Source organism: Nomascus leucogenys, chromosome 4, assembly GCF_006542625.1.
Source record: "Nomascus leucogenys isolate Asia chromosome 4, Asia_NLE_v1, whole genome shotgun sequence".
Lineage (NCBI taxonomy): Eukaryota > Metazoa > Chordata > Mammalia > Primates > Hylobatidae > Nomascus > Nomascus leucogenys.
In genome coordinates, this window is record NC_044384.1 from 39,126,982 (window position 1) to 39,271,160 (window position 144,179).

Below are 144,179 nucleotides of genomic sequence, written 5' to 3' on the forward strand. Positions count from 1 at the left end.
CTGGTATGTAACTGAAATGATGGACATATCTAATTTTGCATTGACATATATACTATATAAAAATCCAATCACTAATACCATTATTTGCACATTTTAGGGTCTTACTCAGATGTCCAAAGCAGTCACTCAGAAAACGGAAGATCCCATGAAAAGGGTTGGTTTTCAAACACCGCATGTTCTCAGTCATAGGTTGGAATTGAACAATGAGAACACTTGGACACAGGAAGGGGAACATCACACACCGGGGCCTGTCGTGGGGTGAGGGGAGGTAAGAGAGATAGCATTAGGAGATATGCCTAATGTAAATGACAAGTTAATGGGAGCAGCACACCAACATGGCACATGTATACATATGTAACAAACCTGCATGTTGTGCACATGTACCCTAGAACTTAAAGTATAATTAAAAAAAAAAAAGAAAAGAAAAGGATTGGTTTTGATGTTCTGGTTGGGCTTTGCCATAGAGTAAGAAAAGGAAAGTACAATTTTCCATCATTCTAGATATTACCCAGCCTAATTGCAGATCTACCCTGTAATTGAGCCACTCTAGAGAAACAGCATCTTTTTAGTATTTATGAGAAGGAAGACACATAACCAGAACACAACATAGGGAAAGCATCACCCTTGCGAAGTTTATTTTTGATGCAGCAAAGCCTGCAGTTTGCCTTGGTGAAGAGGCCAGTGGGCATCATAGACAGAAGCAACTGCTAGAATCAGTAACGTGTCATAAGCGTGATTTGTCAAAACCTTCCCTGAAGAAACAAAACTTAAAGATCTAACGGATCCTCAAATGTCTAGAAAGGCGACTTTTAGTTTCCATTTCAAAATAATTCTTAACTTCTCTGGAAAATATGTATGTGTTCCCCTTGAAGGTCTATTCTGCAGAATAGCCCAAAGTTTAAGACATATATATTAGCTAGATAGGGTTCCTGTATATCTTTTGTTGACATTTAAGTTCTTCATTGACTTCATAGTTATGTTGAGCCATGTATAATTAAGCTAATATTGATATATTGATGAACGAAGGCTGTTACTGATGAAACATTGTGAAAAGCATAAAACTGATGTATCATCTAATATATAATCCAATAGAGTTTTTGGAAAACAAACGTTGCTGGGTCATCCTGCAATAAACACATAATATATTGTCTGCATCTTTTCATTTGCAAGACTTTGGTTTAGAGTTGCATTTAGAAAGTTTAGGAAGTGATGTCTAAAACTTTTGTTTCATATTTAGCACATGTAGGAAATATAGGAAAGTATTGTTCTTTGAGAGTCTGGAAACCAAATTATTTCTTATTCCCATTTTCTTATGTGTAAATCAAATAGAACGTTATAGAGAGAAAGAAGGTGGAAATAGCATTGCAAACTGGCTTATGAAAGAAGAATTCCCATTTTTAGTTTTTACAAATAAGGTAAGACATTTATGAATATAAATAGGGAATATAAGAGAATGTTGTTCATTGTTTCAGTATTCAGTCTTTGGCAAATTTCCATCTAAATGATAGACAGCAGGTGAGCTGGGTTCAGGGGCATGAAAGGCACAGACCCACTACCAGGAACACTAAAGAATATGCTGCTTGTCAATGTCCTGTCACTAGTTTTAAGTCAATTAAAAATCAACAAATTCCAATAAGCTCAAATTCATAAGATTGATCTGTCTTTGTTTCATGCTAATTAGAAATATGAGGTTTATTGTAAAATAATATATTTTAAAAATATATTCACATGCATGTGCTTAAATATCAGACATTCAGGGTAAGCTCACAATTTCAATCAAATTTTCACAAACATTTGTTCTTAGAAAGATTTTTTGAAGAATATTCTTCCTATTCTCATTTATAAAAAAGCTTAGAGACAACCTAATACCCCTATATAAGGGAGCAGAAAAACATGGGTGTAGGAAATCTGTAAGATGAGGTAATATTCTTCATCAAAACTTGTACTTTAAAGAATACACAATGGCCAGGCGCAGTGGCTCATGCCTGTAATCCCAGCACTTTGGGAAGCTGAGGGGGTTGGATCAGCTGAGGTCAGGAGTTCGAGACCAGCCTGGCCAACACGAAGAAACTTCATCTCTACTAATAATACAAAAATTAGCCGGGCATGGTGGTGCACTCCTGTAATCTTAGCTACTCAGGAGGCTGAGGCAGGAGAATCACTTGAACCCGGGAGGTGGAGGTTGAAGTGAGCTGAGATAGCACCATTGCACTCCAGCCAGTGTGACAAAAGCAAAACTCCATCTCAAAAATAAATAAATAAATAAATAAATAAATAAGAATACACAATCTAAGACACTGTTCATGATATAAAATTGCATGGAGAATGACTAAAATTTGTGTATTGTGTGGTACAATTTTTACTAAATAAGTGCATAAAAATGACTGAAAATACAGGAATTTATAACATTCCTTATCTCTAAATCGAGATTATCAGTAATTTTCTTCCTCCTAATTCTTCTCATTTTCATGTTTCCCAAAACCCCTTTCCACAAATATAAATTACATTTGTAGTTACAAAAACTATTAAAACATTATATATATATATGTGTGTGTTTGTATATATATATATATATTCTTATAGGTGTACACATGTGTATGTATATTTATAATATATAATTACAGAAAAAGTTCAATAAGAAAATGTGTATGGGTGGTTCATGCAATTCTTATTTTCACTTTTTGGAGAAACAAGTCTGAGGTCATCTTTGATTTCCATTTAGGTAGTGATGCTCTTTATTTTTTAATGAGGGATGGTAGATTATTTTCTTAATTATCTCTATTGGAATTTTGGCTCAAAACATTTTGCAAAGCATTCTGATTTTTTTAAAAATCTTATATCATCTACCATGCATTGGATATTTTGCTTGGAATTGGGGTTATATTGGAATAGAGACTAAGTTTCAGGATTTGCAGCACTTACGTTCTAGTAGTGGAGTCTTACAAAAGCAAGAACAATGTCAAAATTATATATCTCTATATTTATACATCTATCTGTAATTCTACATGGTAAATGTAGTGAATAAAAATAAAGGAGACTACACTGATGGAACCTGATAGGGTGAGGATGGGGTCAGGAAGGCTGGACAGTGAAAGTGTTTCTGATGTGTTAACATTTGAAAGAAAGAAAACTCAATAAAGCAATTGGATAAAAAATGGGAAGATGACAGGTTGTGGTGGCTCACGCCTGTAATCCCAGAACTTTGGGAGGCTGAGGCTGGTAGATCACCTGAAGTCAGGAGTTCAAGATCAGCTTGGCCAACATCGTGAAATCCCATCTCTACTAAAGATACAAAAATTATCCAGGCATAGTGGGGGGCCCCCTATAATCTCAGCTACTCGGTAGGTTGAGGCAGGAGAATCACTTGAACTTGTGGGTGGAGGCTGCAGTGAGCTGAGATCATGCCACTGCACTCCAGCCTGGGCGACAGAGTGAGACTCTGTCTCAAGAAAAAAAGAAAAGAAAAGAAATAAAAAAAGAATGGGAAGAATACAGTTACAAAGGATAAATTCTCAAGGGGGACGGATACCCCATTTACCATAATGTGATTATTACACATCACATACCTGTATCAAAAGATTTCGTGTACCCCATAAATATATACACTTACTATGTACTCACAAAACCTAAAATGAATTTTTTTTTTAATGGGAAGGGTTAGAATAAGAGCATGTTATGCAGCAAGTATAGAAGTAGAAGACTCTAAGGTAGACATCAAGTTCACATGTTCTAAAAACTAGTAACTAGCTCGAAGGAGGACATTATGGCTGTGCACAGCAAAGAGGTGAGGAATAAGGAATCAGTAGGGACATTATTATGAGTGTCTTCTAGACTATGTTAAGAAGATAGAGTCTAATTCTAACATTTGAGAAGCAAATGGTAGGTTTTTAATTAAAAAAACAAGTGAAACAATAAAATTATGTAAATTATATATTGTGATATAAGTTATATCACAATACTACTTGTGAAATAATTTATATGTTGTACAGATTATTGGCTCTTGGGTAGAGAGCAGAATATAAAAGGGAAAATAGCAAAGAAGAAAAAGAAGACTTCTTCCTGTGGTTGAGAAAAGAGGAGATATTGGCTTGAACAAAGGAAGTAGCATTGCAGGTGGTGAAATTTCTCAGATTTGAGGCATATTTAAATATATATTTTGTGTAGGATATAAGGGAATAAAAGAAGAAATAAATAATCTAAAGATTTTTTTGTTTAAGCATCTGAGTTAATAATAATATATTTATAGAAAAGGCTAGGAAAGATACAGTAGGGTGGGTTGAGAGGAATACAGAATTTTAAGTATGTTCATTTTGATACATCCATTAGATATTTATGTGGAGGACATTGAAAAGACATTGAAATATTTAGGTTTGGAGCTCAAGAGAAAAATCAAAGTAGAAATATATAGATTTGACAGGAGAAAGCATATAAGTAGACCTTTTGCAGAAACATGGAAAACAAATATGAATTTCTGTAATATAGTGAGAGATGTGGCTTTAGTTACTACAGAAAGAGGACACTCAAACTAGGAAGATGAAAAGGTTTTTCGAAACAATGTCAGTTTAGCAATGAGAAAAGTGTCTACAGCTAAAGATAAGAAGAAATCTTGACCTAATCTTAGGTTTTCGATGTCTGGAAACCACATTGCACAGGCTGACTATTGAGTGAAATCACAACATAGTGTAAGTGCACATCCTGCCCCCAAAATGCAATTATTCTAATTACATGGCAATTACGGTTTAACCACAGAGCAAATTACCTAGTTATTGGCATCCTGTGGAATAAAGTAATCTAACCATTTGCTCTCAATGATAATTCTATATTGCAGGGTTTTTTTTTTTTTTGAGCAAGTAAAATGATTTCTTATCAGACATTGTCCCCTAATCCTCAAATTTCTTAATTGAAGCTTTTTTTCTATCCTTCCACCCTCTTCCCCAAATGAAAAAAACCTAGCTTTACAAAAATGTAAGAGTTGATTTTTTCCTACTAAGCCTTAAACATTTACTTTATTATAAATTTTTGTACATATTAAAGTGAAGCCATGTAGGAAGATTAGAAGCAGTTTCTAAAAATGCTTATTTCTACTGAATTGGCCATATTAATGATCAACAGCTCTAAATTACTTTACCTTACTTTCTACTCTGTGTATTTTTTTATTGAGGTTATGTAGTCATTAATTTAGACTGCCTTAAGGTATTAAATAATAAAATTCCCTGATGTACTAGAAGCTGGAACTCAGGTGGAAAACCACACTTTTATTGGAATGAGCCTGAAAACAAAAATCAGGACTGCCAAATTGTTTGCAGGGAGAGACATCCCAAAATTTGCATGGAGCTCTGCCTAACTCCATAGTGACTTTTTACTTACATATACACAGAGGAGAACCTAGGAGTCCAGCAGAAAAAAAGTAGCTAAAAGAAGTGAGGAGACACTTTAGTTACTGACCACAACAAGGATGACAGAGTTTAGAATTTAAATACAGACAATTTAAGCATCTGCTAGAATGAAGATCAACATTTTTCAGACAAGATCAGAACCCAGGGTCTCTAAAACATTCACATTTCTAATATTTGATCCATAAATTCTAAATATATAATGGAAGAGTAAAATGTGACTAATTGTCAAGTGAAAGACAATTATTACAGCCTGATAGTGAGATGACCTAGATTTTGAAATTAGTGGGCCAGCATGTTAAAGCTACTAGAAAACTCTTGCAAAAGCTCAAGGATTTAAGTGAAAATATGGTTTTAATGAATTATTAGATGGGGAATCTCAAAGAGAACTAGCAAATATAAATGGAAACTATAATAATAGAAACCAAGTGGAAATTCCCAGAACTGAAAAGTATAATGTTTTGGGAAAAATCCTCAGCTTGACCTGGTATACTTATGAAATCAGAACAAAATAAAAAGCGGATTCATAGAGAGATCAATAAAAATACATAATTAAAAAATAATAAGGTTAACAAATGTATTATATTTTTCATATTTTTCACATTTGCCATTGCTAGTGTTTTTATGAATTTCTATAGGTTCACACTTTTATCTGATGTTATTTCTCTTCAGCCTAAAAAGGTATTTAAAAAGTATTTAGTTTAATTAGATCCCATTTGTCTGTTTTGGCAACAAAAGCCAAAATTGAGAAATAGGATCTAATTAAACTAAAGAGCTTCTGCACAGCAAAAGAAACTGCCATCAGAGTGAACGGGCAACCTACAGAACGGAAGAAAATTTTTGCAATCTACTTATCTGAAAAAGGGCTAATATCCAGAATCTACAATGAACTCAAACAAATTTACAAGAAAAAAACAAACAACCCCATCAAAATGTGGGCGAAGGATATGAACAGACACTTCTCAAAAGAAGACATTCATGTGGCCAACAAACATTTGAAAGAAAAAGCTCATCATAACTGGTCATTAGAGAAATGCAAATCAAAACCACAATGAGATAGCATCTCACACCTGTTAGAATGGCAATGATTAAAAAGTCAGGAAACAACAAATGCTGGTGAGGCTGTGGAGATATAGGAATGCTTTTACACTCTTGGTGGGAGTGTAAATTAGTTCAATTAGTTCAACCATTGTGGAAGACAGTGTGGTGATTCCTCAAGGATCTAGAACCAGAAATACCACTGGACCCAGCAATCCCGTTACTGAGTATATACCCAAAAGATTATGACTCATTCTACTATAAAGCCACATGCATACATATGTCTATTGCAGCACTATTTACAATAGCAAAGACTTGGAACCAACTCAGATGCCCATCAAAGATAGACTGGATAAAGTAAATGTGGCACATATACACCATGGAATGCTATGCAGCCATAAAAATGAATGAGTTCATGTCCTTTGCAGGGACATGGATGAAGCTGGAAGCCATCATCCTCAGCAAACTAACACAGGAACAAAAAACCAAACAACATGTTCTCACTCATAAGTGAGAGTCAAAAAATGAGAACACATGGACACAAATGTCACACACCAGGGCCTGTCGAGGGATAGGGGGTAAAGGGAAGGAGAGCATTAGGACAAATACCTAATGCATGTGGAGCTTAAAACCTAGATGATGGGTTGACGGGTGCAGCAAAATACCATGGCACATGTGTACTTGTGTAACAAACTTGCATGTTCTGCACATGTATCTCATATGTCTTGCACATGTATTTACTTAAAGTAAAATAAAAATATAAATATAAAAGAATGCAATAAGCTTTAGCTAAAATCCAACAGCAAAATTAAAATCTAATATGAAAACTAATATGTTTAACCCAAAAGAAAGCAGAAAAGATAAACAGAAAAAAATTAGAACTAACTGGCAAAATAGAAGAACTAAATCCAGCAGTGTGAATAATTACATAATATGTAATTGAGCTAAAAACTCCAGTTATAAAGTCGATGTTTCCAAAATTTTGTACAAACCAAGATTTATTTTACGCATTTGAAAATATGAAACATATAGGTTAAAAATAAGAGGATAATTAAAGTCATACAATCAAAAAAGTAAACAAAGGAAGCTAGTCTGTGAGTTTCTTACCACCATTGTAACAAATTAACAAAAACTCGATTGCTTAAAACAATTTAAATTCAGTATATTAAAATTCTGGAGGTCAGAAGTTCAATATGCTTCTCACTGGGCTGCAAAGTCAGCAACCACATCATTTCGATGTGACCTTCAATAGTGCTATTTTTTCTTCAGTGACTCCAACCCTCATGCCTTCCTTTTTTACTTATAAAAATTCTTAGAATTACATTGGTGCACTTGGATAACTTAGAATAATCTCCTCATCTTAAGGTCAGTTTATTCACAACCTTAACTCTATCTGCAACCTTAATTCCCAGTGGTCATAACATGTTCACAAGCTCTGGAGATTAGTTCATGGACATCTTTGGCAAGCCATTATTATCCCTGCCATAGGTGGATATACTATACTAATAATTAGACAAAATAAACTATTGAAAACAATTTCAAGAGATGAGGAACATTTTATAATAGTAAAATTTACTTCATCAGAAAAATATAAAAATAATAAGTATATATGCTCTAATTTCAGAGCTTTAAAATAAATAATGTAAAACCTTTTTTTCATATGTTTGTTGGCCACATAAATGTCTTTTTTTGAGAAGTGTCTGTTCATATCCTTTGCCCACTTTTGGATAGGGTTGTTTGTCTTTTTCTTCTAAATTTGTTTAAGTTCCTTGTAGACTCTGAATACTAGCCTTTTGTCAGATGGATAGATTGCAAAAATTTTCTCCCATTCTGTAGGTTGCCTGTTCACTCTGATGATAGTTTCTTTTGCTGTGCAATAACTTTTTAGTTTAATTACATCCCATTTGTCAATTTTGGCTTTTGTTGCCATTGCTTTTTGTGTTTTAGTCATGAAATCTTTGCCCATGCCTGTGTCCTGAATGGTATTGCATAGGTTTTCTTCTGGAGTTGTTATGGTTTTAGGTCTTACATTTAAGTCTTTAATCCATCTTGAGTTCATTTTTGTATAAGGTGTAAGGGAGGACTCCAGTTTCAGTTTTTTACGTATGGCTAGCCAGTTTTCCCAACACCATTTATTAAATAGGGAATCCTTTCCCCATTGCTTGTTTCTGTCAGGGTTGTCAAATATCAGACTGTTTTAGGTGTGTGGCATTATTTCTGAGGCCCCCATTTGGTTTCATTGATCTATATATCTGTTTCTGTACTAGTATCATGCTGTTTTGGTTACTGTAAACTTGTAGTATAGTTTGAAGTCAGGAAGCATGATGCCTCCAGCTTTGTTCTTTTTGCTGAGAATTGTCTTGTTTATATGGGCTCTTTTTTGGATTCATATGAAATTTAAAGTAGTTTTTTCTACTTCCATGAAGAAAGTCAATGTTTGATGGAGATAGCATTGAATCTATAAATTACTTTGGGCAGTGTGGCCATTTTCATGATATTGATTCTTCCCATCTATGACCATGGAAAGTTTTTCCATTTGTTTGTGTCCTCTTTTATTTCGATGAGCAGTGGTTTGTAGTTCTGATAAAATTGAAAAGAGATAGATAGATATAGACATGTAGATATACAAACCCATAATTAAATGTTTTAACACACTTTCTTAGTAGTGAAATTGAATATCTGAATAACAAAATTAGGCCCTATGAATTATTTGATATTTATATTATATTTGGCAGAAAATAACTGAAAAATGCTTACTGTTTTCAAATGCACATGATGTTTTCTGCAAGATAGGTCATATGCCAGACCATAACATAAGGCTCAATTTATTTGGCCAGTTTTGAATTCTGCATAGAATATTCTCTGACATCAAAAAAATGCAGTTGGAAAGTAATAATATGCACCTACGAAAGCCCAAATATTTGCAAATGAAATTACATACTTTCAAATGAGCTACAAGCAAACAAGAAATCACAAAAAATTATAAAGTATATCAAAGAAATGATAATGAAAATAAAACATGAATACTTACAGAGTGTAGCTCAACAGTGCTTAAAGAAAAATTTATATTGATATTTCAGTTCATCATAGACTGCATATATGATGGTGGTCCCATAAGATTATAATGGAGCTGCCCTGTGTAGATGTCATCTTTTATACCATATTTTTACTAAACCTTTTCTACTTTTAGGTATGTTTAGATACAGAAATACTTTCAATTGCATTATAATTGCCAAAAGTATTCAGTACAGTAACTGCTGTACATTTATATAGACTAGAAGCAATAGGCTTTGCCATGTATCCTACGTGTGTAATCAGATATACCATCTATGTTTGTGTAAGTACACTCTAAGATGTTCACACAATGATGAAATCACCTAATGACATATTTATCAAAATGTATCCCCACAATTAAATGATGCATGACTGCATTAAAAACATTCTCACAAAAGATTTTTCATGCCCATATGACTTGTTAAATTCTATAAAATATTTTAAAAGGAAATTATAACAAATTAACGACACTTTATTTCAGAAAATGAAAAGGTGGGAACAATTTCTAATTCATTTTACAAGGCCAGAGAGCCATGATAACGAAATATATGATAAGGAAATAATATATCAGTGCATTTTATGAATTTAAGCACAAAATTTCTTTAAAATATGTTAGCCATTTAAATATAGCAAAATATTAAAAAGATAGATCATGTGAACAAGTGGATTTTATCAAGGAATTCAAGGATCATTTACAATTTTCAAAACTAATCAACCGAATTTGCTTTTTCAATAGAACAAAAGAAAATAATTCCAGGATTATGTCAAATGCATTTATGATAAAATATCTTGACAAATTAGCAATAGAAGAAAAATACCTCAATATGATAAAGGGAAGATAAAATAAGCTACAGCTTACTTTATACATTTTAATATGTTAAGCATTCTGTGACATTTTCCATCCACATACTTTCTGCAATCTTACCTGTATCATCCAGAGGTGAAGTCTTTATCCCTCCCCTTAAATATTTTCCAGTATATAAGTGCATTGACCAATATAGTAAAGCAGAAGTTATATTATTTGAATTCCAAAATTCATAAAGGTTTGCTAGCCTTGCTGAATGCGATCTGTGCTTTTGTATCACTGAAGGCCTAGAAAAGTAATCTGATTTCTCTACAGCTCTCATGCTGTTGATGCTTATGGAACAGGAAGAGGTCTTGTATAGGTGCACAGGTTAACAGTCCCAGCAGAGGCCCCAGCTGACAAAGCTAAAAGTTAAACATCAGACATGTGAGTGAAAAACACATCAAGATAATTATAGTCACTATTGGTAGTGTTTTCCTCAGCCTTGAGTCTTCCCTGCAAAAGCCCCTGAAATTTGAACAGACATAACCCATATCCATTGTACCTTGATTAATCTCCTGACCAAGAAAATCTGTGATTGTAATACAATATTTGTTTTATCCTACATTTTGGAGTGGATTATAAAGCAGTAATAGTAACTGGAACACGTCCCTTCTTTCAAATACAGAATAGTTATCTAATTGTAAAACACCTATTCTGTATTATTCTGAAGGCCCTACACAATAAAGTGAGGAAAGACAGCAAAATGAAAGCATAAATTTTGGAAAAGGAAGAAGCAAAAATTTTATTTTCAGATAACATGATTTTAAAAATTTATAAGAAAACTACAAGGCAATTATTAATACTTTAGAACAATAAATGAATTTATCAAGGTCACAGAATAGTAGGACAATATACAAAAAATTATTTATATGTACTAGGAATAGACAACTTGAAAATAAAATATAAAACAATATTATGTACCGTAACATCAAAACCATAAAACAGTTATGTATAAATTTAACAAACCACATGCAAAATTTATATACTTAACTCTATAAAATACCCCTTTGCTTGTGTAAGTCCATTTTAATTTCAAAGTGATGTTTTCATAACGTTAACTGTTACAGTACTTTTAATTTGTAGATTTGCTTTTCCAGTTAAGTGACGGGATTGTTTAACAATTAGGAAATTATTTTAGGTTTATTCTGGTCTTAAGAAAATAAAAATATCAAGGTTATTGGGAGTTATATTTTTTGTTTACTTGTTTGTTTTATTTTCTAAATGTTAAAGGTAACATATGTATTTTTCTTGTACACATGATGTTGGGAAGTATATATATAGTATGGAGTCATTACATCTAGCTAATTAACACTTGCAGTATTTCACATGGGCATCATTTTCATGATAAGAGCACTTAACATCCACTCCCTTTGCATTTTTCAAGAATACAATAAATTGTCGTTATTGTCACCTTGCTGTACAATAGATCTCTTGAATTTTTTTCCTCTTATCTTCTTTTGTATCCTTTGATTAACGTCTTCTATTCCCTCCCTGTGGAAACCACTATTCTACTCTGTCTCTATAGAATCATCTTTTTTTTTTAGTTTCCTTATATGAGTGAGATCAGGTAGTATTTGTCTTTCTGTGCCTGGCTTATTTAACTTAACATAATGCCCTCTAGGTTCACCCATATTGCCACAAATGACAGGATTTTATTCTTTATTATGGCTGAATACTATCCCATTGTGCATATATTCCACATTTGCTTTATCGATTCATACACTGATCAACACTTAGGTTGATTCTATATCTTGGCTATTATGAATAGTGCTGCAATAAACATGGGGATGCAGATATTTCTTCACTAATTTCATTTATTTTGGATGTGTACCTGTTAGTGTAATTAGTGGATCAGATAGTATTGCTATTTTTAATTGTTTGAGAAATCTCTGTACTATTGTCTATCATGGCTGCACTAATTTACATTTCCAGCAGCATTGTGTAAGAGCTCCCTATTCTCCACATCCTTTTCAGCACATTATTTTTGGAAGGTGGTCTTTTTAATAATAGCCATTCTGACTGGAGTGAACTGAGATCTCATTTTGGGTTTTGATTTGTGTTTTTCTGATGATTTGAGATATTGAGCAGTTTTTCATATGACCTGTTGACCATTGTTATGCCTTCTTTTGAAAAATGTCTATTTAGGAATTTTGGTCATGTTTTAATTAGATTGGTTGTTTATTCTGCTACTGAGTTTTCTACATATTTTGGATATTAACCCCTTATCAGATATACATTTTGCAAATATGTTGTCCCATTCTGGAGGTCGTCTCTATGCTCTGTTGATTGCTTCCTTTGTTGTGCAGAAGTTTTTAGTTTGATGGAATCCCATTAGTCCTTTTTTGTTTTTGTCACTTGTATATTCAGGTCTTATCCCAAAAATCCATGTCCAAACCAATGTAACAGAGATACAAGAGATGCTATAAACAAGAGATATATTTCCAGTTATTTCTGTCTTTGGTTTATTTCATCAACCTTTTTATAATTTGCGTAATAGAGATCTTTCCCTTCACACTTAAATTTACTTCTAGGTATTTTTATAGCTATTATAAATAAGATTACTTTCTTTACTACTTTTAAAGATAGTTTTCTATGAGTTTATAGAAACACTACTGATTTTTGGATGTTGATTTTGAATCCTGCATTTTTACTGAATTTGTCCACAGTATCTGACAGTTTTTTGATGAAGTCTTTTAGTTTTTCTATACATAAAATCCTTTCATCTGCGAATGGAGCAACTTAAATTCCTCTTTTCAAGTTTGAGTATCTTTTATTTATTTCTCTTGCCTAATTGCCTTGGCTAGTAATTCCACTACTATTCTGAATAAATGTGGTGAAAGTAGGCATCCTTGTCTTGTTGTAGATATTAAGGGAAATCCTTTCAACATTTCCCTGTTTAGTATGATGTTAGCTGTTTGTTTGTCATATATGGCTATTATTGTGTTCAGGTACATTCTTTCTGTGCCGATTTTTTTAGAGATTTTATTATTAAAGGATATAAATGTAAACTCAATATGAATATTGAATTTTACCAAATGTTTTTTTCTGTATCTATGAAAGTGATCATGTGTTTTTGTTCTTTATTCTCTTACTGTGATGTATCATGTTTATTAATTCGAATATGTTGAACTGTCCTTGCATCTTGGAATGAGTCTCACTTGAAATAGGTAAATAATCTTTTTAATATGCTGTAGAATTCAGTTTACTAGCATTTTATTGAGGATTTTTGCATCTATGTTCAAAAATAATATTGGTCTGTAAATTTGTTGTTGTTGTTGTTGTTATGTCTTTGTCTGCTTTAGGCCTCAAGGTAAATATGGACTTATAGAATGATTTTAGAGTATTTCCTCCTCATCAATGTTTTGAAATAGTTTGGGAACTGGTATTCTTCAAATGGTTTGTAGAATTCTCTAATGAAGCCTGGACTTTTCTTTGATGAGAGACATTTTATTATTGACTCAATTTCCTCATTCTTATTTAATCTTTTCAGATTTACTATTTCTTTATAATTGAATCTTGGTAGGTTGTATGTGTTTAGAAATTCATCCATTATTTCTTGGTTATTTAGTTTGCTGGAGTTTCATTGTTCATAATAGTCTTCTATGATTATTTGTGTTTCTGTGATTTCAGTGTCTCTTTTTTACTTCTGATTTATTTATGTGAGTCTTCTTTTTTCTTAGTTTAGCTAAAATTTGTCAATTTTATCTTTTTATTTTCTGTACATTATCCTACTCTGTATTTTATTTATTTCTTCTCTGATCTTAAATATTTCTTTCTACTAATTTTGGATTGAATTTGTTCTTATTTTTCCAATTACTGAAGGGTCAGTGTTAGGTAGTTTATTTGAATTTTTTTAATGTAGATATTTATTGTTATAAACTTTGCTCTTTTAGAATTGCTTTTTTGTATCCCATTTATTTTAGAATATGTATTTTCACGTTCATTTGTCTCAATTTTTAAAACTTTCTCTTTCATTTTTAAAATTAACTCACTGGTTGTTAAGAAGCAGCTATTACATTTTCATGTATTTGCCAAGTTTCCATATATCCTCCTATTATTTTTTTTTTTAGCTGTATAGCATTGTGGTAGAAAAAAAGATACTTGGTAGGATTTTAGTCTTCTTATATTTACTAGGTTTGTTTTGTGACCTAACATATGATCTATCTTAGAAAATATTTGAAATGCAATTAAAAATAATGTGTATTCAGCAGCCATTGGTTGAAATGTCCTGTAAATGCCTGTTAGGTCCATTTGGTCTAGAGTTCCATTCAGAGCCAATGTATGTTGACTTTTTTTTTTTTTTGTCTGAATGTCTATTGCTGAGAGTCAGATGTTGAAATCCTCTACTATTATTGAAGTCTCTCTCTCCATTTATATCTATTTACTATTTGCTTTATATATTTAGGTGCTCTGGAATGAGTTAATGTATAATAACAACTGTATATCTTCTTGTCAAATTGACTTTTGTTCATATGCATTGGCCTTCTTTGTCTCCTTTTGCAGTTTTTTTACTTAAAGTCTAATTTATTTGATATATATATAGCTACTCCTCCATTATATTGGTTTCCATTTGCACCAAATATTTTTTTGCATTCCTTCCCTTACAGTTACTGTGTGTTTTTGCAGATATAGTGAATCTCTTGCAGGCAGCATATAGTTTAGTCTTGTTTCTTTATCCATCTAGCTACTCTATTCTGTCTTTTACCTGGAGAAGTTAATTCATTTACGTTCAAGATAATTAGTGATAGGCAAAAACTTACTTATTATTGACATTTTGTTAATTATTTTCTAGATGTTTTGAAGATTATTTTTTTTCTTTATTTTTCTCATACTGTCTTCCTTTGTGGTTAAGTGCTTTTCTCTATTAGCATGTTTTGATCCCTTGTGAATAATTATTAGGTGGACTTCTATGGGGAGTAGTGAAGCCAGGGTAATAATCTTATCTGCTGTATTGTTGGCATCACTTTCTATTGGGGGTCAAATTTGTCACTGTTGGAGCAGAGATTGATAAATAATGAAAATAAAAAGATAATAATGAACGCTTTCTTAAGAAAGAGCTTAGAAGATAGGCAATATGAGAAGAAAACAGAAACCAACTTGAAACAGCAAACACTGGTCAAATATAAGGCAATATCATCTTTAATAAAATAATAATTCCATAAAACATGATCCATTACAAAAAATAGAAATCAATAAGACCATATTAATATAAATTAATGGATAAATGAATTAATGAATGGAGGGAAAGGGAAATATCTTTCTTACAGTAGAATATCAACTAATAATTACACAGGAAATGATAGGAAATCCTCAATGGTTGTTAAAATTAGTTGGCAAAAGTTTAATTAGAAAGAAGATGTTTACATATTCTCAATTACTTCCACACAAATTATTTATTACAAGAGAGAAAAATCGTAATTTCCGTGTAAGAAATAAGTTGAACTCTCACCTTAATAAAATCATTAAAGTAGCAGTACTAATATGATGTGTCTTCTGATATGATTTATGAGAAAGAAAGTATCACATTTCTGTGTTTCTCCAGCCTAAAATATAAACACTAAATATATTAATCAGGATATGACAAATATACCCATATTGTGGGACAACCTACAAAGCAATTGATCTTGTACAATTATCAAGGTTAAGAAAGAAGAGAAATGTTGAGATTAAAAATATAAGAAGACACGAAAACTAAATCTAATGTGTGTTCCTAAATCAAAGAAGAACAGTTATAGAGAACAATACTGAGACAAATTTAAAAATAATAAACATAGACTGTGGGTTAGATAGTAGTGTTATGATTAATGCTACATTTTCTGATTTTGTTAATAGTACATTGGTAATAGGATGGAATACCCTTTTCTTTAAAACTAAATAGAAATATTTAGTGGTATATGTTTATAATGTGATCATTGTACACTCAAATTGTTTTAAACAGAAATATGTGTACATACACACAGGCACAGACACACACACACATGCAGATGCAGAGACAGTGATTTAAAAAATGAGGCAATATGTAAACAACTGGTTATTTTGTGGGGAGTGGAAATGTATAAGAAATTTTCCTGTATTATTCTTGCAAGTATTCAGTGTTTGAAATGATGTTTTAAAAAAGTTACACACACAATAACATCTTCTCCTAAGGCTATGGCTACTTTATTGATTGAATCACACATATTAAAGCTCATTGAAAATTGGTCATTCTAAAACCAAATATCTGAAAATCACATAGTTTGATATTTTTTTCTTTTAAGAAGAGTAGATAGCTTTAATGAGGGTGATTGACAAGTCTTGAAAATGAATTTCTTTTTCTCCAGAGGACAATTGCACTAGCCCTGTACCACCTCTGCTAGTCTGCTTCAGTTGGCCCTAGTTGCCACTGAAAATGAGAAGATAGTTTTGCCTTGGGGGCCTATTCCATTCTTAGATCCTCTGCATAGACTGACAACTAGAAAAGCATATGAATGTGTTTTGTGATCTATATACTTGTCTACTGGGAACAGGGTTGAAACTCTGATATGTTTCACATGACTCCTAGAAACAGGCCTGAGAAGGCAGTGATTCTACTGCACTATTCATTTAGGTTGAGACTCAACCAGAGTATGAATGCTGAGGAGGAAAATTTCTGTTTTAACTGCTTTGGTCATGGTTTAACTCAATACACATTCATTGAGTACCTGCTGCATCACCAACTCTATCCAAGCACAGCAGAGACTAACAAGTGAACTGTAATGTATGTTTCCACATTTTAACGGTGTAGATAAAGTTGGGAGGAAAAGGAGAAAGAATCTGACTAAAAACAGTAGGCAATAATCTATATTTATGTGCTCAAAATATACAAGCAAGTTTTCTATTTAGTTCTAAATGACAAACTAAATTATAAATTTCAACTTTCTCCCTTGTATATACATCTTATGTCCCTAATCAAATTATCAAAAAGCTATATAGTAAAGAGATACACAGTATCAGAGCTAGAAAGCAGGAATGAATATCTTCCACATACAATAAAGTCAAAAAATAGCAATTGCTATTATTTATAGAGCAACTTTTATGCATCATGTTATTTAATATTTTTATTAGTATCAACTTTACCTTAAAAAGATATTAAATAGATTAAATAATTCATCCAAAGTCACAGAAGACATAGAGTTCTCTCTTACTTCACCATATAATAACTTGACATCATGGTTGAAGGGGAAGATTATAATTCTCCATGAATTATAATTTTGTACCTAAAGGATAATTTGCACCAGATGGTTTTTCCAAATGCTGATATAATTATGAATAAATGTAAACAAATTTTCATCAAAACAGAAAGTTAAAAAAGTTAAAATATATATCTTTTAATATTTTTATTAAATAAGAGAAAATAAGTTTTTAAATTGTTTAAATCAAGTAGCTGTAAAAACCATCAGAAACAACAAGTAGACAGGAGTAAATTAGTGTAAAAAGGCAGAAGTCAATGAATTACCAAAAAGCAGAAACAATAACAAACTATTAAACTGAAAACTAAGTCCAAAATTAGGTTTCTGAAACAATAAAAAAAGTCTGTTTATCTTAGAAAAAACACATAAAATTCAAATAAGAACAATGAAAACTTAAAAGAAGAGATGAACAATGATAATCAGAAAATTCACAAATTTCAATGTACAACATTCATTGAAAACAAATGATATCAAGAAAATGCATGATTTGAAAGAAAACAAAATAAATGCATTTAAGCCATCCTAAGATGCACTTATGTTCAAATTTTAATATCTTTACCATCAAGATGAATCTTATAATCAATTTGTTTGGTATAAGCCTAACAATAATTGTAATAGTTGTCATAACCTTGTGCATGAGCAAACTTATCTGTTATTCCTAGAGGCGTGATTGAAATACTCCACCGTCTACTTTTGTTATTCAACCAACTGTTTGAGCAAGTTTGAGAAAGAATTGTGTGTCTCAGCTGTTCTCTAAAAACTTCTCATTGACACCTCTTGGAAGATTAAATAAAAGCCAGCAACAAAGCTATTAGAATGTTTGTCAGTCATTTGGAAAAAAAAACCCTAGCTATAACAGGAAAGAATTTTGTAAAGAAATACTGCATTATTAATATTCTTAGGCACCCAGAAGATTATATTATATGATTAAAATAAATGTATAGATGTTTCAGGGTCAAAAGGTATTCAAAAGAGATTTTGAGTATGAAAATATCTTAGAATTATGAAATTCATTTATTTACATATACATCCACATAAATAGAAAAAAACTTCCACTAAATGGACAATAAAATACTAAGAAATTAAAAAAATGTAAAATGTGTCATCAATTAACTGACAGTATCTTTTTTTCTTAGAAAATTCATACAGCAATGATGTGTATTGCCACTGATGGTAACTCAGGTTCAATAAAATTCAGAAATATAATATATTACTAAGGTTTAAATGTGTCCCCCAAAGTTTACATGTTGAGAGCTTAATCCCAAACATAACAGTATTGAGAGATGGGGCTTTTTTTTTTTTTTTCGAGATAGACTCTTGCTCTGTTGCCCAGGCTGGAGTGCAGTGATGCGATCTCGGCTCACTGCAACCTCCACCTTCCAAGTTCAAGCAATTCTCCTCCCTCAGCCTCCTGAGTAGTTTACAGGTGCTCACCACTACACCCGGCTAATTTTTGTATTTTTATTAGAAACGGAGTTTCAACATGTTGGTCAGCCTGGTCTCGAACTCCTGACCTTGTGATCTGCCCGCCTCAGCCTCCCAAAGTGCTGGGATTACAGGTGTGAGCCACCGCACCTGGTGAGATTGGACCTTTTGGAGGCAATTAGGTCAAGAGCATTCTGCTCTCCTGAATGGATTAATGTCGTTATTGAGAGAGTTAATTATTGAGAGGGTTAATTACTCTTATGAAAATGTGGTCAACCCTCTCTTGTTCTCTCTCACATGCTGTCTCACCATGTAATTGCTTTTGACATGTATGACATAAGAAGTTTTGCACCAGATGCCCAGCAGAAGCCAACACCATGCCTTTAGACTTCCCAGTCTCCAGAACAGTGAGCCAAAAAATATATATATTTATTTTAAATTACCCAGCCTGTGGTATTCTGTCATAACAAAACAAAATGAACTAGGAAACACCTTAATATTATAATAGCCATGGGCAAAATGGAAGAGGATTATTTAAGGTACAAGCTCTTTCTCCAGATGAAATCTCCAGACTGAAATCCAGATTATTTCAGAGGGCCACACTTTGAATTATGAAGGCATTTAAAATACTATATAATTTTCATGTGATTCAAACTTTACAAGAGCTTTGAATAAGTAGGAAACACATATATATATGTATATATTTTAAATTAAGCAACATTAAGTTAGTAAATGGGTTGGATACAATGATAGCAAATTCTGCAAAGACACAAGTTAAAAAAGAAGCCTCCATAATAGATGTAGGAATCCTAAATAAAATATTGCCAAATGAATTAATCTCCCTAGATGATATACAGCGAACCAAGATACTTTAATCTCAATAAGCAAAAGAGAACTCTATTAGTATAATTTATCATTTTAATATGCCTAAGGGAGAACAATAACTATCTTCTCAAGAGGTTCCTAAGGCATTTGATAAAATTTACATATATCTCCCCAAAACTCTAAAAATAATATAAAATCTGCTCAAACCATAAGAACAAGAATATATCTGCTTAAAACACTTTGTATAACATTTTTAGGCACATCTAATACAGTTACATTATAAAATAATAATTATAGATAGTGAGGAGTTGACACAAATTATTCTTTTCAGATTATATGATATTATACCTGAAAACACCAAAATAATAAAAATCTTCATTTGAACAAATAAATATGTAGGTTGTCTCTTCATGAAGTAAATATAACATCTCTACATAACAATAATTTGTTAGACGGTTCCATGAAAAATGTCCCCAATCACAGCTGAAATAGAAAATATAACCTTTGGATGGGAGTGTTGCCTTATTTGATTTTTAAGTTTATACAAACTTTTCACAAGGACTGAACAGGTGAAAATATGAAGGCATTCTTTTTCTATTATTTTCTTTCTTATTTTTTTCCAATTATTTATGTCAGTTAAATCAAGCACTATTGGCCTAACTTTTGTGATGTCTTGGGTTACAGGAAAAGTGATTTTATTTTGAAAATGATACTGTTTAAAAGAATTGGCGCATAGCTTATGCTACAATTGGTCCTGACTTCTAGATTTTGTGGGTGTTTGTAATTGGTTAACTTACTGAATCATTAGAATTCTGAGACACATGAGAGGATTGATATTAGAGTAATACAATTGTAAGTTTTTTTATGAATTTATATGGTTTTAAGGTTAAGGAGTTTTGCAGGCAGAATAGTCCCTTAAAAGTATGTATGTCCTAGTCACTGAAACCTGTGAATATGTTAAGTTAGACTCAGTAGAGACTTTGCTAGTGCATTTAATGTAGGTCTAAACTAATCACATGAGTCCTGAAAGCATAGAATTTCTCCAGCTGGAGGTAGGAGAGATGAAGCAGAGGTGGAAGTCAGAAAGATGCAAAGTGTGAAAGGATTTCACTCACATTGGTAGTTTTGAAGATGAAGGAGCTCATGAGCCAGGTAAAGTGGACAACCTCTAGAGGCTGAACATGATCCATGGGTGACAGCTATCAAAGAAACAGGGACACAAATCCTAACACCACATGAAACTGAGTTCTGAAAAGCTAAATGAAACTAGAGTGGTTGCTTTCCCAGAGCCTCTAGCAAGGCCAGCCAACACTTTGAGATTGAACTCATCAGTCTCTGAGCAGAGTGCACCACTGAGCCCCCTGGACTTTGGACTAACAACACTATGAGATAATAAATTTGCATTGCGTTATCCCCTGTTTGTTGTTATTTGTTATAACAGCAAAAAGAAATAAAAAGAAAGAAAAATAACTAACCACGTAGAATTCATTATTAGATCAAATCAGCACGGGTGATGAGCAGGATATTGGATAGTAGTAGGAAGAAAATGAAAAGACATAAAGTCTGTTATTAAAAATGAAGCCCTGAGCTGCAATATTACTACAAAGCAAAATATAATTTATGTGAGAAGAGTAGAAATGGGTAGTTTATAACTATTAAACTTCAACTCATAAATAACATTAAACTCAAGACTCTTTCATAATCAAACAAAATAATTTTGAGATAGATATAAAAAGCAAAAACCTGAACTACTAAGAAAAATCTAAAAATCTACATAATAAAATTAGAAACAAATAGGTAAAGTAGATCATCCAGAGTAAGTATATGGTAGAAATTTCAAAAATCAAAGTGAATATATACATTGTTTTCAACAAAAACATGACACTTACATAAAATGGAATTAGGCCATAAAGAGAATCTCAACAAATTCCAAAGACTTTGATATACTTTATTCAGTACGATTGAATTATAATTGAAAAAGAAAGGTAAAATTAAAAGTCTGAAAATAAAAGATAAAAAGTAGAAATAACATTATTTGCAACAAAATCAAAATACATATTAAATACCCATTTTATTTTGTAAAAACAATATTTGAAGAACTATTTACAATTTTAAGTACAGTTTCTTTAAATGAGCATATGTACAAGACAGAAGAAAAAAATGAAAATATATGCACTTATTCAATTTAAAAAAAGCAATAACAAAATAAACCTAAGGTGTGGGATAAGAAAAAAATCAATGCAGATAAAAATAGAAATTGTTTGAAATGAAGAGAATGAGCAAATCCCCAAGAGCTATTCATAAATAAAAACAAAGACCCTCGCTGCAAACAACAAACACCAAAATAAAATTTAAAAACCTCAATTATTTTCAAAGACTAATTAAATCAACTATGTTGAGCAATATATCTGGGTGTGATTTAAAATGGGAAATATTAATGGGTACAAAAAGAATGAATAAGACCTACTAGACGATAGCACAATAGGGTGACTATAGTCAATAATAACTGTATATTTTAAAAAATGTAATTGGATTGTTTGTAACTCAAAAGGTAAATGTTTGAGGAGATGGATACCCCATTCTCCATGATGTGCTCACTTCACATTGCATGCCTGTATCAAAATATCTTATGTACCCCATAAGTATATATACTTACTATGTACCCACAAAAATTTTTCAAAATAACATTTTTAAAAAATGGGAAATAAATTGTTGTTCATCCATTCATTGCAGTTCTGTTTGTCTGACAGTGCCTATCAGAATTATTTAAGGTGCTTTTTCGATATACACTAGACCAAATTACTCTCCCTAATATCTGAATTCAGGATCTGGTTTTGGATAAAGACATGTATATAATAGATATCTTCTCAATTTATTCTGGTGTACATACCCTTATATCATAAAGACCAAGAAATATGGCTCCTGTAAGCAACGTGGACAAAAAAAACATTCAAATTACTAATGTGAGATGCTCTTCTCACCAATTCTGGTTAGGCAAAGAGAAACAATAATATAGTTATTTCTTACTGTTTCATGCAGCTTCATCTGATACCCATCCTGATCACCTTTTGAGAGGAACAGACAGAATTATAATGCAACACAGGCCCCTAACTAGTCAATTTACTGGAAGTGAAATGATGTAATATGGAAGCATAGCACGAGTTCACCAAAAATTCTAGAGAGAACTCAGTAAGTTAGAGAAACTTTAATATATGCGTCAAGTGTTCAGTATTTATACTCACTTATTTACCACATTTTCATTGTAATGGTATTATACATTAGATGCTAAATTAGTAGATATACAATTGCAACTAAAACAGACCTGGTCCCTGCTCTTAAGGATCTTCCTCAACAAAAGGCTAAGCAAAGATATACATATATTAGCTCAGACTTGGATGAATGTTTCCATATGAAGTAAATAAACTGCAGGAAAAGATTATTAAATAAGAGCATCTATATTTGGTGTACTCCCTAGGATGTAATGATTCAAGGGGTGAAGATGGAAAGGGCCAGACACTGAAATGCTTCATAAGGAGAGTTTTTTGTAACATTTTCCACTTTCTTAAAGACAATGTAGCAAATCAAGTATCTGACTAAATCTGCTTTGATGACACATCCTAATTAGGCCAAATGGGACTCAGAGCTGGGCTCAGAAAAACAACCAGCCAATCATTCAGTCTATTCCATCCCAGGCCTTTCCAGCTCACTCTTGCTTTTACTCCAAACTGATTGGGTAGGAAACCATTTTGGAGTTCAGGACACTTGCTCGGAAAAAAATCATGCTGCTTTTCTTGGGATGTTTTCTGGGCTCTATTGTCTTGGTTCCTGTGGCAATATTGAGTATCCACGGACAGTAAAAAAAAATGAGATGTTTTTCACACTTTGTTTTAGACGACATACAATCAGTTAGTAAATAAAATGAGATTATTAACATCATGCTGCATATTAGATGACAGAGTGTGACTATACAAGAGTTCAGTGGACTTTATATCCATGTAAGATAACATGGAAAAGGTGAAGCATTTAGTGAGTCTTGGAGGATCAATGGATTAGAGAGTGGAGTTTATGAGGCTAAATTATTTAATTTGCATAGAGAAAAATGTGGCCAGATCAAGAATGACTTTTTGGAAAAAACAATAGTCAAATGAGCAACTGTGAGTAATTTAGTGAAAACTTTCTCCCTCAAAGAAAGAGGTTCAATGAACATGTCTTATGGACAATGTATCAGTAGTATCATTTTCCTGTATGAAATATGGCCCATTGAATTTTTCTTACTTCTTCTTTTGCTTTTTCTTTTTGGTCCATTGATTTTTTAGGTTGAAACGAGCTCATTTTTTCCCCTATGGGGTGAGTATTTCCTGGAACAAAAAGAAAAATGATTCATCTTTACCTAGTAATAAAAGTTTCTAGCAGTTTTGCATCTGTCAAACCTTGCAAGTTTGTTTTAAAATTTGAGCCATGGAAACTTAAATATAAACAAACAACCATTGTTTAGAAGCAGTTATTAGTTTTCCCTCATTTCTACTCCTGTAATTTACTAATCCTTAAAGGAAAATTCTCTACTTTTTCATATGCAGTCGCATCATCAAAATGCAAAGTCAGTTTTTTGAAGTGACAATCCCAGTGCACTAGATAAATGGTTAGATGGCAAAGTGCAGATAATAGACGATCTTGGGAGCTAGGGTCTTCAAACTCTCAAGGAAACAATTATGAATGTTTTATATCATGGCTGTAAGTCATTGCCCTAAAGCTCGATCTGTAGGCACGTGATATTTTCCCAATAATGCAGGAAGAAAATGGAGGAATTGACAAAGCTATGTACATGCTTACCCATAATACTTGCTGATAAAAACACAAATAATTCAAGAGAAGTCTTCAACATTCCACCATTCCCCACTCTCCCAATCATATAAATAAAGATCTGGGGAAGAAGTTTGGCTTGTATCATGATAATAAACTTGTAGCATCTTATCATAAAATAACACATTATCATTGCTGATGGTTTTTATGTTCAGTGTGTGCCCTTTGGAACCATGATGCAGTTGTGAAAGAAAGTCATTTTGCTAAAAAAAGACTTAGAGTTATGAATTACACAACCAAACTTTATCTGTCAATCATCTATCACCTATCTCTCTCTCTCTCTCTCTCTCTATCTATCTATCATCTATCTATCTATCATCTACCTATCTATATCTTTTTCTCAGTCTCTGCAGGTCTCTCTCCCTCTCTCTCATCTATCTCTCTCTCTCATACACACACACACAGACACACACACACACACGCATAAAATGATATGTTAATCTTACTTTTTGGTATGTCAGTTTTATAGATTACTAATCACAAGTTTTTCCAAAAAGTATTTATTTATTCTAAAATTTGATATCTTTATTATTAAAAACAAATGATATCATGTGGAACTTTCTAAACTAACATGTCATTGTTTCCCTCTCTGTTGGCTAGAACCAACCAGCATCCATCAAAACTGTTATGTCTACCCTATAGCTATACAAGGACTATCTCTAGGGTGCCTGGGTATGAAGAATTTTAAGGAAATCAATAGCAGAATTTTCAAATTCCATACAACCAAGCTGCTGCAATTGAATACTCATTCAGTTTCTCCTTTCCTATTTTCTCTTTCACAATCAGACCTTTTTCCATTTTAAAACAAAGTCACACCTCTTAACAACCCAAAACCTAATGATTAGAATTTCAGATATTCTGCTTTAGGCAAGGTATGAGAGTATTTTGCTTGGGAAGGAGGGAGTAAGTAAAGTATTTAGGGGCCAAAAGAATGAACTGTGAGAATCAGTCTACTCACTCACCAAGAATTTTGAATTTCACCCATCAAGCCCATAGTAGGATGCATATTTTGCCAATGATTTGGAAGTTGAAGTAATCTATTTTATGCAGGGCTGGAGCATTTAATTGGTGGTAATATTTTTCCTTCTGACATTCTGATGGTCAACTTTTAAGATGATAGCTCCTCAGGCAGCTTGGATTCTGAAATCAGAAGAAATAGACCAGTGCTCACAACTGGCTTGTATTGAATACACAAAGTATGGGATAAATAGATATTTTTGTTTGTTTGCTTGCTTACTTGCTTTCATTAGCCCCTAAAATTTAGGTTTCTAATTATCTCTTCATAACCTGGTCTTTTTGGACTGACAGTGTGTTTCTTGATATTATATGAATAAAACTGAACAAATATAAAAAGAAAAACAGAAATGATGACATGTAAGTAACAGTTATGTAGGAGAGCAGCCTCTTCTATCTCATTAGGAGGTACATTTTAAGTAATATTGACCTTGTAATGCATAAAAATTATTTATCAATATTTGTAGTATATATTTAAATTGTACATAATTATATATTAATAGTTGTGATAACTGTCAAGTAAATTTTATAGCACTTAGAAACATGGCCGTAGAAAGTTTAAAATCATATTTCAACTTCTACATTGGTTCTAATTTATACAAAAATATGATAGAATAATCAACAATAGACTTTTCTGCTGAAAAGCATGTATCTGGCATAAAGTAAAATATATATATACACACACACACATATATATATATGGTGGGCTTATCAGTGCAAACAAAAGAGAAATCATGTAAAATCTCCAACTTTTGAAGAATTTTTAATGTATTTTTAAATATATGCCAGGTGACATCTCAATGGTATTGAGATTCTATTAGATGCATTACAACAAAAATAAAATGATACATCATTTTAAAATGTTAAAATCTACAGCAGATTGAAAGCTACATCCATTGCAACTTATGACAAAACATTTTAGATGTTAAAGTGAACGTTTGGAAGGAGGCATATATGTATACAAAATTATTTCTATGCATATGGGAGCCAAATACCTGAAGATGCTTAATAAGAAAAATAAGTCATGAGGCTCAAGAAATTCAAGAATCAGTGCTATCAAAGCAAAAATTAAAATCTGAGTTGCTTAGGCTCATAACCAACCCTGAACTGCTGTGGTCCCAGTTCTATAAATTTTCATCATTTCTTTTACTGAAAAAATATAAAATATTAAAATTTATATACTGATAAAATATAGGGAAGGTGACAATAAAAACACAAGAAAATGTTAACCATTTGGGGGCTACTAAATATGGGCCAGAAAGAAGATCATTTGTGATTTGTTTCTTGTCAACTTTTGGATGTTGAGATCAGACCTATGCCTGGAGAGATGTAGCAGGGACCCAGTTACAAATTCAAAGCAGGTGCGTGCAAACTAGACCTAGAGATTGCACTCTGAATTGAGGGTGAAAAACACCACACACAGTCCACTTTTATCAGTTGTCCTTTGATCTGGCCTCTATAATGTTATAATACAATGACTACAGGATGTTTTCTTTTTTTTTTTTTTTTTTTTGAAACGGAGTCTCGCTCTGTCGCACAGGCTGGAGTGCAGTGGCGCGATCTCGGCTCGCTGCAAGCTCCGCCTTCCAGGTTCACGCCATTCTCCTGCATCAGCCTCTCTGAGTAGCCGGGACTACAGGCTCACTGCAAGCTCCGCCTCCCAGGTTCTCGCCATTCTCCTGCCTCAGCCTCTCTGAGTAGCTGGGACTACAGGCTCACTGCAAGCTCCGCCTCCCAGGTTCACGCCATTCTCCTGCCTCAGCCTCTCTGAGTAGCTGGGACTACAGGCTCACTGCAAGCTCCACCTCCTAGGTTCACGCCATTCTCCTGCCTCAGCCTCTCCGAGTAGCTGGGACTACAGGCGCCTGCCACCATGCCCGGCCAATTTTTTTTTTTTTTTGTATTTTTAGTAGAGACGGGGTTTCACCGTGGTCTCGATCTCCTGACCTCGTGATCCGCCCGCCTCGGCCTCCCAAAGTGCTGGGATTACAAGCGTGAGCCACCGCACCCGGCCACTACAGGATGTTTTCAAAGGTAGGTTTCCGCTTGAACTTTTGCTGCTACAGTAATCTCACTTAGAAGAGAAAGACAGTGTATGAGTTTCCTAGGGATGCTCTAACAAGTTACCACAAATTGGGTGGCTGCTACAGTAATCTCACTTAGAAGAGAAAGACAGTGTATGAGTTTCCTAGGGATGCTCTAACAAGTTACCACAAATTGGGTGGCTTAAAACAACAGCAATATATTTTGTAGCCAGAAATCCAAAATCAAGGTATTGGCAGGGCTGTTCTTCCCCTGAAGGCTCTAGAGGAGATTGTCTTTCTTGCCTCTTCTGGCTCAGCTTCTGGTGATTCCAGGCATTTACTGGCTTGTGGCTATGTCACTCCAATCTTTGCCTCCATGGCAACCTTGCTTCCTCTTTCTCTCTGTGTCTTTTCATCTTCTTGCTGTCCAAAATTTCCCTCTGACCTTTTTCCTTTAGAATATTTGTCATTGCATTTAGGGTTTCAGACCCACCCAGAAAATCCAGGATGATCTCCTTATTTCAAGACCGTTAATTACATTTGCAAAGACTTTTTCCCCTGCCCACCCCTTCCCCTAGCATGCAATAAGGTAAGATTATCAGGTTCTGGAAATTAGGACATGAACAGGTATTTTAGGAGATCACTGTTCAACCTATTATATGCAGTCAACATGGGTAGCTGCTTTCTGTACTTACGAATGCCTGGCCACATCTAGATGTGAGGTTGTGCAGCAGAGTCACAGAAATGTATGGGTAGGGTGGGGCAGCTTCTACAAAAATGGTTATGAAAAGCTTAGAAGGGGCTTCTCAATAACCCTCTCTTTTTCCACTTTTCATCATCCATTCCAATACAATCATACAGAAAAATTGAGAACAGTTTAATGGCAAAGAAGTTATTAGAATCCTAGAGTTTTGGCAGTTGTTAGAGAATTAAATAAGCTAAATTTTGGAAGATTTTAGATATGGACTCTTTTGGGGGGTAGATCCTTTTGAAAAATAAGAAAGGTAAGGACCACTGCTGCTTGGAACTCTGAGCAAACCTCAACTAGGCTGTTTGGATTGGCTCTTCTATGGGCATTATGGATGGCTGTCACGACCAGGCTTTTTCTGCTATCTGTGAAGTAAATCAAAAAAGACAAAAAAGTTTCTGTTATAGACCTACAGGTGGTCTAGTGGCTCATTTTCAGCTATGGGAAGTGGTTCTCTGACTTTAGCATGTCTCAGAATCGCTTCCACACCTTGTTAAACCCTACATTGCTAGGCCCCACTCCCAGAGTTTTTGACTCAGCAGATCTGGTGTGGGACAAGGAATTTGCACGTTTGACATATTTGCAGGTGAGGCTGATGTTGCTGGTCAAGAACTCACACTTTGAGAAACACTGGTCTAGGTTTTAGTCCTATTTTTAGCTTCCAAAAGGAATCCTAAGTCAGTCCATCCATATGTTATCACTGGTTGAAACTTTATCAAAAATAATCACGTAAGAGTAGTGCAGAGGTTTTCAAATTTTAATAATTAAATTAATAACCTGAAAATGTTAAAACTCAGAATCCTGCCTGAGGGTCTGATTCAGTATATCAGAAGTTGGTCCTAGATTCTTCATTTCCAACAAACTTCCAGATAATGCCAATGCTATTGGTTCAAAAACCACAGTTTCTCACTAGCAAGGTAATAGACAACATTCATTTTCCTGACAGTTACTGGAACCTGGAGCAGAGCGCATGCCCAGACTATGGCAGCAAGTCTTGGTTTGAGTATATCATCTCTGGTATGTAATTAAATGGATCTTTTGCTTTCAGAAGGAACTCAAAGAGTCTCTGTTTTCTCACCTCCCTTAATTACATGATCCCATCCTGAGCTTATTTTTCCTCCTCTCACAATGAATCAGGATCAAGGATTGTGTATTTTATTTTGTCACAATGTTAGAGGTGAAATTTCCATTAAAAGATTAGACTGGAGTTAAAAACAGATTATTTGGCTTTTTTAAAAAAAATATTTTGAACTTCTGTATAGAACTTAAGTTGGTAAAATAATGTTGAGACTTTCTCTTACCTGGAAGCTTCCCACTTGCTGCTGTAGGGGCGACAGCAAACCTGTTTCCCTTTGTCTGGTTTGCTCATCTTTAGCATGCTGTTGTGGACCAACAGATCTTGTCCACAACCAGTAACTAGTAAGAAAGTGGACAGAGATTCCTAAATGCAATCAAAGGGAAAGAAGAAAGAATATGTGCTTTTGTCTTTATTTTAGTTTTTGTTTGTTGTCATTGTTCTCTTTGGTCACACGATTACTTCCTAAGGTTCAACTGAGGCAGCTTCATTTGGTTATAGAACAGCAATTCTGATTAGGAATAAATTCTTTGTCAGCAGCTTTTTTTTTTTTTTTTCTGGCCTTAGCCTGAAGACATTTTTTTCTCTGAAGGCTTAGACTTGGGATGGTGCAGGGTAAGGATGAGTGAGGAGAAATGCTATTGGTGAAAAAGACAGTGGAGATCTAGGATACCATTTCCTTGTTCTTTCTCGATCTCTATTTATCTTAACACATTGATTAAAGAACTAACCTGTAGGACAGATTTGCAAATTAAAATAATACTATGCAAGATGCTCTAAAGGTAGAGGAAAGGGGAGAAAGAATGGGAAGGGAATAAAGTCATACTGAGAAACTTTTGTTTCATGGGAGTAATCTCAAGTACTGTGTGTGTGTGTGTGTGTGTGTGTGTGTGTGTGACAATCTAATCCTCAAGGTATCCCAATATACTAGTACTGTTATTGACATTGTATAGATGAGGATTTAGAAATTCAGAGATATTAAGTAACTTTCACAAGATCACAAAATTTCTAAGTTTTAGGGTTGGAATTTGAATGGAAGTCTTTTTTTTCACAAACGTAAGATTTCATGGGTCAACCAATTTATGAATGTTAGCAGATAACTCAAATTACATAGAATTTATAATTCACTACTTAAAATTTCTTTATGGCTATTAAAATGCAAGAAAGCAAAATGAATTAATATACCCTATGAAAATAAGGAAAGTGAAACTCCATCCTACGGGAAAGGCCTAAATTCATACTGATGGGAAACTCTGAATGAAGTAGTAACTGGATGTCAACAAGGTGTCCATCATCTGTCACTATGGAAAGCAGCAGGGAATTCTTTCTTTGCTCTTTTACTTCTTTATTCTTTTTTCTTCCTGCAGTTCATTCTGGCACACTGAATGTTCTTCTTTGACATAAGTTTGTTGTAAGTTCCTGCTAAGTTTTTTGGCCCCTAAAAATGTGGTGGATCTTTATAGAGCAAATTGCAGATTGTGACTTTTAGTTCCTCCAAACTACAAATTAATTATTTAAAAATGAATCCTCAATGAGAACTACAAAATCCCTTGCTGGCTTTGTGCTGCACTGCTTCTTGACCATCAGTCTAGTAATTTGCAAAATGTACATAATTTTATTCTAGTTTAACTGAAGCACAAGGTAAAATGTAAACCACTCACTGCATGAAAAGAATTTAAAGGACAATTAGAAAACTTGAACAATAACAATAATATAAAAACGGTAATGTGAGAATTCCTGTTAGTATGAACAGTTCAGCATTGATGATGTTGTACCATTTTATAACAACATTAATACAAACAATGAGAATACTATGTACACTTATTGAGTCCTTACTGTGTGCCAGGCACTATTCTAAGATTTTTGTCTATCTTCCCCGTGTAAACCTATGAGTTGATTTTTGTGATATTTTTATTTGAAAAATGAGAATTGTGAAACAAAGGGAGGGTATATAGTTTTCCCAGGATTACAGATGAAAATAGATTAAAAAACAATGTGTGTAGTATTTTTCAGTGGTTACAGGTTTAAATTACTCCTATCCATAGCCGAAGACAAGAACACGTGTGTGCATACACACACAGACACACACTCACTCAGGCCAAACATCCATAATTTTGTTTTTGAATGGCCCAAATCAATGGACTTTTATATTATAGCTGTACTTATTCTAGTAGTAAGGCAGTATTTAGATAGACCTATAATGATGTAAGTATAGCATCCGCAAGTAACATGGTGAAATATTATTAGTTTTTATGTCTATAAGTTTTACTGCTTTATCTTTGACAAAGTCTGAAATAGTACACTGGTGACATTTTTAAAAATTAGTCTTCCGCATTTAAAGACCACTTATTATTGTCATCTATCATTGTTCTGGAAATGTCACATTGATTTTATCCTACTTGCAATAAATGGTAACATCCAAAAAAAAAAACAAATAATGGTCTGCACTTCAAAATCAGCTGCCAGTCTTGGGTAGAGCAAAAATTAATAAAAGGACAATTTTATTTGAAGGACAGGGAGCGAGAGTGAAAAAGAGAGCGAGCAATGCTCTATCAGACACTGACAATATTGACAGTGGTCCAAAGTAACCTAAATTATAATATTTTGTCTTTTCTATTTAAGAGATGTCATATAAATGATAAATATAGCATGTCATATCATAGGTCTATTAAATTTTGCAGATCTTAGTAAATTTCCTGAAAATAGATTTAGATATAGAACCATAGTAAAGATTGAAAATTGCAAAATCAATATACATGGAAGGCAGATTACTTCTAGATGACATATTCTGGAATCCACATGGATCATGTCACATTCATGATATATAATCAATGATAGGGTGGCAGAATTATTTGGAATTTCATTAGAAGATTCTGATGTTAATAAAATGAATTTTATTCCTTGTGGGTACTCAAGGAATTGAGAAATTGAGCAAGGAGTCCAGATCCTTGGAATTTTATTGTCAACTCTTCCAGGGACATTTGTTGAATTTGAATAGATAATTTGAATTATCTTTAACATAATTTCTTCATTTGTCAATGATACTAAAAACTATGAGCACTTTGACCATATCCCCAAAGCTTTTAATTCATTGTATGTAGGATTGTGGCTCGAATTCCCTATGTGCATCTAATAATCAGTGAGGTTTAGAAGCCTTTATTTTAGAGCCACCACTACAGACACAGGTAGAGAGGAAGCTCACAGGGTATCAAATGGACTCAGAGTGTCTTTTACCTCTCTGAGTAGACATAAGTTTCAAGTTTGTAATAAGCAAGGATGTGTGTAAAAAAGTTATCTGTTATATTTTTCTTCCAAAACCTTCTCTAATGCCTATTTGCATATCTCAGTATATAGAAGAGCATGGGAATAGGAGGGTTAGATTTGGTTTTTAGGAGTTGTTGAATAACACTGTGAGGAAGGAGAGTGGATTTTTAATCTTTCTCCCAGCATGAAGAAGGACCTACCTTGTAACCATTCAGCTACAAAAAAGACGTGTGTGTGTGTGTGTGTGTGTGTGTGTGTATGACTTTATATATTTGTATCTATACACTTTTTTCAATATGTCATTTCTATCTCCTATAAAGAGAATACACTTTAAAAATATTGTAGTAGTTTGCAAAAATGGCCACAATACTTTGAAGCTCCACTCTTAAGCAACTGAGTTGATTTTTCCACTCTTGAAACTGACTTTGTCAATTGCTTTGACCAATTGAATGCAACAGGAATTGTGCGTGACTTTGAGACTGAAATTCAAGAGGCTCTGTATGCTTCCGCCGCCTTTTCTCTTGAAAGCCTGCTATCATGTTGAACATTATGTGCTAATCTAATGGAAGACGGGAAATCCGTGGGCTATATTTAGGAGGTCATAGCTTTTGAAAAATATCTTTTCATGTCCTTTGAAAAGCTGTGACCTCTTTTTATTTTATGTTATTTTATTTTACTTTAAGTTCTGAGATACATGTGTGGAACATGCAGATTTCTTACATAGGTATACATGTGCCATGGTGGTTTTCTGCACCCATCAACCTGTAATCTTGTTTTTAAGCCTTGCAAGTATTAGATATTTGTCCTAATGCTCTCCCTCCCCTTAACCCCACCCCACAACAGGCCCCAGTGTTTGATATTCCCATCCCTGTGTCCATGTGTTCTCATTGTTCAACTCCCACTTATGAGTGAGAACATGTGGTGTTTGGTTTTCTGTTCCTGTGTTAGTTTGCTGAGAATTGTTTCCAGCTTCATCAGTGTCCCTGCAAAGGACATGAACTCATTCTTTTTTACGGCTGTATAGTATTCCGTGGTGTATATATCCCACATTTTCTTTATCCAGTCTATCATTGATGGGCATTTGGGTTGGTTCCAAGTCTTTGCTATTGTAAATAGTGCTGCAGTAAACATACATGTGCATTTGTCTTTACAGTAGAATGATTTATAATCCTTTGGGTATATACCTAGTAACAGGATTGCTGGGTCAAATGGTATTTCTGGTTCTAGATCCTTGAGGAATTGCCACACTATCTTCCACAATGGTTGAACTAATTTCAACTCCCGTCAACAGTGTAAGTGTTCCTATTTCTCCACATCCTCTCCAGCATCTGTTGTTTCCTGACATTAATGATTGCCATTTTAACTGGTGTGAGATGGTATCTCACTGTGGTTTTGATTTGTATTTCTCTGATGACCAGTGATGATGAGCTTCTTTTAATAAACTTGTTGGCCGCATAAATGTCTTCTTTTGAGAATTTTCTGATTATATCCTTTGCCCACTTTTTGATGGGGTTGTTTGTTTGTTTCTTGTAAATTTGTTTAATTCCCTTGTAGATTCTGGATATTAGACCTTTGTGAGGTGGATAGATTGCAAACTTTGTCTCCCATTCTGTAGGTTGCCTGTTCACTCTGATGATAGTTGCCTTCACTGAGCAGAAGCTCTTTAGTTTAATTAGATAGCATTTGTCAATTTTGGCTTTTGTTGCAATTGCTTTTGGTGTTTTAGTCATGAAGTCTTTGCCCATGCCTATATCTTGAATGGTATTACCTAGGTTTTCTTCTGGGGTTTTCATGTTTTTAGGTTTTACTTTTAAGTCTTTAATTCATCTTGAGTTAATTTTTGTATAAGGTATAAGAGGGTTCCAATTTCTGGAAAAGCTGTGACCTCTTAAATCCAACAATGATATGAAAAAAAAGCTCAATGTCACTGATCATTAGAGAAATGCAAATCAAAACCACAGTGAGATACCATCTCACACCAGTCAGATTAGGTATTACTAAAAAGTCAAAAAATAAGATGCTGGGGAGGTTGCAGAGAACAGAATACACTGTTGGTGGGAGGGTAAATTAGTTCAATCATTGTTGAAGACAATGTGGTGATTGCTCAAAGACCTAAAACTAGAAATACCATTTGAACCAGCAATCCCATTACTAGGTATACAATCAAAGGAATATAAATCATTCTATTATAAAGATGCATGCACATCTATGTTCATTGCAGCACTAGTTACAATAGCAGAGACATGGAATCAATCTAAATGCCCATCGATGGTATACAGGATAAATAAAATGTGGTACATATACACCATGGAATACTATGCAGCTATACAAAAGAAAAAGATCATGTTATTTGCAGGAATATGGATTTTTCTGGAGGCCATTATCCTTAGCAAACTAATGCAGGAACAGAAAACCAAATACCACATGGCTCTCCCTTATAAATGGGAGCTAAATGATGAAACTACATTGACACATACAGGGCATCAACAGACACTAGGGCCTATCAGAAGATGGAGGGTGGAAGGAGTAAGAGGATTAGGAAAAATAACTAATAGGTACTAGGCTTAATATGTGGATGACAAAATAATCTGTGCAACAAACCCCCATGACACAAGTTTTCCTATATAACAAATCTGCACATATATCCCTGAACTTAAAAAATATATTAAATAAGAGGTCACAGCTGAGGTCTTCCCTAGACCAACTGGTCCCTTATCAATCTGTAGTGACATGAGTAGCCAGACACATGAGATCTCAGATTCATCTAGCTGAAAAAGAAACCAAATTGCCAACCAACAGAATAGTTAACTAAATAATTGTTTTCATAAGCTACTAAATTTTGGTACTGTTGGTATTGCAGTGTGTGCTAACTAGTGTAGACACTGTTTTTCAGGGTACATGACTTGTCCTCCAACAAACACATAGAGTTAGAAAGCATTTTTTGAATCTAATAAAGTAAAAATATTTATAAAAAACCCTAAGCATGTCATTTTCTGTGTCCTTAATATGTAGCAATCTCTAGGAACTGAGATTTAAGGAAGACTAATATAGATTCTCCACAGACAAAATTACCAAGTCCTTGCTTTCTCCAAGCCACAGAGCCACATAGTTAGCCATCTCTGTGGAGGTAGTAATCAGTGAAAACTAATGCATATCCCTTGACTGTTCCCTCAAAAACCACATATTTGTGATTATACAGAGACAGGCATTGTGCTGGGATATGAATATAAACCAATGAACAAAGTAGGCATACCCTTTGCCTTTGCAGCTCATACAACTTATCGGGCTTTCATATATCAAAGGAAATAAATTCAAACAGTTGCATGTAAAAGAAAGAAAAAACATTAGATGGATGGAATTTTTCTGAATTAATCACTTTAACAATTACTGAATTTTTATGATCTAGAAACCTGTGATGGGTACTGGGAATGCCTTGGCAAATATACACCATCCTTACCCATGTGGAGTTTGTACTCTGTAGACAATGTCAGCATTCTCCTTCCTGATATAGACTGGAGCTAAGATTCTACATATAGGTGTGCATTTTAATAACCAGACATTGGAGATATTATGAATTTTCTCCAAAGATAACTGAAGATACTGAGGCCAAAAAAGCAAACTGAGCCAAAAACAAATCTGAATGCCCCAAATTCTAAAACATCAAATACCAAAACTCCAAATGTGAAAATTAAAATCAGGCATTGAGAGCTAAAAATTTAAACTATTATAGCATCAAGGGAATACTCATCAAGGGAAAATAGGAGAAGAGGATATAGGTAGCAATTCTACATCTGTACAATACATTTTTAATCTAGTTTTGAGGTGCTTCAGAGTTAAGTATGGGAGCTTAGGAGGTTAAGAAAAAACATAGTCAGGTAGAGCTTATGCCTCTACATTCCCACCCTAGCCTGATGACAAATATTTCTACTACCAATAAACATGTTTAGAAGATACTGGCCTTCAGGAAGGATGTGTTGACAAGGCTAGCATATGCAACCTAAGGTACTCATATGTGTGTATGTGGCTTTATGGTATGATCTACAGATAGAAACAGAAGAAAATTTGAAAAAGAAAAATAAATGAAAATATTTATTCCCCAAATAGCATTAGAAATTTTAAAAACTTTTAATTTAATATGCAATGAAGATGAACATGAATTGTTATAATTAACCAAATCTTAGCCTAAATAATGAGGGTTTGAAGAGAGTAAGTTAATACTGTGGGGGAGTGAAGCCCAATTCTTCTGCCTGATGTTGAGATTTTTGCACTGTCATGGAGTCCACTCATGTCATATGATAATCTCTCCCTTCAGATAATCACTCCCTTTTGTCACTGCAAGTGAAAAAAATCTTGACTACCTGAATAATATGGGTTCATTTTACATGGCAGTTGTGGTATGTGTAATCACAGTGCTTGAAGTAATCATATTTGTCAATGTCAAACAGGGAAGCAGAACTTCTGAGTTATAAGATAACTGATTCATTACAGGACATAGATGTTATTAAACTGTGGAAAAAACTGGAGAAGTAAAGGTCCAGGAGGAAAGATAAAGCATCAAAGAAGTGACCTACCAGATAATCTGGGATGCCAAGTCACTGAAGGGAATTGTGGAAGCAAGGCTAAGGTGTAGGTCTGTGGGAAGTGGTGGTACTACAGGAATACCACAGAGATATTTTGGGTTTGCTTCCAGGCCATCACAATAAAGCAAGACACATGAATTTTCTTGTTTCCCAGTTGTATTAGTCCATTTTCATACTACTATGAAGAAATACCAAAGACTGGGTAATTTTCAAAGAAAAAGAGGTTTAATGTACTCACAGTTCAGCATGGCTGGGAAGGCCTCAGGAAACTTACAATTATGGCAGAAGGGGAAGCAAACACATCTTTCTTCACATGGGGGCAAGAAGAAGAGTAGAGCCAAGTGCGGGAGAAGCCCCTTATAAAACCAACAGATCTTGAGAGAACTCACTCACTATCATGAGATCAGCATAAAAGAAACGGCCCCCATGATTCAAATACCTCCCATTGGGTCCCTCCCACAAGATGTGGGAATGGTAGGAGCTACAATTCCAGATGAGATTTGGGTGGAGATACAGCCAAACCATATCATTCTGCCCCTGGCCCCTCCAAAATCTCATGTTCTCACATTTTAGAACACAATCATGACCTTCTAACAGTCCTCCAAATTCTTAACTCATTCCAGCATTAGCTCAAACGTTGAAGTCCAAAGTCTCATCTGAGAAAAGGCAAGTCCCTTCCACCTATAAGCCTGTAAAATAAAAAGCAAGTTAGTTACTTCCAAGATGCAATAGGGGTACAGGTATTGGGTAAATACATCCATTCCAAATAAGAGAAATTGGGAGAAAAGGGAGAAATATAGCCCCCTTTCTGGCTGCTCTCATGGGTTGGCATTAAGCATCTTTGATTTTTGCAGGTGCATTGTGCAAGCTGTTGGTGGATCTACCATTCTGGGGTCTGGAGGATGTTGGCTCTCTTCTCACAGCTTCACTAGGCAGTGCCCCAGTGGGTACTCTGTGTGGGGGCTCTGACCCTGTATTTCCCTTCCTCACTGTCCTAGCAGAGGTTTTCCTTGAGAGATGCACCCCTGCAGCACACTTTTGCCTGAACATCCTAGCTGTTCCGTACATCTTCTGAAATCCAGGTGGAAGTTTCCCAAATCTCAATTCTTGAATTCTGTGCACCCACAGGCTGAACACCACATGTAAGCTGCCAAGGCTTGCATCTTGCACCCTCTGAAGCAACAGCTCAAGCTATACCTTGGTCCCTTTTAGCCATGGCTGGAACAGCTGGGACGCAGGGCACTAAGTCCCTAGGCTGCACACAGCTGGGGGTCCCTGGGCTGGCCCATGAAACCATTTATTCCTCCTAGGCCTCTGGGCCTGTAATGGGAGGGGCTGCTGCATAGGTCTCTGACATACCCTGGAGACATTTTCCTCATTGTCTTGATGATTAACATTTGGTTTTTCATTACTTATGCAAATTTCTGCAGAAAGCTAAAATTCTCCTCAGAAGATGGGTTTTTCCTTTACTCTGCATCATTAGGCTGCACCTTTTCCCAACCTTTATGCTGTGATTCCTCTTGAATGCTTTGCTACTTAGAAATTTTTTCCACCAGACACCCTAAATCATCTCTCTCAAGTTCAAAGTTACACAGATCCATAGCGCAGGGGCAAAATGCCACTAGTCTCTTTGCTAAAGCATAAAAAGAGTCACTCACCTTTGCTTCAATTCCCAACAAGTTCCTCATATCCATCTGCGACTACCTCAGCCTGGACTTTATGGTCCATCACCATCAGCATTTTTTTCAAAGCCATTCAACACGTCTCTAGGAAGTTCCAAACTTTCCCACATTTTCCTATCTTCTCCTGAGCCCTCCAAACTGTTCCAACTGCTGCCTGTTACCCAGTTCCAAAGTCACTTCCACATTTTTGGGTATATCAGCACCCTACTCTATGGGTACCAATTTATTGTATTATTCCATTTTCATACCTATGAGGAAATACCTAAGACTGGGTAATTTATAAAGAAAAAGTAATTTATAAAGAAAAAGTAATTTATAAAGAAAAGCTCACCATTCAGCATGGCTGGGAAGGCCTCAGGAAAATTGTAATCATGATTGAAGGGAAAGCAAACACATCCTTTTTCACAAGGTAGTAGGAAAGAGAAGTGCAGAGCAAAGGGGGGGAAAAGCCCCTTATAAAACCATCAGATCTCAAGAGAACTCACTGTCACGAGAACAGCATGGAAGTAACCACCCCCTGATTCAAGCACCTCCCACCAGGTCCCTCCCATGGCAAGTGGGGACTATGGGAACAACAATTCAAGATGAGATTTGGGTGGGGACACAGTGAAACCATATTACTATTAAAATTATGTTTATACTATATCATGTTCTATTAAGTACGCAATAGCATTATGTCTGTAAAAGCAATGTGCATGCCTTAGTTAAAAATACACTATTGCTAAAAGTTGCTCACCATCATCTGAGCCTTCAATGCTTCTAGAGTCTTGGCTCAATGTTGATAGTCACTGATTCATCAGGGTAGTAGTTGCTGGAGGTTGGATGGCTGTGGCAATTTCTTAATATAAGACAATGAAGTTTGTCACATGTACTGAATCTTCCTTTCATGAAAGATTTCTCTGTAATGCATGATGCTGTTTGATAGCACTTACTCACAGTAGAGCTCTTTCAAATGTGGAGTCTATCCTCTCAAACCATGCAGCAATTTTATGAAAAAGTTTATTTATTTAATATTCTAAATCATTTCCTGTCATTTTAACAATGTCCACAGCCTCTTCACCAGGAGATTTCATCACAAAAGATCACTATCACTTTTCTTGCTCATCCATAAGAAGCAACTCCTCTTTCATTCATGTAATATCATAAGATTGCAGCAATTCAGTCACACCTTCAGGCTCCACTTCTAATTCTATCTCTCTTGCTATTTTCTCTACATCTGCAGTTGCTTCCTCCGTGGAAGTCTTGAATAGCTCAATGTTATCCATTAGGGTTGGAATTAATTTCTTCAAATGCCTGTTAATGTTGATATGTGGTCCTCCCATTCACAAATGTTCTTAATGGCATGTTGAAGGGTAAATTCTTTCAAAACGTTATAAATTTACTTTGCCCACATCCATCAGAGAAATCACTACTTATGGCAGCTACATATAGCCTTATGAAATTTATTTCTTAACTAATAAGACTTGAAAGTCAAGATTACTTCTTCTATGGCTGCAAATGGGTGTTATGTTAGGAGTCACTAACATAAAAGACATTAGTCTCTTTATACACCTCCATCAGAGCTCTTGGGTGACCAGATACATTGTTAATGAGTAATAATATTTTGAAAGCAATGTTTTTTTCTGAATAGTAGGTGTGAAGACTGGGCTTAAAATATTTAGTATACCACGCTATAAGCAGATGTGCTGTTATCAAGGCTCTGTTTTTTCATCTATGCAGCACAAGAGAAGTAGATTTGACATAATTTTTGATGGCTCTAGAATTTTCAGAGTAAAAGGGAACATTGGCTTCAACTTAAAGCCACCGGCTACATTACATACACCCCTAGTAAGAGAGTAAGCCTGTTCTTTAAAGCTTTGAAGCCAGGCTTTGACTTTTTCTCTGTAGCTGTGAAAGTCTTAGAGGGCATCTTTTTCCAATAGAAGGCTGTTTCATCTACACTGAAAATGCGTTGTTTAGCATAGCCGTCTTCGTCAATGATCTTAGCTAGATCTTCCGGATAACTTGCTGCAGCTTCTACTTCAGGACTTGCTGTTTCACTTTGCACTTTTATATTATGGAGATGGCTTCTTTCCTTAAACCTCATGAAACAATCTCTGCTAGCTTCTAACTTTACTTCTGCAGCTTCTTCACCTCTCTCAGCCCTCATAGAATTCAAGAGAATTGTGCCTTGCTCTGAATCAGGCTTTGGCTTATATGAATGTTGTGGCTGGTTTGATCTTCTTTTCAGACCACTGAACTTGTTTCACTTTCTTATCATTTGCATGTTCACTGAAGTAGCGCTTTTAATTTCCTTCAAGAACTTTTCCTTTTGCATTTACAAATTGGCTGTTTGTTGCAAGAGGCTTAGCTTTCGGCCTATCACAGCTTGGGACATGTATTCCTTACCAACTTTGATAATCTGTAGCTTTGATTTAAAGTGAGAGATGTGTAACCATTCCTTTCACTTGAACACTTAAAGGGCATTGTAAGGTTATTGTTCTATTCTGGGGAATAGAGAGGCCTGAGGAAAGGGAGACAGATATGGGAATGGCTGGTCAGTGGAGCAGTTAAGACACACAAAACATTTATCAGTAAAGTTTGCCATTTTATACGGGTGCTGTTTGTGGCACACCAGAATAATTACAATAGTAATAGCAAGGATCACTGATCACAGATCACCATAATAGATATAAAAATAATAATAAAGTTTGAAATATTGCAAAAATTACTGAAATGTGATAGAAAGGCACAAGGTGAGCACATGCTATTGAAAAAATGATGCCCATAGATTTGTTTGATTCAGGGATGCCACAAACCTTCCATTTGTTTTCTTTTTTTTAAAAAAAGCAGTATCTGCAAAGCACAATAAGGCAAAGAACAATAAAAGCAGGTATAACTGTATCTCTATTGATCTGCTCCCAAACATGTGGAGATGAGCCTAGGGCTACTGTTGGCCAACAAAGTAAATGCAAAAAAAAGTGCTAGATGTAAAGGAAAGGAAAGAACAGCTAGACTCTGCCACCATTTCTGCGACTGTCTTTCATCTAATTTAACCATGATGACCTTCAAAGAGCAATGGTTTCTGCTTACTTCTATCTTCCAAACTTCATGTAATTTCCTGTTTTGGCCAACTCTGATCTGGTACAATGCAGGGAAAAGATTTCAAAAGCTGTAATGTCAGCTAAACCAAATTGATGTGCTTCAAACTACCACAGTTGCTATAGGCTGAGTTGAACATAATGTCCAGGTAGTTGAAATCATGTCCTTGAATTCTGTTCATTTAAGCTGATAAGAAATATTTGTTAGTAGGTCATGATAATGGGAGACACAAACCTCAGTTTTGTCACAGTACTATATCTGAGCCAAGAAAAGCAGATAAAGGCATTAAATCATTATTCTGAATAATAAATCTCTATGCCTACATTATCAAAGTAGCTTAGGAGGAAACTATGTAAGAAAAATTTGCCTTAACTTGGTATCAGCTCTATTTTTTTATTCCATTCTGATTGAACCCATACAAAACATTAACAGTCCTTTTATTTAAATTAATGAAAATAGTGCATTATATAACATCATTTCCTATGCATTTTCTATTACTTACTTGCACCCACATTCTTAAGTATAAGACCTAAGTAGTTTTTGCAGTTTCATTATATACTGTCCTTTTAGGACCAAAGTAATCAGATATAAAATGTTTCTGGATCTCTCCTTGAATTTTCTGGTGCCCCTTTGTAGTCAGCTCCCCTCAACTCAGCCTCTAGCCACCAATGGCCAGTTTTCAGTTACTACAGTTTTATTTTTTTGTTAATTTCAAGCAAATGGAAGCAAGTGTTTGATCTTTTCTGTTTGTCTTCTCCACTTAGTATAGTGCTCCAGAGATGCAGCCACATATGGAGTTTATACCTTTTAATTGTTAAATATTATTCTGTTTAATAAATATGATACAATTTGCTAATCCTTTCAAAAGCTGATGGATATTAGGGTGTTTCTAGTTTGATGCTATTATGAATAAAGTTATTATGATAATTCAGTACACATTTTTGTGTGGACATACATTTTTATTTCTCTTGGAAAATACCTAAAAGTGGGATTGTTGGGTTATATAAAATGTGTTTAATTTTATAAGAAATCACCAGGCAGTTTTCTAAAGTGACTTACAGTTTTGCATTCTTACCACTAATATATTAAAGTGCATGTTGTTTCATGTTCTAAAAAACATTTATTTTCTGTGTATGTGTGTTGGTATGTATATGTGTGTCTGTGTGTGTGTGTGTGTGTGTGTGTGTTTAAACTGGCCATTCTACTGGATATAGAATTATATGTCCTTGTGGTTTTAATTAATTAATGTATTTTTTTGATAGAGTCTCACTCTGTCGCCCAAGCTGGTGGCATGATCTCGGCTCACTGCAACCTCTGCCTCCCGGGTTCAAGCAATTATCCTGCCTTGGCCTCCCTAGTGGCTAGGACTACAGGTGCCACCACCACGCCCGGCTAATTTTTCTATTTTTAGTAGAGACAGGGTTTCAACATGTTGGCCTGGCTGGTCTTGAACTCCTGACCTCAAATGATCCACCTGTCTCGGCCTCCCAAAGTGCTAGGATTGCAGGCGTGAGCCACTGCGCCCAGCGCTTGTGGTTTTAATTTTTACTTACCTCATGATAAATTATGCGAAGTATATTTCAGTATGCACATTTGCCATTTATATAACTTCTTTGTAGAAATACCAGTTCGAAGTTTTTGCTCATTTTAAAATCAGTTTATATTATTATTCATTTGTAAGAGTAACTCATATTCTGAATACAAGCTCTCAATTCGATATGTATTTTGTAAATAAATTGCCTCAGTTTGTGGCTTAGTTTTACATTCTTTAAATGCCTTTTGAATGATGAAATGAAGTTTGATGACTTTCAATTTGTCTTTTTTAAAGCCATATAATGTTGAGTCATTTAGTAAGTGTTTAACATTATAAGAAACTCAAAGAGTAATTTATATATTAATGCATGTATTAGAAAATTTTAAAAATTGAAAATTAATGAGGTAAGCATTTATCTCAAGAATTTTGTTAAAAAACAACAAAATAAAAAGAAATAAATACTAAATATAACAGCAAAAATTAATAAAATAGAAAACACTTATTGTATTATAGAGTTTCAGCAAAGATAAGAAATGTTCTGTAAATAGACTAATAAAATACATCAGCTTCAGACAAACCTGATTACAGAAGACAAAAGCTTAATTAACTTAATCAAGATATAATAAATGAGATACCACTATAGGCACTGTGGACATTAAACAAATAATAACAAGGCATTTTGTACAAGTTTATGTTGATACATTTGAAGATTTTGAATGGATAAATTGTATTACTTACCAAAACTTATTCAGGCAGAAATAAGAAATAGAATATCCAAATATTCTTCTAATCATTTTATTAAATAAATTAAATTTAATTATAAGTTTAATTATACAGAAAAAGAAGATAAAGGAAAAAAACAGTGTCTGCTTCCAGATGGCTACATTCTTAAGTTCTATTAAATATTTAAGGAAGAAAAATTTCCAATATCATGCCACATCTTCCATAGAATAGGAAAAAATGGTACATTCCACAATATATTTTAGTAAATTATCCTAATCTTGTTACTGAAACATTATGAGAATTTATAAAGAAGAAAACATATAGAGCAATATTTCTCAAAAATACCAATAAAAAAGTCAACAATATGTTAGAAAGCTGCATCTAACAATACATAAAATGAGCAAAGTATAATTACTAAACTGGATTTATCTCAGAAATGTAAGGTCAGATTAACATTTAAAAGCAATCAATGCAATCTGCCATATTTTCAAAATTAAAGAGAATTATGAGATGACTATACAAACACATATAGAGAAAAATTGACAAATTCAAAATCTCATAATAGCAAATTAAGATTAGAAAAGAACTAAATGAAATTGTTTTTATCCAGTAAACGATCTCATTAAAACCTAACAAACACACAAACACTTATAGCAAAATTAATACTTGCTGTTGAAACAAAGCATTCCCTATGAAATTGATAATTAAATATGAATAGTCTTTAAGTTCAGAAATAACCGTATTATAATTCCAGCTTCTCTACATTTTGCTGGTATGCCCTTTAACAAATAATATACATATGCATAAATATGCACATAAATTTATAGCTACATAAATGGTTAAGAAATGATGTATAAGAAAGTGAAAAGAAGAATTAAAGCCCTTATTATCTACATATAATGCAATCATACACACAGAAGGTCCAAAAGAATCTTCAAAAACTATTACACTTAAAAAGGGGATTGTACAAGTTTATTATTATTCAAAAATTAATTGTATTTTGCATATTACAATAAAGAGGACACATATGATGGCACCACTGCACTCCAGGCTGGGCGACAGAGCAAGATCCTGTCTCAAAACAAAACAAAAAATTCTTTATTTTGATCTGGGTGGTGGTTTCATGAGTGTATGCATGTGCAAAAACTCATAGAATGTGTTTTGTGCACTTATATTGTGCATGTTATGTATCTCGAGTTTTTAAGCAATGAGAAACCATTGTAAGATTAAAAGGTGAATGACATAAAAAGTACAATAAACAAATAAATAAAAATAAAACTTACACCATTTAAAATAACATAAACATTAAATTTCTAAAAATAAATCTAGCAAATTTTGTACTAGACCTTTACAGAGACAACCAAAAATCATTATTGAGAGATAATCAAAATGATCCAAGAATAAGCAAAAAATATTCAATTTTTTATAGACTAGGAGATTCCAATTTTACAGATGTCAGTGATCCTTACTTTATAGACATAATGTAACATCAAACAAAACCCGTCTTTTATTTATTATTATTTCATAACAATAATAGGTTTATTTTTAAATGTATGTGATAAGGCAAAGTACAGAGAATAGTCCATGCATTCTTGAAGAAGAAACAAGAAGATGGTTGGACTTATTCCACCAAAAAATAAAACCTATTGTAACACTGCATTAAATGAGATACTAGGCTTATTGCTTTAAGGGAATTTAATAGACCAATGGAAGAACATTGAAAGCCCAGAGTGATCCATCCCTTTGTAGACACTTGACATTTGATGTATGACAATGTTGCAAGTAAGAGCTCTGTCTAGGATTCTAGTTATATAACATTCTCAAACAGGCAAAGCAAATCTGTATCATTTAGAAAAGCATAAGTCATTTGGTTAAAAGCGCAAGTATAAAGTTGGGATTTGATATAATTTTTATCATGGCTGTTTTCCAAAGATGGGAGATTTTTATGAATCGGAGGAGCACTAGGAAAGCTTCTGAGGTACGTAGAATTGTCCATTTTTGCCTAGCTTGATAGTTAAACAGAGGTTAGCATTTTAGAAAAAAACAAACTTAGTTTAATGTTTCATGAAATTATCTGTAGATAGATAGATATTCTACTATGAATATTTAAAGTCATCGACACAAAAACAGGGGACTTTAAGTTCGGAAAGAACAATGCTGTAATTTCAGCTCCTCTGCACGTTGCTGCTATGTCCTTAAAGAATTGCTTAATAACCCCCAATGCTTAAGTATCTTACTCTGTGAAATAATGATGACATTTATTTGAATAATTGTTATGAGGACTCAAGATATTTGGCTATTCAGGAACTAGCTAATGCTGCCACTAACTGTTATTGTTTGTGATTGCCAGATGGCCTCTGAAATTCTTTATAGCTATGAACTCATTTAATTCCCACATTCACCCTATCAGATAGGTACTATTATTATAGAATTTCCCTCTAACCATGACCTTTTCATTTGGAGTAAAGCTTCTTTGAGTTATATTACAAATCTCTGTGAGACAGAGATATCTCTATCTTGTTTACTATTAAGTCCAGTAGTGGATTAACATGTTTAAATTCTGACCTCAAGGTAGCCTTAAAACTAGTCACAGATACAGGTCACTGTAAATTATCTGCTTGGACTCACCATTTTTTTTTTTTTTTCAGAACAGAGCAATTAAACTTTAATTGAAGAAATAAGAATTCTCTAGGAATGTCATAAGATTAATGCAATTCTACTCTCTTACCACCTCATAAATTCCTCTGAGGAGGAACACAGTCTTTTCACAGGAATAAAATCCCGATTAGGGTGGGTGAATACTTGTAGAACAAAGGAGTTGAGCTGGTGTCCAGGTTTTGAGAAAAACATTACAAGTATTCTTAAGGAGGCAAGAAAAATTATGTTTGTTTTTGAGAAGAAGAGGAGAATAATGAAGGCGAGACAGGGCAGAAAGAGGAGGAAAGAAGGAGAGAAAGAAGGAGGAGGGAATCTGCAACTTTTCAATAACGTTATTGAAGCTCACAAAATTCTTAATGCAGCAACTGTAAATTTTTGCAGAAACTATTTGAAGTGCTTCATTTTGTGCCCTCATTGATAAGGGGGCAAAGCTTGTTATATCAATACAGAACCAAAAGACAGAACAGATCATAAGAAAGCAGAAACTCCAGAATTAGCAGATATCCTTGGGAAAAAGTTTGGTCAGTTCATCACTATGGAACTAGGAGCATGAGCTAAGATCACCAAGGTGTCCAAGTGCCAGGAGGGCTTTAAATCACAACTGTGATCTAGAAAAATAAAAGCAAAATGTCAGATGAAAGATCATAGTGGCCTGGAGTAACCCAATAGATTCGTGGAGGAAGTGGGAAATAGTATTTCATTTCATGTGGGGAAAAAGCACACTTAAAATCATTGAGCTTACTTGCAAATGCAAGAGCTGAAGGCTTTCATAATAAACATAAAAATAAGTCTTATATATGGTTCTTATTTTCTTTGTAATTGTCCCTAGAAAGTGACAGAATGAAAAATGCAGGATACTAACCCGCCTCCCCATTCTGCAATGCTAAGACTTTCCTTGGAGGTCACACACAACACTTAGCTAGGAACTCCCACGATTATTGATGGCAGCAGCCAGCAGAATAAAAATTCCATAGGTAGGCAGTAAATATTTGAAAAGACCTTTCAGTTTCGGGAATGGTTTATATTGTTGCTTAAAAATGTAGTTGGAGATCCATGGGAGCCTATGATTGGGTGCAGCATGTTTTACAAATGATCCCCATTTGTCCTCAGTGGGAAACATTCCACCCTGTAAATGTCAGTTTCACACTGACCAGATGTGATGAATGAGTACTCTGGCTCCTATTAATATGAAGGTCACACATTTAGAAAAAAAAAATAGAGACCATTGCAAAATTAATTCTCCCTCTCAGTCTGGCTAAAATGATAGGAAAGGAAATGGGAAGAGCGAGTTAGCAAAAATATGAAACATCAAGTTTCTTTCTGAATGTCTCGCTGAGCTCCCAACTTCATAAAGGAATTATCTTAATCATATTGACAAAAAATGAGAGGGCTTGAAATACGATCGCAGATGGAAACTCCGACACAGGGAAGTATAGCATAAATTTCTAGGCACTCAAGCCTGGGATATTGCAAGCATGATTCCATAGCTCAACCCCTGAAAGGAATAATAATTACTATTTGGCTATTTGTCAAGGTGAGGGTTCCACTGGAGGGAATGTCTTATTCAATTTGGGAGCTGAAATTACACAACTGGTGAGATATTAAATAACAGCACAAAGCTGAAAAGAGAAAGAAGGCAAGTAAGTAGCAGAATTGTAAGTGAGGCAAAAGTAGACATAAAAGTGAAAAGGGCCTAAAGGAGAGGGTGGTTGGACTCTCAGGTGCTAATTTGGGTTTAATATGATTATATGCAAATTCACATGATGTTTTTGTAATCTATGTATATGTTTATTAATGATAAATGATGTCGCCTTGCAATTAGTAAGTGTGGTAAACTGATTAATCAACCAACAAATATTTATTAAGAGCCTAATCAAAGCCAGTGCCAAGTGTTGTAGAGGATGTATAAATTATAGTCCTTATCTTGTAATTTACTTGAGGAATAAGATTACACACACAAAATCTAGCAATATTAGACAAAATACGGCATATTCTAAGTGAGTGGTATTAATACTATATATGTACCATGGGATTTCACAAAGGGAAAACAGCCTGCGTGCTAGGTGAAAGAATTCATGAAGGTACAGGTGGGGACAGAACACAGAGTATGTACTACAGATTTGAGCTTTGAGGATCAATTCGTATTCCTTTTTTGAATATACATTAGACAAATACGTACAGTGTGTACTTTCAACATTCTGGAAAGGGTGCTAGTATTGGATACACAAAACAAGTTGAGCCTCTGGTATTACAAATTATCTTTCAAATTAGGTGAAGCATTTTTCATTGCTTGGTTTGGCAGAATGAGTCAGGAATGTCGGCTTCTGCCTTTACTAAAGAATCAGCATATTCCCTGAGGAAAAATTGCTTTAGTGTGTTGTGGAATGTTCCTTGGTCCCTTGGCTTTAAATACAGCCCTCCAGTAAACTAAGAAATAGACAAATTGCACTAAATATATGTTAAATATTAACCTGGTTTGTCTGAAAATTGGTGTATGAATGTTGGGGGTTGGTGTTTAATCTCTAGTATTCTTAAAGAAAAGACCAGCTTATATATGAGTTATTGCAAAAATATTTAGGCATCACCATGTTTTATGAAGGAGGCCCCTGAAGCCCCTGGGTAGGGGTTAGAGCAGGGACAGACACTTTTTCTTGGCAAAGGTATTAAGGTATCCATTATAACCTTCTGACCATCAAATTACTCTCTGTTTGTCATACCATTTTAAATTTAAATGGTACCAGGGCCTTAAATGTCAGGATTTCTGTTATAACTTAGACTCTGGTGTCTTTAATTAATGCTTCATGCTCCTGTTATGGTTATTTAGAATTTGCTGAAATCCCTAGAGCCATAAATTTCTTTTACAGGTCTTAGCGGTATGAACTTTAACAAAACAGCTATAAAGGGGTAATAGGCAAGGGCAGTATATCACAGAGCAGCAACAGCAAGATGGGAGGAAGGAGGAAATATTTTGCAAACAGATTAAAAGATTTTGTTTTTGTCGAGGGGTTTGAAACAGGAACAAATTGGACATAAAACTTAGGCAAGAAAGCATGATCTTCTTTAATGTCTTAGGTAGGTGTAAGTTGCCACGTTTCACAATATATACAGTTTCATTGAACTCTCATTCCATTCAAATCAAGTTCATTTAACTGAACACTTTTTTTTTCCAATGCCTACTGTGTGTCTAATATTTTCTTGTTGCTATGGAAGCTATACAGAAAGAAAAAGGCAAGCTCCTGTCTCATTAATCTCAAAAACTAGCTTTGGAAGCAAGGTTAGCAGATATGAAGCAATTATGGACCGTTACCACAAATCTGCCAAGGTGCATAGAATAGTCCGAGAATTTTGAATGCTACTGCATTTCACAGGGAAAGACCAAGTAAGAACCAGAATTATTACGGGATCAACCCCAAAGTAGCAAACATGAACTGTTTCTTGTAAAATGGAGTAGCCCTTGGAATGTGTAAACACAGGAGAAGGCCATACCAGAGGAGAGAATGGCACAAAAAACTCACAAAGAGTAAAAAATATGGCATCACATAGTGTATAAGAACGTGTTTTTTAGATTCAGAAAGACCTAGTTATAAATTATTTACTGTTACTTTTTTGTTTATAAAAGTAAGGACTGGTTGAAGAGAAATAGTGGTTGGGATTTTAAATATTTCAAAAATAGTTAAAAATGGTTGAAATTGGAATTAAAATCCACTTAGGGATATTTTAAATACAAACTGCTTATATAATGTTGGACAACAGGTTAATATGCTAAAGTTGTTTTGTTGTTGTTGTTTGCATGACAATTCTTCAAACTTCTGCTAGCTTTCCATTTCCATAGAATGATCAAAAAGGGAAAGACATGGGGAGGAAGATGGGATGGAAATCCATCTATAATCCAAATGTATGGACTCCCAATAGGGCATCCCATCCCATTCCATCCCAAAGTGCAAATTATCTATATGTGCACTTCAAAACAGTATGTTTACAAAGGAAAAAAAAACTTGTAAATTACTTCTTTAAATACACAGACCTGCACTGATGAATGGTGTTTTTTTAATTTTTGTAATTGAAATGTTAAGCACAATAGCAATAGTGAGATCTGCTACAACAATGGATGGTCAGTATATCAAGACTTCTCTTAGATCACTGTTTCCATATTCCATAATAAATATTTATTACTTGGTTTACTATATTTGATAATTTTCTAGGTATTAGAGTGAATCTGAATTTATTTATTTTATAAATATTTGTCAAATGTTATATCACTTAAGTCAGGGCAGGCTGGGTTATGCTGTAGTAACAAATAACCATAAAACCACAGTAACTTAAAACACTGTGTGCTTACTTTTTCTCCAAGCTACATGTCCCCATTCCAAGTCACAGATGTTCTGTTCAGATAGTCCTTATTCAAGAAATAACATTAACAGAGCCTCTACTATCTGGAAGATCTTTAGTTTCTATGGCAAAGAAAGGATGGAGACATGGCAAATTGCATGCAGAGTCTTATGGACTTCTTTCTCAGAGCGGTCATTCAATTCCAGTCACATGGATCATTCCTAACTTTAAGCTTGGTAGTGGAAGGGTGTAACACTAACATGAGGCAAAGAAAAAGAAAACTAAAAATTTAAATAAGTGCTAATTAATGTAACAACTAGTACTGAGACTTCAGAGGGGAAAGAAATAAAATTCCTCTGAGCTAATGATGTTCCCATATTTGTTGGGAGATGGAGATATTAAACATGTAAACTCTAAATAACACTATGAAATAGTGGGTAAATGCCTTGATGGAAAATAAATGGCAATAAACTATAGAACAATGGAGAAGGGAATGACTTAGCTGTGGTAGTCAAGAAATAACCCTCTAAATAGTTGAAAATAAATCTGAAAACTAAATGCTTAAGGGTTATTTTGCTCTGCCACAATGTGTTATTCAGGTAATAGCGCTCTATACAACAAATTCTTAAACACTGTCTGGAAAAAGAGAGAGATACTGCCTCATTACCGTCAGGTGGGGATAGAAGTCAAAATTCTTCCCATTGATTCTACTTGGGAAAGGTGCAAATTTATTGCTTTAGGGGTGGGATGAATGTCGAAGCTTTGCCCACAGGTTTTATCATGGAAGAGTACGTCCTCGTTACTGAAAGGTGTGTCTGGAAGTCAGAATTTCAACACAGGTTGAGAGATGGGGGCCATGCTATAAATTTAGTGTAGAGATTATATATGACAAGGTTCCACTCATGGACTCCACTGCTTCAGCACGCATTGGGGAGGGGAGGGGTGTGGCTTTCTTTGAAGTGTTCACCTTAAGAACAGAATGATATTGTTGAAATATTCTTTTATACCCTTGCTTTTCAGGTCTTTTGGTTAAATACAGTAAGCAAGCACAATGTTTTATCTGCAACTGTTGGAAATTCTGGATTGAGGGCTTCTCTTAAACATTGAGATTGTTGAGATATATATATGATATATATATCATATATATATATCATATCATATATCTATCTCATATATATGATATATATGAGATATATATATGAGATATATATGAGATATATATATGAGATATATGATATATATATCTCATATATATGATATATATGAGATATATGATATATATATCTCATATATATATATATTTCTCAAAAAAGAAAGAAAAACAGAAGAGAACTCACCTGTCATTGTTCCTCAATCTCCCAAATCCTTAGCCTGTCTGCATTTTTTCTCCATTTTTCAGAGTCTTTTGACTCTGGCTTTTGTGTTTTTTCCAATTTTTTTTTTCTCATTAGCAGAAGGCATAAAATGGAATGTGTTTACTCTGTCTTCTCAGAAATGAAATTTTCCCTAAATGTAGCTAAACAAACAAACCAGTAGGAAAAAGATAAAAGGAGAATATTTATATGTGACTGAATTAATGAATACACTTCTATATGGTCAAAAGAAGAAATTATAGAGGAAGAATCATCGAAGACATCATAGAGGAAGTCAAGACAAATTTTAATTGAAAAATAAAGAAAATACTGTATACCAAAATACATACACTGCAGCTAAGGTCATGGTAATATGGAAATGTATTGCTTTAAATAAACATACTAATAAAGCTTAGAAGATGAAAATCAATTACTTAAGTATCCATCTTAAGAACGATTAAATAAAAAGAACTAGGAAGGAAGTAATAAAATTACAAGTAGAAATTAACAAAATAAAGGACTTATATACTAGTCAAAATCAGTAAGATCTTAACGTTTAGAAAATCTATTAAAATAAAAAATTCTTTAGTGTTTCTGATGAAGAAAAAGAAAAAAATAGGACAAATCAATGACAGTACAGATGAAAAGGAGACATAATTACAGATCTCTCTGATATTAGGAAGATTATAACATGATGTTATAAACAATATGTTTGAAAATTCAGTTGAAATAATTTCCTAAAATATAGAACTGATAAAACTGAAAACAGAAAGAATATGAGGATTTATATAACTACTGAAATTAAAGAAATGACATCTATCATTAAAAATCAATACATAAAGAAAACATCAAGTCCAGATGGCTTCACCAGTAAATTGTACCAAACACATATAGAAGAAAGAACATCATTCCAACACAAACTCTTTCAGACAATTGAAAATAGGAAATGGTAACTAAATCATTTGTTGGTGCTAACAAACACCCAGATACCAAAACCTGACAATAATATTTTCTTCTAAAAGCAAATTACTGGCAGTCTGACTCATAAACATTTTTTTAAATTCCTATACAAATTTTAACACAGTGAATTCAACACCATATGTAAAGTTTAAACCAAGATATTCAAGTTAGGTTTATTTTTAGAAAACAAGATTGGGTTAAAAATCAAAAGACAAATTAACATAATTCACCATATTAACAGAATAAAGGAGAACATTCACAGACATAAAAAGATGCAGAAATTACATTTGATAAAATTCAGCATCCTTTAGTGGGAAAACTCTTGGCAAAATTGTAAAAGAAAGAATTTCCCTTAATTTGATTTTAAAAATCTACAACAATCACATAACAAACATATCTTATGAGGAAATGTTTAAAACTTTTGAAAGTAAAAATTACTTATATTTCATGTTTTATTAAAAGGCCTAACTAGTGAACCCATGTAATCAATAGAAAGAAAATAAATAATAACTTCAAAGGAATAAATAAAACTGTCAGATTTTAAGATTACATATATATGTGTGTGTGTATATATATTTAAAAATCTAAAAATTAAATTCTACACATAAATAGATTGTTAAATGCGTTTGATAAGGAAGCCAGGTACAAGGTGTGGTAGGTAGAATTTTAGTGATGTACTCTCAAGAGTCCCATATTCTAATTATTCAAGCAAACATATGTGTAGATACTATTGTGCGTGAATTGTTTGGATGTTGTTTTTTATTTTATTTATTGATTGATTGATTTTTAGATGAGTCTTGCTCTGTCACCCAGGCTGGAGTGCAGTGGCGTGATCTTGGCTCACTGCAAGCTCTTCCTCCTGGGTTCAAGCAATTCTTTGCCTCAGCCTCCTGAGTGGCTGGGATTACAGGGGCCAGCCACCACGCCCGGCTAATTTTTTTGTATTTTTAGTAGAAACGGGGTTTCAGCATCTTGGCCAGGCTGGTCTTGAACTCCTGACCTCGTGATCTACGCAACTTGGCTTCCCAAAGTGCTGGGATTACAGGCGTGAGCCACAGCACCTGACCGGAAGTTATTAAGATTATTAATCAGTTAACTTTAAAATGGAGTGGTTAATCTGGGTTACCTGGTTGGGCCCAGTGTAATAACTGGAGCACTTAAAAGCAGAAAAGGAAGGCAGAAAAGTAAGAGAGATCTGACAGAGAAGGAGGCAGAGAAGAGATGAAGCAGAAAGTGAGGTCACAGAAACTTAAAACAAGAGAAGAACTTGACTCACTATTGCTGGCTTTCAAGATGGAGGAATGAGCCAAGAGTGTGAGTGCTCTCTCGAAGCTGAGAATAAACCCCGGCTAAAGCTAGTAAGAAAAAAACGGGAAATCAGTCCTGTAACTCCGTGGAACTGAATTATGCCAAGAATTTTCATGACGTTGGGAAAAAAATCGTCCACAGAGCCTCTAGAAAGAGATCCAACTGAGCCATGCTAAGTCCAGACTTCTGACTGATTAAACTGTGAGATAATAAATGGGTGTTGTTTTAAAGTCACTAAGTTGGTGTAATTCGTTACAACACCATTAGAAAACCAATATGCAGGTTGAATATTCAAAAAGAAATTCCATTTCTATGTATCGCTAACCAATAGAAAGGGAAAGTAAACCATGTATAGCATTTATAATAGCATAAATATACACAAGAACAAAAGTGAACCAGATATGTGAAGACCTCTGGAAAGGAATTGCACTTATTTATTTAGAAAAATTAATGATGTCCTAAATAATTAAAAGAATATTTCCTCTTCATGGCCTGGAAGACTCAACATTTTGAAGAAGTCAATACTCTCCATATTGATCTTTATATTCAATGAAGTCCCAATCAAAATCCCAGTACATTTCGTTTTAGTAATTGACAAACTGATTATAAAATTTATATAAATGCAAAAGACCAGAGATAGCAAATACAAAATAAGTAGCTGGAATAACTTTCTTTCTCAGATCTCAAAGCTTATAACAGAAGTTGCAATAACTAAGGCAGTGTCTTATCAGGGCAAAAAATATATATAAACAAACCAGTACAACAAAATAACAAGTTCGTAAACTGACCTGTGCATATATGGGTAGTTGATTTATATCAATATTTCCATTGGAAAACAGTAGAAAAATACTTCTTTTCAATATGCGTGTACTGGTGGTATAATTCGAATCCATATGAAAAAAGTAATTGAAACTAGATTTCTAACAGGTTTGTGTGGCCACATACACATACAAAAATTAATTCAAGACCATAATCCTTAAAGTCAAAGGCAAGACAATGTAGCTTCTGGAAGATAATAGAGTTAAATGTTTTCATGACCTCAGGATAAGAACAAATGGGCAAAACAACTTGTTTGCAACATAGTGGGGAAGAAATGAATGTAAATACACCTGAAATATAAGATATAAATTCCATCTCGGTAACATTCATTGAAGGAAGCATGTGGGCTCAGAAAAGGAGAAATAAATAGTTTAGCATTGTAGAAAGTGAAGATTGGGAAATAATTACTTTTATTATTTTTTAAGCACCAGAAAGTGAATGAGATAGGCATTGATATCCTGATATGACTAGGAGTCTATTAGTTGACCTTTGAAATCAGAATTATTTGTTTCTGTTTTTTAAATTTTACAAATATTATTTTTAAAACTATGTTTACAAAGATGTCAAACATGCATATCAAAGTAAAGACCATGACAATCATTTATCTATCACCCAGTCTCAATGATTATCAAAGCGTGTCCAATGTCCCTTCATCTAGACCTTTACACAAATTTCAGAAATGCTTTTATTGATTAAAGAAATCAATAAGGGAAATATTAAATATGTTTATTAAAATATGCTTTGCAAGTGTGCCATTTATGCTATTTAATATTTGTAGTAATCCAGAAATATAGGTGATATCATTACCATTTTACAGCTAAAAAACTGTAAAAGCTCGTGTGCCACTTCAGGTCTTCGTGGGCACACATGTCTTAGTTAAAGCAGTTGCTTCAGTTTTACTCCTGCTCGGTTTGGACTCCCAAAAAGGTGCCACTTAACAGTACCTTCCCTTATATCCATGTCTCAGGCCTTTTATCTTTTTCCTATGATTCCTTGTTGATGCCTTTGTTGGACTTCAACTAGACTTCCATGCATTCATAACCAGGAAAGCAATGGACAAACTTTTGAACGGTAGGAAATACAAAAAAGATGATTTTTCTCCCATTCTCCTCTTTGATAAAGAGTCTTGAGATGCCATTGACCTTGCTCCCTGGGGATAGTTCCATTAAACTGGGTAACTGGTTTCACTTAATGGCAACCACCCTGATAATATATCTTCCTCATGGCTCTCTCTTCTGCCCTGCATTTCTGTGCTTATCCATTGCTTTTGTTATCTTGCACAGCAATCCATTATGAAAGAATAGAATAGAAACCCTCTGCCTTAGGCTCTGTTCTCTGTTTAACTCAGGCTAAAGCATCAGCTCAATAACTTAAGAATTTTGGGCCGGGCGCGGTGGCTCACGCCTGTAATCCCAGCACTTTAGGAGGCCGAGGCGGGAGGATTACGAGATCAGGAGATCGAGACCATCCTGGCTAACACGGTGAAACCCTGTCTCTACTAAAAATACAAAAAATTAGACGGGCGAGGTGGCGGGCGCCTGTAGTCCCAGCTACGCCGGAGGCTGAGCCAGGAGAATGGCACGAACCCCGGGGGGCGGAGCCTGCAGTGAGCCGAGATTGCGCCACTGCACTCCAGCCTGGGTGAAAGAGCGAGACTCCGTCTCAAAAAAAAAAAAAAAAAAAAAAAAAAAAAAAAAAAAAAAAAGAATTTTGATTAAGTTTACATAAGTTTACACAGCTATCATGGGTCAAAATTAAAATTCAAACTAAGGGTCTTCTTAATCCAAAGCCAGCATTCTTCATCTGCATTGTTCAGCATCATAAGTGGAGGTCAACTCTGTTTATGTGTAAGGTTGGCATTGATAATATGGACTAATTTCACTGAATTTTAGATAATTTTTGAATTTATTATATAGGAAAGTAGGAATTATTCAATCTGGGGCCATATTAAAGGACTTTTCCAGGTAATCTTTGAGTGTCCATTCTTATTTGACAGTGGTAATAAATCACTGACTGGAATCTGTCATGTGTCATCAGTTCTTGTTGACTGGTGAGCATCACTGCTATATGATTGGGAAGGGACCCAGGTATTTAATTGCAGAGATTCAAGTATTAGTGGCTATAGGCTTTTTTTTCTCTTCTGTTTCTCTGAAGGAGAGCCCTCCAGCATCCAGTCTGGTAGCAAGAATTACTATTACTGTGCAGGTAAGGAGAACTGAGTATCTAACTGTTTATTCCAGGTTTTCATACAGTAATTCTGTTTCAGTATATCACCTCCCTGCCATCCCTCCTTTGCTTGATGTACACGACAATCTGGTTTGATTTTTATAGAAAATAATCTGTTATCCTCTCTGAGTGTTTGGAAAGGGCAGCTGCTTAACTGCTTGGAATGATGGAGAAGACATCTATGTATAATATCTCATCAAACAAAGTTTTAATTAATCCGCTGCTTTTAGTCTCATATTTCTCTTTTACAGTTGAGGTTTAATCTTCCCATTCTTGATTTATCTCTGAGTTGCCCTACTTTGGAAACTTCTCTCTATACAGAAATATCTTAAGGCTTTGTGCTTTGTCAAATCATTAACAATATCTTATCTATTTTTATATTCCAAAAATTTGTTGGCATGTCTCATCCGCTCTTACTAATTTTGTACTTTTGATATTAGACCATTTCATTCATAAACAGTTATTATATTGGAGCTTGAAGTAGATTAGAAATAAATACATGTATTTAGTCTGCCATGCTTAACTAAAATTTTTATGGTGTATTTTCTATTTTTTAAAAAGCTACAGCTCTCATATTTTACTCAGTTTTTCTTTCAAAATTAAGAAATAATGGTATTTGTAAGCTGATACTATATATCCCAGGTGTTCCCATAGGGAATTCCAGGATTTGACTCATTGGAGATACTATGCAGGGGAATTGAGCATTTGATAGCAATCTGAAATAAAATCACTCATTAATCAATTAATTAATTCATATATGTTGAATATTTACTAGCTGCTGGGTTTGGGTTTGCAGGATTACACAGAAGAAACAGGAGGCTTTTGTGTTAGAGAAAATTAAAGAAGATAGGTATGATTCAAGGCATGATGAATAAAAGTAAACAGGAAGAAAGCTAAGGTAAAGGGAGATCTTACATTTTTTAAACTAGGCTAAACATTGGTTTCATTCATTATATAAACAGAAAGCTAATGAAACTTTTTAAGCATAAGAGCACCACAAGTTAACATGTTTAATTAAATAAATAAACTTAATATTGGAAAATGGATTGAAGTTTTCAGGAGAGGACACCCCAACACCACTTAGAAGATTACTGTAATGATCTAATTGAGAGATGATTGAAACTTAGAAAAAATGTGGTAATAGAAAAGGTGACAGACTTGAGATTTACTGAGGAAAAGATCTTAAATAATTTGATCCGTATTGGGCATGAGTGGTAAAGGAGACAAATTTTCTAGTAATGACCCTTGGTTATTTGCCTGTGGTGGAGAATAATAGCATTTTCTAAGATGAAGAAGGAGTGGCAAAATTTCTAGAGAAGCTTTTGGCAGAGGATATAAAAATTTGATTACTTTGGAACATGTCAAATTTGTGGTCACTTTGAGATGTTCATTTTGTGATTACAGGAAAACACTTGGGTATTCATGTGAGGCAAGATATATAATGTTCAGAGTCATTACTATATTTATGATACTTACATGTATGGAAATTGGTTAGAGTTCTACTGAAAGAACTGTGGCCTATACGAGAATCTGAGAAATAACAGTAAGAAACAGAATTTTTTAAATATGTTATGAGAGACAGTGTTTTAAGTTAGAAAGAATGGTGAACACTGCTGAATGGTGTTTAAAAGTTCAGAAAGAACTAAACTTTTCTATGGGCGCAGTAGCTCACGCCAGTAATCCCAGCACTTTGGAAGACCAAGGTGGGCGGATCACAAGGTCAGGAGTTTGAGACCAGCCTGACCAACATGGTGAAACCTGGTCTCTACTAAAAATGCAAAAATTAGCCAGGCATGGTGGCATGTACCTGTAGTCCCAGCTACTCAGGAGGCTTAAGGCTAGTGAATCGCTTGAACCCGTGAGTGCAGTGAGCTGAGATCATGCCACTGCACTCCAGCCAGGGTGACAGAGCAAGACTCCTTCTCAAAAAAAAAAAAAAAAAAAAAAAAAAGTTTCGAAAGATAAGGACCAACAATGCCTTGGCGGGAGGAATTGAGTAGAGTAGTGGGAATAGCAGGCAGGCTGGAGAGGGTTGACAAAGATAATAGAAGATAAAGAATTGGAGATACTGGTGCAGACAGCAATTACATGAAATGTGTATTCTTTTAAAGATGTGAGGTGTTATAGCCTATTTGTCAGTAGGAATTATCTAGTTGAGAGACAGAGACAAAGTTGCTACAGTGGGAATAACTGAAGGAACAAATGTGTTGAGAAAGTAAAGTCCACGTTTGGAGAAACTGGCCTCATAGGACAGCAGAGTCACATTCTCTGCTGTAAAAAGGAGAAACCAGAAGAAATGAGATACAGAAGGTGGTGGTAGGATGAATTTCTGTTTCATGGCTTCCAATTTGTCAGTAAATCCCTTCATACTACTTATCCAGGTTGTTGAGGTTGAAGGGAGTGGGAAAGATGCAAAAGTATTACTGGTAATGAGAGGATAATTTTTTAAAAATATAGTGAGATAGTATTGTTGTGTACAGTTATGTGCCTATTTGAAGTTGGTTCTATGACTAATAGTGTAAGTTGTCTGAATCATCGTGTGCCTCAGTAAGGCACAATCTCAAGCAGTCTCCATTGAGCATGTGTGCAAAGATAAAAAAAAAAAAGCCAGTAGTTGATTGCATATAAGGGTGTGGTTTTATCTGGTAGTACAATGATAGGACTACCAGATAAAGAGAAAGACAGTGAAGTTTGTATTTACTAAGTACAGCATATGAGGACAATAATTATGGAGATAAAACAGGGCGGTGGATGGGTGATAGATATAAAGAGAGAAGTAAATTGGGGCTCTTGATAAGTTGAAAAACAATTCCAGAGTAGATCTTAGATCAAATGAGTTGCAAGGATAAGATGTAAGTCTAGACAAGTGGATATTGGTTCCCTGACATTAAGATGTAGTTTCTGGTGCTGGTAAAGTTTGGGCAGTGGCCATAGGAGTAAATAAATGGAGCTGAGTGGAAGAAATGTTCATGATAGAAGAAGAGGTCAAAGTGAGAGTCTAGATATTGAATGCATATAGGTGTTGAATATATTAATACTAAGCATAGTAACTAGTGTTTGGTAGAAACAAAGGCATTGAGATTGGTCTAAATGACTGGTGTGATCCTTCTGAATTTTGAGATTTAATAACTCTGATTTTAAATTTTAATTATATCATTATATACTTTATCTTACTAAGAATTACTTTTTAATGATAAACTTAGGATAAAATAAAACTCTTCTGAAGATCATGACTAGCATCTTCTCATTGTTTCAAAAAAACTTTAAGTATAAATTTAAGGAAAAACAAACACTGCTATGAATCGCTGTCTTTTCATGAAAATTCTATAAGAATTGTATTAATATCTATTAAATATTTTGATATTATTCAGAGTGTGTATAAATGGGAAAATTACCTTTAATATTCATTTTTCTGTTAAAATTGTCATGTTTTTGAGAAATAAAACTGTGCATTGTGTTATATACATAATATATAGAGAAACTAGGCAATATTCACTGTTTTTAATTCTCTAGTCTCTTACATTACTCCATCTATAGAGTTCAAGTGTCAAAGAAAAGAATGGATTCTTTCATGTGCAAAGAATTTGGCTTAAAGAAAAAGAAGCAAATGAAACTGGTTCTGTAATGCAGATTATACAGTATAATGCAATATAGTGGATCCACCTGCTGCAGGCTAACTGACTTTTAAGTTAGCCAGCCTTTGTAGAAACTTGAATTCATAAAGTTATTTGGGGAAATGCTGACAAATAGTATAAATGATTCCTTGGAATGTGGTTATATCTATACAAATGAAAACCTGTGATAAATAAAAAAATAAGCAAATGAATTTCTGCAAGATAGAATAACATGAGAGGAATAGTTGATTTTTTTTTGCTTATACTTTTAATCCAGTTGGTATGATAACATATCCATCCAAAGTTTATTTCAAAATTGTTTGTACCCAGTTCTATCAAGACTGTTCAGGGAACTCTGAGTACCGGATAATTCAAAATAATGTATAAAAAGATGTGAATGCAAGTGTGGATACATATATGTGGCGAAATGTGTATAACTTTAAAAATTCTAAAGCTTAACTTGGCTGCATATCATGAGTATGTGCAAGGAACTATTAAAAAGGTGTTTAAAACAGCTGTTTAAGAGGAAGGAACAGCGTCAGATAGAATTACCGATGATAAAAGGAAAGCAGACTACTCCTTCATCATATACTTTGATTTAATATGTCGTAAATGTTCTATAGTCTCAAATAGCCTCAAACAGTAATTATCCATGTTTCAGTGGCTCTACCTGTCCTATTAACAAGGAATCTCTTACCCTTCACTGTCATTCTTGAGTACAGTGACGACTGGTGCCAGCTAGAGTCACCACATGTGTCAGGCACCACTGACTGTTTCTACCAAATCCACCAGGTCAGGCCAGGTTGAGCTAGCATGGCTGAGAAGTAGTGGACTAAGTCAATTTTATTGAACAGGGTATATTCAGAAGTTAGCACAATAACTGGAACATATCATGTCCTCAGTTTTTTGGTTGATATATGCAATATTCAATATATAAGTGAATAGAAAATGACAATGGAAATAATAAAGTCTGGTGTGATCCAGTGTTACAGCCTGTTGCTTCATGGGCTTATTGAGAGCTAGTCACAGACACTCTGAGAATCAAAAGGTACACATAGAATACTGGTTTATTTGCAGTTGCTGGGACAGTTGTGTGGTTTTTGTCTGCTTTCTTCTACTAGTTTCCTCTGGCTCCATTATTTTTCCCTTTGTTGCCTGTGTTTGTTTGCCACCCTCAGAGATCCAGTGTGGCCATCCCATTCCATTCATTGGCTCAGAAACTCTTTTCCCTTAAACTCCTATCTCCTCTTTTCCTTTCCCATAGCTTTTGAGTTTATTTTCCAAGACAGACAGAATCCCAGTGCCTCTAAGGGACAGGCAGTGTACTTGAATGAGTACAGAATCTGGAGGTAATCAAGGGGGCGAATAAGAGATTCTAAGCCATATATCAAGGAGTATATGCCCTCAACTGCACTTGACTCATGCCCTGGAAATACTGATTCTGTGCTGCTGGATCTTCTGAATTTCAAGAGTACTAAAAATATTCCATTTAACATATTGGCAAATAAATCCTCAAAATCAACAATAATAAAGTATCATTGGAGACCAAATAGAACACATCTGTGACATAAACCAGTTCTCAGTCACGTAATGGAAATCTCTCTTTTATCCTTGTTGGTGTCTCTTCTCCAGGTTTCCACACTTTCTTATGCTTATTTTCAATCTGTAAACTTCACAGAGTTTTCTGACAAGTGGTACATAATTATTTTAAATGGGCGGCAGATGGAAAGTCAAAAGACCTTCACCATGGCCTAAGTTCTCTTGTGATACTTGTGAAATAATTATTCCTTCTGCTCTGGCCAAGTGGTAATAGCATGTGCCTCTTCTGTGCACTACATTTCTAAGATCTTAATTTGTCTCCTGTTCTTACAATTCATGGTTTCCTTCTAGAGGAGGGAAGAAAAAAAACAGAGTCCTATCCTTCTTCCCCCGTGAAACAGAGAACACATGATTGGAACAGATTACACAGACTACAGAGGAGAAATATTGATTGAGAGATTTGTGTTTCCTGCAAGCTGGTCAAGTTTTTAATCTTGGTGTGTTCAAGTAGGCAGTACACTGTTTGTAAGACCGTCGTTCAAGATCGTGTGGGATGGGGTTTCAATTAGAACTGCATATATCTTAGATTACTTCTAACTCTGAGATTTCATAGAACAAATAAAATTTCTTTCTGTAGCTCATATTCTAAAACCCTTATTGAGTTCTCTGCTGAAAATCAAAGTTGTAACTTACTGAATTGTTGGAGTCTGAAATAATTATTGTCTTGTTTATTGATAATATTTTGATATTATTTTATGACAATGTTGGGTAGGATACTAACACATAGTAGGTGATAAATAAACATTTGCAAAATCGAATTGGATTCATGTCTGCAGGTCTCATCCTACTGCAGTACACATATGGTCTTAATTTACGTTGGAGTCAGAATATTTAAAAAGACATTAAATTAAAGTGCCATCTGCCAAATTTCTAAAACCAAGGGGAAAACAGATTTGCAGAATAATTGGTATAGGAGATGAGAAAGTCAGCATAGAGGACAAAGGCCAGATTATATTCAATCCATTTTAATTTAACAAATATTAATGTGTCTAGTCCACAGAGCTCTGTGCTAGGTGCTACGGTGATGTGAAACTATTTAAACACAATCCTGGCCTTTCTAGTTAGTGTCTGTTACCTTCCGTTCAATTTTTGTCATTCCAGAAAGTATGAATACAGTACTTGCTCAAAGGGTGAGAGCTGTATGAGAACAGTAAAGTCCTGATTTCATATTTAACCCATATAAGGCAAAAATAGCCTCAACAGCTGTATTTCTGGGGTAATACTTTTACCAAGGTAGACGTATCTTCAGCACAGTATTCTGGGATTATGAAATTTGTAGACCAAATGGAAGGGTGTGATGGCGGTAATCACACCAAGTATCCTGAGAAGCTATATGACATGAGGCTTTCAGAGCAGCCCTTCCAAGGAATGCAAGCTTGATTAGATGGCATCCTACCCTCATATTCTCATAACATGACTCTGTCGTTATGCAGGAAGAAAGGCATTCCTTACCACGTATGAATGGAGCAGTAATTCCTAGAATTGCTTGCTTGCGAAGGGAGAATTCTTATTCTAACCCATGGTCCCAAGTGGTGGGGAATTCTAACCAGAGGGAGGATCAGCCCTGGCAAGAATTCTAGTGTGAAAAACCCTAGTCTGTGAGGAAGTTTTCAGTGTTAGTAGAGGTGTTGCTATAGCCACTGATGCATAGGAGCCAGATACAGTGGAAGGAAAATAATGAAAAATGCTGATTAGGAGCTCAGAGAAAGGAATGAAACATTTGCGCTCAATAATAAAATGTAATGTTCTGTTAATCTATTTCTTGCCTATCTTTACTCTGTAGGTTTTTAAAATACACTTTTGTTCCACATTTAGTTCTTTACACTATATTTCCCCCTTTCTCATCACTTTTCCTATATTGACACTGACTTCAATTGTGAATAGATTCAACTCTGCAAGGGCCTGAATATGAAATATAATGTCAGCATCAAGAGAATCAATGCTTTTTGTGCCATATGTAATCAAGAATGTTTGATATGGATAGTGCATATTAGAACCATTCCCAGCAGAGGCTCCGGAAAGGTTCACTCTCAGAGCCATGCCCAGAGTTCTTGAATTTCTGGGGTACTTTAGGGAAATGTCTCAAGCCCTTCAATGTCTGTGTCACAGATTTAAATATGAATACCTATATATGCATATATAAATGCCTGTATTAAGTGTATGTGTGTGTATGCAAAATTTATCAGGCAGATATATCTATGTAGATTTGGCAAGAGCAATATTAGGCCTGAGTCTGTATTAGCTATTTTTCAGTGATGTTCCAATTAGTTTATAAATAGAACTTCTCTACTTCAATTTGAGAAATAAGAGAAATTTTAAAATAAACCTTTCCCCCAATATTGGGCCACATTATTTTTTTAATTTAGCATTTGTGAACCTTAATATCTGTAATATCCTGGAATTCTATTTTCCACCTTGTCAGTTTACTTCCATCTTATGTCACTTCTACATGATGGGAACTGTTGAGGCTACCTTCACCATCCAACTCAAGTTCAGATATGTTAACAATTTGCCTTTTTTGTTTCAGGTCTGTCTTTCCTTAATTCAACAAGATGATTATGTTTGATTTTACGTTTATGTGCCCTTTACTCTTCAGGAAAGAAAAATATTTAAATATTTTAGCATTTTAAAATAATGTGTTGACATCCACTGGTTGTGTTTCATTGGACATCTGATTTATTTTCACACTTTGAAATATTAAGATATCCAGGTTCCCAAATGTAATCTTCATTCTCACAGACTAAAAAATCTGCTTTTATTGGTAAGATGTCACCAGTGTTGATTTCCCTGTTGGTTAATTCCAGATCATGGTATGAAGCCATATACTTTAGCTAGAGGAGCTCTGCAAACTGCCGGCTGATGTGATGAAGAGAAAGACTCCCTCATAAACTTTCCCAGAGAGCAGGCTGTTCCTGGTATCCAGGCTGCAAAGGACCAAAATGGAATATCTAAAACCTGAATCCCCAGGACATGAACCTTTTCTTCCAACACAACCCATTCTCTGAGGAAATAAAGAAATGAGCCCAGGCAGAGAGTACGCATGGCCAAATGCCATAGGGTGCCACTGCTAATAGGTGGCACAGATTTAATCTCCAGGCACAGAGCTGCTGATTTGATTTAGGATAGCAGTTGTTAAGAGCAGAAGGAGCTGCTGGCATAAATGGAGACCCTCTCGGCCAAGCATGCTTTCCAACTGTCCCGGATTTAGAAGGAAAGAAAAAAAAAAAGAGCTGCAAGAGGAAGAGCAGGAGGGAAAGAGTGTGGTAGCAGACCTGTTGAAGAGTTGGGCTGTAGCTCACTCAGAGGAATTCTATTAAATGAACTCATCCGTCATCTTGCCTTTTATTGATGAGTGGCATTGCTTGGTGGCAAGTGACATAGCAGAACAAATAGTATCAGAGTCCTGGCTCCTGTTCCACGGCACACGCAGATGCACAGTCCCCAAAACAATGAGTCATTACTTATTACATCCATTATTAACTCAGCTCAGCCTCATTAGGCTTAGAAACTGAGGAAAGGAAAAAAAAATCAGAAGCTAAGTGACACCAAGTACCCACGCATTTAGCAAGAAGAGGGTCGTGTGGGAAAGACAGTGAACAAGTGAAGGGCAGTTAAAACCAGCAACTCAGTAATTGTGACATTTTCAAGTCCTGAGAGTCACGGATAGTTGATTGTGTGTTTTTCCTCTTCTGACATGATTGTGTTGAGGACTATATCTTTAAGCAGTGGGGCTGAAGTGGAAGAATATAGGTAGTACATCATTAGCTAACATTAGCTTTTCAAGATAAGGCTTATTAGGAGAGGTGCAGTGCCTTTATTAATGGGTGCTTGGAGGTTGCTATATGCTGAAACCTATATGCATGATCACATTTTCTAAAAGGACTTGTAGAAGTAACAGAGGCAAACTACTTCCGCTATAAAGCAGTTTTCCCCCTGACATATTGCAAGAATATGTGTTCTTCTTATTGCTCCTCACACATTTACCTGTGCTTTTTCAAAGTTGGCTGTTTCACCCAAAAGGAGACACATTTGCTGCAGTTTAACTGTGCTAATAACAGAATCCAGGTAATTATAAGAGAAAATTGTGTCCATTTTTTAGCAATACTGCTCAATGATGGAAATACTATAAAGAATAATTAGAACTAGTTCTTTGGAAGTGATTGTCTTCTGGGACAAAATATGGACTCATTTTAGAACGATGTATGAAAGCATCTCTTCTTTTACTCTTAACCATGAATAAAAATAATGTTTCATATTACACCACGTGAGATTAATTGATCAACTCTGTCAGCTAAGATTCTTAGGTAATGAAGTCAAAATATTGGTTATATTTTTCTCACTGAATATTAAGAAAATAAACTATTTTGCCCATGTGGCCATGACTTCCTTATTCTGAATACATAATCATATATTTCTTGGGCTTTCAATTTTTAAGATAGCATAAAAATACACTTTTTGAATATTCTTTCTCATTTGAGCAGATAAAATACCTATTTTTTAAAATTATACTTTAAGTTCTGGGGTACGTGCACAGAATGTGCATGTTTGTTATGTGCCATGGTGGTTTGCTGCACCCATCAACCTGTGATCTACATTAAGAAAATACCTATTTTTCTACAAAGCAAGTGAAATATAATAATATTTATTATGCATTGTATGTACATTAGGTTATTCAATCAAAGTGTGTTTGCAGATCGTCAGTTGATGAGTTGCAAGATCATCAGGTAAAGGGGAAGAAAAGCCCTTAGTATTGAAGACAAAGATTGAAGCTCTTTTTATGAAGTTTATGTTTGGCTACAATAATATTTTGGACAGGAAATAAAAGCAAAAGTGATCATTAAAATTGGTCAAATATATAGGTAAAGGAGTCAATGCTTGCCAATCTTAATTTCCCCTATGTGGTTTTCTACGTCTACATTTAATTGTACATTTGAAAAAAAATTAAATGTCTTTAAAATGTGGAATTATTTGTGCGTGACAGATTACAGGGTGCTGAATTTGACTGCACACCTATTTGGGATATATTTTAATATCTCATAAAATCATTAAATTTTTAAATTATGCATTCATCTAGCTATTTAGTATGGTCTTATTTCATGGTCCTCATGATTATGAAACTATAAACAGTAAAACTACACTAAAACTTTCATTTTACCCTATAAGTGAGTGATATTTTTCTACTGATATTAGTATGAAAGAAGAAAAAACAAGAGACAAGATGGAGGAGAAATAATAGGAGAAAAATAAATATATATATTTTAAAATTTGTCTTGTTAATTTTGAAATTGAACTCTCTACCTATTAATAATTCCTTAAAAATTACCAAAGACATTTCGTTCTGTTCTATTTAGAATATTTTATACATTTATCTGTTGGTCATGGTTTAGATGAAGGCATCAAGGCAGAGAAGATTGGGTTAGATATAAATGATATCCACTTATTTTTATTCTTGAGAAACTTCTACTTCGAATTCCTACAATCAGTTATTCTCTCATTTGGACTTACCAAGACAATAGTAGTATAAGAAGGATAGATCTATCAGTTTTATACATTTATAAACCTGCATTTTAATAATTCTGCCTTCTAGATTATTAGAAGAAATCTACCTTTTCTAGTAAACAGCCCTTAAAATTGTTCAAGGATAATTATTATGTATCTTAACATTCTTCTGGTTTTCATCTTATAAACACAGTTCTCTCAACTGTACTGTATGGAAGAATCATTTCAGGCCAAATCAACATAGAAAAAACTAATAGTTTATCTGTATTGAGAATATAGTCTCATCTCTATGGCTTCATCTTTTCTCCCTACTAATTTCTTTCCAGGCAAACAGCTATATTGGTTGCACAGTAGGCTCTTTAATTTCTATTTTTCTAGTTTAAAAGGGCTAGACCCAAAAGATAGCTATCATAATTTTGTAAAACATTTTCTCAGGGAAAATCTCTTTTTTCAGTAATGGGGTCATGTGCCTAGAGGCCACTACCAAAACTGGCAATTTTTTTCTGCTGCAGATCAAAGTTTCACTCCCACTGAACCTGGCTCTTGTCCAATCCATCTTATTTTCCACTGAAAATTGCCATGGTGTTTTACTTTCTTGTTCAGCAGATTTTTCTATGAGTTATTGAAGAAAAATGCCCTTCTCCCACCAAGAGTACCTTATGCTACAGAGCAGAACTGACATGTGTCCTCATTTTTCACATATAAGCTTCAGTAGTACAGATTTTCACTTGATTTCCTCTTCATTGGAGTCTCTTCTTCTTCAGACTTGTCCTGACCCAGAAAAGGCTAAGACACAAGAAAATGTAAGTGACATTTCACTACTATATAATCAATAATCCTCTACCTCTAATTCTGACCCTTTTCTCCCATCAAGTTTAAACACAAATCTCCCTCTCAAAGGTGAACTTGTCTCTCATCCAGAACACTGCAAAGACATGCAGCAGTTGCTCAAGTTTCTCACAGACAAAGGATCTTAGTCCTTTGGAATTCTTCAAGACCATATGCCTTTAGCGATACTTACCTAATATCTTCCTGTAAAAACTCCACCACTTCTCAATCTTCAGGGGAAATACAGCTTAGTCTCTTCTCCAAAATTCATTCCACATATTTAACATTGCAAACCACACATTGGCGTCATATATTCTTATAAGTCCTTTTGCTAGTAGCATTTTATTTTGTCGAGGATTCTCATCAAGTACAGTGTACACTTCCAGGCAGAGATTTTTCCAAGCCTGCTCATTTGTCTGGGGTACAAGACATCAGCTTCCGGGCATCTGGGTCTAGTGGGAGGTTCATCCTTAGTTGCAGTGCAGCTAATCCAGTGAGATTACCTTGGGATGCATAACACTGTCTAATGTGATGTACAGGTTCACTGCTCTTGTTGTACAGGTTGAACTTATGTCACTTCAGCCTAACAGAATTAAAGGCTTTTCCACTTTACATTTGTTTTCTTTTTAATTTCCTGATGTAAATGATGAATATTTTGATGCTTGGCATAGCAAATCTCAAGAATCCAGCCCCTCCCCCTGACTCCATAGGTAACTACCTCTGGAAAAAGCAGGAGAATATACTCACCCCACTAGAGAACCAGAATAACATATGGCAAAGAGAGATTCAACATCATGATTGAGTGGGCTTTTGAATGGGACTCAAATATCCTTTAGGATTAGCCACAGGCAAAGGCTGAGTATGTGTCTGTCTGCAGGTGTGATTGAGAAGTGACAGGCAATTCTGCGCCCAAATGTATGCATATCCCCTAAACCACCACACTGTTATTAGAGAATCGTTCCTATGGGTATTATTTCTAAAATGTCTCTGTAAAAATGCAAATACTTTACCTAAAAGTAATGGAACATTAAGCCATTTATAGTCATTTAAATTTTAGGGACACTTAAAACATTGACACAGAAAAAGAGTGAATTCAAGAAAACAGGATATATAAAATAATCATTGATTTAGAAGATAGAAAGTCATTTATCAAAGAAGGCTGTGAAAACTTGAGGATGGGAGAGGTTGCATATTAGAGGTAAGGATACCTTGGAAGGCCGATTCAAGAATCAGTGGGTAGAAAAGGGAAGAGAAGCAGCATCAAAGAGACCTTCTCTGTAAATTAGCAATTCACCAAAAGCTGACTTTGACGCTATAAACTAAACCGAAATGTTGACTTTAAAAAATTATACCATATGGAATTAAAAAGACTTTAAAAGCTATTGCAATAAGTGAGAAGAATTAAACTCAAATTCACTGAAATTCGATACAGGAAAATTTTAAATACTGGTTGAGCTAATGAAAAAATACTGAAAGATACAACGTTGGGGTGGGATATTGCTGATAGTCTCAGGCCCATCTCCCACAGCTTCTCAACGAGTTATTTTTCCTGCTTTTATTCACTCTTCTCCTGCTCCTTGAAACACACTTGATGAACCCCTAACACTGGATGTGTTCAAATTCATGAATGAACATTCATCTTCCACCTCTACTCAATTATTCCTGCTCATTAATGGAGTGTTCTTCCTGTGGTAGTGTGCTCCCAGTCTTTTAAACACTAAAATGTGTACAGTCGCCTTAAATGATAGGCATTGCTCTTTTCCTCATAGAGATGAGAAAATGAAAACTGAAATTAGATACTTGCTCTAAATCCTAAAAGTAGTGAAGGCAGAATCAGCCCTCAGCTTTAGGTACCCTTTCTCTAAGCTCACTCCTCACTGAACTTCCCACTCTGCCAGGCTCAACATCAAATTCAAATCCTGTCTGTTTTGTCTCTTCTCATGCAGCTAATAAAGACATACCTGAGACTGGGTGATTTATATAGAAAAGATGTTTAGTTTACTCACAGTTCCGCATGGCTGGGGAAGCATCAGGAAACTTACAATCATGGTGGAAGGCATCTCTTCACAGAGTGGCGGGAGAGAGAGTGAGTACCGAGTGAAGGGGAAGCCCCTTATAAAACCATCAGATCTGGAGAGAACTCACTCACTACCACAAGAATAGCATGGGGGAAACCACCCTCATGATTAAATTATCTCCACCAGGTCCTGACCTTGACATGTAGGAATTATTACAATTCAAGGTGAGATTTGGGTGGGGACACAGAGCCGAATCAACCATATCACCTGCCTCTGACAGACTTTCCTTCTTTGAAGTGCTAAACCAAGTATATTTTATCCCCATTTTTGGCAAACCTTACTCAGTGCTCCATAAAATTATTTAAGTATCATTTCCCTGAGTCAGGGCGCTTGTTGAGCCTTCTGCAGGGGACAAAGTTGAAATAGATATAAAATTCCCTGGTGTATTTGATCACTTGCCTAATGTTTCCCTTACAATTTTCTCAGAGTGAGTAGGTTGCAATACATACTCTCAAGATTGCTCAGGAAGGTTGATGGAATATCTCAAATGAAAAACTTGAGTTTACAGGGTGGTGGCTTCTAATATCACAGTCTCTGTAAGATACAGTTGGTCCATTCCATTCATTGTATTTCAGAAAATTGAAAATCAATGTTGAAGTTGTTTGTTTAATGGAACACAGTCTCCCGTTAAGCTCCTATCTTTAGAAACTTACAATTGCAAAACAAAATAAAAATCAAATCTTAATAAAAGCAGTAAATGTATAGAAGTTGTTATTTATAGCTTTTAACATATGAGAAGTGTGAACAGGGTCCTGAATAGAGTTCTGCCACCTAGTAAGCACAAAACAGGTCTATACAAAATGGAATCATGAAAACTAGGAATGTTCAAAGTTTGAAAATAAATTCTTTCTTTCCCATAGGCATCTCTCCCATAGGCATTTTTTGCCCTGTTAGAGACAGAATACTGGACTGACTAATGGTCTTATGTTTGCAAACTCTCATTGAATAAAATATTTTGAGACTCACCAATGAAAGGATGAAACATGGAATAAATGTGTAATATCCTATATATTTACTTTATATATATATATATATATATACATACACAAACACACAAATGTACACATAGCAATGACATTTGACTGTATCCAGTTAATCTATTTTTCTGTAACATGATGAGACTTTACATTTATAAAGCACTCTTATTTTTTTCAAATTCATCATAAAAATAATTTGATTTCTTTTTCTTTGCTACAAACCTTAACAAAAGAGGCATTCTACCTATTTTGTGACTGGGCCCATATAGTTATAAAATTATAACTACACATGGGGCCATATAGGCGACCACATGGGTTAATCCATATTTTATGCTTTATAAGGTCATGCTGCAATTGTTATCACCAACTGTCTTTGTTTAGCCTTATCAATGTCATTTTGTAATTACTCCAAAAACATTGTCTTCATTCGAAATTCAAGAACTGATATCATTGCTGCAATTGGGGCCAGAAGAAGAAGGTTCTAGGAAGATGGACTGTGGAAGGGTGGATTTCCCTCATGATATTATCTGGTGAGTTGGCTTCCAAGTACTTCTTGGAAAGTAAATGAGGATTTGAGTGTCTCATAGCACTAATTAATTCTGAAAAGAAATGTAGAAGAAAGTGAAATTTCTTGACAGCTGCCCTGCACATCAAAGTGTCAATGCTAGTTAACAGATGCCACTGATCTGCAGCTTTCAACTTGCTTTCATAAATCCATCAGCAGAATAGAAGGAAGTTTTTATAGTTTCCTTCATGGTTTAGACTGAGGCAAAACGTACCTCTTTTAAACAATGTATGTTAAAAAATTCATACTTCTTTGTGTATTATTTCCTTTAACAGGGATTGCTAATTTCCATGTACCCATGATTACCATCAGTAACAGCTACAAAATTTTATCAGGCACCTACTATATGCAGAAATCAATAAGGAAAACTAAGTAGTATATACAGTGACATAGACAACAGTTTTACTCTTAAAGGGCCTAAAATCTGGGAGGATTAAAGCATAGTAGTAGAAAAAAATACGAGGCAACATACACTAAGCATCAGCATTATATTCAAAACAAGACTGATTGCAGTTATCAGAAGTGACATTCTGATGGCTGACTTTTATAATGTTATTTTTCTGTTTACTGATATAGTTTTTAAAATCTTAATACAGTATTCCAACATACCTCTTAAAGCTAGAGAGCCGCTCCTAAAGGAGTCATTAATTGTTGTTAAAGAAGATTATTCTTTCCCTGGAGCAAAAAGAGTCGATTTTGAATAAAAGTGCTTGATCCGAAAAGTGACTGATCTTGTAGGTTAAATCAGAACCTACCCATTCTAAAAATTTTAATAATAATTGAATAATAAAATAATACATAGCAACATATTTTAATATGTTCTTCATAATGTATAAAATATTCAGATATCTGTACATTTATGTAATTTTGACTCGGGAGTGCTGGGAAGGAAAGGGCATGGTCCCTTTAACTGATATGGAAGCGGGGAAAAGAAGTGCTATGTAGAGACAGGCGGGTCCTGGCTAGGGATCCACCGCCACGGACCTAGGTGAGGACAGGCACTCCTGCTTTCCCGCCCAAATGTTGCATTTTCCAAGACCACCCTGGCCTGCCAACACCCCCATCCTATAAAAACCCGAGACCCTGGCGGGCCGACCCACAGGTGGCCAGACATAGAGACGAACGCATCAGCGGAAGAAGACACAAGTGGCTGGAAGGGTAGAGGAAGTGGAGGGAGCAGGCCAGCAGAAGAGCACACACACAGACGGGCACCAGCACGCCGGCAAGCCATCTACCAGCGGGCAATCCACCAGTGGGCCATCCAAAGTGGACTTTGGAGAGAGCAGTTGCAGGAGAGCCCAGGTAGCCAAGCAGCCCGACTCTGGAGAAAACTATCTCCTTTCTGGCTCCGCCATTGGTGGAGAGCTACTTCCACTCAATGAAACTTTGCACTCATTCTCCAAGCCCACATGTGATCTCGTTCTCCAGTACACTAAGGCAGGAACCCCGGATACAGTAAGCCCTTTGTCCATGCCTCCGTATCTACCTGTCCGGTAGAGGGTCTAATTGAGCTGGTTAACACTAGCTGTCTACAGATGGCAAACTAAAAGAGCACACTGTAACACATGCCCACTGGAGCTTCAGCTGTAAACATTCACCCTTAGACACTGCCATGGGGAAGGAGCCCTACAGCCTGCCTGTCTGTATGCTCCCCTAGAGGTTTGAGCAGATGGGCCCTGGAGAAGCAAGCCACACCCCCACCACACGCCCTGTGAGGGGGACAAGGGAACTTTTCCCGTTTCAATTTTTACAAAAATTCTGTGAAGTAGTCAGAAATTGCTATATTCCTTTTAGGAATTAGGAACCTGAAGCTCTAGATTAAGGTTGTAAGCTTGGGTTGGAGATCAGAGTGCACAGTTTTCTCACTCTAATCACTGCTCATGTCATACTGGTACATTGTATCTAAAATGCCAGATCCCAAAGCTTATTTACTGAAGAATAAATTCTAAGATTTTGTGAATCATGACCTAGAGAAGACCAGCTTTATATATAATTATACATTGAAACAGTCTGTTTCTGGCAGCCCTAATTCCTATTCTGAAGTTTCTTTTCTTTTAACCCTTGATCCTCCATTGTTGTAATTCTCCAATCCCAACTGTCCCCGCCTTCTATGTTGAAGACTCTTTCATCGTTCCATCTTTCTTGGCAGAGACAAAGTAGAAGATGAATTGTACAGCCTGGAAAATTGCTCGCCTACTATTGTTGTGTATTTCTGTGCATAATTCCTCTGGTTCAGGTTTAGGAAGAGGACTTTGTAAGGGCTAAGGCTAAGAAGATGACAGAAAATTCTATTTATCCTTCATTGATTCACTAGAGTTACTTCCTCTTGGGTACTTCTCAGACACAACAAGGAAGAGTTGACATATCTTCCTGTATACTTTGATGGCACCCTAGACTTACGTCTACTGCAATGTAATATGTTAGACAGTATTACAAGATTTTGTTTGCTTTTGCCTCCTAATTGAATGTGAGATCTTTACCAAAAGGATTCTACCATCATTATCCTTATCCTAAGCCTCAAGCACAAATACCAGGTACACTGTAAAAGCAGAGTAAATACTTGCCAAATAGAAGGATAAATGAAATGGGATGGAATAATATTAGAATTGCCTATGTATTTAATTTCTCAAAATTTCTTGTAACATCTACATCATAATAATATTGTATTCATTTAAAAAATTCACATGCATGCTCATTCCTGAAAAGGATACTTAGGAAATTGCTCTTAAACGTAGAACAAAAGTAAACAGATAGAGACTTGAAATTGCAGAGGGATTCTTTGCCAATAATACGTAATTCTCAACTCAACAGGAGTTGAGAGGATTCACTCTGGATTGCGCTTCGAACCATTAAAGATTAACTGTTACAGTCCAGTGGTAGTTGTAGCTTAAAGCTGTTATTTTAAGATCCCTTCGTATAAAATGAACTGGATATGCATTTGAAATTGTTATCACTCTAGCTTTTTAAGTACAAGCCAAGGTGAAAATGACTGGGAGAGAAAAGCTATGAAAAAAAGAGTAGATCCAAGGATGTGATTTATATCAACACTCTCCGAACAGCTTTTCAGCATTTCTCCTCCGTGCAACAAGAATCTTTTAGTTGCAATTACAATCAGTGGAGTTGAAGCAGTAGTCATACCACCTGGAGGCAGACAAAGTGCCATTGGTTCAGGCCCTAAATACATATAATTTGAGTCTATATGTGGATGGTGGTACATTTTTTCCTGCAATTCATTTTAGCTTCCCCACTAAGACCCATGCCTCTCTTCCTCCCACCAGCAATTAGAGACACATTTCAGATCAACTCGACTCTATTTCTAAATATGATTCAATAAATCAATGGCAATGAACAGCCAATTGAAGCTTTTTCTTTTCTTCCCAAGTTCAACAAATCTCAAGATTTAGAGAACGTTCTCACAATTCTCAAAAGCTTTAAGAGCCAGGAAACTTCACTTACTGAAAATAAAACATATATTTTTAATTTATATATTATTATACATTATATCATTTTTTCTTAATAAATTGTCTTGATTTCTCTCATAACAGCCTTGTGCGGTAAGACATGCATTATTGTGCCATTTTCTTTTTTTTTTTTTTTTTTTTGGAGACGGAGTCTCACTCTGTCTCCCAGGCTGGAGTGCAGTGGTGCAATCTCGGCTCACTGCAAGCTCCGCCTCCCAGGTTCACGCCATTCTCCTGCCTCAGCCTCTCTGTGTAGCTGGGACTATAGGCGCCCGCCACCACGCCCGGCTAATTTTTTGTATTTTTAGTAGAGACGGGGTTTCACCGTGGTCTCAATCTCCTGACCTCGTGATCCTCCCACCTCGGCCTCCCAAAGTGCTGGGATTACAAGCGTGAGCCACCGCGCCCGGCCTTATTGTGCCATTTTCTATCTTAGTAAACTTGAGCTTATTCAAATGTGTATCAGCTATTCATAGTAGTAGAAATTACCTAGGAACAAACGAGGGAGATGATGATACTTCTTGGGCCAAGATAAATGATTAAAAAATAAGAACATTAGTTATTGGTGGCCATAGCATTAGAGGAGCCTTGAGACCAGGGTGTTTACTAGAATTGTGACATGGGTTTTCAACCATTTGTGGGTTTACAGCAAAAATGCAGAATATTCTCCATATGCATCTGTCAGGGTTTGATCAGAAAAACAGAACCACTATGAATAATATATGCATATGTAAAGAGAGAGGGAGATGTGATAGGGACTTGACTGTATTCAATTTCAAGAACTAATACAAGGCTGTTTTGTTTGCATCCAAGCCTGATATAATCAGAGCAGGCAGTCAGGAAGAGATGATAGTAAAGTGAAGGAAGGCAAGGAAAAACTGGAAACTAAAAGGATGAACCAGAACCCAGAGGACGGATTAGAACCCACGTTTATCTTTCACCATTTTCAGGCCTCAAACTTCAATGAGTTGAAGGAACTTTTGGAAAATCTGGTATCCTTCTTCATGGAGCCAAACACACACATGGTCCAGAAGTTGGAAAACCTAAGGAGGAGCCAGGTGGAATTAAAGGAACTGCAGGCCCAGCTGTTGTCCCCTTGCCCTACGCACAAGATGGGCCCATCATTAATGAGGGACAGTGTGTGTGTCAGCTACAACAGCCCCTGGTATCTCTGCACTTACTTTCCAAACTTAAAATTTCAGCTTTACTTTTTACCTTCCAAATAACAAAATGTTGTTTGGAGCTCATGCTAGTTCAGAATTATGAAGGGAAGGGAAAATCTGGAAAATACAGTTTAGTGTAGCTATACTGAATCAATACAAATCTACTACATTAACATCAGGGTGTGTGGTGTGTGTGTGTGTGTGTGTGTGTGTATAAATAATTTTATATGTTTAAATACGTATAAAATGGATGAAGAAGAAAATATATCAAATATATTAAAAACTAATACCCTATCTAACACAAGGAAAAAGTGTTTTTTATTGACTATTTAATAGGTGTCAGTGCTGTGATGAAAAGTTGAGCAAATATAAAACTTAAAGCAAACGGTGTATTTAACAAAATAGTATTTAGATTCCAGAAGGCTTCATGCTTAGCCTGAGGAAAAAAAATGACATTTCAGGTAAAAGTTGGCGACTAGATTTTGAAATAATAAGATAATGGCAAAGATAGTTAATTTTCTCAAGCAACAGATCTAGCTTCTAGTTTTATCTGCTAACTTAACAATATAAATATAAACAACAAATTTAATGAAGAGGGCTTAATAACACGGTGAAGATACTGTTTCTTCTAGAAAACATGGATGTCACCAGATTATAATGAGATGGAAATGATGAAAATCAAAGAATGGTGAGAAAACAAACAAAAACAGAACAAAACAAACAAATAAACAGAGGTAAATATTGAATAGAAACAATGTTAATGGGCACACTTTAAACATTTTCCCATTAAGAAAAACTTTTTTTGTTAAAAATAGATACCGTTTATCAGAATAAAGAATTGCTCTCATTCTGAATTTAAGAATTGTATTAAAATAATGTTGAATTTTATGAACGCGACAAAGCGGGACTCTGTCTCAAAAAATAGTTTATTTGATTTCTTCTATAAAACTGTCTGAAGCTAATGTTTTATTTCTGAGAGGATTTTAAATTACTGGTTCAAGTTATTTAATAAATATAAGACTATTTAGAGTTTCTATTTCTTCTTGATTCTATTAGGTAAATTATATTTTTCTACAAATGTTCCTATTTGCCTAAATATTTAAATGTTGTGGCATGTAATTATACTGAACATTTTTTATTTTTTTAAATATTAGTTCTATCTGTAGTTCTGCATTATTCTATTACTTTTCTCATTTTTTTAATCATTGCCCTTTCAGTTTTTCTCCATTAATTTCATTAAAGTTTTGTATGTATGGTTAGTTGTATAATAAATTTGGGGCTTTTTGAACTTCTATTTCCTATTTTTGTTTTCGATGTTATTATATTTTTCCTGCATTTTAAGTATCTATTAATGCCTTCCTTAGTTATTATTCCTTCCTTGCTTATTTAAGTAGAATGTTTAGTACACTAATTTGCAGCTTTTCTGTAGCTGTAATATAATAATTAAAGCTGAATGTCCTGCATAGTAAAAATTTTAACTGCATTTCATAAATTATGTTGTATATTTAATCCTTTAAATTTAAGCATTTTATTATGATTTCTTTTTAAACCCAAAATGGTTTCAAACTTATTTTAAAAATTCAAACTTATTGAGATTTTAATTATATTTTAACTATTGCCTCTTCTTTTTGTACTGTAGTAAGAAACAATAATAGGTCTATATAATAATACATTTTTGAAATTTGATGAGACAGTTTATCTCTTTATATACAGTAATTTTTATAACTTCTCAATGTGTGTGCAAGAAAAATTCGTATTCACTACTCATGGGTTGACACTTTTGTACATGTCAATTGGTGAATATTAACTGTGCTACTCCATATTTCTGTACCTTTTATTTTTTGGGAGCAGGAGGCTGAATGACTTTTCAATTTTTGAGAATGGTCTTGAAATATTTTACTCTAATAATGAATTTGCCCATTGTTTCACCTCCCCTGAAGAGCAACTGTGCTTCTCCCATGGAGGGCAAGTATGGTTTCCAGGAGCATTTTTTTCTTTGCTATTAATAGAACATAGAAATATTCTGTGCTGCTTTCCTTAGCCTTTCTTACACACTTCTCCAAATGTGAAACAATTAATCTGTTGTCTGTACAATGACAATATGTGCCTTTATTCCTTCTTTTAATCTAATGAAACTCATGGATATTCTAAGTCTAGTGTCCTGCCTCCCTCACCTTCAGAAGTATTAGCAACTTGGAATGTTTTACCCTTTTTGTAGAACAGAACACTTACTTGTCTCTCTCTCTCTCATGAGCTCACATATTTCTTAAAGGTATTTTTTTTTTCCAGCGCCATGCAGTACCGTAGTGGGCGCAAAGTAGATCTTTTATTTATTTCTGCAGAATAAGTGTGGGTTATTTTTTTCTGTTCCACAAACTCCCCCAAATGAAGTAACAAGGGAAGGGGTCCTTCATCAGTATACTAAAATGTATGAAATCACAAGAAAGTAAAATAAAACAATAACCACTAACACAAGAACACTAAATATATGTACAAATGCCAAGCATATTACAATCATTTATTCTAACTCTCTCAATAACTCTGAAAAGTAGACATTAATATTCTTATTTTATAAATGAAGAATTTTACTTCAGACCTATTAAATAAAATCTCAAAAGATAAATTATTTAGAGTTTATGTTAGGATACTGGCCTCCTAGAAGAGGGTCATTTTATCACAAATCGCAGTTCCTTTAAAAAAATTGGATTTGTTGTATATCATTTTTTCTTGTTATTGAAGAGCATTTTATGTTTTCATTTCTATAATTTCAACTTTTATTTCAGATTCAGGGGGTACATGAGCAGTTTTGTTACCTGGGTATATTGCTTAATGCTGAGGTTTGGGGTATGACTGGTCCCTTCACTCAGGTACCGAGCATAGTACCCAACAGCTAGTTTTTCCACCTCTGTCCCCTGTCCTCCCTCAAGCAGTCCCTAATGTTTATTGTTGCCATCTTTATGTCTCTGAGTACCCAGTGTTTAGCTCCTATTTATAAGTGAGAACTTTCAGTATTTGGTTTTCTGTTCCTGTGTTAATTTGCTTAGGATAATGACCTTGGGCTACATCCATGTTGCTACATAGAACATGATTTTGTTCTTTTTTATGGCTGTGTAGTATTCCATGGTGTATGTACCACATTTTCCTTATCCAATTCACTGTTGGTGGGAACGTAGGTTGATTCCATGTCTTTGCTATTGTGAATAGTGATGCAATAAAAATACCAGTGCACGTCTCTTTGGTAGAATGATTTATTTATTTTTTAAAATACATCTAGTAATGGGATTGCTGAGTTTAATGGTAGTTCTGTTTTCTTTGAGAAATCTCTAAACTAACTTATATCTCCACCAACAGTGCATAAGTGGTCCATTTTCTCTGCAGCCTCACCAGCATCTGTTGTTTTTTGACTTTTTAATAATAGCCATTATCACTGGTATGAGATGGTATCTCATTGTGGTTAGGGTTTGCATTTCTCTGGTGATTTGCTGTATGGAACATTTTTCCATATATTTCTTGGCCACCTGTATGTCTTCTTTTGAGAAGAGTCTTTTAGTATTTTGTCCATTTTTAAATGGAGTTATTTGTATTTTGCTTGTTCAATTGTTTAAATTTTTTATAGATTCTAGATACTATAATTTTGTAGGATGCATAGTTTGCCAATATTTTGTCCCATTGTGTAGGTTGTCTGATTACTCCGTTTATGGCTCCTTTTGCTGTGCAGAAGCTCTTTAGTTTAATTAGGTTGCACTTGTCAATTTTTCTTTCTGCTCCAATTGCTTTCAAGGACTTAGTCATAAATTATTTCCAAAGTCCTATATCCAGAATGGTGTTTCCTAGGTTTTCTTCTAGGATTCTTACAGTTTAACGTCTTACATTTAAGTATGTAATACATCTTGAGTTAATTTTTATATATGGTGAAAAGTAGGAGTCCAGCTTCATTATTCTGCATATGGCTAGCCAGCTATCCCAGCACCATTTATTGAATAGGGAATCCTTTCTGCATTGCCAATTTTTGTCAACTTTGTTGAAGGTCAGGTGGCTGAAGGTGTGCAGCTTTACTTCTGGATTCTCTATTCTGTTCCATCGGTATGTGTGTCTGTTTTTGTACCAGCACCGTATTATCTTGTTTAATGTAGTCTTGTAGTATAGTTTAAAGTCAGGTAACGTGATGCTTCTGGCTTTGTTCTTTTTGTTTGTGATTTATTTGACTGTTTAAGCTCTTTTATTGATTCTATAAGAATTTTTGAATTGTTTTTTCTAGTTCTGTGAAAAGAGACATTAGTAGCTTTATGAAGCTACTAGCATTGAATCGATAGATTGCTTTGGACAGTATGGCCATTTTAATGATGTTGATTCTTCCAATCCATGAGCATGGAATATTTTTTCATTTGTCTGTGTAATCTATGATTTCTTTGAACAATATTGTAGTTCATCTTATAGAGATCTTTCATCTCTTTTGTTAAATATATTCCTAGGTGTTTTATTTTTTGTGTGGCTATTGTAAATGAAATTGCATTGTCAATTTGACTCGCAACATGGATGTTATTTGTGTATAGAAATGCTACTGATTTTTGTACATTGATTTTGAATATATCATTGTAATACTTTTTTATCTTTCACAGCATATTAAAATTTCAAGAAATGTTGGGAGATTCTGTGGTTATCTGGTATGTGGTTGACAATACTATTGTCTGACTAAGCCTTAGGCAAAGAAAGCAATAATGAGTCAGAGTGACCATTTTCAAAAAATGGAAAATAAATTTAAGTCACTGAATTTTCAATTTCCAATGTTGGGCATAGCACTCTGGGTCTCCTATTGCAGAATTATTATCTGAATGATGCTCTCTAGTGTCTTCGCCAGTCAAGTCTATAATTTTCCAAAGGAATTTATGTACCCCACCCCCACTTCAGTGAAAACACTCATTTATAACCTGAGAGATTTTCATGAGGAAGACTTTTTTTTTTTTAGAATTAACCAAAATCATTTATTTTTATGTGTACTTTCATCCTACCTCACTCAAATTTGTTCTGTCTTCATTGCTTAGAAAACTTATCATTTAGGAGGCACAAAGATGATATTTCAGCTAAAACATGCTTTTGTCTCAAATCATGGATACTTCTTCAGAGTATGTAAAGGGCCCATAAACTAAAAAAGCATTGAGTAGAGGCAAAATTTTTTTTAATATTGACAACAAATACTGAGTAACCTACATTATGTCCAATACTATAATGGCCCTGGGAAGACAATAGAATGGAAGTGAAGGGGCATTATTCCTACTCTCAGTGAGCATTCAGGACAAATAAGAAGAGCTTAAGAGGTAATTAAAATGCAGATTTACAGTTGCTCTATGAGTGCAAAAGATAAGAGAAATTACTGTAAATCCCACTGCAATGAACCTCTACCCTTCCCTAGGCTTGGCGGCTCCGGGATGACTTCCAAGAGGAAGTGCCATCAACTCTGAGCTCTTAGACATAGAATTACAAGAAAGAGCATTGTAGGAGGGGGAACAACAGGAGAAGTTTCATGACAAGAGATTACATCAATTTTAAGAAACTGAGAGTATTCAGTGTGGCCTAGATGTGACTGGAAAGAAATTGTGGTCCAGACCAATGTAGAAAACAAAAGAGACAGCAGAAAAGTGAAGAAGAACATTAGAAAAGTCTCCCTTGGATAAAAAAAATCTCAATACTTACTGCTGCCTAATAATATATACCATTTGAACTTTATTTCTTTGACTCTTTTGTTACTTGGTATCTCCCAAGAGTCTCCCATTAAAATGCAAATGTGGTTGGAAGGTGTATTAATCAAAGTCCTTTACAAGCTAAGAACTTGGTGGATTTTAGAATAGCTAAGGAGTGTAGGTGGAAAGTTGCCAAAGGAAACTTCACCCATTCTGCAATTTTGCTGCAGGCCACCTCCACTTATAATTATTAAGCCCCCCTTCTTCTCCCTGGGAGAAACAGTATTAATGCTTCAGTGCCAAGACCTTAAAGCACGGGCTTCCAGGCTGGCTGGAAGCAAATAGTAGAGAAAATGTCATAAGCACATTCTCAATAGATTTCCACCAGTTTCTGCAGAGTCTGAGATGTGATTCCAAAGTTTTCTGGGTAAGCATCCAACTCTGGCCCTCTGAGATTCACCCATCACCAGTCTTTAATCTTTTCAAATGTTTGGAAATGATAATCATATCCCTCTTCCCTTGAGCTATGAAGATTGCATTTTACTTGGTTCTTCGTAAATCAATCCTTCCTGACACAGAGGCAATGCCTATGCAGCAGAAAATTTATAGTTGCATTGTTAATTTAGACCAAGATCAGTATATTTCCACATACACGTTGCTTAAAAAAGGAAAACGAATAGACGGGAAGAACAAGTGTGTCATATTTAAATACAAAGTCACTGATTCTGAATATCTATATTGGTTATTCATCTCTACCTCTTAACTTCAGGTATAGGATAGGCAACCCTTGAAACAGGATGTGTAATTAGTTCGACCTTCTCAGTATCCACAGTATTCTTTATTTTATGGTTTTCAGTGGCTATTCCAGCTGCCTATAAGGAATTCTGAGCCTAAAGACAGATAATTTTTTTGTTTCAGGAAAGGAAGAAAAGCTTAATAGGACTTAACAGCCAAGTAATAGAAAGGGGAAGTAGAGATAAAATAACGAGAAAGAATGACACTGAGTGAGTGATTGTGAAAATTTCTTTAGATGGTGGCAATAAGAACACCATGGACACCTTCATCTACTTTTCTGCTTCTTTCTCTGTCTCTCTCTTTCTTTCTTTTCTTTTTTTTTTTCTATTTCCTGGTACTAATGACTAAAGAATTAGACCAAAACAATGTGGAGAGGGTACCCCAAACTGTCATTTATATAAGATTTGGACAAGACTGAGTTTAGTTTTCAGATGGTTATTTTTTCTCAGTCTGGATTTATATGCCCAGGATAATAGAAGAGAACCTGAGTGATAAGAACAGAATGTATAGCATGCACTTTATTTATTTGAAACATGTGGCGCTGTGGTAGAGATTGTTAAAATTCACTGTACCTAACAAGATCTAGTATTCCATTTTGAAATACTAACAAAAAAATTAGAATCCATTTCTGTACATGCAAATCATAAAATTACCAAATTCATATTATTTTTACTCTCCCCTCTTCTCCCTTACAAAACCTTTTTTTGCCAGATTAGATATCTGCCTTTGGCTGTTGACTTTGATGAAATGAACCAGATAATTGCCACATTTTTACTTTATTGTGTGCCCATGTAGACAGAGTCTAATTGGACCATATAATGAAATGTTTAAATATATCCATACATTTTGCACAAAATGTAACCCCAAACCAATCCTCCTCCTAGAACGTGGCCACTAGGGTATTTAAGGATGCACAACTGCAGCTGATGCAGAAGTTCTTTCCCAGATGTTCAATTTGACCTGGGGCAGCTCAATCAAAGTTTGTAAGGTTTCCAACATTCCTAGTGGGAATTTTCAGAAAAGGAGGCATATGGATTATTCTGGCAAGTAGAATATGCAGACAGAAATTCATGTGCAATGATTTCAGAACTTGAAATCTCCCTGAGAGCAAGTCAAATAATAACATTATTTGTAACAATAATATTAATAAATAATGAAAGGAGCAGTGTTACTGCTTTTCAAGGAAATGAATCAATAATCCATAAAGCAATGGGAGTGAGGGAAGTGAGGCTACCTGCTGAGAGCGACAGCAGAGAAACAGAAAGGAGATAAAAACAAAAAAGCATAAAAGGGGCTAAAGACACATGCATGACAAACAGGGCAAGGGAGATAGGCAGGCAGAAGTTCAGGGGACAACTCTCCTCCTAAAGGTTAATGCCTACCTCCCAAATCATTTGGTTTTCCCTCCATGGCTTTATGCCTAGATGTCCAAGTCATATCCAAGCCATGAGAAAAAAACTCTAATTTATATTCTGGATGTATTAAATTCAATTCCACAGTTACATCTTGAGTTTATCATGTGTTCAACGGTGTCCTAAACATTCTGGAGGAAGACAGGAAATTGAAGATTTAGACCCAGTTCTACAATTAAAGTTTTCTGAGAATCCATAAGGCATTTGAATTTTAACAACATTTTGTTTATCTGTAAAAAAGAGATATTAAACATTGTATCTATTTATTTAATATAGGAAATATATTTATATGTACACATGTATGTATATATGATGTATAAGATGTATACATATATACATAATCATATACATGTATATGTCACAATATATGTCAACTTTACCCCAGATCACTAACAAACCTGAGGAATAAAATATGTATTAACATTAAATTATTAGTAAAAATGATGGTGCTGTTCACGTTTTGTGAAGAAATACTGTGTCGTGCTGAAGGTACTGCATTTATTCTGAGAAATGATAGTGCAAAACGTTGTAGGTGGTTTCCTGAAGTGTGAAGGTTGACCAGGGCCTAGAATACCTTGTTGGCTAAAGAAGAGGGCAGAGAGCATCCTCCCAAAGTGCAAAACAGGGAAGCATGTATCAGTAGCTCTAAAAAGATTGCAATGTCAACCTGGGTCAGAGACAAATTGTGCTGAGTATGGCAGATTGAAACAATGGAAAACATAACTGCATAAAGAAGGCAGAATTTCAGAAATGGAATTTTTACTAGAACAAACATGTTCAGAATTGTCTCTTTCCCCATTTCATAATGTTCTAGGGGGTGCACCATTCTGGAATTCATTATAGCCTATACTTGTTGACTCCAACCACCCCATTACTTCAACCATTCCCTCCTTCACCTCCGTGAAAGTCATGAGGATCTGCGAGGGCACATGTGGTGGCTATTCTGCTGTGGTAACATACAGTGTGTCAGACACTGAAGACCTTGTTTCTTTGTCTTTCTTCTCCTCTTAAGGCAGGTCATGTCAAAGCACAATTTCACATACTGCTGCGTGGCCAAGTAGGATTGTTATCTTGCAAGGTAGGAAGAAGACAAGCAGGAGAATGAATAAAATATATGCTTGGGAACCACCTGTGGCTCAAATCTGAGAAGGAAAATCTATCATCAGGTCCACAGATAAAGCTGAAAATGAAATCAAAGTCCAAAGGCTGGAAGTGATACTGATGCAGGAATACAACAGTCCGGGAAAAGAAATGGAAAAGCTAAAACAAAAACAAAAACAGATAGAAAAGGCATCCAAGGCACATGCCATGGATTAGGTTAGAAGCTTGGATATTTGTTTTCTTAGTAGATAGCCACATATTCATGGGAGGAAGATAATATTTTCAAGTTTCTTCTGAGAACTAGATTCCATGACATAGGTTGTGTGTAATCTATTAATGTACTAGGATAAGTCTTCACCTAGTATTCTCATTTCCTTAAATTTTTCCCTTTGGAGCTGTGATACCATGGTGCTTTTGTTCTCTCTTTACCTCCTTAATTGATAGTACATGGTCCTTTACAGGACTCACTTCCTCTTATGCTTCTTAAATTCTGATATTCATAAGAATGAAATGGAGGGATTGCAAAGAAAGAAGCCATGTCATTCATACCAATGTGTTTTTTTAAGAAAGTAGCCTTTTTTATCCTTTGGGATCTCATTTCATCAAATCTCTTTTGTCCAGCATGTCATGCTGTATTTGCAAGAAAGTGTTTCAGTGTTTATTTACACTCCCAGTTTTGAATTTCTTACAGGCATTGACCATTCGTTGAAATAAAAAAGGAATGTATCAATGAATAAATTAATTCATGCATAAGTGGATTATTGTCTCCACACAAGTGGTTTGGAAAGGCCCTTTAAAGATATATTTGAAACATAGCCTAAAAGCTTAATTCTCTTCAGAATTGCCTCTTTATCTCACTTATATATTCATATCATATATGATATCATCTATGCTTTCATCCTGTTAGAGGCCACTGTCATTTCTTGTCAAAATATTAGAAATTAGTCTCTGAGTCTATTTTGACTCCATCCAATCCATTCTGACAATGAAGGTACAGACACTGTTTTAAACAAAATCTGATTCTGCCAAACCTCCTTCCACCTTCTTCATCAAAACCTTCAATTAATCTCCATTGCTTAGAATGAAATTAAAAATACTTATCATAAATTAAATAAGTATTTGAAACGTGTGGAGAGCAGCCTATTAGTATCCTTGATGTAATATTTTACAAGAAATAGAAGAGAAAGAAGAGAACATTCCAAAGGACATCATCCATATTTAAGATTATTATTTCAGAAAATGTGTGTTTGTGTGTGTGTGTGTGTGTGTGTGTGTGTGTGTGTTTGTATGTATGTGTGAGTGAGTTTATGCAGGGGTCTGAGTTTGCAATGTAAAATGCAGCGTTTACTATGTATTCTAGTTGAATGATCTTGTACTGGACTCCATCGATCTTGCCATTTTTATTCCCTGCTATTCTTTGGTGCCTACTAGCCATGTTTATCTTCTCTTCCAGCTTAGCCATTTCATCTTTTCTATCTCATGGATTTATTACATCATCTCTAAAAAGTTATCGTTTCTTCTCTTTGCCTACCTAAATTTTCCTCTAGTTGATAGCATAAACAAAATTTCTTCAGTGAAAATTTATTGATCCAAAGATGACATTAGTTCTTCCTTTTTTATTTTATCCTAACACTCCAAATGTTAGTTTTTTCCTAACATGGTCATCCTGGCTCATTAGTTATTCAACAATGTTATATAATTATTGTGAACCTATTATTCACCTCAAATTTTATTCATAGCTTTTAATGCAAAAACAATGACCTTACCTTGATCTGTGAGAAATTTCAGGATATTTCTGTTGTAATTATGGGTGGTTTACATATGTAATAAAAAATAATGCTTTAGAGAATTCAATGACTATAGATTAGTTTATTCTGCTTTATCAAGCTAGTCACTGCTAGCACGGAATATTTTCTTTCTTTTTTTTTAAAAAAGTCTACTGTGTCCTTCCAATTTAGTAATGAATCTATTTATCTCTTCTTTAAACTCTTTTGAGAAATCAGTGCCATAGTACCATTTCTATTTTGCTTCTTTAGGCACCAACCAAGTATTTAGGCTCAAATTCCTTTAGTTCATGAATCCATTCGTGCAAGCATCTATCTATTCATTTAAACAAGTATTTATTACACATCAATTTCAGTAGTGTTGGTGAAACTTCTGTAACAAAAAGTACTCCAGAATCAGTGATTTAGGAAAGTAAAAAGCAAAGGTAACTTTTTCTTCACATAACAGTCCAAGGTGAGAATTGCAGGATGTCATTGGCTCTAAACCATGTCTTCAACATGTAGCCTCCAAAGTCGCTATCCTCACCGGCATACCCATTAGCATAGAGGAGAAAGACAGGAAGTTCAAAGCCAGAAAAATAATCTTAAATTAAGTCAAAGTTGCACATGTCATATCTGCTGATATTCCATTGATGTTAGTTCCATCGCAGGAACAAACATAGCCTCAGATAAAGCTACCATGTTCCAGCTTCACCTCTATTACTACGGAAGAAGAGAAAAGCTGATTTATTCCAAATGGACAACGAGCAATCTCTACCACACCAAGTTTGAGAAAGCAGCTGTGAGAAATGTAAAGAAAACTGAACACTGGATTCTATTATAAAAATAGTTAAAGGTAGTAGGAGAGGACAAAATAATATCAAAATAGCTATAATACTGTGCAAAATCCCTATAAAGAACATCTGAGAGATGTAATATAATGTTCAGAAATTCACAAATATAAGAAAAGCTACCGGTTGTGTGACTGAAAAATTTCACAACATTGACGAAAGTTTGGCTGTTTTAAAGGATGAATGGGGCTTCAGCAGGTGAGAGTAATTGTGAGAAATTTATCTTTTATTCCAAGCTCTCTGCTGCTTAATCATTCTCTGTTCCTAACCACAAACTTTTAACCCATTCTAAAATCTAAAGTCATATACACAAAGTATACATACATTATATAAATGTATGTACATAAAATCAAGTATACATACATTATATATGTACAGTAAGTTTATATATAAATAGTATATGTGTGTGTATATATATGTATACATTTTAAAAGAAATTGGAAATTGTTTATTCGTATAGCTGCTTAGTATCCTATATTATAGGAAACAGTCTTTTTACATATAACTAAATTAATTTAAAAACACTCAAATATTTATATTAATATGATGGGAAAATACACGCTTATCATTGGGACCTGATTTTATCTATATGGAATTACTGAATCAATGGTAAATAAGTTGGCAAATGAGTTGAGTCAAAAACTGCTTCTGTGGGCCTGGAGCCGACAGATATTAGTCAAAATCAAAAGGAGGTCAGAAGGCTACAAGAGAAACCTGCTGTTCATTATGGCTAGGTCAGAGATGATGCCATTTTATCACATTGCCTCCAAGGTGACACAGAGAATATCTACTTGCCATGTATTTGTTCAGGGTCAAGTATAATACAATGCTCATAGTACTGGATATTTAAAGCCTTGTGTACAAAGATTTGATTAGTTAATAGATACTGAAAAGAGAAACTAATGGGGACTCTCACATTGTCTGTCACAGGAATAATAAATGGTTGTTTGCTTCTACTACTTCAACCAACTAAATGTTTATTCTCCTATAGAAAAATTGAGAATCATCTGTTTGACTTCCCACAGAAATTTTGATAATAGATGTGACAAATGGATTGAATTTCACTTATAATTTAAGCAGACCTGACTTTTCAGGGGTCTGAGATGTTACCCGGGTCAGTTGGGTTCCTGGCAGTCCCTCTGTGCCCATTTACTGCCCCACAAACTCAATCCTTCACATCACTGGTACTTCGAAGGCATATCTTTCCAAATTTTCACCAAGTTTATAAATGACCACAATAACCCTAAGGAACCCTAAGCTATCCAACTAGAAAACTACCAAGGTTGAAGAGCTAGTCTCAATTCATATGCCTTCCCTCAACAATATTCATTGCCTAAATTACCTCTCAAAGCAGCTCACAGTTTTTGACAATGACATAGATTTTATCAACATAATCCCAGCCTCTTCCTCATGACTTCTTGATTTTTCTTCTTTTATCTCTGGTTTGTCCCTGCTACTTTCTTACTTCCAAATAAAATTATATGACTTAATTCAGTATTTGATATAGTATAATACATGTGTGCCACCTACAAATATATATATATATTTAATATACATACAAATATATTATACACCTACATATATATATATATATATATTTAAAGTGTGTGTGTGTGTGTGTGTGTGTGTGTGTCTGTGTTTTAAAGATGTTTACAACCATGGTGTGATAATTGAGCAGAATACAATTATAACTTTTTTTTCACCAAATCTTACCTTTTGTGCTACCCTTCTGGTAAATTAAAATAAAAAGTACCACACATTACACCAGCCTTTATTAAATATATTCTTTAGTTATTTTATAACTTTAATTGAACTATTAACACGATAATGTATCATATGATTAAGGGGCAGATTTTGTGTTACATACAAAATATGCATATGGGTATTAATAGAAGAGAAACTTCTAAAAATTAGACTCTGCATCCTCTTTCTCCATATAGTGCCTTGTACTTAATAGTTCTACAGTAAGTGTTTGCTGAATGCATTAACTTTTTCTACTCTGAGTCAGAGCATTAAAGTCATTGGTGCTAAGTTGAACGAAGAGAAAAGAAAAGAAAAGGAGGGACATTGTGCCTCTGTCTCAGGTATAAAAGAGGAGAAAGTGAACCTCCAATGAGATTACACTGTATGAGGTCAAATTAACTAATTCAAAACAATTTTTGAGAAATTATTTTGTGGTTAGATTCTTTTATTCCGTCCAGGGGTTCAGAGCTGTGAACTTCTCTTGAAGTAGTCTTTGGCCTAGATTAAGAGGTGGAGATTGTTTTCATAACTTGGCTGTTATGACTAATGTTACAATAAACATAAGAATGTAGATATCTCTTTGAAATTTGATATTGATTTCTTTGGATATATACCCAAAAGTAAGATTGTTGGAAATTGTGATACATACTTTAAATGGAATATTATTCAGCCTTAATAAAGGAGGAAATTCTGTCATTTGTGACAACATGGATGGACCTAGAGGGCACTATGTTAAGCCAAATAATCCAGATAAAGAAAGAGAAATACTACATAATCATGCACTTATATGTGGAATCTAAAATAGTCAAACTTATAGAAGGAGAGTATAGAATGGTGGTTTCTCAGGCTTGCAACAGGGGAAAATGAGGAGGTGATTGTCAACAGATACAAAGTTTTCGTTATGCAAGATAAAAAGTTGTGAATATTTATTAGACAGCATAGGGCCTGTCTATAGTTAGGAATACTGTATTATATACTTAAAATTTGCTAAGAGGGTAGACCATATGTTAACTGTTCTTATCAAACACACAAATAATGATAGTAATAATAATAATAAAGGGGTCAATAAAATCTTAGGGAGGGGATGAATGTGTATGGCCTTGGTGGCAGAATAGTTTCACAGGTGTATGCATATTACCAAACTCATCAAGATGTGTACATTAAATATTTACAATCATACCTTTAAAAAAGTAGTTTAAAAAAGGAAGATGAGGATAGGGCAAAAGCATTTCTTACCAAAACGCACACTAGTTCACATGAGGATATGTGTAGTGACTTGTGTCTTTTTAACCTCCTTGTGATGGAAGATTTCTCTAGATATATAGAAAGAAGGTGCTAAATTTGGGGGTAAAAGAATTCAATCAACTTGGCCTCTCAGTGCAGTGTCAGTAGAACGTATTAACTTTTTTCAGTGCACTCAATTGCCTTGTCCTTCATAACTGCATCACTATGCTGAAAAATGTGATTTTCATAGAAACGTTCAATTTTGCAGCTTAGAGGCTTTGTGAAGGGAGGCAAATATCAGTTTTGCACATAAACTGCTCTTCACACTGCTCACTTTAAAAACTTAAAATTGGTCCTGAATATAATAACACTGGAGCAACACATGTTGAAATAATTTTTAATCCTTTCACTTTTTAGTTAACTCTGCTGTTCTTTGTCTAGCTCACAGCAAACATTCAAACAAGAATAAAATAAAGCCCTTCAAACATCTAGCTTTTCCATTTTTTCCGAAACAATTCTAAGTATTTGGATAATAAGAAGTGCTCATCAGATAGTAGGTGTTTTCCTTTATTTGGCTACTTGAAGATGAGTAAGATTTTTGACACTGAATCGTGCACATTAGGACTACAAAGCAACACGGAAATCCTCCCATGAAAGACATGCTGCTTTTAAGCTCTGCATCCTCCATCACTCCCCTAACACATACACCACCCCCTGACACACACACACATCTATGAGTCTTGACTTCATTTTCATTCTCACTGTGCTGGTTTACCAACTCCCTGTAAAAGATCTTCCTTTACTGCAGTTTGAAGACGAGGATAAAGCAGTAAGGCTTTAGTCATACATATTTAAAAGTGAAGTTGCAAGAGACTTCACATCAGAAGATAAGGCTTTATATTTATTTATCTTTTTTTTTTTTAATCATTGAGTGGTTTCTGAAGTTCTCTTTGACAACTTATCTATCATGGCTTCTCCATTGGATATTCTAACACTGTGCCTATTTAATCTTCTGATGTAAACAAAGGTTTAAGTTTTATTTTTTTTTACATCTCCTTCACTTCGTGAGAAAAATTTGAGACTGGATGTTTATTTATATTTGAAAACCAACAATCCAAAGTAATGCAAAATACCCCTAATAAGCAAAATGCCCATAGCATGATGGATTCTTTCCTTACCTTATCTCTCTCTTTCTTTCAATCAAGACCAATTCAGAAATATTTATTTAATAGTCACTATAGATAAACACGTTGTTTGGCACTGTGGGGAGAAACAAATGGGAATAAAAAATACAATCTGTTTCTAGATGTGATTTATTTTCTCCTGAGACAGACTAGCCACACTTGCCTTTCCATATCTGCCTTATTAATATTATTTATATTTTAAAAGTATACTATGTTGACAAAATCCTATTCACACTGTCTTCATAATCCCTATCTCCATTCCCATTAATAAGCTCTTATTTTCTATTGATCATCTACGGTACTATATTGTATATAAAGGTGCAAACAATTGTAGATACTATCTGTTCCTGCTTTTAAGTAGTTTGCAATTTAATATTCTAGAAAAACATCTGATTACATAATTCAGCAACTAAAACAAAATGAAACATTATTTAGTTGAGGTCCCCAGGCTTCTTAATCACAACAATCCCCAAAGTTTTCTGAGTCCCTCTGAGCTTGAATTTACTTCTCCATTTTGCTGTTAGGTGAAGCTACTATTTCACTCTCCACATGCTGAGGGCCAAGACCCAAAACATACTGAATCCGATTTTGTAAGAAAAAGATCCAGTAGACTGCATTTTTATAAGGACTCCAGGTTTGATCATTCAAGGTTCTGTAACTCTAACCTCATTTTTACAGATGAGAAAAAAAATTGCTTCAGGCTCATTAAATCAGTGTTTTCCAAAGCTAGCTATAGAACAAGGTGGCCCTTTGAAAAAGCCCTACTTTTCCATACCGAATCGTGCTCTCCGGGGAGATGGCCTGAGACTTCCATTTTTCAAAGCTTCCAGATGATTGTTAAGCATAATCAGGTTGGGAAACTGCTCCAGGATTTGCCCATGTCTATTATAGTGAGTTAGAGGTTGAGCTAAGGTCTTTTTCTCATGTAGAGGGGTAGTGTGTTAGGGTGCTTGGAGCCCACAGAGAGAAATGTGAATGCGAATCATGACTCAGCTGTATCATCTGCTAAGTGTGATTGTTACTGGTACTGTTATTCTTCTAGGCACAGAATGGAATTGCATTTCCTAGATCTTGGGAAATGGGTTGAGCAAAATGGCAAGCTCTTTTTATAGAGGAAAGAGAAAGTGAAATGTCAAAGTATTTTTCTGGCACATTTATTTGCCTGACTGGTGAGATCTAGAGCAGGTTAACCCCTTTATTACATGTAGTGTGTTAATAAACTTTCAGATACATATATGTGTGTGTATATATATGTGTGTGTATATATATTTTTATATATACATATATTTATTTATATATACATATATTTATACATACACAAACATTTATATACATATATTTATATATATATGCACACGCTAGACACTAGACATGGCAAAGAATTTGAAAGTAGAAAGCTAAACATCTCTGCATAATCAAGGAAGAAGGACTGATTTTGAAAACAGTAGTGGTGAGGAAAAAAAATATTCCCCAGAAAGGAGAAGTAGGAAAACAATATGAAATTGTAGAAGAGGGAAGAGTCCAAGGTTGGAGGAATGGAGGTAGGTGGGTGGTGGAAACACACACACACACACCACACACACACATACACACACACACGACAATAAAAATTATCAAAACTTGAACTACATAGATAAGAATGGTAACCCAACTGGTTGGTGAAGGATGTTTAAGAAGAGGATGTTTAACATCCAGTTTTAGTAATTTAGATATCCGCCATATAACCTTTAGTAGATGGTACATTAACTACTTGTATGTTTGTGTAGGTATCTGTGTGCTAGAGTTTGATAGGTAGGTATTGGAGACTTGAGCCTAAGGAAATTAGCTCTAAGAACCAGAAAATATACAGCTTGATAACTTAGTTTCAAATCTTTGCAAAATCAAGGAAATAAAAATTATTTCTTTTTCCTGCTGATTTCCCTGTATAATCCAACTCACCATCGCCTGTAGGCCCACCTCTTTTCTTTCCTCCCATACTCAAAACAAACATCTGTAAGACATTCTGGGTCTTTTTTTCTATGACTTAATTTTCTATTGTTCTGAAGTCACCTTTTTTGGTGGCGGGGGCTGTTGAAAGATTTTGTATTACTCCTCCAAGGGGATTTTCATATTGGGAAATTCATGAACCAACAAAGTTTTACAGCATACGGGCCTTAAAGGGTGATATTATAGGGACTGTGACAGGTAAGACAGATTGATACCTTGGCTTGGAAAAATATAATACAAGAATATCTAATAAAATTACTATGATGAATGAACTATTTTAAGGGCCAATACTAGAATCTTGGAAGTGGAAGAGAATGTCATTTCTGTGCCATCTCTGAGACATTTTGCAGTTTATCACATGTAAACTTCTCAATGACCTGTGAACTTTGTGAGCTAAGTATTTTATCACCAATTTCTATAGGAAAAACCAACAAAACCGCCAAAAATGATGTGAAGAGTAAAATATTTGCCGCACAACATACTATAGATGGTAAGGGGTAGAGCTCTGACCCAATATATGACAGTCTGTTTCTGAAGATCATTTTTCATTCGACCTCAGTCCCTGGAAGTCTGTTTTGCAACAGAAGGCAGATCTAGAAACCTGCGTAGAATTTTAAAAGAGGAAGGTTTTATTAAAACTTTTTAAACATACAGCTATCCAACATTGAAATAGGTTGCCTCAGAAGTAGTTTCTTCTGCCACACTGAAAGGATTCAAAGGGAAGAGAGATGACAATCAGCCTGGGATATTGCAGAAAGGACTCCTTCTCTTGTCTGAAGTTGGATTAGATGTCAGCTAAAATCCTTTCTAAATCCCCAATTCTATGCCTCCAGGGCCTTAAACGTTCTGTAGTGTGGTGCAGAATATAAATGAAGTAAGAGAAGCGATCAACCAACAGATAGATATTTATTACATTTCAACAATGTGCAAGGCACCAGGATTCTCATCTCGCACCTTGAAAACAGCTACTTTTTCTGCTTCCTCCCTCCTGTCAGTGCGTGAGAATCAAGCTTGGTGTTAGGAAAGAAGTAACCAAGCGGAAAAGCTGTCAGAAAAAAGACTAAGGGAAAAAAAGCCAAATGTTAACTTCTCACCACTTTCTCAAGTCTGGTTCTTCCATGAGCATCTTCTTAGAGCTCTATGATGACCTCTCCCCCTCCCCTGGGTGTCAGAATGTGTGGCAAGAATCCAGCTGATTGACTCATGAAACACATTACCAGAAGCTCTCTATTTTGACAGTTAAGGCCACAGAAGCAATTTGTACTTTACTTAGAAGTTTATTGCATTTTGATAATTGCTTTTCCCCTTGAACTGTAGAGTTTTAAAATATAATTTTTGACTGACTATAAAAAAGGAAAAAACATCCATATAACTTTAAGAGCATTTCCAAAGCTTTTAAAGTCTCCACTAAGCAGAAGCATCCCAAAGTTACCTTGTTGAGTTGTTTCACGTTAGCATCATAATCATTTTTTTAACCCTCTAACAGCCAAACCATCCAAAGGAAATGAAATTACAGAGACAGTCTTTTCTTAAAGATCATTCTTTCTAGAAGAACACAGCAAAGAGAAGAGAACATCAAGTAGCTTATCAATGAGTTTGGCAGGACTATACACACACAAACAATTAGTCTGAAGTGCTCAGATTTATAGAACTCAGTAGTTAGCCAAACAATGCTAATGAAATAAACATAATGGATACATTTTCCTGGGGATAGTCATTTTCCAAGCAGGAAAATCCATATGGGCTGTTAATCAAAGGTGTATACTGGTTTATAAACATTATGAAAATAACTTACCCAGACCAACCCCCTTACAGATTAAAATTACTTTCACAATTCTTCCATATATATTTTCTACTGCTGTGAAATATTTGCCTTGTATAATCCAAGCAAACGCTCAGGGATAATGAGTACTTAAAACACTGTATACCATTCTAAAATGCTACCTAGGATTGCTTTTGAAATTGCCCACTTAAACTCTAGCCATGCCTGTACTAGACCTAGCTATAATTAAGTAAGCTAGTTGTTTGGTTTCAACATAGCAAATCTACACAAGTGTTGGTTAGCAAACAACTTGAAAATCAAGAGAACCATCAGGTATTTGTCCCTAATTATTTCTATTCAGCCACTTATTTTCATAGTTTATTTATCATAATAACCTTTTATGGTGTTAATAATTCTATTTTCTGGAAGAGGTCATCAAGTTACCGGAAAGGCTTAATGACTTGCTGGAACCACATGGGTAGATAGTGATAAAGCCAGAATAGAAACCAGAATTGTTATTTCAAGATCTAAATTAGAAGTACCCATTATGACACTGGTGAGGCAAATTGTCTTCTACCAGAGTCGTGTCTGCTTCATCCCCATTAGTGAACATAAAAGCCTCAGCTGGGTGTGAATTTACATAGTGAAAAGTTCACACAAAGTAAGATAGGAGAGATTTTTCAAGAGAAATAGAAATATTTCAGGGAAGAGTCAATTTATAGAGGGCTTTTATTTTGGAAATGTTTTTTCTTTTCCAATGCCACCAATCTCTGGTTTATTATCCCATCTATAGAATAAATTCATAGATGATGACTCTATAATGGGTGCTAAAGAGAAATTAAGTTAATAACAATAACTCTCATTTATCTAATGCTCTATACTTTTCAAAGTGCTTTCAATCATAAGTGGTATTTGATGAAACACCCTAGTGAGGTTGGCAAGGCAGCGATTTGCAGTGTTCTGGCAGCTAGCTAAGTGACATTATTTTGTAAAATTGAAAGCCTTGTGAATAACATATGCCCTATATACATAAATGTCCTAAAAGAGGAATGACAAGCCAGTTTAAAACAAAAACAAATGAACTCTTCAACCGAACCATGGTACCTGCACACATACATAGTGTGTGCTATCTTTATTTTAAAGATAAAAAACAATGACAGAAAAGCAGACTTGATTACTCAGGAACTTAGTGCAGACCCAGCAATAGATTGCTGGAAGCTTTGAAGCTAAGATAACTAGGGACAACCAAATATCTTTACATTTTACTCCCTACTCTCTCTGTTAGAGGTAAATCTTTGCTAAATGGGCAGTGAGTCTGATCAGTGTGGAATATCTTGTCATTTTTGATAGGAAGCCGTGTCTAGTGGCATAAAGTGCTTTTCTTTCTCCATGGACTTTGAGGAAGATTTTTCCCTCTTCACATCACAAGCTTGTGCAATATTGTATTGGGAAGCACATTGAACTCCTAGAAAGATAAGTGCTATTTAATTGCAAAGCATTATTAGTGCTATGACTGTCATTATGTGCACCAGAATATTTTACAGTTAATACATCTCAATATTACTACTGTTGACATTCTTCATTTTTTTTAACTGGTTCAACTGAAGGATTGGTTGTCTCATGGGACTGGTTATTGGAAACTGGATTAAGAGTTGCTTCTAGATCTTTTATATCCAACACATTGTTATATTACCCCATGTCCAGTGGTATTTTGGCAGCCTCAATACTATCCTCACACATGATTCACAATGTTGCAACATTAAACATCAGATTTACTTGATGGAAAAAGAGAAATTTGCAAAGTGAGGTAGTTCTTACCCAGAGTTAGTAATTTCAACATTTCTACCTGCAAAAATAATTGATTTTACTAATTGTATTCCATTTTTTTTCATTCTGTATAAAAGAAACACTTACAGGTTAAGTGCTTAATCTTTACTAACTTGAAATGCATTCTCATACTGAGACACAGATGTTGATATGGTTTGGCTCTGTGTCCTCACCTAAATCTCACCTTGAATTGTAAAAATCCCCAGTGTTGGAGAAGGGACTTGGTAGGAGGTAATTGAATCATGGGGCTGGGTTTTTCCCGTGCTGTTCTCATGATAGTGAATGAGTCTCATGAGATCTGATGGTTTTATAAAGGAAAGTTTCCCTGCATATGCTCTCTTGCCTGCTGCCATGTAAGATGTGACTTTGCTCTTCATTTGCCTTCGACCATGATTGTGAGGCCTTCTCAGTCATTGGGTTTAAGAGCCATTAAACCTCTTCCCTTTATAAATTACACAGTCTCAGGTATGTCTTTATTGGCAGCATGGAAACAGACTAATACAGATGTTCATGTCCAGTTTGTCACCTGTTGACAAGAAAGGCAGTAAGGGATATAAAATACATTAGATAGTCTTTCCAATTTTACCATCTAACAACTCAGTTTTTTGCCATATTATGAACTCTATGCTCCTTCTATTATTAACCTCTCATTCTATGTCATTAGTGATTACTCCTTGAATTGCCAAATTCTCTATTTTTTACCACACACTGGTCTTGGCTAATTAGATGGTTTAGAATAAGATTACTAGGAGTCAAGGAATTTTGGAGTGGCAAACGTAGGACTTTTGGGCAGAAAGAAAACATTTACAGAATTGAATATTAAATGAGCCACAAATGTAAATATTAAGTCTCCTTCAAAAAAGCTACATATGAGAACCACCTTTTATCCTTGGTATTTCTATTTTTTTCTGTCTGTAAAAATACATGCAAAAACTAAAAATATAACAAATTATGGCAAAGGGAAACATGATATGTGGGGACAAAATATGCTCTGGAGTTGAAAAGAGTAATGGTATGTAACTTTCTGATAGGCATTTTATAATAAAATTATGTTCCTTAATTGTTGCTGTGCAACAAATATAGTTTAATTTCATTTGAATTGATTCATTTCCATATTCAGTGGTCAGCCATCAGGGTATAGCATAGTTCTTTCTATATTTGCTTGCTATCAAGGACCTTAAAACATCAGTGGATAAATGGGGCCTATATACTGAAAAAATAATAAGTCAAAAGATATGGGTTGATAGATTCTATAGCTCAAAGCACTCTGACAAAACATACAGTATTATACAATTCAAATCAGTATTATTATTATGACATAATAAATTATGCAGTAAAAGCAAGCTGTACTTTAGGGAATCTGAAAGGAGATTCTAAAGTGATTTAGATGACAGTAGAAAAGCTTGAATAAAAATATGTATTTTTATTTTGACTCTAAAAGTTATATTGGTCTTTAATATTTAGACATAGGAAGTTGATCTTTGTATTAGGTTGGATTTTTCCAGAAATGAGCCCTGAATAAGAATTCAAGTACACAGAGTTTATTTGGATGGTGCCAGAGTGGAAAATAATACATGGAAAAGAAGTTAGTAAATTCAGGAAGTGACTAGACCATAGTTCTGGTGGGAAACTCAGGAAAATATGTTCCAGAATTGTCTCACCCAAAATACAATGGAGCTAGGTTATGTTTACACCTACTACAAAGAGTCATTGGTTGAAGGTTGCTGGTGAGGGGGTTAATTTTTGGGCACTTCTGATCAGACACAAGTTGCCTCTCAGAGCTCCAGAAAAAAAGCCTTCAGACACAGCCATGCAATTTGCAGCCTGCCAGAAGAACAGAGATGGTGAAACCAGAAGAATATTTAGGAAGTACCAAAAGTTTTTGTTAAGAGGTTTTTAAGCAAGAGTAGAGAAAAGCAAGCAAATATATAACAACAACAAAAAAACTTCAACCAAAAGAGAAAAGGTGAGGAAATTGTAAAAGGAAGGTGCATATAGAAACATTGAGGTAAGTAAGTGTCAATAATTAAAGTAGTTCACCTATATGTAGGTCCATAAAACCATAGTTTGAAAGTAGTAGAAAATGTGAAACTGCTTTTTAGAGGTCTGCCATTGATGCAATCTTCCACTAATTGACCTATTTTTAAAATCATATTTTGCATAAAATGAAATGATAAATTATGCTACACAGTCTCTATTATATGTAGAAATATTTGGGGTGGGAGAGAAGGAGAAATATCTGGTTTAGCTAAAGTAAACTGAGAAATTGTTTTGAAGAGGTCAGGAGATTGAATTTCTTCTTAGAAAGTGGGTGAAGAATAAACCATATTCCTATAAGTGTAATATTCTAGAAAATATTAATCAGTTGCTGAAAAATATACTATGTCATAATTTTCTCAAGGGAGAGAACATTTAATGAGATCAATTCTCATTTAAAGGAAATTGGAAATGTAAGAAAAAAACTACCTCACCTAAAAGTTGTTAGAAATCTTGGTCTTAACAGTAAGATTTACCAAACCTTCAAGAACAAATAGCCCATTTCATACACATTTTTGGGGGGGAAGCATCTAATTTAACACTGATTCAAAGAAAGCGCTAAAGATAGAATTAAAAAAATACAAGATTGTCTCACTTATGTATATAGACATACATTTCTAAATAAAATGTTAAGTAACCAAGTTTCATAAAAAATAATACTGGTATATTATTATAAAAAATAAAATAAGGGATATCCCAGGAATATAAAGGATCATAGATGAGGGAAAAATTAATCTTATTAGTAGTCACAAAAAAGCACGTGATAGATTCTAACATCACTTGTGATGTTTAATAGTGAGAAGTGAAGCCAGCTGGACTTCTGGGTCAGGTGGGGACTTGGAGAACTTTTCTGTCTTACAAGAGGATTGTAAAATGCACCAATCAGCACTCTGTAGCTAGGGATTGTAAAACATACCCATCAGCACTCTGTGGCTAGCTAGAGGTTTGTAAAATGCACCAATCAGTGCTCTGTAAAAACATACCAATCAGCTCTCTGTAGCTAGCTAGTGGTTTGTAAAATTGACCAATCAGCACCCTGTAAAATGGACCAATCAGCACTCTGTAAAGTCGACCAATCAGCAGGACATGGTCAGGGACATATAAGGGAATAAAAGCTGGCCACCCCAGCCAGTAGCCGCAACCTGCTGTGGTCCCCCTCCATGCTCTGGAAGTTTTGCTCCTTCACTCTTCACAATAAATCTTGCTGCTGCTCACTCTTTGGGTCTGTGCCACCTTTAAGAGCTGTAACACTCACCGTGAAGGTCTGCAGCTTCATTCTTGAAGTCAGGGAGATCAAGAACCCCTGGGAAGGAACCAACTCCAGACACAATAGGAGTAGAATAAAACCTCCTTAGTAATAGTAAAATATCTAACATAAACTTTCCCAAATAGAATTGATGAAGATATCTAAAAGATGTGATTATTTTTAAAATTGCATTAAAATAGGATACCTGATATCAATGCCACTATTCAATATAGATCCTGTGCAACATTATAGGACATGCAAAGGAAATAAAATATGTAATGGTTGCAAAGAAAGAAAAATATATATATTTAAATAAAATAACTGTGTACCTATAAAACTCAACAAAATAAAATTATAATACTCAGAAGGGGAATTCTAACTAGAAAATTTGGCAAGATTTCTGTATGTTACTCACAATAATTATACATTAAAAAATCATCTATGATCAAAAATTTGTAATGTATCTAGAATTTAACCCTAGTGAAATGTAAAATAACTTTAGGCCTAAAATGTTAACACTATTGAAGAACATAAGGAAGACTGGACCAAAAAAGATAAATGGAATAAATATATTGAGATATTAATTCTACCCAAATCCATATACAAATTTAATGCAATATCTCTAGCATGATTAAAACAAAGAGCACTTGACAAGTTTATTCTAAAACATATAAAACAGAATTAAAGAGGATGAAGAAAACTCAGAAAGAGAAAAGCAAAAAATGAGGGTATGGGAATTGATTTCAATATTCAGATATTTAGGTATTTAAAAATCATTACAATTAAATCCTTAGGGGAATTTGTAAATGAATCAGCAGAGCAAATTTAAGAAGTATGGATGACATTAATATTAGTTCATAGGTTAAGTCACATCAAAATTGATGTATAAAAGATGAATCATTTCATAAATGGCATTGGAAAAACTTTATTCCTTGTAGGGGCAAAATAACCAGTCTTTCCCACAACATAAAGACAGTTGAGTCATACAAAGATTTTTAAAAGATCTTTAAAAAGATTTAAACTTTTAAGAGTAAAATTACACATTATGGAAAGAAAGTGGAGAAGAATATCTTTATGACCATGGAGTGGAGAAGGACTTCTCATACAACACAAAAAAATACAGACCATGGTAGGAAACAATGATGCATTTGACTGATTGAAATGAAGATTTTCTACCAAATTAAGAATATCGCAGATAATGTAGAAGCTGAAACAGTGGAAAAAGTGGATAACATTTTCAAAGTATTGAGCAGTTTACAAGAGCACCCACTCAAATGTCTCCAGAAATCTTAGCCTTGCCTTTGACGTGAGAAAATGTGAGGGGTTACATCAACTATTACTAGTAGAATTGGTGGAGAACACTGTGTTGTATAACATCTTGTTGAGTAGCATGGGTCTTTCCCTGAAAGAGGCCAGAGCTGAAGTCATATTTCTGCTTCTAACTAGCTGTGAGAGCTTGAGCAACTCACTTTGGTTTTCCAGTTGCAAGTGAGAAGCGTATACCACATATTGCAATGTCCAAATATTTAGTATTCTCAGCATTTATACCAGTATATAGCTTCCAGGTAAAGTAATATATCGTTAGGTAGTACTTTTTTTCCCATCTATCTTCCATCATTCCTTTTCTCTATTTCTCCCTCCTTCCTTCTTTCCTTTCTTCATGCAGGTAACTGTGTGCCAGGAGATTGATATTCAGTAGGGATCATTTCCACAAGGAAATTAAATATAAAATTTTGGACATCTAAGAATAATAATAATAATAAAGAAAGAATAATGACAACATTCAATAAAGACTGCCTTGGCAAAAATAATAGTAAGGTTTACAAAAGTGGGATAAAACTATCCAAGCCAACAGTTCTGCTAATGACAGAAAATATAATCTTATCAATTTAAAGTAAACTCAGTCATACCTGTTTCTTATTTTTTGTTCGTTTTTGTTTTTCTTTTGTTTTTTGAGACAGAGTCTTGCTCTGTCGCCCAGGCTGGAGTGGAGTGGTGCCATCTAGGCTCACTGCAACCTCTGCCTCCCAGATTCAAGCAATTCTCCTGCCTCACCCTCCCAAGTAGCTGGGATTACAGGCATTTCTGTTTAATAGCAGTTTCTCCAGGGTAACATCTCATGGACTGTAGAAAGTTTCCTCCTTCCCTCTTCTCCTTCCCTTCTCTCCTGGAATGAGAGGAGCTCTGAGGGTACTGGTTGGAAGAAAATTATCACTGAAGTGTGATCTTTTCGATGTTGAGTTCTTCTGAGATGTAAGAATACAACAGCAATAACAATGAACAGAATGAAATTATACTATTAACTGATGTTTACTGAACATCTATTATGTTTCAGTTACTATTATAAATAATTTCCATGTTAATTCTTTTCATTTTCACATCATTGCAATGAGGTGCATACTGTGATTCCTCATTTTACAAAAGAGAAATCCCTGTTGGTTCTCTGCCTCTATTTCAATTGCTTGCACATGAAATGTCTGTGTTCCTCTCTACTTCCCATGCACCAGGCCCACATATTCTCTGTCCTTTTTACCCTAACACTGAGGACTTTCCAGGCTTGGTGGCTTGCTCTCAGACACTTCTGAATCCTCTGAAATCTCAGAGAATTTTAGATGTTATCCCATATCACAGAGAACTATATGAAAATGTGTGAGGCAACTCCTAACCATTATGCTGGGCAATTGTTTCTCTCCCTAAAGGCACTATGCCAGCATAAAAGGTATGACTTTCCTTAGTGACAATTTTTTATTTTAACAAGGAGCTTAATACCTCCTTCTCACATTGATGACTCTAACATTTGGAATTAATCTACACAAATGATGAATTAGTGACTGAGAGATGGCCATAACTCAAATAGGATGACACTTCTCTCCTCTGCCTAGCCCTAATATGGGTGGGTGTTTTCTGGGACCGTAAGTGCTCTAGATCTCCAGATCAGGACCCTTCTTCCTTTATTTCTAAAAGGCACAGGACTGGAATGCCCACGAGAAGGCTCTGCTCAGCCTTTTCTTAAAGTAATCCTACCTCCTGAAGGACAACTGGAAGGCAGTGACCACAGTCATCAAAAAAATGTCTTTGAATTGGCAATACAGGGAGAAAATAGAATTCACTGGATTAAAATTTCAGTGGAAATGTGAATTGGAAATGGGTTTTATAAAGGAGAGACTGTCAGTTACACTAAGGAACTAATAAGCTGATTTTCATCCACTGGGACAAAGGAGAAGGAAAGTAGAATGAATCACCATTTTCCACTCTAACAATGACAGTTGGAAGACTGTTATGACTCTTCCGATGATAATAATTTCCATTTCGATGGGCTTCTTTTCCAAGACATCTAAAGCATTTTACAAGTGATTTTTGCCATCCATCCTCATGTCTTCTAAAAAGAAGAGATACAAATACTGCTATCCTCATTTCATAGGCAGCAGATGTGTCTGAAAAGTTTCTGAATACACTGTACTTTTTCCAAAGAAATTTTTAATAAGGTATGCTGTGGAAACTGAAGCATTCAGTCATATCTGGGATGAAAAAAAAGGAGGACAGAAGCATAATACGTGGATATAAAATCTCCTACATTTCTTATAACACATTATTGAAAGGGAGAAAATTAAAGGCTAAAGATAATATTTTCTGGATACATATTACATTGTAGCTTTTGATTAATATCAGTTTTCATTCCGTAACATTTAGTCTTTCTATACTTCTCTGATTCAGATGCTGTTTTTTTCTCCCTCGTATCATAATAGTTCCTATTTTCTCTTTCATCTACACTAACATCTGAGATATCCCGTGTGCATTGGACACTCTGTGAAGTTATATTTATTTGCTGAGTATACATAATATTAGGCATGGAGTGGAGAGCTACAAAACAATTCAGCATAAGAAATAAACTGAAGACGATATCCATCAAAAGGAGAGAAGTATCCTGTAAATTGAGAGGATTTTCCTGATTCTTCAGTTTTCTTCCAGTTTAAAATATGATTGCACCATGGTCTTCTCTCTCTCTTCTAGTTTTTCACTCATTATAAAAGGATGATTTCTGGTAATTATGCGTGATAGGCAGAATAATGACTACCCAAAGATGTGTATATTTTAATCCTTATAACCTCTTCATAGAAAGAGGGAAATTAAGGTTGCACATGAAATTAACATTGCTAATCAGCTGACCATAAAATAAGGAGATTATCCTGTATTATCCAAAACAATCACAAGGGTTCTTTATATATAGAAGAGGGGAACAGAAGAGTCATGTCAGAGTGATATGACATGAGAAAGAACTCGAATTAGTCATTGCTGGCTTTGGCTTTCCATAAGCCAAGGTAAATGGGCAGCCTCTAGAAGCTGGAAAAGGCAAGGAAACACGTTCTTCCCTAGGGCCTTTAAAATTAATGCAGTCTTGCTGACACCTTAATTTTAACCCTAAGACCTACTGCAGACTTCTGATCTCCAGAACTGTAAGATAGTAAATTTGTGTTGTTTGAAGCAACTCAATTTGTGGCAGTTTGCTAAAGCAGCAATGGAAAACTAATATAGTATGCAATGCAAGTTTAATAAACGTTTGTATGAATGGATGAACCAACTAATATAAGTCAGATCCTATCGTTTACTGACATTACAAATCCTGAGTAAGGGCTGGGAGAACTAGAGCTCATAAAATAGCCTGCCTTTCTTTCTTTCCTTCTTTCTTTCTTTCTTTCTTTCTTTCTTCCTTCCTTCCTTCCTTCCTTCCTTTTTTCTTTCTTTCTTTTTCTTTCTTCTCTCTCTCTTTCTTTCCCTCCCTCCCTCCCTCTCTTTCTTTCTTTCTTTCTTCTTTCTTTCTTCCTCTTTCTTTTTTCTTTCTTTCCCTCTTTTTCTTTTTTCCTTCCTTCCTTCCTTTCTTTCCTTCCTTCTTTCTTTTTTTTTTTTGTTTTTTGTTTTTACTTTTTTTTCCCTTGAGACAGAGTCTCATTCTGTAGTCCAGGCTGGAGTGCAGTGGCATGATCACAGCTCACTGAAGCCTTGACTTCCTTGGCTCAAGCAATCCTCTCACCTCAACCTCCCAAACAGCTGGGAGTACAGGAATATTCTAGCACAACTGGCTATTTTTTTTTAATCTTTTTATAGAGACTGTGTCTCACTATGTTGCCCAGGCTGGCCTCGAACTCCTGGGCTCTAGTAATCTTCCTGCCTCAGCCTCCCAAAGTACTGAGATTACAGGCATGGATCACTATATCCAGTAGTTTCAAAAAATTTAGTTAAAAATTATTACAGTGGTAATGGTCATGCTATGCATTATTTTAATTTTTGCTTATCCCTTCACTTTCATCTGTAAGGAAGAGCATGGTCTTTAAAAAGGAATAAATGATTATCCATGGAGTATCCCAAAGAAAATTTGAAAGTGCTCCAATTCTACAGTAATCATTATGCTAACCATGATGGTTAATACTAAGTGTCAACTTAATTGGATTGAAGGATGCAAATTGTTGATCCTGGGTGTGTCTGTGAAGGTGTTGCCAAAAAAGATTAACATTTGAGTCAGTGGGCTGGGAAAGACAGACCCACCCTTAATCTGGATGGGCACAATCTAATCAACTGTCAGTGTGGCTAGGATAGAAGCAGGCAGAAGAACATGAAGACTAGACTGGCTTAGCCTCCCAGCCCACATCTTTCTCCTGTGCTGGATGCTTCCTGCTCTTGAACATCAAACTCCAAGTTCTTCATCTTTGGGACTCAGACAGGCTTCCTTGCACCTCAGCTTGCAAACAGCCTATTTTGGACCTTGTGATCATGTGAGTTAATTCTCCTTAATAAACTCCCCTTTTATGTATATATATATATATTATTTATATGTAATTGTATATTATATATATATTATATGTAATTGTATATTATATATATATAAAGGCGAGTATATATATATGTGTGTGTGTGTGTGTGCGTATTCTATTCTGTCCCTCTAGAGAACCTTAATATACTAATATAGTGCTTAATCTGTCTTGCTATGCACATTGTTCTAAGCACTTTACATATACAAACTAGCTTAGTCTTCATAACAATATGAGAAAACTACTTTTGTTTTCTCTGTTTTATGGATCAGTAATATAAATAGGCACAGAGAGGCAAAGTAGCTTGCTCAAGGTTACACAGCTGGGAAGTAGCAATATCAGGGTTTGAACTCTTTATCATGAAAATCTATTCTATATCAAAAATAATTCTCCCACTTCCCAGTGCCACTTAGAATATGCAGTTCTTGATGTGAGCATTTATTAATATGTTGTTTTGGTCCATGTGAAGGTTGGGTCCAAAGATAATCTACAGTACAAGAGGAAATCGTATAAGAGGAAGAGCCAAGTAAACGTTGGAAAGAGTACTTTGCTAAGTGCTATTGTCTATGGCATATAAAAAACTATTGTAAAACGAAGCTAGAATGGTATTTGGGGCTTTTTTTTGACGTTCTTCAGTAGAAATTTTAGTTTTTTTGTTTGCCTTTTTTTTATTTGTTTGTTATAAGCACAAAAATGAAACCATAAAATTTCCATGTTAGGAAGGTTAACTAACGTATACTGGTTTATATGAAAGGCTGACAGTAGAGGCAATGAGGCATGGAGTTTACAGAGAATACTATTATAGTCTCACAAATGAAGGGTGCTGGGGATCTGAACAACAGAGGTTATATTGGAATGGGAAACAGAGGTTCAACACGTTAGGGAGAAAGAACCCATTTGCAACTTTCTCAAAATGCAGGAGCAACAGAAAGCTTTGAGCCTTTGAGACTGGATGACAGGGAGACAGATGGACATAAGTGGAGAGAAAGCTCAGAGAGATTCATAGTTTTGGGGGAACCCCATTGTAGCTGAAGGAATTATATATATGAAGTTTTTAACTTCATGAATAATAAGTACCTGGTTTGTGATTGACTTTCGGATGTTTGCAGAGCCTTATGAGAGACCTTCACTTTGAAGCTGTTAGTCTAAATCTCACTGATCATAACAATATTTACATCACATTAAAAAAATCACAGGGTCTCTCTCTGATTCTTAGATACTCCATCAACACTTCCTAAGTCCTGCCACCCTGCTACCTGTTTACACCATCAGTTTCAATTTGGTAGTTGCTCCACCTGCTGAAGTGAGTACCTCCTGATAAAAACAGATGTCTTGGAAATAGAGAGCAGCCCTATTGAGTAAGCAGATGCAACCACATAATATACACCAGGAATAGAATTCTCCACTTCCCTCAGAGATCTTCAGAAGGTCCTCTGAATAAGATCTGGCTCCTGAAAAGCAATGTGTCAGCTGTGCTACATTTGATCATACTTCTTACCCATCTACTACAGATGAATCAGACCCAAAGGCCATTAAAATATTGCTTTTCTATCACCACGGTATTAAAATCCATGGACCTTCAGTGCTTTCCTCTGGGTAGTCAGATGTTTCAAACATAAAAATAGGGGAGTATTCACCAGCTCAGCTTACTCTCTGTCTGGCTGGAATCTGCTTCTTCACTACTTATATCAAATTCCTAAGCCACGAACATCTTTAATGCTGCCTGGCAATCTTCTTTCAATTGACTGCCCCATTTCTATGTAGTTTAAAAATTCATCATACTTGAAAGTCATAATGGATGTGCAAATTCTCATTTTTGTTAGAATCCATCATAATGCCTCACAATCCATTGCAACAATTACACTCAATCATTATATGAAAGCTCTCACAAAGTTTATTACAATAAGTTTAAATACAGCTTCTTCATTGGTCTTTAACCAAAGCAATTTTTTATGTTGGAGTATAGTTTAATGAAGCTTGTCGAATGCCAACAGTTCTCTTTCAGATCAAAGAAATTTCCAAATGAATATTTGGTTATTTGAATCTTTCTTGATCACCACCTCCCCCAATCTCAGTTGAATCTCTTTCTTCTTCTTTCTTCTATTCTTCTACTAAACCTTCTACCTAGTTCTACTCTTGCACCTATAACAGCATAGTTTTTTTTTTTTACATTTTCATAGTTATTTAATCCTCCCACTGAACTATAAGATCTCTGAGGGCGACGTGGTTCATTCCATGTATATTGAAACCAGAGAAAGCTGGTGTCCAGGTTTCATTAGATCTCTAGAATACATGACCAAATATCTGTAATTTTTATTTTCCTCATTTGAAATGTGGAATTGATCACAGCATCCTATAGTCTTATGTCTCATAGGAATGTTTGCAAATCAAATAAAAATGCTCTGTTAACTGAAGGTGCTTTAGAGCAGCAGAACTGATTTTCACCTGCTAGCTCATTTCCCAGCCCCATTCCAGTCCTCTTGGCCTATCCTGCCCCACTGTTGACAGATACTAATATGATATATATTTTTGGGAGAAGATAAAAGAGACTACTAGGCCAGGTACTGTGTCTCACACCTGTAGTCCCAGTGTTTCGGGAGGCTGAGCCATGAGGATTGCTTAAGGTCAGGAGTTTGAGGCCCATCAGACAACATAGTGAGACTCCATCTCTACAAAAAATTAAAAATTAGCCAGGTGTGGTGTTGCACATCTGTAGTCCTAGCTGCTCAGGAGGCTGAGGTGAGAGGATTGCCTGAGTCCAGGAATTCGAGGCTGTAGTGAGCTATAATTGTGCCACTCCAGCCTGGGCAACAGAGCAAGACACTGACTCAAAAAAAAAAAAATAAGAGAGATTACTTAAAATGCATATCAACATTTTTAGATACACACATAGGCATGCACATGCACACGCACACACACATACACAAACACGAAGAAACAGATAGCAACTTCTGCCCATAGTATCCTCTTTGAACACAGAGGAAAATGATATAAATAGCTCCTGTATGCAAGAACAGTGATCCACACCACTGTCAGACCTTTCCCAAAGTCCACTGGGAAATTAGACCTCATCAGTGTCAAGCATCAACTCACAATCACCACAACAAAGTGGCAGAAGTTGCCAGAGTGACACGCTCTGCTGCTGAGGCCAGGACTCTTGTCACAAAGAAATGAAGAAGGACAATTATCCTGAGATTTAAGTCTGTGTAGACAGCCACGTTATATCATTCAGGACCACAAATTTCACATTGTTTGAGTTCCCCGATGACTGTACCCAACTACTGCTATATCACTTCCTATAGTTTACATTACTTCTTAATAGAGTAAACTGGGTCTGAACTTGGAATCTAAAGCGGGAGAAGGGCCACCACCAAGGTTTACACTGGGTAAATCTTGACAGCTCCAGGCAAACCTGAGAAGCCTGGAGCTGTTGTCCCCTTTGGGGCCCCCCATCAAAAATGACACATGTATCTCATGAAGATATCCTAGCAGGTGGCACTTGAAAATAAATATCTCACTATAGAACACTGTCAGGTAATAAGAATCGAGTGGCTTCAGCAACTAAAGACATCAGCCTCTTGGGGATATGTTAATCTACTTGTGTCTGCTAGGAGGAAGGGTGAGCTGGCAGATGAAAGTCTGAGGCTGTCATTGCCTTCAGGGAAGTGATGGGTGAACATCAAACTTCAATTCAGATGAAAATCTCAACGCCTGGGTAGGAATTTCACTGTCGGTATCCATTGATTGCGAGGGGTCAAAAGAAGGCGAAATTCACCAGCACAGTCACAAGACACACACCTCACCAAGGAAACACAACTTTAATAGCGGTAGTGAATATTCATAAAGGAAAGTGGAAAAAAATAGATGATGGGGTCAGAGATGTACATAAGATACACTCTCCATAAATGTTAAGGACGACAGGAAAGATGCTTCACAGCAGTCCCTTATGATTTCTGACCAAACATTAGTGCAATACACTAGCAAATAAAAATACCACTGACATGATATCCTTAGAAAACAAGGAGGGAGAAATTCACATTAAAGTAAAATGCATATCCTAATATGTTTAATATTCAGGGCAAAAAAGGATATACTTTTAATCACTGTCATTGGGGCAAAACATCTTGCTCTAATTATTGGCCAAGGCAAGAATTCTAACTAAAGTCATTTCTACTCCATTTCTTGAAATCTTTTTTTTCTCTTTAATATTTAGTGGTTGGATTTGTTCTCATTCCAACTTTCAAAATTAAACCTTTAAGAAAAGTGGTAACAAATCAGTTTTTAATTTATCACATGACTCAGATGGGAATCATTTAGAGATTTAAACTATTAAATATTCACTTTTTGAAAGTATCTTCCTGCTGTTCAATGTCAGATTGACTACTGGATACAAAACTGTATGCCATTACCACTGCAAAAATAATAATAAACATGTTTGGAGTGTTCTTTATTGTAGGCCTTATGCCCTGATTTTAAATGAATTGTGCCATCTAATCCTTACATTAACCACATAAAATTGGCATTTTTCCATTTAACAAATACGTAAACTAACACTTACAGAGCCTAATTATAAACCTAGTAATAGGTAGAGCAAGAATTTGAACGTAAGAAATCTAAAACCAGAGACTGCACTCTGGAGACCTTTATTTTGTTTTCTTTCTTTTAATTTATGTGATGAAACCTGGTCAAATTTTGGGCTGAGTTTTTACTTTGTGAGATGACATGCATAGACTGGCCATACAGTAGGATAACGTACATCATATCTTCCTTCAGACAAACGCTAATACATCAAAATTGTTAATTAAACAGGTTTAAAAGCAAGCAATTTAACAGAAACAACCTGGAGAGCTTTAGCTCTGAAAGTAATGAAAACCACTGTGGTAAAATCAAAAGCTATATTATGGCTTTTTTTTAAGCTTGCTTAATTTGGAATGGAGAACAAAATGTATTTCACTGAAGAACTATAGCTATGTGAAGAAAGGTCGTCCTGCGGACACTCCACTCACAGGTCATGTATTGCTACATATTTCTTGATTTCCTAAGGTGAGCTCAATTCCATATAGTGTGTCTTTTTGTCTGCATTTTGGTCAGATTGTTTATACCTAAGTTTTATTTAGAAAATATTATCACTGTATATTTAAGAGTACCAATATTCCTTACTTTAAGAAGTTGAATATATTTATATTTAAATGCATAGAAATTAAATAATTTACACATTAATGTACAGGGATATTAAAGATAAATATGTCTATGCTTTAAGTTGTAGGCAGTAAATTTTAGATTTCTACTGATTTCAATTATAAAATTAAAGATTTTTTTTTCTGAGAAGCAAACAGAAACACAATTTAACCCTAAGACATACTATAATGATACTTTAAAAAGCAGCAAATCTTTTAAAGGCATACATTGAAAATAAATTCATTTTTATAATAAAATGCTAATGATATAATAAATACGTCATATTATAAATGTAAATTAGTTCTTACTCTTTTTATGTTTGGGAATATGTACTGAACATCCACGGGGAAGAAAAGGCTGATAGCCTTAGAGGAGAGAAGAGGAGAGTGTAGCTTCTCAAAATCTTTGGTCCCTGATATTCCACAAGCAGAGGACATGTCATTGTCTTTCTTACCAAGATCCTTTGCCTAGCACTTCATGAAAGTTACTGCTTTAAATTAAGCTAAACTTGTGTAGAGAGGAAATCTCATTCTCTCTCTCTCTCTCTCTCTCTCTTATTCACACATACACACGCATATTCACACACATTCATGTATCCATATGCCTTAAAGAAAAAGAACACCTGTTTCTTCTCATATAAAAATAAATCTGTATTCATGATATATAACCTGAAAATACAGAAAAAAATGAAAGAAGGCATGAACTATAACACATAATTCTGAACCCACATATAATTAATTGGTCAATGTTTATTCTCTCTCTCTTTATGTGTGTTTGCATTTGTTTGGAAATGTTTCCATGATTACATGATGATAGTTTTCATATGCATGTTTTTAAATCCTATTCTGGTGTGCTTAATAGAATTTTAAATGTCAAAGAATAAATGGAGAAAGGAATTTCTCCTCTTATGTAGGAGACGTGGGGTCTGTGGCAGACGAAGAGTTGTGGGGGACATATGGAGAGAAGAGCAGTGGAACATCCCAGTGTTTTGCAAAAGAGATGCTGTCAGAGACGAAGCAGGTAAAGGGAGCCAGGAACTCTGAACGTAGCTGGCCGGGAGATTATTTGCTGAAAGAAATAAAACTTTTCTATGTATTAAAGAGCCATGATTACAGTTAAAGAATGTTCAGATAGAAACAAAACTTTTCTTTGTATTAAAGAGCCATGATTACAGTTAAAGAATGTTCAGATCATCAGAAAGGTAATAAAATAGACCATGTGTGAGAGAAACAACTGAATATATTTAGATATCAATAGAATTACAATGCAATAACAGAATTAATCAAATGTCACTTAGGAGTGTCCTTTATTATGCAACTAGATTTACACATGTAAATAATTGTCTCCTTGATCGTTTCACTACATTAAGTCAAATGCAATGTTTTACATATTTTTCATGATGTTGAATGTATTAATATATTATGCTACCTTTAGTTTCCAAGCAAAAACCAAAAAGTTACTTACAGCAATAGTGTGCTACCTCCAAGAACTTTAAAATAAGGGAAGCAAAAATGTCCTCTAGGTGCTAAATTAATAAATACATAATGCACAATTTTAAAAACGCACAAATTTCTTATGGCATTAGAATGCATCCCTGGCTATGTATGACAGAATCATAGCCTGACCAAAGAAGTATGTACGTAGAAGAAATAAAAGGTAATCAGTGATCAGCAATGCAATCTCAGATAAAGAGAAGGTCCACTAGAAATGCTCATCTAAATCCACCCCAGAGTGGAGGGTGCCCTTGTGCTCAGGTGTGATTTGACTTCTGATTCAGCAGTACTACAGAGACTGGTGGTCAGGACACATATTCATCGAGGCTCTTTGGCAGTTATTTTACTAAGTGTCAGTTATATTGACAGAAGATTAGAGAGTTTGAATATGCACAATTGTATCTCTTCAGCCCCAGAATACTATACAAAGTTTCTTTCCTTTCAAGGCTGGATTAATGTCCATTCATACTGCACCAGCAGAGAAAAAAGACAATGAAAAGAAATGCTGCTTCTGCTTAAGAGAGAGGGAAAGAAATGTCTAACATACCCAGATGTCTGCAATTTAGGGCAAAAACTAATGATGGTTTTGGGCAGAAAGGACACTTGCAATGACAGTGTCCTAAGGCAGAAGGTTCCATGATATCCCCAATTTTCAAAGACCTTTTTGAACCTTCTAATTAGATGATGCTTCATTATGTTCAACATGCCTTTTTATATAATTTAATTGACTAGAGTATGTGGACCCTAATTCATTAATAGCATTCCTCTGGCAATTTCATATCCTATTATTATTCAAGCAAAATGCAATTTTTTAACAGCAAAATCCTTAGGATAATTTACCAATATCCATTTCTCCATAAAACCTATTTCCACATAATGATACTTATCGTGCTCTATATTATCAGGCTTTGCTAATCTACCTGACCGATTTACCACTTAACAAGGACTTGTTTAACATCTTTATGTGCATAGGCGGGGTCACCCAGATGCACAACTCCTGGGACACCATACTTAAGAGTGGCACTTTGGAGTCGTATAGTATGCAAACTGCTGGCCGCATGCAGCAACTTCTACTCGGGCTCTGCTGAAAGCCCTGGGTGGCCACTGACCTGGGAGGCCTGATTGTTACCTAAGATGTTGTAGCTCCTTAACCTCCGTGATAAGTTATGTTGAAAAGGCCAGCAATGAGAGTCAGTTTGGAGAATGAAGGAGGCAATACCACCCCTTGCTATTTTATGTGATGGCCAGCCTCCTAAATGCCTTATAATGGTTCAAGAACTTTGCAAGTGTCATAGGAATGCTCCAAGACAGAATTTCTAGTTGTAGGTGAGACAGTTGTTTGTGAAAAATAGTTTTATTTATATCCATAATTGGAGTTCAGAAATACTGAGACCTGATGATGATGAATTGAAGAATCCTGAAGAAAGTTGGACTGGAGTAAAAAATAATAAAGAGTCTGTGTAAATGTATGAACAAGGAAGAGGCTGACAGACCTAGTGGCAGGCGTGCATTCAGGGAGTATTGCAGGGCAGTCCTATAAGTCCTCACAGGTGGCAGGGACAGGTAACAATCTATTTGAAAAGAGAGGCTTGGCATTGCTATTCAGCTGCTGGGTTTAAACGGCAAGGACATGACTTGCTGGACATGACTTGCTGGACAGCAAGGACATTTTATGTGGGATGCTTTGACAGCAAAAAGATTGTGATTATGGCTAGGAAATAAGGAAGGGATAAACTCTCCTCTCTTCATTTAACCTAAGATGTGGTATCACCAGAAAAAGAACTATGAAGTGTTAGGGTGGAGGTGAGCCTGCCTAAAATGCACACACTGGAGCCTGGAGTACCACTGAGTCATAGTACCAATTCTAGCCCTGTTTATTCTAAGATGTGTTGCTCTGCCTCCTCTTCCAGTTATCAAGAGGGATGGCTCTGACAGCCTTGGATTTCTGGGCTCTAATAGGAGCTGGATTCTAGCTGGGTTTGGCCAATGTGAAGCAAACATGGAAGGTTGGAGGGCAGGAGGAAGAGCACTGTCACGGTTCTTCCCCCTCTTTTTCCCTGCATTAAATGGCATCTGTGAAGTTGGCCACATCTCTTGGACCCATCTTCAACAGGACAGGCTGCTGGGTTTTGATAATGCTGTTTTTTCTCTTTCTTGATCCATCGTATGGGTGACAGCTTCTTCCTAATGCAACTAATCTCTTGGTTGCTTTACCATTTCCATCAGCCTCTCATATTCATCACCAATTATGTAATGCATTCCCTAAATTAAATTCTCTCTGTTGTAAGTGCTGTGAGAGGTTTCTCTTTCTCTGATTTAGACATTAACTGGATGTTATCTGAGACTGAACTTTTTGATGGAAGCAAGTAGGTTCTAAACATTCTGAGACTTAGGGTGTTACTATATATTTAACAACTACGATGACAAATAAAACCTGTGACATACTGGTTAGAGCACTACTTACTTAGGAGCAAGGGAGATTTCAAATTCTCTTAATAAATATCCTAATCCTTTTAGTGTGCTGAGAACTTGGGTGTACTGCCAGGTCAGTACCCTCAATGCTGTTTATTTTGTTGCTATTTGGTTTTTGATTCCTGCTGCCTCTGAAGATAATCTTGAAAGGATTTGGAAACATAAGAAAATTTCATTTCTGTATATTTCATTTTTGCTTATCATAGTAACTACAACAAAATTTTTCTCAATTTACTGCTCCTCTTTTTTCTAAAAACTTGAGAATTTGATATAATCTGCAGCTATATAAAAAGAAATAATATTTCTAGAGACTGTCTTAAATACTTACAAAACTACAAGGTATTCTATGATTACAGAGGCATCTCTGATATCAAATATACTTGGATAGCTTGCACTAAAACTTAGATAAATCTGATTCAACCCATTATTAGGGGAAAAACCCTGAGGTTTACTGGGCTAATTAAGAGAATCCTCATCTCAACTTAACTGAAAACTTTGAATTTGTTTGCCTGTTTTCTCTTTTCCTTGAATGTTTTTTAAACATCAAACAAATTCTTCAAGAGCTACAACATCAGTAATTGACTTTTCACAAGGGAAATATGTCGCAAACAGTTCAATTTTATGATGCATCTACAACTTTAGAAAAATCAAGTGTGCAGCTTCAAAGAGATAACAGTTAAAAATAAAATTTCTTAGGGAGGCTACCTTATTGATGGGCAAAGCTCTAAAGTTTTTGAGGTTCAGTTGAGTGAAGTATCCGCATGTTAGAATAACCTCTAACTTATCTAAATATGTTACAATTGTAAATTGAATCTGAAAATAACCCCAGGATATTCTTTATTTTGAAGCTTATCTACTACTAGATTTTCTTCTTGCAAATCTAAAGAGAAAAAACAAACAAACAAACAAACTAAAAAGCCCACTCACTCTTTACTCTCCTCCTGTGTTCTCTGGGTTCTGACGAGGTCCTGCTGCCCAATTGAAACTAAGTATTACTAAGCTTCACGTTCAAGTATATGATTCATGGTATTACACTATACCTAGACCTAGACAGGTAGGCATTCAGGGAGGCAGGAAGGAGCGAGACTGAGTTCAGATGTCAAATAAGACCCAAATATATGATTGTTAATTAAATATTACATTCTAAGAGATGGAAGAAAGAGAAAATTGGAAGGGTAGAATGATATGGATTTAGGGGGAAAGATTTGCAAATGAATAGATTTCGCTGTGATGTGCTTTATATTATATTTTATAGCAAATTGTACACAAATACTTCTGGAAGAGAAAATACAGTATGCCTAGGCTTTTCGATTTCTGCTCATGTTTAAAAAAATAAAACTTTTTTTTTAAAAAAAATAAGGAAGATAAGAAAATACAAGCGGTACATTCAATAAACCATAAAAGTGGAGGAGATGATCGATTTTGCTATCAGTTCTTCTGATCATGTTACTAAAAAATCAGTTTTGAATCTTGAGTGACTATTAGATTTGTGACAAGACATTGGGAAGAAAACGCACTGTGTCCTAGAGAAAATCAGTTTTTATAAATTTTCATATAAGCAAGATTGCATCTGGGGATTTAAAAGAGAACAGGTGCTCACATCAAAGCTTTTAAATTCATATTTCAAAATTCTGAAAACGTATGCAATTCTATTTTAAAATAAGAAAATATATATCTCTAAAAATTATTGAGGAGTATACCACACTGGGAAATAGAATGGAAAGTTTAGATTATGTTATTTTAAAATAAAGATAGGTTGGAAAAAGAGAAAAAAAAAAAGAAGAGGCAATGCTCTTATATTTTAAACTTAGGGTGTCTAAATGTTGGCTGAACTATTGAGAAATGAATATACAGAGTCCCAGCCTTGACCAAGGACTTTTCTCAAAATGAAATAGTATGATGTCTATTTAATTTTTAGGGAACAGAAGAAATGTAAAAATCTGATATTTTTAATTTAAATAATATTTAGAAACTTTTCTATTAAAACATAAAGCATTTGGCTATGTACAATTATGTCTCTGAAGGAAAAAAATGTAACAATTACCTTATAAAAAAAACATTTTGGCTACAGGCCTTGAAGATTACCTACAAGCGTGCTACATATCATTGAGCTTTTCAAGGAAAAAGTTGGTAGACTTAGTTGAAAATATTGCGATAAATGTTGCTAATCATTTAAAACTGGACTATGTGAGATTTGTTCTCAAGAGAATTAAGTACCTGGAAGGGAATGGCTTGTCCTTTTAAAGGAGGGACAAACATAGCTTTTAACAGTTCTTCTCTCTGCTTCCTGCAAAATCTCTGCTCCTTTGCTGTTTTTGCTAGAGAGAAGTTGATTGTGGTTCAACCATGCTTCAGGTATATAGCAGCTTCTTTCTTCTTTTCTCAGGAAAATTATCCAGTCCATATTACTGGGCCTGGTACAAGGCACTGAAAACAGAACGTTTCTATTTGCTGAATTGCATTACCAGAACCATTGCTAGCCTGGAAGGGGGCTTCTTGCAAGGGTCTGAAAGTCATCCCTCCAAGATGGAGACAGTTGTGCACACAGGTGCACAGCCGGGAAAGAGAAACAGAGGCTCAATTTCAACTCTCACTTTTAGCTCAGCTCCTTTGTGTAAAACTCAAAAGCAAGTGTAGGATCCAGAGTGACATGGTAAGCCCCAAAGGAGGAACACAGTATATGTATCAGTCAGGGTTGGAAACAGGAGCTACTAAGGAGAAATTAATGGACTATTCACAAAGGCATAAGTAGAGAAAGCAATGAGAGTTGGCAAAGCACTCAGAGGCATAGCCCAGTAAAGACAAGGGAAGGGAAGCATGAGCAGGATTCAGAGAACTGTAGCAACAGCTTTTACAGTAGTTGCAGCTGTACCCAGCAGGTAGGCATAAGCCTACAATAGCTGTGACCTCATAGAAGAACACAGCCATTGACAACTCATGTTCTTCATGTAGGGAATAAGCTAAGTAATACCCAGAATTTTGCTTCTCTCTCATTCACCAAACCCAAATAGAAGTGAGAAAGCAAAGAAGCCTGGTTGATACAGTACAAAAGGGTCAACCCCTTTGGGCAGAGATCAGAGTAGAAAAGGCTAGAAAATACGTCTGGACAGGCAAATGGAAAACATTCAGCACAGAAAGGCTAAAAATTGCTTAATGGTCTTATCTGGCCTCAACACAAATCAATCTCTGTCTGTCTAAAGTAATTTTATTCTCTGATGTTTCCTATTATTGAGAATTTTTTGCCCTATTATTTCTTGAATTATCATTCAGGAAATGAAGAAACCCATATCTTTATTTCTTTCTATTTTTACTGATGCAAAATATCCAGACCATCCTGTACTGGTGTTAGACATGGTCTTTTCCACTTCAGCTTTTGTTCTCCCCAGGCCACAAATGGGAAACTCAGTGGGAGAGTATGAGGGACAATCATATTCATGTCCCTTGATGATGTGTGAGATGAGCATCATTAATTTCCAATCTTTCCCAGACATGTGACATTGCCTTTCCTCTATGTACAAGAATCAATGTGCACCATGAATCAAAAATTCCAACAGTGCATTGAAAGTTCCAACAGAAAGTTCCATTTGATCTGGCTGAGCCGGAATTCAGATTTTGCTATCTTAGTTTACAATCACTCCTCGCACCTGGTATCTGTCTTTACCTACTGAGATGCATAGACATACTCATTTTTGTAAATAAGAAAGACAAATAAATAATAAGATATATCTTTGCATTTCAAAACACAGCACTTGAAAGAGTTGATCCCTTATTATAAATGGTGCCATTGCAAGGGTAAGGTTAACAAAAGCAATTGCTCTTGACTACAAACGTGAGGATGAGGTAGAAGGAGTGAGGAGATAACCTTCTTTCAATGTGCTAGGGAGGCAGTTTGGGGGAGCAAAACACAAAAGTAGTTCTGACCAATGGCAGGGAAAAAAATAAACAGCAATAACAAAATGAGTGTGATCTCACTTCAACTTCTTTTAGCCATTTTTACTAACACGAGAAAGGAATGATAAATTTTACTATATAAAAAAAATTACTGTTAAGGACCACAGATTTTATTATTATTATTTAATTTCTTCACAGGTTTTAAAAGAACTTTTTCTTATTACTTTTTACAAAATATAAACCTAGAATATAATAAATTTAACTTGCCAAATTTAAAGAATAAATACTAAGCAAAAGGATTCATACCCAAGGTTCACTTCTCTCTTTTCCCTCTTGCTCTCTCTTCACCTTGTATTCCTGTACCTTGAAAATTGTCCTTTCAAAATCACCATTTATTTCTACATTCCTAGACAACATTTATGCCAGGGGCTCCACAGGAAAAGAGAAAGACCTCTCAGTACTCAGGGTCTTGGGTTTATTATTGCTAGAAAAATTAATTATTGTTCTGATTCCACTAGAAATTCTCTATTGTGATGTGATGTTCTTTCACCTCTCCATCCATCCATCATCCCATCAGACATCTATTGAGCATCTATTATGTGTCTGACATTCTTTTTGGAACCCAGTGATACCCTCTGGAATTCAATGGGCCATTTGCAAATATTAAATTTGCTCCCTGCCTTGTATACTAAAAACAAGTGAAAAGACACATCCTGGCATGAGGCTATGTTTCATTATATACAAGAGTAAGAAAATGCCAGTAACATTTTGAAAGCAGTAAACTGTAGAGCTGATCTTCCTTCTTGGGACAGTGAAGTTGTACTAGTCAAGATAATTCACATTATTTACCAAAATACACAAAAATTAGAACTCTAGTAACACAATAAGATTTACTTTTCTCTTACATCACAGTCTGATGTTGGTAAGGCAGTTCTCCTCCTTACAGCAATGCCATTCAGAGCATGTGTCTTCTAAGATTTCTATGGCAGGAGAAGAAAGAAATGAAGGTGAAACACTCGTTCTTGACTGCCTTGGTCAGAAGTATCCCTCATGCCCATTGGCCAGAAGTAGTCACATGGCCTCTACCCAATGGCAAGACAGCCTGGGAAATTCAGGGAAACAAACGAAATATTGGGCAAGTAGTGTCTTTTCCACAGATAGATCACTAAGCATTTGTTCACAATTAAATTTGTTTGGGAAATAGTGATTGAAAGTGAGCTGGGAAATCTATCTTTTCAGGAATAAGAAAGCAATTATAAATTAGGTTTTAATTCGTCCATGGGGACAGCCCTTTCATTGGATACAAGAATAGGAGTTAAACAACAGACCTAGGTGCAGCAGAAAATTGTTTCTATAACAACTTGACAGAATGCCTGTTTGGAGTTTCTAATATCCATTATACTTGAGCCCAACTGCCCCATGGGTCATTCTGTTACTGGAAAGGGGTCCTGATCCAGACCCCAAGAGTGGGTTCTTGGATCTCACACAAGAAATAATTCTGGAAGAGTCCACAGTGAAAAACAAAAACAAATTTATTAAGAGAGTAAAGTAGTAAAAGAACAGCTATTCTATAGACAGAATAGGGCGTTCCCAAAAGAAAGACGAGAAACGCGTCCACCCTAGGTACAATACTTGTTTATAAATGGGATTAAAAAAAATCATGGGGAGATGTTCTCTGCTGCAAGGGTTTGTGACATAGGATTAATTTTCTTAATCACTATATTTTGCAAGGATCGATATTATTATCTTTAAAGCAAAATTAAGAATACTTCTGTTCTCAAGATATTGGGATGTCAGGACACTGTTCTTAAGTCTGGGTCTGTTTAGTAAGTGTTATCAATCTGTTCCCTTAACCGTAAACACATAGAGGCTAGGAATGCTGACTTTCTGGGAACGCAGCCCAGTAAGTCCCAGCTTCAATTTTCCTAGCCCTCACTCAAGATGGAATTGCCTTGGTTCAAACGCCTCAGACAATTCTTCAAACATAAGATTTCAAGTATAATTTAGTATAAGTAGTGGCCCGGCGTGGTGGCTCATGCCTGTAATCCCAGCACTTTGGGAGGCCGAGATGGGTGGATCACGAGGTCAGGAGATCGAGACCATCCTGGCTAACACGGTGAAACCCCGTCTCTACTAAAAATACAAAATAATTAGCCGGGCATGGTGGCGGGTGCCTGTAGTCCCAGCTAATTGGGAGGCTGAGGCAGGAGAATGGCATGAACACAGGAGGCGGAGCTTGCAGTGAGCCGAGATCACGCCACTGCACTTCAGCCTGGGCGACAGAGCAAGACTCCATCTCAAAAAAAAAAAAAAAAAATTAGTATAAGTAGCTATTTTAAGGAATATGTTATGGATTTTGCTTTAACAGAGGTGCAGGTATCTTATTTAAGGAGCAGATCGTAAAAGCCATTCATGATCCTCAAAGAAATAGAGCATGTGAGGGTAAATTTGGTTTACTAGTTCTGTAGAAATTAAGACAAAAGTGGCACTATATATTTCAACACATGATTTTCTCTTTAAATTGGAAGGTATATGGCTTTCCATTACAATTCAACAACCAAGTCAAATCTTAAGGTCTAATTGTAGCTCACACTCTCCCCTTTAACATGGTTGACTTGGGCAAGCAACCAACAACAGAAGCATCAGGCAAGTGTTCCTAAATCGTCTGCTGGTTTCCATTTGGTTATTCTTGCAGGCCCGTTGGCAAGGCTACATGCTGATAAACTCAAACCTATTCATTGTTTGGGATTCATGGTTCAGGAAATGAATGCCTTAAAGTGGATGGTTTCATGTACAGCTGATACCCAAGGATTTCTGTTTACCTATGTGACTATGTGGGCACCATTTCATTATGAAACATATGCTGAAGCAGCAGGGTCTGAACTAAAAACAAACACAAATGTACCATTTGGCTTGTGCATATTGATAAACAAGAGAAAACTCTGTTCCCAGATGATATTTAGGTTACAAATGGATCAATTAAAATTCTGAGGGGTGTCTTTGGGAGTCAAAATGGCCCACAGTTATACTCATGGGAGGTAAATTATCAGGAAAGAATATGGGATTTGGAGGCAGACTTGAGAGCTGTCTTGTTTGAGTGGACTCAAATCCCCCGTGTTTAATCAGCATTAGTGTCCAGACTTGGGTCAAAATAACTTTTTTGTTATTTTGTTAAAACCTGCTTTATCATTTTGAAAATAATTTCCATTAAAATATTTATAGATTCTATAGGTAGAAGAATGTGCAGTCTAATTCCAGTCTATTAGCTTAAATTGTTTCATGAGTGAAAATTGTATTTATCAGCATGTGTAGGGTTCAGGGTACACAAAACTGTCTGTGTTGTTACTCAAGAGCTGGAAAAATTGCTCCATTTTTTATAATACACTGGACTCTAATGCAGTGACTCTTAATTTTGTTTGCACTTTACAATAATCTGTGATACTTTCTAAAGTTTGGTTTCCTTGAGTACCCCCACTCCTCCTGGGTATAATTGGTCTGGGGTGTAGACTAAGCATTGAGAGTTTAAGTGCTCCCCAGATGATTCTAATATACAATCATATTGAGGACCATAGTTCAACATTTGTTGTGGGCAATTCCTTTTTCTGGATTAACAAAATGTCTTTAAAAAACAATAAAAGGGCAGAAGTAGTTGACAGATTCAATGCCTGGCATATTTATAAAATAACATTGTCTTATGAATGTGCACGAGGAACTCAATAGGGGCCCAAAGCAGTGGAACAAGAAAAAGTGAAAAGTCCATTTTAAAAAAAGGCTCCAGTACCAACTTTAATCAATTTCATATTGGGATTTGTTCATTTCAGTTTATGGGAACAAGGAGGGTTCCCATAAACTTTCTAAGAAATATCATGTTGTACATGTGTATACTTTGGAAAGAAGACAAGCAAAAGATAAACCCAGTGACATTTATTTGTTTAAGTCTCAGTGTCCTTATCTTAGAAATAGATTAATAATAAAAATCTCATGGAATTCCCTTCTAGGTTCAAATTTCTATGATTCAAAGATAAACCAGAGCTACTTCTTGATTTGGATTCTTTCCACAATTCTCCGAAAGCAAAATACAGTTTTGCAAAAATTATCCATTTAACCCTTTATTTTAAAATCACCTGTTGGGCACAGGGAACTGTGAAGTTCAAAGATGGTGTATACTAGAGTGTAGTTTGTATGTGAGATACCACCTGGACCTTCACAGTGAGAGGAACTCATCTGGATATAAGCATTCATTATCATCAGTGATACTTCAGAATGGCCTTAGCTAGGCTATATTTGTGCAAGAACCAGTGTATATAGCCCCAGAGAGGCATAATGCTGTCACTGAAAACAATACAAAACAACAACAACAAAAAACTACTTTAAAAAACAATTTATTCCCCATACAATAATTGGGATTTTAATTATAAAGTCAGAATTATACAAAGTCAGAGAAAATAAAGAATAAAATGTGTTTGCCATGAAAGTTGCAACAAGATGAAAATCATATAATGTTGACTTTTGGTTCATTAATTTCTGTTCAGAAACCCTCTTGGTGACATATGTTTATTAACGTATCATTTATTTGTTCAAACACTCGATTTTGTTCAAAGCACTTTCACAAGAGGCCCTTATTAAAACCTTGTTTAAAAAGAAGAACAAGTAATTCACCATTGGATAGGTGAGAAATCAAGATGGTCAACTAATGGGATAATGAAGTTCAATTGGAATCTTAGAATCTAAAAGTGAATAAGTGAATCAGTTGCCTTTTGTCCAGATCCTTGTTCTTTTTTAAACAGTACCCTAATGCCAGTAGAAAGAAAATTTTAACTAATGTCAATCAGCTAGTTAGCTACAGAAAGAGGGAGGGAGGTTTGAGTTCAATCCCTTACTCTCTTCAATATTTTATGTTGGTTTCTTTTGGATAAAATTGCATACATAATTAGGATTAGTGCTAATTCTAAAATTCAGTCCCATATTAGGACCATCACTACCTCCCAAGTAACATGAAATCTCTCCTAGAAGTTCTTTTGAACTCCCTCCCTGTAATGTCCTCATAATGTGATATGATACCAATGTTGCAAACAGAACTTCGGAGATGTAAAAACTAATTTACCATACCATATTCTGGGCAACTTAGACTAGGGTATCCAGGATATACTTGAGAGATAGCTAAATGGTACCTATAACTAATTTAATGATCTGAACAGATCTGAAACAATGTTGTGAAAATATTCATAGGAAGAACGTTGTTAAAAAAGGAATTCTATACCATCTAAGTGGTAGATATTTGTACCCCAGCTATCTCAGATAGACCCAGGAAGGCGAGCACTTCGAATTTGACTTGTAGAGTTCTAAGCAGACCTGTTACTAATCACAGGTTCTTAGGCTCCTTTGCAATAGAAATTGACATGAGACCAAGCAAGTTTCCCAGAAAAGGCTTTAGTAAGACTTATGCTTGATAAGGTTAGGCATAAGGGAGACAGTAAAGCAGGAAGTGTTGTCTGGCTGGCCCCCAAAGAAGAGTGCATTGCAGTGTTTTGAAGAGGGTGACAGGAATAATGTCTGAGGTAAGTGAGCATCACTACATGTATGGCAGGAGTGCTGGACGTGCAGGCACAGTAAGAAATCATGTTAACACGTCTATTGCATGATCAGAAAATAGTGGATAAGCTCCTTCTTGTGTGGGGCTTTAAGTATTGTAATAAGGCAAAGGTTATATTTGGCCCTTTCTTGGTCTTGTGCACATGAGGGTGGTAGAGTCAACTGCTTTGAGTAAGATTTGTACCAGAATGTTGCTTATCTTAACTTTTTCAAATAGCTTGCAAGGAAGGTCTTAGCAGGTTTGGCACCAGTGGGGAAAGTGGTGCAAGGTCTGTTTCTTAGCGGATATGCGTAGAAAAGTATATTAATATAGGTGGATACCAGTCTGTCTTCTTTCCACTCTGTCTCAGACCGACCAAACTTAAATGTTCTCTCCGCCTCAACAGCTGGTCTGACATACATTGATTTTCTGAACTCATACAATTAAAATAATAAAGGAATTGAAAATAGATATCTTAGAGCTAATTCAGTTCATTTCCTGGAATTTGGTGATGAGGAAGTGTTATGTCCAAGGTGTCAGATTTAGCTAGTTGTTTACCAGAGGTTTTAATCCAATCAAGTCCCTGCCACAGCTTATTTTGGTTAAGCAATCAAACATAGACTGGTACAGCCTAATCTGTGGAAAGTACTTGGTGTCTTCTTTAATGGTTTACATTTTGAATATGTGATGGTTCCTGTCCTGTTAGATTTTAGTCCATCAGACACAAATTGTCTTCTTTAACAACTTCCACAGACTAAGACAAACAGTGCAAACCTCAGGAGACATCTAAAATCTGTTGGTCAATCTATTTTAGTCAATTAAATAATTGTTTCATAAAGATAATCCGAAGTTATTTGGGGCCAAATGACACTTGTTTTGATCTCTGACACCACCTCATCCCCATCCCCAGTTATTTCAGTGTCAGAATTGCTTTGGAGCTAGCCTGAAAATGAATCTCTGAAGCAAAATTCAAGGAAGGCAACAGTTAGCCCAGGTGTTTTGAAAATTGGGAGGGTGTTGGCTTAGTGGGCAAGCTCTAATTTGGATTTTAATAATGGCATTCCCAAGCAATTAACTGAACACACAGGAGAAAATTAAGGAGGAGGTGGACAAGGAACAGCAATTTAGGAACAGCAACATAACAGGTAGCTAAATGGGACTCAATTTGGTTCAACCAGAGGTAAAATACGCAGGAGAATTAGGCTACAATGTTTCCTTTCATTGATTTAGTAAAGGATGGTTGCATAATCTCCTGAGGATGTTGTAAGCATTTTCCCTTTGTCGAAAGTGAGTGAAAATTGAGAGTGGTGCACACTTACTGTTCTGTGACATATCTGCTCTTTTTAATAGACTACACTGTGCTTGCTTTTTATTTGCTTTTGTCATTAATCAATTAAGATCAACAGAATGATTTGTACATATTTCTTTAAAATATTTGATGGAATTTTTTTGAAAGAGCGTGACTGCAATTTCTTGTTTCCATGCACAGTTAGTAAAGTTTGCCCCTAACTGTGTGAAGAGAAACCAAAAAATAACTGGCAAGAGATTGACTACTGGAGTAAACTTTCTTGAAAGAGAATTGTATAAAGCAAGAAGAAAGTGGTGGAGATAAAGGAATCTGTTATCGTATTGTTCATTTCTTTATAGTAGCGTGTTGGAAACACATGGAGTCCTGGGAGGTGTGGATGGGAGTGTAGAGTATGTATCTGTCAAGAAAGAATGTAACACGCTACTCCCAAATCCTGAAAGGATTGGAAACGATATTGCATTACAAATCTCTCTCTCTAATTCTGGAATGGATTTTTCAATTGTCCTTTTAGAGAATCAGACTTTTAGTATGCTAATTAGTTTGTTTACTTAACTGAGAAGCAAACATCTCTGTGATCACTCAGGCTGACAGAAAGCAAGCAGGAGAGCTAATCCATATTCTAATGACTGCAGATGTCAGCACCATCATACACTCATCAGTTTCTAGGTAGAAATTTTCTTACTAATACCCAAACTTATGTCCATTTCAGATTGGTGCTGTACTTTTGTTTTTTGGGAGTTTTTTGTTCATTTGTTTTTGTTTTAAAGTTGTCACTTCTTTCCCACTGGAGTTAGCAATTAAAAACTGTCTAGAGTAGATTATAGTTATAGTTAGTCTAAATTAGTTCTTCCCTCCAGAGCTTTATAATAGTAAAGTTACTACATTGATAGCTGTATATACTGCCTCTTGAGCTCATGTTTTATCCATTTCCAAAATAACACTGCTTTTTCTTAAGCTAGAAACTTGACACAATATATAGAAAGAGATTTAACAAGGTAACAAGGATTGGTGAGCTACATTTCTACAGTTTTTTTTGTTTTTTTTTTTTTTGTCAGCAGTATCCAGAGAGGGTGGTCATTTTGGCATTTACTTGTAAGATCAACTGCAATAGCACTAATGGCAGAACTCAGTAGCCAAATTCCTCTCTTGGCTTAGTAACAAATTGCTTATGGCTGTCCAATCCTGACAGCCACCTTTGTGCTTAAGAAACCCATTGAAAATGTGGGCAGCTGAAGCCAAGCTCATTGTCTCATAAAAAATCAGCCTACTCTAACCACATTACAAATCCATTTGCTGCCTGTTTTGATTGTCTCCAATGATGATCTACTCATTTGGGTTTAATGCATTAAATGAACATCTTGAGTTCTGTAATTCTGATTTTTAAGATTACTCTAATGAAGTGAATTAAAAAAAATTAGGAAAATGAGTATTTGTCCTTTAGTAAAGAGATTAAAAAGGAGAAATATCACATTTACTCTAAAGAGATCCTATTATACTTTGCTACATTGAATGTCCCCATTAATATTTTTATTTGTTTTTGTTTTTAATTTAGTTAACATATAAAAAGTTGACACAAACTTGGAAGCATAAAAATGAGTTCAAATTTGATGGATTTTACACACTGGTTGATGTTCCTTTTAGTCAATATCACTTTGAGCATTTGGGTCCCTGATTAAAAGGTTAGTAGTGAGTGACTGCTTCCACCAATGTCTTTTCCTTTTTATTCAGAAACATTTTACTAACCTATCCTCTCTGTTTCTGTGAGCGAATAAAACAAAAAAGTCTCCTTGACCCTTTCAAGGAAGAAAAGGGCTACTCTCCTTTCCTTCCGTAAGCCCCAAAACAAATACTCTTGGAAGTGTGAATGGCTCTGTGTTCCCACATCTGGGTTTAAAGAATTCAATTCATTTTCATATATGAAATTATTAGGAGTTGTTTATGTGTGGAGATGTCAATTCATGGCCTGATTGAGCAGTGTGTTTTCCATTTTCAGAAAAAGATTTGTGTTAAGGATCATGAATTTTACTCCAAAAGGCACCCCAAAGTGGATAGGTAGATCTGTCATGAGCCATTCTCATAAAATCATTTGAATATCCCTGATTACTTATGAGATTTTCTGATTTGGCTTAAGGGGAATTCACTTGGATGGAGGGTATTGGTCTTTCAGCATGACCGAATAGAATAACCATCTAATTGTATGAATCCCTCTTCCATTGAACTTAAATTTAAAGTTGTTAAAAAGAGAAAGAGACTATAACACATTTGAATCGATTTTTTTAAATCCACATAATATATCTGGGAAGTTCCTTAAAAAAGAGATGAATAAAACTATTATGGTTAAACTATAGTGAGATAATTATTTTCAGGCTTAATTCCTAACCAATGTCAAATGTTCGTTTTTATTCTACAGGACACAGAATATATTAATTGTCCTGAAAGACTTCACAATTTAAACGTCACTAGAAATTTAATCCAATTATTTTAAATAATTTTTGAGACGTATGAAAAGGGTTTGTTTTCTACTAACCAAATGCCTTAACCTACTATTACTATTTTTCTCCTTGCTGAATTTTCCTGTGGTCTAGTATTCACACATTGTGACCATTTTGCAATTTTTCTAAATGGTAGTATTGTATGGGCAAATTAAAATCTTTTAAGGTAAAGAAGATATTTGTATCCTTTTCCCTGGACAAATGTTTTGTTTGAAGGCCGGCATGATTATATTGTGGTAGTTCAATTTCTTCGCTTCCACCCTGAATTTCTAGTTAACAGAACTTTGTTTCCTCAAACTAACAAGTGAGTATCTCCAGAGAACAGCAGCTCCTCTGCTTCTAAGGACAAGAGTCAAGAAAGAATTTAAAATAACGGGTAATAATAATAATAAATCCAGCAGTTTCTTTAAAACTGATCACAAGATCAGGAGATCGAGACCATCCTGGCTAACACGGTGAAACCCCGTCTGTACTAAAAAAATACAAAAAATTAGCCGGGCGTGATGGTGGGCACCTGTAGTTCCAGCTACTCAGGAGGCTGAGGCAGGAGAATGGAGTGAACCCGGAGGTGGTGCTTGCAGTGAGCCGAGATCGCGCCACTGCACTCCAGCCTAGGTGACAGAGCAAGACTCCGTCTCAAAACATAAAACAAAAAACAAACAGCAAACAAAACCTGATGTTTAGGAGTAGGTTCATCAGTCTATACAGAACAGAACAGAGGGGGAGGAGAAAATAATAATTTTATCTTATATTTGTATAGAATATGACATAACTATTTTATAGCATTCTTATATTACGTCTTTTTAGAAACACTGGGAAATATCATTCCCATGAGAGTAAGAGGTAGTAAGTAATCGAATTTACTGGTTGTGTATAAGTTAGGCAAGGATTATCAAAGTTAAACTTAACAGATAAGGAGAGGGAGGCACAGAATAATAACTTTGGTGTGCACGGCCTCAGGGATTGTATGTAGCAAACCCAAGACTCAAATCCACATCTTTTGGCCCTAAGTGATACTTTTCAAGAAACTAAAGCATTCTCAAATCAATAATCTGGTGTTATGGGCCATTAGCAAAGTAAAAACAAACAGAATTCCCTTCGAGAATCTCTTTGATTGTCTGAGACCAAAATCAAAGGGGTAAACCATTGAGATATTCCAGGGACAACTCCTTGTGATACAGATTTTCAATTCCAAACTTTTGGTTGGTGGCATTTGGTTATACAATTTAGCTGCTTAAAGAGCACATGATGATGCCACTTTCTAAAGAAAAGAGTTTTATTTTTTATTTTATTTATTTTTTGCGGAGACAGGGTCTCCCGTTGTTGCCCAGGCTTCTCTTGAACTCCTGGCCTCAAGCAATCCTCCTGCATTAGCCTCTCAAAGTGTTGGCATTACAGTCGTGAGTGATGGTGCACAGCCTAAAGAGAAAAGTTTTGAAGATCCCATCCAGTTTAAATCTCCATCAAGTTTTTCAAGCTTTACAAAATCTGATTCTGAGATGGGGCCCAGAAATCTTTATGTTAAACAGCCATTCAAGGTGAAACTGGTGTAGGTGATTCAGGGACCCCATTTTGTTTAAAGCTAATCTAAATAGATTATGTATTTTGAATTAATTTAAGGTACCAGATGATAAAATATAGTATAATAAATTAGGTAGGTGTATTATTAGGCGTTGCTTAAGATAAGTAGCAGTGCTTTATTTATTCACAAAACAAACTCTGTTAGAGCAGAGGGAGTATGTTTCCCCACACCATCAGACCAGCTAACTTGACCTAAAGGGATAGCTTCTAGATGAGGTTGTAGCTAAATTTTTATGGCCCATTTAGTTCTTGGCCTCTTTGCTTTGCTGGCCATCAAAGGCGCCAATTAGTGAAGATGGTTTCAGTACTTGTTTCAGACACAAATCCCTTTCCACTAGGGAATGATATAAGCCCACCAACATACTTCGCATAAAATGAAAAATCAGTTCTAGAAGGGGCTGAAAAGTCTGATTGTGGGTTAGAGGAAAACAAAGCCATTAATCTTTTGTAGGCGAGTAAAAGGTCAGCCCATGTGGGTAGGGACTGGTACGAGGTAGAATCAGACCTTTGAAAGGTGGTCACACAGCAAAGGCAAATTTGTGTGTTTTAACTGTAATGATAACGCTAAAGTCTTACATTTTCATTCCCGAAGCATCAAAATAATTCGGTATATATTTATTCAGTGCTGTTTGGAAAACAGCACAAAATGAAGAAATCTAGCTACATAAAGAGGGAAACAAAATATAATTTATTCTGAATTTTTATAGCCGTGTTTTATAAAATACTTGTGTTTCAGGAAGTTTTTAATCTATCGCCCAACTCCTGAACTTCCCACTGAAAGTACATTTTCATTGAATTGCATTTAAATTATTTAGCTGTTTTTATGGGCATAAGGTAATCAGATACACCAGGTATCACACAGTTCACCAAATGTTCATGATGGAGGCTGTCTTTCTGCTAATTAAATCAACACCACTGTTAAGAGAGGAGAAAAGAGTTTGTGATTTTTGTTTTTTGTTTTCCTTCCTCCCTCCCTTCCTTCTTCCCTTCCCTTTCCTTCCTTCCTTCCTTCCTTCCTTGCTTCCTGCCTTCCTTCCTTCCTTTCTTCCTTCCTCCTTCCTTTGTCATACCTTCATTATCTATTTTTTTATTATGCTCAGTCTCTTTTTTTTAAAAGAGAAAATTAAAGTCAGCTGTTAATTAGCTACTTTTGAAAAGTATCCATTAATATTACATAAATTACCACCTAAGAATCCAAATAGTTTCTTAAGTCTTATTGGAACTAAATAGATACTTTAATTTCCAGGGCATATTATGAAATAAGGCCTATAGAAGAAATCAATACAGATATAGGAAAGGACTAAGTTATGTGTGTGTGTGTGTGTGTGTGTGTGTGTGTGTGTGCATCTTCAGGTTTTCTATATATATTTTCAATTGCTAAGCTGCTCTGTGATTAAACGGAAGTACCCTGGATGATCAATTCTTCCTCTAGTTTCCTGCTGAAACCAACAGCCAAAATTTACTCAGGAGTACCTCAATATTATTAAAAGATAGTAATAAATCAAGTTATGGAACAAACAAACAAACAAAAAAGAAATTTAGAAATGCTTTTCAGAAATTTAGAAGTGCTTATAATTGAGTACAAGAAATGGGCCATTCTCAATATCTACACACCAATCCTCTGATTCAGGCCTTCAGAAAACATTTGTATGCCCAAGGTTCAGTATATATGTTAGTATATATAATGATAATCAAATTCTGTCAATGTAGTAGAAAAATTACATATTTAAAGGAAAGATGCAGAGGAATGAAATTATCACCCCCTAAATCATCAGCTACTTAATACGTTTCAATAAATATTTGCCTTGTTTACCCACTATACTATAGCCTTAGAAAGCATTATTAGTTTGTTAGGCTTTGCTAGCCTAGAAAGCTAGAGCATGCTATTTAACCTCACTGAGTTTCACTTTCCCCATCTGAATAAAAACAAACGTTTCTGAAGATTTGAAAATTAAATTTAAAAATGTTGGAGCACATAGGCTTTTTCTTGAAACAAAGAGGTGGCTTATAAATGGTAGCCAATGTTTTTTTTGAAAAACAGCTTTGTGTAAGTCTTACCTATAATGAAATTTGCTCATATTATGTGTATAATTCAATGATTCTTAATAAGCTTACCAAGTTATGCAAACATCACTAACATTTAGTTTTAGAAAATTGCCATCAGATTAAAAAGATCTCTTACTCCATTATTGAAGTCAGACCTCTTTTGCACTTCTAGGTTTAGACTACTGATAATTTAGTTTTTGTCCATATGGATTTGCCAATGCTGGACATTTCATACAAATTGATGCATACAATATATGTTATTTTGTAGCCATATTCTTTCACTTAGCACAATATGTTCATATTAGCATAACATGTTCATATATTGCATATGTTGTGAAAGATTATGGTTTTCTCTTGGAATTACTTTGACACCATCAGAAATCAATTTACCACAATACATGTTTATTTCTGAACTCTTGATTCTGTTTTGTTAATTTGTGCGCCTAGCTTATGCCAATAACACATTGTGTTGGTTACTGTAGTTTTATAATGTATTTTAAAATTGGAAATTATTAGTTATCCAATTTTTTTTTCAAAATTGTTTTGGCCATTCTAGATTCTTTTTATTTCCATATAAATTTAGGTCAGCTGGCCAGTTTCTGTAAGAAAAATAGAAAGAAAGAAAGAAAGAAAGAAAGAAAGAAAGAAAGAAAGAAAGAAAGAAGAAAGAAAGAAAGAAAGAAAAGAAAGAAAGAGAAAGAAAAGAAAGAAAGAGAAAGAAAAGAAAGAAAGAGAAAGAAAAGAAAGAAAGAGAAAGAGAGAAAGAAAGAAAGAAAGAAAGAAAGAGAAAGAAGGAGGCAGGTAGGCGCAGTGGCTCACGCCTGTAATCCCAGCATTTTGGGAGGCTGAGGCGGGGGATCACGAGGTCAGGAAATCGAGACCATCCTGGCCAACATGGTGAAACTCCATCTCTACTAAAAAAAATACAAAAAAATTAGCCAGGCGTGGTGGCAGGCGCCTATAGTCACAGCTACTCACGAGGCTGAGGTAGGAGAATGGTGTGAACCCAGGAGGCAGAGCTTGCAGTGAGCCGAGATCGCGCCACTGCACTCCAGCCTGGGCGACAGAGAAAGACTCCATCTCAAAAAAAAAAGAAATAAAATAAAATAAAAAGAAAAGAAAAAGAAAGAAGGAGAAAGAAAGAAAAAAGGAAGGAAGGGAGGAAGGGAAGAAGGGCAGAAGGGAGGGGAGGGGAGGAGAGGGGAGGGGAGGGGCCTGCAAGTATTTGGATAGAGATTACATGGAATCTATTGACCAGTTTGGGGAAAAATTGCCATCTATTGAGTCTTTTAATCCATGAATGTAAAATGGCATTCCCTTTATTCAGGTCTTATATAATTTATCTAGCAATATTTTGTAGTTTTCAGTGTAAAAGCTTCACCATTTTTTTCTTAAATGTAATACTAGTTTAATTTTGTGGTGCTCTTTTGAATGAAATTATTTTTAATTTCAGTTTTGGATTGCTCATTGCTAGTATATGTAAAACAATTGGTTTTTTTGTATTGATCTTGTATTTTGCATCCTTACTGAATTCATTTTTTTTCTTTCTTTGTTTTTGTGTAGTTTCCTTAGGATTTTCTCAATATAAAGTTATGTCATCTGTGAATACAGACAGTTTTACCTCTTGCTTCCTGATTGGTTTGTATTATATTTCTTGACTGAAATGGCTCAAACATCTAATATCATGTTGAATAGAAGTGGTGAGACTGACATCCTTAACAAGTTTAGTGGGAAAATATCTAGTCTTTCACCATTAAGTGTAATTTCAACTGTTTTGTAGATGTCTTTTATCAGGTTGAGGGCATTTTCTTTTATTTCTCGTTTGTTGAGAGTTTTTATCATCAATAGATGTTAATTTTTATCAAATCTTTTTTTCCACATCTATTGAGATGATTATTTGGTTCTTGTCCTTTATTCTATTTCAATGTCTTGAACCTGGAGTGGGTATGATAGTAATCCCAGGCTAAAACATAGCATATCTTCTATATTCTCACTAAGCCTTAACCTTTTTGCTTAAACAAATGCTTCCCAATTTAATGTATACCTGTTTTTAATGTCCAGTGTCCAAAAGTTGTTTTGACAATCTATTTCTAGTTTTATTATTGCTTTATGGCAGTGGATTTTCTGTGCTCATCATTCATCCATTTCAGAAGTCACTATACCACCACAACACAGGTATTATTATTGATCCAATTATTTAATTTTACCTTCAAATTTACTTCCTCAGTAAAATGGGACTAATAATCATCCACTGGGTTGTTAGAAAGATCACATGTATATTTGAAAGCTCTCATTGAAGCATCTTGTATACAGCATATTCAATACATAGTGATTGCATTTGGAGCTCAGATGGGTATAATAGAACAAGATCATTAAGAGGTAACTGAAAAGGTCTTTGTGGGACTTCAGTATAACTTGGGGTGCTCTATGGGATGCCCTAGTCAAACTAAGAGAGTGTAGATTATAAAGTCAATATTTGCTAATGTTTCTTATTCGTTCTTATGAATAAATCATTTTATATCCCTTTATTTTCTACTTCCTTGTTAAATCAGGGTTACTTTGTGGTAACCTGTTTTTCTTCTTGCCTTAGAATATTTTACATTCAGCTTTACCTTAGTTAATAGTATAACAGTAACTTTGGTGTGTATCTGATTTATTGAGCCCCTTTGGAAAGGCCAGTAGCAAAACCTTTGATACCAACTTACCCTAATAGCACAGATCCTTTAAAAAATTAATGTTATTGCTTATGGGCAGGTTCTGTGTATCACAAATACCTAATATCAACAAGGTGAAGATAAAGAGCCCAGAAATTCAGATAAAATCAAATTTTTTATCTTTAGGTTTGTTTTTACTACTTCTCACTCAACAATTTGTTTGCCTTAGAATATGTGTTCTTATAGATTGGAGTAGTGATAAACTTGTAGGTAATTAAGTGCCAAGGAAGGGACTAAAACTTTATATGAAACTTTTATAAGGTGCACTAATTTCAGCTATGATTCACACCTATCTAACAAGATTACACAATTTCAACTGGCCATTATGGGATCAAAACCATATTCTGAAATTCTCCAAAATAGATGGTTCTCTTCCCTCTTGCCCTCAATTATTCATTAGTACAAATCAGTGTCCATCAATAATGGCTTATTGTGTGCAAAAGTTACCCAGGTGGTAACACTACATTTATGACACGTGTATATGAAATAATTATTAAATTATCATCACATGTAATTATACATGTATATTTTTCAATCCCAGCAGAAAAATAACATAAGCAAAAGTGTAGGAAGGGAATATAATAAATAGTGACAACTGGACTTAGCTATTTTAATCTTGCGTACATATTTTTATCCATTCTTTATTCTCTTTCCTTTATTCCCTTTCCTTTATTCCTACTCTTTTCATAAGTTTTGTCAACTTACTTTCTCTCGTTTCTCATATCTACTTCCCCTATAATTTTTTTCTACACAAACGCTGTCTTGCTTTGGTCTCTATTTTTTTTTTTCCACAAAATGCTTCACTCGCACTTCATTCTCTTTGTCTTTTCTGTACCACAACAGACATGTCCAAGTATATTGGGAGCAGTTTATACTCCCCAAATAATCCACTCTAAGAAGCAGCTAATTTTGTCTTTCAAGTAAACAATTTCTAGTAGCCATAAATATCTCAGCAATGATTCTCTCTACAACATTTTCATTAAAGCTGGGGCTTTGTTTGGTGTTTTGGTTTTAAACAAACACTTGTCCCAGCAGTGCAACTCACCAATATAGAACAGAATTACAATGTACTTCCAGCCAAATTCAGTTTATTGTCAATTTCAGTAGTGTTTCTTATGGTAGCAATTATTCTCTGTAAGCCTGCAAGCAAGCAGCAGAAAACTGAAATCATCGAAGAGTTTTTATCTGCAGCAATTCCAGAAATGGCAGGTAGCTGATAGTTTAAACTTTAGTTCTCTGCAGTGGAATAGTGCAAATAGGAGAATGCCATCTGCCTGCTCCTGGAGGCTTTCTGAAAAATATACCGAAGTTAATAAAGTTTTTGGGTGATATTTGATAACTTTAGTTACTATTCCACTAGATGTTCTGTTGCATACATCACCCTCTGCTGCTGCCCCAGACATCCCTGAGACAAACTTGACAAGTTGGAGAAGCATTGCATATATATATATATATATATATATATATATATATATATATATATTTGGCATTGCAATACATGTATATGCAATATACATGCAATACATGCAATATATATATGCATATATATATGCTATATGTATGTATATATATAAGTTAGATATTTGGATGTTTGTTTCAGTTTTCTAATTACCTGAACCTTTATCTCCTAAATTTTAAGCTTCCTGATTTAACCTGAAAAATAGGATGACTGATGAGATTTACATGAACAGAAACAAATACAAGAAAGGGCAACCAGCTTTGGACTTACTCTTCAGAGAGTTGTTCTTAGGAATTTTCAAGATCTTAGACACTTAAATCTTAAAACAAAAGAGTGAGTTAAGGGATGATTGTAAAATGTCATCCAGTTTATTCTTCCTGTTGGTGATAATTCCTTTAAAGCATCTTAGACAACAAATGGACTGCCATTTTCTATAAATATTCTAAACAAACTTTTTAAATATATTTCTTTAAATTATTAACTCAACAAATATTTGTTACTCTCTTTCACTTTCATGCTTTGTGGAAAATAGTGGTAGAAAAATTCTTCAGACTAAACCAGTGAACAAGACAGAACTATTCCTTTAAGCTTACGTACCAGCATAGAAGACAGCAAATTGTACAATTGCTTAAGTTGTAATAAGTGTAAAAAGGAGCCAAGTAAAGGATACTATAAACAAAGGGCCTTCCTATTGTTTCTAGAGGCTTCCTTGAGAAATTTGCTGAACCACAAAAGGTCAGTTGGAGTTAACTTTGTAAGTGAGCAGAGAGTGAGAGAGTCAGTCCATGAAGAGAAACAGAGTGAGCAAAGGTCCTGAAACAAGAGAGAACATAATATGACTTTAAAACCAAAAAGAAAGCTAGTGTTGTTACAGGGTGGAGAGTAATGGAAGAGGTTCATGGTGAGGTTGGTCAAATAGTCAGGGTGGTTAAATATTTTGATCTGTTTTTTAAGAACAATGGAAATATACTTTAAAGTTTTAAGCAGGGGAGCAGCATGGGGTTTGTTCTTATTTTAAGATAATGTAGTATGTAATGTAGAGAGTCAACATTCAAGGCCAAGAGCAGATATTAGGTGGTGCCGATCACAATCCTGAAAGCCACAGTCCAAGGCACCATAGTCATGAATGTTGAAATCCTCAACGATCAATATCCCTAAAGTCTAAAATCCTGAAAATTACAATCCTAAATGCTTAAAATCCCAATTGTTGAAACCTTGAAAGCTGAAGTTTGGCTGGGTGAGGTGGGGAATATCTGCCCAAAGAAGCCAGAGAAGTTACTGACTGATTCAAAAATAATTTTGTGCACAATACGATAAGAAGATACTTACAAAATGATGTTGGATAGTTGCTCTTAGATTCCCAGTATTGTTTCTGCCAGATATGTGGTCTGTATACGAGTGAATGTGGAGTGGATTTCTGCATAGCCAAGGCAACATAGAGCCATGGCATAGAAGATGGGAAAATTTGATAAGGAATGCTCATATCAGTGTATATCAAACCATAGAGGAATTTCAAAAAGAGCAGTGTCAACTAGAAAATGAATGTGAATATATTTTCTGATGAAAGTCATGCCCTACAAGAAGAAAAAGACAGCTAGTTATCACAATGCAAGACTACAAAATATAGTTAATGAAGGTGAAGTTTGGTCAGCTCTTATGGACTACCTCTTCGCAATTGCCCATAATCTGTCCTACAATACATTTTCATGTATGACTCTATTGTTTTTAATTTTTAGGGCTTACTTTTTTGTGTTTTTCCCTACTATTTTAGATTGTCAGTATTATTTTTTACAGTTGGCTATGTTATGTATTTTACCTTCACATCATATCCAATACTGGAGATATAAAATGTGTAAGGACTTTTAAAGAGTTCAAATTTATTTTATATATCTTTTGCAAATTTGTCTTCATGAAAGTGCATTGTCACAAAATTGTCTTTGCGTATAAGCATTGTTCAAGTATGTAAAAGTGTTGAAACCCTCTCAATAAGTGGAGAGATGTTCTTTATGTACATCTGCATTTGTGAAAGACAAAATTTCTCAAGATCTCGTCTTATAGAGTGACTGCAAATATGGTGGTGACCCAACATGGGTTTTGATCAATCTTGTCAAAAAACAGATCGTTCACCATGATATTTCTGATGACTGCAGTTAAAAAACTGGTGTACATAATTAACAACCATAGTGATATGTGTTTAGATATTTCACTTTTGATTTATTTATTAATACAGTTCATCTGCTCATAACTGTTATACCTGTGAGACTGCTGTTAGTATAACTGAATGTTTATGCATACAAAAATACGTATGTTATCATTGCTTATTTTATTGTGTAAAGTGGCCTATGAAGTGTTCTGCCATGTTTTATATCTTTCTCAAATAAATCTTCTTTTAAAAAATGTAAGTAAATGTTTTTTGAATAATTAAAAATATTTTTCCAGAATTATATTTTTGAGATTTCACTCTTTTGGAATATCAACATCAGGGATTCTGGCATTCAGGATTGTGTCTTTTGGGATTATGGTCCAAACTGTTTATTAGGAGACATACTAATTTAACCCAGTGCAGCAGTAGAGATGAAAAGATGTGGGTATTTATATAAATGTTTTAGGTAATAAAGTGACATGAATTGGAATAAATGAAATATGGCATTTCCGTTAGTCTATTTGAGCCACTATAACAAAATGCCATAAACCAGTCAGCTTATAACAACAAAAATTATTTCTCACAGTTTTGGAACTTGGAAAGTCCAAGATAAGATGCCCACAGATTCTGTTTCTGGTAAAGGCCTGATTTCTTGTCCATAGATGGCACTTTCTTACTGCGTTCTCACATGGTGAGAGGGGCAAGTTGGCTCTCTGGGGTCTCTTTTACAAGGATACCAACCCCAATTAGAAGATTTCTATTCTCATGACCTAATCATCTGTCAGAAACCCCTCTTTTCAATGCAATCACATTTGGGGTTAGGTTTCAACTTATGAATTTGAAAGGGACATAACATTAAGTCCATTGCACTATATGAGGGAAAAGAAAATGCCGAGACTCATTCCTATGACTTTGACTTGTATGACTAGAGTAAGCCAGGTTCAAAATTAGTAAAGATATTATGCATACATTTGGCAATACACAGGTTTTAAACTGTGTGGAGTAATCTAGGCTGGTGTGAAGTATCAGAGAGGCTCGGCATATATGTGGCCATTGAGGCTGAGGCCGAAAGCACCTGAGGAGAGAGTAAGGAATAAGACAAAGATACATAGATTCCGGTGTTTAAAAATTCAATGTTTAAAGTTTCATTACAAGATGATGAATACCAAAGAATATACTGGCAGAAATGTAGCAAAAAAAAAAAAAAATAGGAGAATTTTATTGCCAGGAATTCAAGAAACATACTATTCTATGAATAAGAGATTGATATCAGTCATATTCTGCCCCCTAATTAGAATATTTCTGTAGAAAGTGCACTTGATTCTAATCAACCACAGACACTAACAGTGCTTGGACCTGCACTATTTTCTCTTGGAGGAATGTGTTAATCTAAAATGCTTACTCTTGTTACAAAATCTTGACTGCAATTGGGTCTACACTGAACACACACACACACACACACACACATACACATGTATATATAAACTAACAATACATGTAAGAATATATGCAAGAACACTTTTAGTCTAAAATTTTATCATGACAATAAAAATAATTTTGATATTGATAATATATTTTATTATTGGCAGTGTATTTATTATAAGAAAAAAATAATAGCAGTTATTTGAACATTATAGAGTTTACCAAATACAAATAATATAGGTTCACCCATACTCATCATGACAAAATGCATCTATGTATACTTTTTATGGCTATATACTATTATATATAATATATAATTGTATATTAAGTAAACTATACATCTCAGTTTTTTAAATCTTTCCATATTATATATAAATCCATAATTATTTATGCAGTATATGTATGTTACATATTTATATACAATAATGTTGTTAAGCAGAGGGAAGGGCAATCCACGTCTATGCAGAAGGGATTTACGGATTTACTATTACTTTCTGTATCACTCTATCAGTGTTTTAAATCGTTTTTTTTTTTTTTTTTCTTTTCAAGACAGGATCGTGAACTCCTTGGCTCAAGTGATTCTCCTGCTTCAGCCTCCCAAATTGCTGGGATTACAGGCGTGAGCTACCATGCCCAGCCAACGTGTTACATCTTACGAAAGCTACTCGGAGTGATTACTATATAACTTTATCTTAGTCATTGTATGTAAACTACATAAACACAAGAGTGCTTGTGTTTACATTCCCTACTTTGAACTGGATAGGCATCCATAGAAATGGAACTATAATATAAATTCTTATTTTACTAATTATTATATTCCAGAATACAGAAAACTTCAGAAAAGTATTTTGAACTTTGAACTTTAGAAACCTCTTTTGCTATGATAATATTGGTTAGTTTTTGATAGAGAATTTATAGACTCATTCCATGAGGAATACGGAAGCCAGATCACCTATGTGCATGAATCTCGCCCTGTTCTCAGGATCCTTAAAGTTGTTGAAACAGATTTAACCCATTTTGAATGAGATTCTATTAAGGAGTTTCTAATAATTCACTGAAGAACAGATTGTGCTTTGTGCTGCACATTCTGCTGTGTATAATGATTTGAAAGGGACTCAATATAATTTGGCTTCTTGTGTAGAAATGATACATGGCATTTTACATTCAATTCTTTAAATTTTATGTGTTCAGTTTCAAAAAATTTAAAAGCTATTTGGCTATAAATGAAATAGTCACTTTTGATATTTTCTAGATTTTTTTTCACTGATCATTTTAAATGTGTCTTCTCATTTATTTCCCTTTTTAATATTTTTTTCTTCTTGTGGCTACTATCATTCGTGTCTCTATTCTTACTATCTTACCTCTTTATAGGACTTTATACTTCACAAAAAAAATTATGATAAGTATTACATTAAGCCTCACTCACTAAGACCCATTGAACTACTTCAGGCATAGCCCATTAAACTTAATTAACAAAAAAGGCAACTCTCTCTCTTTTTCTCTCTCTCTCTCTCTCACACACATACACACTCACGCACACACACATGCACAAACACATACTCACACATACATACACACATACTGACACAAATTTCTGAAGGTGACTTTGAGAGATGATTTCAGAACCTGGAGCTCAACTTTCTCTGGATCACCAACACCTGATCATCATATATTTCCCTCTCCAGGAATCATAAATCCTTTTCCCAAGACAAACTCCTAAAGAGATTTGAAAATCTACTACATATGTGGCCGTGTTCTGAGTAATGTGGATGCAGAACAGACATCTCTCCTGAACAAGTGTATAAGTTAGACATAAGCTATACAATCCCTTCTTAAAAGCATCTATAATGAAGGTCAGTGAGCACACTTGCATAGGATGCTCTTTCAGGCGGTTTGCCGGAAGAGCTGATTTTTACATAGGTTTATTGAAAGTAAGAAACATAAATTTCAAAGTGAAGGTAATGAAATGCATATTGCATAGGAAATGGCATCACACAAACTTTGAAGTTGATCTCAAATCTCAAGGTCTCTTTGGGAAACTCCATGTTTGTATACGACATATTGAATGCTTCTTCCTCTTCTGTGGAAACATAGAAGAGTGATTATGGAAACATAAAGGTCTGTGGAATCATAAAGGAAGAATACACAAAAAATGCACATTAGACAATGTGTACATTTTTCAG